General features: G+C 40.6%; 9 protein-coding genes, 2 long non-coding RNA genes and 3 pseudogenes across 11 annotated transcripts; 5 read left to right on the top strand and 9 right to left on the bottom strand.

Annotated features, from left to right (window-relative positions):
• Positions 1-16,661: 16,661 nt before the first annotated feature.
• Positions 16,662-18,264, bottom strand: LOC139353917 (glycerol-3-phosphate dehydrogenase [NAD(+)], cytoplasmic-like). The gene is made up of 4 exons (XM_070998128.1): positions 17,745-18,264; positions 17,334-17,522; positions 17,095-17,278; positions 16,662-17,029 (listed from the first exon to the last, which is right to left on the bottom strand). Exons 1-4 carry the CDS (start codon positions 17,940-17,942, stop codon positions 16,788-16,790), a joined length of 813 nt encoding a protein of 270 aa, XP_070854229.1. The 5' UTR covers positions 17,943-18,264; the 3' UTR covers positions 16,662-16,787.
• Positions 18,265-21,432: 3,168 nt separating this feature from the next.
• Positions 21,433-23,367, bottom strand: LOC139353893 (glycerol-3-phosphate dehydrogenase [NAD(+)], cytoplasmic-like; annotated as a pseudogene).
• A 3,188-nt stretch (positions 23,368-26,555) lies between these two features.
• On the bottom strand, positions 26,556-28,026 carry LOC139353951 (glycerol-3-phosphate dehydrogenase [NAD(+)], cytoplasmic-like). The gene is made up of 6 exons (XM_070998151.1): positions 27,990-28,026; positions 27,719-27,925; positions 27,303-27,491; positions 27,064-27,247; positions 26,845-26,998; positions 26,556-26,784 (listed from the first exon to the last, which is right to left on the bottom strand). The coding sequence occupies exons 1-6, from the start codon at positions 28,017-28,019 to the stop codon at positions 26,688-26,690; spliced, it is 861 nt and encodes a 286-aa protein (XP_070854252.1). The 5' UTR covers positions 28,020-28,026; the 3' UTR covers positions 26,556-26,687.
• A 6,417-nt stretch (positions 28,027-34,443) lies between these two features.
• Positions 34,444-36,663, top strand: LOC139353923 (uncharacterized). The gene has a single exon (XM_070998133.1). The coding sequence runs from the start codon at positions 34,444-34,446 to the stop codon at positions 36,661-36,663; it is 2,220 nt and encodes a 739-aa protein (XP_070854234.1).
• Positions 36,664-40,092: 3,429 nt separating this feature from the next.
• LOC139353922 (uncharacterized) lies at positions 40,093-44,972 on the top strand. Its single transcript, XM_070998132.1, has 2 exons — positions 40,093-42,475; positions 42,559-44,972. The coding sequence occupies exons 1-2, from the start codon at positions 40,093-40,095 to the stop codon at positions 44,970-44,972; spliced, it is 4,797 nt and encodes a 1,598-aa protein (XP_070854233.1).
• Positions 44,973-60,044: 15,072 nt separating this feature from the next.
• LOC139353895 (uncharacterized) lies at positions 60,045-60,617 on the top strand. The gene is made up of 3 exons (XR_011605001.1): positions 60,045-60,175; positions 60,242-60,402; positions 60,473-60,617. It is a non-coding gene; the product is annotated as an uncharacterized lncRNA (long non-coding RNA).
• Positions 60,618-68,959: 8,342 nt separating this feature from the next.
• Positions 68,960-71,898, bottom strand: LOC139353916 (RNA polymerase-associated protein CTR9 homolog). Its single transcript, XM_070998127.1, has 5 exons — positions 71,659-71,898; positions 70,486-71,585; positions 70,202-70,418; positions 69,632-70,089; positions 68,960-69,574 (listed from the first exon to the last, which is right to left on the bottom strand). The coding sequence occupies exons 2-5, from the start codon at positions 71,367-71,369 to the stop codon at positions 69,034-69,036; spliced, it is 2,100 nt and encodes a 699-aa protein (XP_070854228.1). The 5' UTR covers positions 71,370-71,585; positions 71,659-71,898; the 3' UTR covers positions 68,960-69,033.
• Positions 71,899-72,060: 162 nt separating this feature from the next.
• Positions 72,061-72,854, bottom strand: LOC139353921 (abnormal spindle-like microcephaly-associated protein homolog). The gene is made up of 3 exons (XM_070998131.1): positions 72,784-72,854; positions 72,656-72,724; positions 72,061-72,526 (listed from the first exon to the last, which is right to left on the bottom strand). Exons 1-3 carry the CDS (start codon positions 72,852-72,854, stop codon positions 72,061-72,063), a joined length of 606 nt encoding a protein of 201 aa, XP_070854232.1.
• A 1,769-nt stretch (positions 72,855-74,623) lies between these two features.
• On the bottom strand, positions 74,624-95,884 carry LOC139353903 (RNA polymerase-associated protein CTR9 homolog). The gene is made up of 6 exons (XM_070998118.1): positions 95,777-95,884; positions 95,475-95,725; positions 76,540-76,915; positions 76,313-76,473; positions 76,043-76,242; positions 74,624-75,991 (listed from the first exon to the last, which is right to left on the bottom strand). Exon 6 carries the CDS (start codon positions 75,145-75,147, stop codon positions 74,791-74,793), a length of 357 nt encoding a protein of 118 aa, XP_070854219.1. The 5' UTR covers positions 75,148-75,991; positions 76,043-76,242; positions 76,313-76,473; positions 76,540-76,915; positions 95,475-95,725; positions 95,777-95,884; the 3' UTR covers positions 74,624-74,790.
• Positions 95,885-96,475: 591 nt separating this feature from the next.
• On the top strand, positions 96,476-98,685 carry LOC139353902 (kinesin-like protein Klp10A). Its single transcript, XM_070998117.1, has one exon. It carries the CDS (start codon positions 96,651-96,653, stop codon positions 98,448-98,450), a length of 1,800 nt encoding a protein of 599 aa, XP_070854218.1. The 5' UTR covers positions 96,476-96,650; the 3' UTR covers positions 98,451-98,685.
• A 3,561-nt stretch (positions 98,686-102,246) lies between these two features.
• Positions 102,247-103,891, bottom strand: LOC139353920 (kinesin-like protein Klp59C; annotated as a pseudogene).
• A 1,504-nt stretch (positions 103,892-105,395) lies between these two features.
• LOC139353896 (uncharacterized) lies at positions 105,396-106,334 on the bottom strand. Its single transcript, XR_011605002.1, has 2 exons — positions 105,963-106,334; positions 105,396-105,909 (listed from the first exon to the last, which is right to left on the bottom strand). It is a non-coding gene; the product is annotated as an uncharacterized lncRNA (long non-coding RNA).
• A 574-nt stretch (positions 106,335-106,908) lies between these two features.
• On the bottom strand, positions 106,909-113,386 carry LOC108007400 (glycerol-3-phosphate dehydrogenase [NAD(+)], cytoplasmic-like; annotated as a pseudogene).
• Positions 113,387-113,987: 601 nt separating this feature from the next.
• LOC139353915 (kinesin-like protein Klp10A) lies at positions 113,988-116,188 on the top strand. The gene has a single exon (XM_070998126.1). The coding sequence runs from the start codon at positions 114,145-114,147 to the stop codon at positions 115,942-115,944; it is 1,800 nt and encodes a 599-aa protein (XP_070854227.1). The 5' UTR covers positions 113,988-114,144; the 3' UTR covers positions 115,945-116,188.
• Positions 116,189-121,949: the final 5,761 nt, after the last annotated feature.

Here is a 121,949-nt window from a genome sequence, read left to right as displayed (position 1 = left end):
CCTTTTCGGTGTCCTGGGTCAGTATCGCTCCGATGCCGTAGTCGCTGGCGTCTGTTTGCAGGATGAAAGTTCTACTGAAGTCCGGGCATGCCAGCACTGGATCTGCCACGAGTCTTGCCTTAACCTCCTCAAACGCCATCTGGTGCTCTGGTTTCCACTCCCACTTACTGCCTTTGCGCAGCAGGTCGTTCAGGGGTTTGACGATTCTGGAAAAATCGGGTACAAATCGGCGGTACCACGACGCTACTCCTAGGTATTGCCGGAGCTCTTTGGCAGACGATGGCGGTTCTAGTTCGGCGATGGCGGCTACTTTTTCTGGATCTGTTCCTATTACCTCGCTAGTCACTCGATGTCCCAGGTATAGCAGCTCCTTTTTGATAAATTGGCATTTTTGTGGATTCAGCCTCAGGTTTGCCTCCTTTAGACGCCGGAACACTTCCCTCAGGTTTCTTTTGTGTTCTTCCAGCGTGCGACCGATCACTATTATGTCATCCTGGTAAGCGAATGCGTGAGGTGACATCTCGGGGCCGATTACTTGGTCCAAGACTCGCTGAAACGTTGCCGACGCCGAGTGAAGTCCGAACGGCATTACCCTCCACTGAAACAGACCTTTGCCTGGTACCGTAAATGCTGTATATTGCCTGCTACTTTCTTCTAGTGGGATCTGCCAGTATCCATCCTTCAGGTCCAAACTGCTGATGTACCGCGCTTCTCTTAGTTGATCTAGGATGTAGTTTATGCGGGGCATTGGGTAGGCATCCTTCACTGACTTCGCGTTGATCTGCCTGAAGTCGACACACAGTCTCCACTTGCCTGTCTTCTTTTTCACCATCACGATGGGGGAGCTGTATGGGCTCTTTGAATGCTCTATGAACCCCATTTGGAGAAGCTCGTCCACCTTTGCGTTGATTTCCCCTTGAATTTTTGGGTTCTTTGGGTAGTATCTCTGCTTGATTGGCTTGTCGTCCTTCATTTTGATCTGGTGTTCTGCCATATTCGATGTTCCCGACATTGTGCTGAAGTCTGCCAGCTCTGTTTCAAGGAACGCTGTAGTATCGTCCAACTCGTTTACTTGTTGAACGACTGCTACTGATAGCTTCTCCTCGAGCCATCCATTGTGTCGGTTCCTGGCTGGTATTATTATTTCGTGTCCAGCACACCTTATCTCGGTTCCGACTTGTTTCAGGAAGTTCCATCCCAACACTAATGGATCCACTACCCCGGGTAAAATCAACAGGCTCATGGTCACTTGTTTGTTGCCGAATTTGACCTCCACCTCGAGCTGCGCATTAATTCCGCCGCACCTTCCATCTGCCAACCTAACTTGCCGTCTCGTCCTGGTAATCTTTCCTAGAGCAGCAATATTGTCCGCCAATTCTTCGCTAACGAAGCTTGCCGTTGCTCCGGTGTCGATTGTGGCTTTGTAGCTTTTCCCACCAATCATCACAGCTGCGGACAACTGCTGCTCCTCCTCGATTAGCTCGCCCGTTAGTTTGGAGAGGTGGCATTGTGCGATCCCCGCTCGCCTCTCTGCGGCTGAGATCGCTGGCCATTTCCCGATCGTTGGCAGCAATCGAAGCTCCTAACACCCACCTTGCCGCATATCCAGCAAAACAGCAGCCGCTGGTTACGACATCCTCTAGCCCAGTGTCCGTTCCCACCGCATTTCCGACAGGCCTCCTGCGGGTCTGTGATATGGGTGGCATCTTGTGGCCTCTGTGTGTTGCTTGGCGGCCTCCACAAGGTGTTGTTTGGCTGTCTCTGTTGCTGTGGGGGTGGTGCCCAATGGCCTCCGCGTGGTGCGTCTGTTGCCTGCTGTCGTCTGGCTTGGTGTGGTGGTGACCATTGGTCGTTTCCTCGTGTGTCCTGGTTATCTTCCTCCTCACATCTCCTGCATGTCACCTGTGTTGGTGACGCCGACTTTGTCTTTGAGAACTTGTTCTCCTGTGCGAAGACTTCCCGTTCCTTTTCAAGTTCTTCGTACTCATCGGCTAGGATCATTAGCGTGTCCAGGTCCGACACTTTGTATGCTCTTAAGAACATTCGTAGGCTTGGGGTGCAGTTCTCTTTAATGACCCTTAACGTCTCTTTCGTAGAATAGTTAAGTGGCCTCACCATCGTCTGCATGTCGATCATGTAGTCCTTGAACGACTCGCTGAAGCCTTGCTTCCTTTGCCGGACCTGGTCCGCCAGCCTGGTGAAGAAGTCTCTTGGCAGGAAATATGTGTGGAAGCTTTCAATGAATTCTGCCCATGTCCTCCATTGCTTATTGTTGGCGATGAACCATTTCAAGGCCCTTCCTTTTAGCAACTCCGGCATCGCTCGAGGGATCATATCAAGCTCCAAACTGTACGTGTTGGCGGACCATTCTACCTGCTCCAGGAACTCGAATGGTTTTTCCGCCCCGTCGAACCTGAACGACCATTCGCGGACCTGCTTAGCGACCTTTGCATAGTCCGACTGGCTTGGTCTCGGGATCAGCGCTGCTGCTTTCTTTTCTTGGCTTGACTCTCTCCTGTGGGCCTCTTTCTGTATGTTGTCAACGCTCAGGCTTGCCACCAGGTTGTCCCCTTCAGCGTTCGTTAACGTAATGCTTGGGCCGGCTCTGTCGTAGTGTGTTGCCTCTAGCTCGGCCCAGATGTCGACGAGTTGTGGATCATTCTCTGTTTCGGAGTAGTATTCCGATAGTGCCTTCCTCATGTCGTCTAGCCTGCCCTCCAGGGCGACATTGAGCCTCTGTGCGACATGGGCGAAGTCTTCCTTCTTGAGGCGGTAAATCCACTTCTTTCCCATTTTTACTGTGCTGTTCTCACTGTTGGGACAATCACGTTGGGCGCCAGATGTAACGAACTGATTTTGTATGTCTGCTCGCTACGAGATTCGTGCGGCTAGCTCAGAAGATTGTGTGTTCGTCCCACCAAATTTATATGACGTGACTGCCCGTAGATCAGTGAGAAAACAAAGTGTTCAAATGGTAACAGTGGGATTTATTCTCGTGGTATTGGTACAGCGGGTGTGTGGCTATGCTGGTTTCTGTATCTCCTTGTTCTGGTTCCGCCGGCTGCTGGTGCTCCTCCTTCTGGCTTCTCGACGCGTTGACTCGTCCTCCTCTGGATCCTGGGTCTCGGGACGCTCGTAGTGGCCGCCTCGGCTTGCTTGCCGACGCGTTGCCTCGCGGTCGCTTGTAGCGCCTTAGACCCGCAGAGAGTTCGGCCTTGTGGGCTTAGGGAAGCGTCACCGTTCTCAGACTAGGGTGAACAAGCCTTGCTCTCCAGGCTGACGCCTTTCGAGGCAATACCTGTCCCTTGCTCTGTCCCGGACGGTCCCGCTAGGTTCTTGCTCAGTTCGCGCTGACAGTCAAGGCTGCCGCCCGGAGGCTGTCTAGCGGTTCACTTCGCTTTACGCCTAGCGCAGACGAACGTTCCACCCGGCTTCACCCTAATGCGTGACGTCCGCGACGCTCCTGCGCTCCCCAATGAGCTCCGCGCGGCGATGGTAACGTGGCTGCCGGAAATGTCTGCTGGCGTTGCTATCGATGTCCTCTGCGCTGTTTTCTGACTAGTATCTCGTTGTTCTGGCGCTCGGGGAGCTGGGCGGTCGCTGCTCGGGAACTTCGCCGGTAATCGCAGGGCTCTCCAGGCTGACGCCTTTCGAAACCACAAATCGATCTACCGCTCGTCCGTCACGCCAGGTCCTGCTTGGTCGGGCAAGGTACGCTGGGTCGCAGACAACTTTCCTCCCCAAGCTGACGGCTCTTCGTCGTAGGACTCTTTTGCTTGTCTCTGACAGACCCGCCGGGCGACTCGCCAGGGTGTGGTCGTGACAAAGTTAGAAACAAACGCCTTGACTTAGCCGTGTGATGCCTTTCAGAACTCAGCCACCTGTGTCTCAATTCGGAGATTCCTGGTGTCCTAATCCCGAACGTCTCGACGTGGCGATCTTGCTCCTTCTATGCTTCCCACGGCGCTGCTTCCGACGACTCGCTTGGTTGTAGCTCCCTCGTAGATTACTTGCTTGACTGATTGCTCACTTGGTACTTTGACTGATCTTGAAGGCTTGACTCCTCTTGATCGACTGATCCAGCTGCCAGCGCTCTGCGGCCTTATATAGGGCCTCCAAGCACCGTTATTTCCCTTTTGCGCACGGCCCGCTGGATCTCTCCACTCTGGGTCCAAAGTTCGTGCCTCCTGGATGACCCACTTGTCCTTTATGTACCGCTTCCAATAGATGTTCCGCCCACTGCTGCCGTTCCGCTGATTCCCGTGCCGCTTGTGGCACGCCTGTGTGCCGCTCCACTGCCGAGATGTGGCACTTCCTCTCCCGGTCCAAAGTTCACGGGAGAGTCCAAAGTCCAGTGGAGTTCCGTTATCCCCTTCTGCATACGGCACTCTTGCTCTGCCCGCGAAGTCTCCATTCTCTCTCGATCTCCATCCTTGGTCTCCAATCTCTCTCGCTCTCCTTCATTGGTCTCCAAACTCTCTCGCTCTCCATCCTTGGTCTCCAATCTCTCTCGCTCTCCTTCATTGGTCTCCAAACTCTCTCGCTCTCCTTCGTTGGTCTCCAAACTCTCTTGATCTCCACCCTTGGCCTCCAAACTCTCTCGTTCTCCCCGCCGCGCCGTTACTACGCGAATTCGCCGCGTATCTGGTAAGCGGCCGGCTATCTGCTGCTGCTTCTATTTGTGGGGAGTTATTCAACTCCTCACAATACTACCCAAAGAACCCAAAAATTCAAGGGGAAATCAACGCAAAGGTGGACGAGCTTCTCCAAATGGGGTTCATAGAGCATTCAAAGAGCCCATACAGCTCCCCCATCGTGATGGTGAAAAAGAAGACAGGCAAGTGGAGACTGTGTGTCGACTTCAGGCAGATCAACGCGAAGTCAGTGAAGGATGCCTACCCAATGCCCCGCATAAACTACATCCTAGATCAACTAAGAGAAGCGCGGTACATCAGCAGTTTGGACCTGAAGGATGGATACTGGCAGATCCCACTGGAAGAAAGTAGCAGGCAATATACAGCATTTACGGTACCAGGCAAAGGTCTGTTTCAGTGGAGGGTAATACCGTTCGGACTTCACTCGGCGTCGGCAACGTTTCAGCGAGTCTTGGACCAAGTAATTGGCCCCGAGATGTCACCTCACGCATTCGCTTACCAGGATGACATAATAGTGATCGGTCGCACGCTGGAAGAACACAAAAGAAACCTGAGGGAAGTGTTCCGGCGTCTAAAGGAGGCAAACCTGAGGCTGAATCCACAAAAATGCCAATTTATCAAAAAGGAGCTGCTATACCTGGGACATCGAGTGACTAGCGAGGTAATAGGAACAGATCCAGAAAAAGTAGCCGCCATCGCCGAACTAGAACCGCCATCGTCTGCCAAAGAGCTCCGCCAGTACCTAGGAGTAGCGTCGTGGTACCGCCGATTTGTACCCGATTTTTCCAGAATCGTCAAACCCCTGAACGACCTGCTGCGCAAAGGCAGTAAGTGGGAGTGGAAACCAGAGCACCAGATGGCGTTTGAGGAGGTTAAGGCAAGACTCGTGGCAGATCCAGTGCTGGCATGCCCGGACTTCAGTAGAACTTTCATCCTGCAAACAGACGCCAGCGACTACGGCATCGGAGCGATACTGACCCAGGACACCGAAAAGGGCGAAAGAGTAATCTCCTACTCAAGCCGAACACTGAACGGCGCGGAAAAGAACTACTCGACAACGGAGAAGGAGTGCTTGGCGATCGTCTGGGCGATCCGGAAGCTCAGGCCATATCTGGAAGGTTACCACTTTAAGGTAGTAACCGACCACATGGCCCTGAAGTGGCTCAACAGCATCGAAAGCCCTTCAGGAAGGATCGCCAGATGGGCCCTGGAACTACAACAGTACGACTTTGAGATAGCGTACAGAAAGGGCCAGCTAAACGTGGTGGCCGACGCATTATCAAGACAACCACTACCAGAGACGCTACGTGGAGTAAAAGAGGCATCGGCAACAATAACCTCAGGAGAGTGCAGCTGGATCAAGGACATGGGCGAAAAGGTAAGGACCCAACCGCAGAAGTACCCGGACTATGTTATGGATGGTGAGACACTGTACAGAAACATACCTCACCGGGCAGGCAGTGAAGACGTCGCGTCATGGAAGATGTGCGTCCCGAAGTCGCTACGAGAAACAGTGTTGAGGGAAAACCATGACGCACCGTCCGCGGGACACGTAGGAAGCCGAAGGACAATTGCACGGTTGGCAGCCCGATACTACTGGCCAGGCATGCATAGAGACGCCCGAGCCCACGTACGAAAATGCGAGATTTGCATGCGGTTTAAGCCCAATCAGATGCAGGCGACTGGGAAGATGTTGACCCAAGTGCCGGAGGAACCATGGGCCACGGTATGTGCAGACTTCGTTGGACCCCTACCAAGATCTAAGCACGGGAACCAAATGCTGCTGGTCATGATAGACAGGTTTTCGAAATGGACGGAACTGGTGCCCCTACGCAGTGCGACAGCAGAGTCGCTCAAGAAGGCGTTTAGGGAGCGCATAATCGCAAGGTACGGGGTCCCGAAGGTGGTCATAACGGACAACGGAGTGCAGTTTACAAGCCGTATCTTCAAGAGTTTTCTGGCCGAGATGGGTATAAGACAACAGTTCACTGCACCATACACACCACAAGAAAATCCGACCGAACGAGCGAACAGAACGGTCAAGACCATGATTGCGCAGTTCGCAGGGCAGGACCAGAGAAACTGGGACGAGAAGTGGCCGGAGATTATGCTAGCAGTGAACACGAGCACATCGGAATCCACTGGCCATACACCGGCGTTTCTTACCCAGGGAAGGGAACCACGTCTACCCAGCAGCCTATATGATAAGGAAACCCTAGGCACTGGACGAGCTACGGAGACCCCTGAAGAAAATACCAACAAACTAAAAGAGGTATTCGAGATCGTGCGGCGAAATATGGAAAAGGCGTCCCAGGACCAAGCCAGACACTACAATCTGAGAAGGAGGCAATGGTCACCAGCGGTGTCCAAAGCGGCCGAAGGATTCGCTGCAAAACTGGCCCCGAGGTACGATGGCCCTTACCAGGTTGTAGATTTCGTCTCTCCAGTGATCTGCAAAATTCGCCACACCCAGTCGAAGAAAGAAAGGACAGTTCACGTTGGCGAGCTCAAGCAACAAGTAAACGAGCAGACAGCAGAAACATCAGATGTCTAACAACGGGTACGAGGCGGCAGGATTAGGCGTCAGGCCGAAGCGAGAGTCATCCATACGCCACACGGAAAGGACAATCAGGATAGAACAAGGACATGGATAAGGATCACACGTTGATCCAGACTGCGAGGCCACAGGATTAGGCGTCAGACCGAAGCGAGAGTCATCCACACGCCACGCAGAAAGGTCAACCATAAGGGTAGGGCACAAGGACGTGGATAGGGATGGATGGTGATCCCGACCGCAAGGCAACAGGATTCGGCGTCGGGCAGTTGCCAGAGTCATCCGCGATAACGCCAGGCGGAAGGGACACTTACAAAACGGCACAAGGATACGGGTAACATAGAAGAGAGTATGCGCGGAAGGAGACAAGCAACACAAGACGCGCAGTCCAGACATACACCGCAGCATCCGGAGATTCTATACGGAATGCGCCGGACGAGCTCGTCTAGTTGTTACCCGAGGAAAAGGGGAGGACGGTGCAGAATCAGATCTACACCGTAGCCAGCTGGTCACAAAAAAAAAAAAAAACAGAAACACGCACCACACCAACAGTTGACTAAAAACAAGAAAAGGAACGGGGCATGCATGGGCCGCACCAGCAACCTGAAATTTAAAGGGGGCTTAATGCAGGAAGCAGAAAAACATCATAAATACTTACCGGCTGTCCTGGTTGCGAAGCGAATGCGAAGTCCTCTCCGCAACCGCTCTCAAAAGCTGCCAATGTGGAGTCAGATGCTGCCAACAGAGGACGAGTGAAGGGCGAGAGAGGACGAAAGGATGAGATGAAAAGGAGTGAAGGAAATGCAAAAGAAACTTACCTATGAATTTCATAGTATGAAAGTTGCAAAATCACCACGAGCCAGGGAAGGGGGCGCCTCGATAGGCGATCGATTGGCACTGGACGATAGTGCGATCGATGGGCACACGACAATGGAAATATCGGCCAAGGTGGAAATATCGCAAACGAGCAGGTGGCAACGCCGCACCGTCGGTATCGATATGCGAATAAATATAGATCACGCACGAATGGTGTGACCAGGCGGAGGAAACATGGAAAGGAGTGAGACGCAGCAATGATCAGCGAGCTGGGGATCGATAGCCCAGGAGTATCGATGTCCCAGTGGGAACACAGGAAATATCGGCGCGGGAGATTTAAAGTTGCTACGAGGCGGATGACCCCCGCTGTAGAAACTCAAGGGAGTTAAGAGCGTCGAGGGAGCATCGAGGGAGCAACGAGGGAGCGCCGCGGGAATCACAAGGACTCAAAGGCTAGGATAAGCAAGGAAACGCCGGAGAGTAGGAACCAGTCTTAAATGTTTCCCGAAGTAAGGGGGGAATGTGAGGAGTTGAACAACTCCCCACAAATAGAACCAGCAGCAGATGGCCGGCCGCTTACCAGATACGCGGCGAACTCGCGTAGTAAGGGCGCGGCGGGGAGAACGAGAGAGTTTGGAGACCAAGGGTGGAGATCGAGAGAGTTTGGAGCCCAACGAAGGAGAGCGAGAGAGTTTGGAGACCAATGAAGGAGAGCGAGAGAGATTGGAGACCAAGGATGGAGAGCGAGAGAGTTTGGAGACCAATGAAGGAGAGCGAGAGAGATTGGAGACCAAGGATGGAGATCGAGAGAGAATGGAGACTTCGCGGGCAGAGCAAGAGTGCCGTATGCAGAAGGGGATAACGGAACTCCACTGGACTTTGGACTCTCCCGTGAACTTTGGACCGGGAGAGGAAGTGCCACATCTCGGCAGTGGAGCGGCACACAGGCGTGCCACAAGCGGCACGGGAATCAGCGGAACGGCAGCAGTGGGCGGAACATCTATTGGAAGCGGTACATAAAGGACAAGTGGGTCATCCAGGAGGCACGAACTTTGGACCCAGAGTGGAGAGATCCAGCGGGCCGTGCGCAAAAGGGAAATAACGGTGCTTGGAGGCCCTATATAAGGCCGCAGAGCGCTGGCAGCTGGATCAGTCGATCACGAGGAGTCAAACCTTCAAGATCAATTAAAGTACCAAATAAACAGTCAGTCAAGCAAATAATCTACGAGGGAGCTACAACCAAGCGAGTCGTCGGAAGCAGCGCCGTGGGAAGCATACAAGGAGCAAGATCGCCACGTCGAGACGTTCGGGATTAGGACATCAGGAACCTCCGAATTGAGACACAGGTGGCTGAGTTCTGAAAGGCATCACGCGGCTAAGTCAAGGCGTTTGTTTTCTAACTTTGTCACGACCACACCCTTGCGAGTCGCCCGGCGGGTCTGTCAGAGACAAGCAAAAGAGTCCTACGACGAAGAGCCGTCAGCTTGGGGAGGAAAGTTGTCTGCGACCCAGCGTACCTTGCCCGACCAAGCAGGACCTGGCGTGACGGACGAGCGGTAGATCGATTTGTGGTTTCGAAAGGCGTCAGCCTGGAGAGCCCTGCGATTACCGGCGAAGTTCCCGAGCAGCGACCGCCCAGCTCCCCGAGCGCCAGAACAACGAGATACTGGTCAGAAGACAGCGCAGAGGACATCGACAGCGACGCCAGCAGACATTTCCGGCAGCCACGTTACCATCGCCGCGCGGAGCTCATTGGGGAGCGCAGGAGCGTCGCGGACGTCACGCATTAGGGTGAAGCCGGGTGGAACGTTCGTCTGCGCTAGGCGTAAAGCGAAGTGAACCGCTAGACAGCCTCCGGGCGGCAGCCTTGACTGTCAGCGCGAACTGAGCAAGAACCTAGCGGGACCGTCCGGGACAGAGCAAGGGAGAGGTATTGCCTCGAAAGGCGTCAGCCTGGAGAGCAAGGCTTGTTCACCCTAGTCTGAGAAAGGTGACGCTTCCTTAAGCCCACAAGGCCGAACTCTCTGCGGGTCTAAGGCGCAACAAGCGACCCCGAGGCAACGCGTCGGCAAGCAAGCAGAGGCGGCCACTACGAGCGTCCCAAGGCCCAGGATCCAGAGGAGGACGAGTCAACGCGTCGAGGAGCCAGAAGGAGGAGCGCCAGCAGCCGGCGGAACCAGAGCCAAGAGATACCGAAGCCAGCCCAGCCACACACCCGCTGTACTAATACCACGAGAATAAATCCCACTGTTACCATTTGAACACTTTGTTTTCTCACTGATCTACGGGCAATCACGTCATATAAATTTGGTGGGACGAACGCACAATCTTCTGAGCTAGCCGCACGAATCTCGTAGCGAGCAGACATACAAAATCAGTTCGTTACAACATATTGTTACACACAGCGATGCATTAAAAAAACAGCCTATCACAGAGTGCAATCATACACAATAATTGTCATTCGGCATGGATTAAACGCTGTTTGCTAATGTAATCAAATTGGACAATTTCGACATTTGAACTAATCCGTTTACATAATCCGGATGCAATCATACCCCCGCCCGCTGATTACCGCCTTTGTTGCTTTGATTTAATTATGCTTGAAAAAATTCTCACGAAATCGCAAAGCCGAAAACTAAATGAATTGCATAAATCATTTATTAAAAGATTAAAAGGTTGCCAGGCGACGATAACATTTGCACGTGATAGTGGTAGAGTTGCAATTGTTTCTTGGGATGATTAGGGTTCCAGATTCTTTCAACATATAGACAAAGATTATCCGCTCCACCTTGTGTATTAGTTATTATCCATGTTTCTTGGTAGTAAGAAAATGAAGGTTAGTTCCTTTCCTTGGTTTCCAGTGAACTGATGTTTGCATGTAATGTTTGTGAAGACCCAAATGATTTCTTATGACTTCAGATGGTTTGAGATTATATTAAAATACAGATGGGGGTTCTTGACTCCCAGAAGTGGTAAAACATCTTGTTTGGGGGTCTTCGTCTTGGTGTTGAGGTGTACTGTGTATGCGTAGGAGGATCTACCTGACTTCTCAGGTCTTCAGATAGTATCACATTGTATTAAAGTAAAAATTTAAGCTTTCGGATCCCGGAATCTGAATCTTGAAATTGTCAAATTTAGGAACTTGTTTGCAATGAAAGTAAGGATCCCGACTGATTTCAATAGATAATTAGCGCATCACATAGTTCAACATTCTTTGATAATAGTTGGGCACCACTTTGGGCTTTTCAGGCTCCCCTAAATAGTCAGTAATCTTCTTTACCAATTTCCAGAATCCTGATGTCTCACGATGTGCGACGAATACAGCATTTTGGAAATAGATCGTCATAAACACAAGTGATAGCAGCGCCACAGTTAAGATCACGTAATTCCTGGCTGGTTTTCCTGAAAGTGGATCCATTGTATTGATGACATTTGGCATTTTGAAAATATATTTTTTTTCAGGAGAAATTTTTTAGATATATTTTAGATGTTTCTGCTATGAGATCTTTCGTTGACTGACTGACTACTGCCTTACAAAGTCCTGTTGACATATAGAGCTGTTTGACGTATAGTTCAGTGAACCCCTGATCTCGATGAGTCCTCCAGTGGTTGCTCCCATTTCCTCAATTCCGATTGGAAAGCACTTCAGCTGCAATACAATGCTAAAAAATAAAAGAAAAAGAACTACCGGACACCGAGAAACACACATAAATTTATAGTTGGGCCATGGAAAACAATGAGATGGAAAGCGGGGCGGCTTTCTTTTCCATTCATCCGGATCCGGATCCCCGACTGAAGTGATTTCCGTTGTTTTTCGATGTGCTGGGAACGTTGGTGTATTCAATGGAGTGCACTCTCTCCGCAAAGGAATACTTGAACTGCAGCAAGAAAAGACGCACAATACAAATGTGGAGGGGCTTTGTTTGAACACCGAGCTGAGCGTCCTGGCAAATACCATATATACACCCATATACTCGTGTATATCCCCAGACAAAGCCCCAACTCGTGTGCTCCATTTTGCCGGCTAAACGGTTAAAGAAAGAACGTAAATTTCTGGGTTGTTTGGTTGCAGTTGTTCTGGTTTTATTTAAATAATATTACACATTAAACGAAGACCCTCAAAGCTGGAACGTATGGAGCGGGTGAAAGCTGCAGGGAGATTAATTATTAGTACTAGATCAGCAAGGGGTTCCAGGAAGTTCCATCTTACATATCCTCGCGTGCCTTAATCAGAGTTTCCACCAGGCGGTGCAGGGGATAATCCCCAGTGCAGATCCTGTAAACACATGTGAAGAGAGGAAATCTGCGGGGAAATTAAGTTTATTATAGCCTTTGGTGGTGCTCATCTTTATATCACACTAACTTATCCTCCAAGCCCTTCTTTTTAAGCATATGGTGAACAATTTAGCGTCGCTTGTGAACGGTTGTGTTTACTCTTGTGCTCTGAATTTTTGTCTATTCTGTAATTTTTTTGCGAGTGTTTTGTGTTTGTTTATTAACAAAGCTTAGTCTAACCGCTGGGTTATTGTGTTTAGTTGTTTTTTACTAGATCTCCCAGTGATTATAGTTATTTTAACATTTATATTAGATTTGTTTAATCTCCTAGCTTTGTTAGTGTAATTCTTATACTCACTAAACTTGCTAAAACTCTTTGATTCTCACTCTCTCTCCCGCTCTATATTACAACTGTAACTTAAACTCTCTCTGAAGCTGCCAAATTTCTGGTAGACTTTTGGTGTGCTATTCTCTTGTCTCTCTCTCTCTCTCTCTCTCTTGCTTGCTTTACATTGTAACTGTTCCTGCGTAAAGTTGTCAGTGTCCCACAAGCAACGCTCAATCGATAGATTTTGTTCTCTCGTGCTCTCTTACACTTAAATTATTACGCGATCTCGCGCTCTTATTTTTTTTCGTGTTTTGTGCCTTTGTGGTTTTGGAATTTGATCCCAGTGCCAAATTTACTCGAGGTATTTTCATATATTATTTTATTTTATTTAACTTCCTTAAAATGGCTCTGGTCTGCTCTAAGAAAAATTGTAATCTTTCGTCTTCAACTAAAGACCCTTTTATTTTCTGCTGGCTCTGCGAGTCGATAATGCACGTTAAATGTGCAGGATTTACTGGTAGAGTCAAAGACTTCATTGATCAGAATTCTGGACTCATGTGGTCATGTGGATCATGCAAGGAAATGGTCGTTGAGATGAGCGGCTTTATGAAGCAGACTCGAGACAGCCTTTTGAATCTCTCTGGTGCTTTTAAACAGCTCAATGAGGGGTTCAATACCGTTTGTGCCCAATTTAATAATAAAAAATTACTAACTGAGTCGCCTAAACGTAAAAAAACCAGCTTAGCGGCAGTTAATACGGTCACGGTATCCACCCCAAATCCGAACTTGGTGGCTGCAGCAGTCTCTGTTGACACTGTGGTAAGTGAACCCACTGCGCCTATGGATACAGCTGTTTTAGGTGAAGTCACTGCTTCTCGAAGTCGGGCGGTAAAAAAACCTTCAGTGCCGGCTACGGTGCCGACCGTATCTATAGGTACAGAAGTTACCGTTTCTGGCTCTCAGCTTAGTGAGGTGCAATCTGCTGCTGGGGGACGTAAGAAATTATCAGTTGTTCCACAAAGAAAACAATTATTTGTTTCGAGGTTCACCCCAGATACCACATCTAAGGATGTTTTGGAATTTATTCGTGAAAAATTCCCATCCGAGAATATTTCAGTTGAGCAATTTAGATTTTCATATGCTCGTAGTATATCGTCGTTTAAAATATTTGCTCCGCCTGATGTGTTTAAGGTACTACTTTCTGAAAGCTTTTGGCTTAATGATGATTTAGTAATAAAAGAGTTTGTTCCCAATAAACCGAGAACAAATAACATACCCTCCACTGCGCCAAAAAACTAAAAAGTTTATTTTTGGCTTATCAAAATGTTAGGGGACTAAATATGAAGCTACCCAAGCTTTATGCTGACTCCTCTGCATTTACTGCTGATATTTTGGCTTTTACGGAAACTTGGCTGAAACCAGAGATATCTGACAATGAAGTTCTGTCAAACAATTTTAATGCCTATAGGACCGATCGCTCATCACGTAGGCGAGGCGGTGTGCTGATTGCCGTTAGCACTAGCGTAACATCCGAGAGAATTCACTCTGATACTCCTAATGAAATTGAATTTGTTAGTGTGAAAGTTTCCTTGCAATCATTCTCAATATTTGTTACATGTTCCTATATTCCACCTGGCTCTGATTTAATAATTTATGAGCACCACCTGTCTGCGATAAAATCTGTTCTATCCCTTCTTTCTAACAGTGACCTTTTGATTGTTTTGGGTGACTTTAATCTCCCTGATATTTCTTGGTCTCCTCCTACTGACTCACTAGTCGCTATACCTCTATCCGCCCATGATTTTGTAGATGGTCTTCTAGAATTATCGTTACAGCAAGTAAGCTTTATACGGAATTCATTAAATAGACAACTAGATCTTGTGTTTGTTTCAGACCCGTCTGAAGTCACGGTATCTAGAATTGTCGCTCTTGTTGTACCTGAAGACCGATATCATCCAACAATGGAATTGACAATCTGCCTCCCATGCGTTGATACCCTCTCTCCTTTAGTTTCTCAAACGAAAGTGAGATGTTTCCGAAAATGTAACTATAAAAAACTTAACGACATGATTTCTTAATATAATTGGACAGAATTGTACAATTGTATGGATATTGAAAGTGCCACTGAACACTTCTATATAGTGTTAAATACCTTTTTTAATGAATGCGTTCCTGATAGGTTTCCTTCAAAGACAAACAGGCCACCTTGGATTACTAATGCGCTTCAAAGACTTAAAAACCTTAAGACAAACGCTTATAAAAAGTATAAGAAATCGGGTAAGCCATCTGATTTTTCGAAATATGTGGTGGCTCGATCGCATTTTAATGTTCTCAATAGTCATTGCTATTCTATGTATTTAAGTAGATGTAAATTGGAATTTTCAAATGATCCGAAGCAGTTTTATAACTTTGTCAATGCCAAGCGTAAGTCGTCAGCATTGCCTTCATCGGTACGTTTTAACTCAATGGAGGCATCGACGGATTCTGAAATTGCTGATTTATTTGCCGAGTTTTTCCAAACTACTTATAGTTCGGCTGCTTGGTCAAATTCTAACTACCCTAATCCCTTAAATAAGGCAAATTGTATCTTTACCACTGAAATTACGGAAATTTCTCTCGTAAGAGACTTAGAAAAAACAACGCCAACTTATTCTCCCGGTCCTGATGGACTCCCCGGGTGTGTGCTTAAGTTTTGTGCGTCAACCATATGTAAACCGATTCTTAAACTTTTTAATCTGTCTATTTCATCGTCAGTTTTTCCTACTATCTGGAAGGACTCTTTTATCATTCCACTTCACAAAAAGGGTGCGAAGGCGGATGCCCAGAATTACAGAGGTATTTCTAAATTGTCGGCAATTCCTAAAGCATTTGAACGTATTATTACTTCTCATTTGCAACATTTATGTTCCTCGCTAATATCACCGTGTCAGCATGGTTTTGTTAAGCGAAGATCGACCACCACCAACCTTCTGGAATTGTCATCTATTGTAATAAATGGATTTAAGAATAAAATGCAGACTGACGTTATATACACTGATTTTAGTAAGGCCTTTGACTCTGTCAACCACTCTCTTCTCTTATTCAAATTAAATCAGCTTGGGTTTCCATGTAATCTATTAACTTGGATTTCAAGTTATTTGAATGGTAGAACTCAGAGGGTTATATTCAAGAACGCTGCCTCTAAACTGATCTATGTGACATCTGGAGTGCCTCAGGGTAGTCACTTGGGCCCTTTGCTGTTTACTTTGTTTATTAACGATCTTCCCTCTATCATAACACACTCTCGTGTACTAATGTATGCTGATGATGTTAAGCTTTGTTTATCACATAATGATATAGCATCGGGTTTCAACTTACAGTCAGATGTTGATTGTTTTCAGGGATGGTGTGAGTATAACCTTTTAAATTTGAACTGCCTTAAATGCAACGTTATGACTTTTCATAGGGGTACTCCTACTTTTGTTAGTTACTCTCTTCAAAATTCGCCACTCGACCGTATACATTCAGTTAATGACTTAGGCGTTCTTCTGGACCCAAAACTTAAATTTGACTGCCACATAATGTCCACTGTCCGCAAGGCCATGAGTGTTCTTGGGTTTATAAAGCGTTGGTCAAAAGAATTTGATGACCCTTATACAACCAAATTATTATATACCTCCCTTGTCCGTCCTATTATGGAATATTGTTCTTCGGTTTGGAGTCCACAATATCAAGTGCATATTGACCGTATTGAGTCGGTACAAAAAAAATTTCTTCTTTTTGCCCTTCGTAGTTTGAACTGGGATCAAAACATAAGGCTACCTTCCTATCAGAGTAGATTACTATTGCTTAATTTACCTACCCTTGCAAATCGTAGAACAATGCTTGGTACTATTTTTATGCAAAATCTTATAAGAGGTGATATTGATTCTGTAGAACTTGTAAACCGCCTAACTTTCAATGTTCCTGTTAGACTAACACGAAATTATTATCCCCTAAATTTGCCACGATGTACATCTAATTTTTGTCTGCACGAGCCCTTTCGCGTTCTATGTAATAATTATAACAACCTTTATCATTTAATTTGCACTTCAACTTCTATCCCGGTATTAAAAACTAATATTTTAACTCATTTGCTTCATTCTTAGATGCTTCTTCTATTTTCATTTGTGTCCCGTCTCTATTTGTTTTTTGTATCTTCCTCGCGAACTCGTATTTTTTGCCCAAATTGATAAAAGGGCCCCGCGCGTAACAAGCACGTGCTTGGTGTCGTTGGGCCACTTGTTTGTACTGCTCGTAGTGCATCAAGTTCAGCTGTCACTGGACCCAATGGTTCATGTCCTGGTATAAGGATGTGCTCCAGCTCACTGAGAGGTTTTCCTGTCTTTACAAAGGCCTCGGCCAACTTGCGCTTGCGATTAGCTATAAGACAAATATATTTATTAAAATATAAGTATTTATATTAATAGTTTATAGCAATTAGTTACCATAACAACTAGTGACCAAATCGGATATTCCACAGGACTCAAAAAAGGTTCCCATGCGGCAGCCTGGGTAAAAAACATCCACAAACTGAAGCATCTCCAAAAATCCCCTCCGAATGATTCCACCCTTTGTGTTTTCATTCAACTCCATGCCATCTGAACAACCAGCCGCAAAGGCTATTATGTTCTGAAAAAAGGAAGAGGGTATTGTTGAAATTATAATTATTAATGCAGAAACTCACTCTCAAAGTGGAACAGATCTCCACACAATCGGCATCCTCGGTAACCACCACACGGAAAGTGGGTGACTTAAATATGTCGTGCAGCACTCGATAATACTTCTGATCTCGACAGCCCACTGTGCCCTCGGCAAAGTGATCATGCGCCAGCTCGTAGGGCAAATTACAGCCCACCAGGACGGAACATGGAATCTATATAATTAATATGATAAAAGGAAAAAGATTAGAGGTCAACGTAAGAAAATATTGAAAGCTTTAAATAATGGCTCTTAAACTATCTAAAATAGCCAAAGGAAAACTGTATAAATATACAAAAAAGTCTTTAAAAATCCAAGTTAAAATATACAATTTATAGGAAAGCGCTATGATTGTTGAATGACTGAACATATTGTCAATCAATCATAATACACCCACAATATTTGGCGGCAGTTCAAAGTTCGGCATGTACTTGGCATTCATGTGGGTGGTGTTGATGATTTCGGTGAGCTTGCGACCGTCGACAATTTCCTCGTAGACGTACATGGGCACCTTTTCGTCAAGTGTCTGCGAATTCATCACATTCCGGCCCACATTCCTAGCATTCCAAGGGCAGCTCCTTGCCCCGCACAGCATGTCCTTCGGACCACTCCACCGTCACCCGATTACTGGCACCGCCCTCCAGTTTGATAATCCCCGCCAAGTGGACTCGGCCGTCCGAACGGCGGATAAACACCTGGTTGATCGACAGCTGATCCATGGTCAAAAACAAATCCGAGATCCCGCAACCCCTGTCTTCCGACGCTCACTTTCTTCCGATTTCTGCAACAAATTTATTTCTTATAACTGAAAATTTTCACCAAATACGCGTGCATAATATTTGGGCCGAATCCAGAGATTGCCGATTTTATGTTTTGTTTTAGCTGACAAAGTCTAAAAAACAAAAGTGACAAGCAAGTCAAGGTGTAGAAAAGAAATATGTTTTATTATTATAAACTAATAGTTTTCATTTTAAATTTGTTGAAATTAAAAGCCATATTTATGAATTTTTTATTAGGACTGGTCAAACTAAAAAGGAGGGTCTCAAAATAATACTTATTTGCAATTACGTATTGCTTATTTCCATACTGAAATTGTAAAAAGTTTTATTTGACTTTTAAAAATACAAATCTCAGTAGACTTTTCAAAATAGATCATTTTGCTAAAATACCTTTTTTATTCGGTCCTTGGTTAAGTTTCGTTTAAGAATGGTTTTTCCTTCATTATTAAATTAAAAAAGCAATATCTTACAGTTTCAGATACCTTATTTTGGGCTTTCCCGTACCATCCCAGTGATATCTGTTCTAGCGAGGATTGTTTTAGGTATTTGTTCAATTTGGGGGCAAACAAGAGGCAGCAAGAACAACCGAATCAACAAACAACACCATTCCGAGGGCCTCTCGTCAGTCGTCCTGTGTGTATGTCCTGTGCGTTTTCTGTTTGCCAAGTGGGTGGTCATGAAATGAAGCATTCTTTTGCCAGAGAGAGACGGCCATATGGGGGTAGAGAGAGATAGATAGAGAGGGAACAAGTTGCAGATACGTTTGCATAAGCCGAGACGTGTGTAACGTACCAAATTGTTATTTATTTTTTGAAGTGCCTGCGCCACTGCCTCTGTATAAAGGTGTATCTGTGGAATTTGTAGCTGAACATGGTATCTGTGTTCCTGCCGGCAAATGTATGGGTGTGGGGATGCACAGATACATTGCTTATAGATACGTGCAACTTGTTTTGGGTCTTCACTGGCGTCTTGTTTGCTGTTTGACGTCACATTTTGCCAAATTTACCGTGTAATTATCGTCAGAGGCGAAGGGAAGCATCGGAAAAACCAGGAAACGCAGCCCACCACCCACTGAAAAATGCCACAAGAAATGGGCAAATAAGTGGAGTTTTCCCGGTCCTGGTCCAACCCACCTGATATGCAAATTTCCATAGCTTTTTCTGTTTGCCCGGGACCCCAGGCATATATTTGTTTAACCGTAGTCAGAGCGAACCGGACAGTTTGATTTCGTTCCGGGGATTTCCATTTCATTTTTACCCACCTGGCCAACTATTTTGCACCTGCACGCGCCCAACACGTAAGCTGAATATTTGCTATAAGCTTGCCTAAACTGCACATCTGAAATGAACTAATAAACCAATTGAAATGGAAAACATTTGCCGTTTTACACACGCACAAAAAATTAATTCCAAATAAATTGAAATGCCTTTGGACTGAACGTGCATTAATTTTGCTGCTCTCCGAAAAATAATGTATGCATGAATGAAAATGATTTCATGGATATAATCTTTTGATATATTGCATTGTATCTTTTCCTAGTAATCTGTTTTCCTCGACCTGTTTCAATCATTTTTAAATTTATTAATAAATAATTTACATACATATTGTTACACACAGCGATGCATTAAAAAAACAGCATATCACAGAGTGCAATCATACACAATAATTGTCATTCGGCATGGATTAAACGCTGTTTGCTAATGTAATCAAATTGGACAATTTCGACATTTGAACTAATCAGTTTACATAATCCGGATGCAATCATACCCCCGCCCGCTGATTACCGCCTTTGTTGCTTTGATTTAATTATGCTTGAAAAAATTCACACGAAATCGCAAAGCCGAAAACTAAATGAATTGCATAAATCATTTATTAAATAACAATTTCAAAATTGACTTTTATGGGCGGTGAACAGATTAAAAGGATGCCAGGCGACGATAAGATTTGCACGTGATAGTGGTAGAGTTGCAATTGTTTCTTGGGATGATTAGGGTTCCAGATTCTTTCAACATATAGACGAAGTTTATCCGCTCCACCTTGTGTATTAGTTATTATCCATGTTTCTTGGTAGTAAGAAAATGAAGGTTAGTTCCTTTCCTTGGTCTCCAGTGAACTGATGTTTGCATGTAATGTTTGTGAAGACCCAAATGATTTCTTAGGACTTCAGATGGTTTGAGATTATATTAAAATACAGATGGGGGTTCTTGACTTCCAGAAGTGGTAAAACATCTTGTTTGGGTGTCTTCGTCTTGGTGTTGAGGTGTACTGTGTATCCGTAGGAGGATCTACCTGACTTCTCAGGTCTTCAGATAGTATCACATTGTATTAAAGTAAAAATTTAAGCTTTCGGATCCCGGAATCTGAATCTTGAAATTGTCAAATTTAGGAACTTGTTTGCAATGAAAGTAAGGATCCCGACTGATTTCAATAGATAATTAGCGCATCACGTAGTTCAACATTCTTTGATAATAGTTGGGCACCACTTTGGGCTTTTCAGGCTCCCCTAAATAGTCAGTAATCTTCTTTACCAATTTCCAGAATCCTGATGTCTCACGATGTGCGACGAATACAGCATTTTGGAAATAGATCGTCATAAACACAAGTGCTAGCAGCGCCACAGTTAAGATCACGTAATTCCTGGCTGGTTTTCCTGAAAGTGGATCCATTGTATTGATGACATTTGACATTTGGAAAATATATTTTTTTTTCAGGAGAAATTTTTTAGATATATTTTAGATGTTTCTGCTATGAGATCTTTCGTTGACTCACTGACTACTGCCTTACAAAGTCGTGTTGACATATAGAGCTGTTTGACGTATAGTTCAGTGAACCCCTGATCTCGATGAGTCCTCCAGTGGTTGCTCCCATTTCCTCAATTCCGATTGGAAAGCACTTCAGCTGCAATACAATGCTAAAAAATAAAAGAAAAAGAACTACCGGACACCGAGAAACACACATAAATTTATAGTTGGGCCATGGAAAACAATGAGATGGAAAGCGGGGCGGCTTTCTTTTCCATTCATCCGGATCCGGATCCCCGACTGAAGTGATTTCCGTTGTTTTTCGATGTGCTGGGAACGTTGGTGTATTCAATGGAGTGCACTCTCTCCGCAAAGGAATACTTGAACTGCAGCAAGAAAAGACGCACAATACAAATGTGGAGGGGCTTTGTTTGAACACCGAGCTGAGCGTCCTGGCAAATACCATATATACACCCATATACTCGTGTATATCCCCAGACAAAGCCCCAACTCGTGTGCTCCATTTTGTCGGCTAAACGGTTAAAGAAAGAACGCAAATTTCTGTGTTGTTTGGTTGCAGTTGTTCTGGTTTTATTTAAATAATATTACACATTAAACGAAGACCCTCAAAGCTGGAACGTATGGAGCGGGTGAAAGCTGCAGGGAGATTAATTATTAGTACTAGATCAGCAAGGGGTTCCAGGAAGTTCCTTAGTGCCTTAATCAGAGTTTCCACCAGGCGGTGCAGGGGATAATCCCCAGTGCAGATCCTGTAAACACATGTGAAGAGAGGAAATCTGCGGGGAAATCAAGTTTATTATAGCCTTTGGTGGTGCTCATCTTTATATCACACTAACTTATCCTCCAAGCCCTTCTTTTTAAGCATATGGTGAACAAGTTCAGCTGTCACTGGACCCAATGGTTCATGTCCTGGTATAAGGATGTGCTCCAGCTCACTGAGAGGTTTTCCTGTCTTTACAAAGGCCTCGGCCAACTTGCGGTTGCGATTAGCTATAAGACAAATATATTTATTAAAATATAAGTATTTATATTAATAGTTTATAGCAATTAGTTACCATAACAACTAGTGACCAAATCGGATATTCCACAGGACTCAAAAAAGGCAGCCTGGGTAAAAAACATCCACAAACTGAAGCATCTCCAAAAATCCCCTCCGAATGATTCCACCCTTTGTGTTTTCATTCAACTCCATGCCATCTGAACAGCCAGCCTCAAAGGCTATTATGTTCTGAAAAAAGAAAGAGGGTATTGTTGAAATTATAATTATTAATGCAGAAACTCACTCTCAAAGTGGAACAGATCTCCACACAATCGGCATCCTCGGTAACCACCACACGGAAAGTGGGTGACTTAAATATGTCGTGCAGCACTCGATAATACTTCTGATCTCGACAGCCCACTGTGCCCTCGGCAAAGTGATCATGCGCCAGCTCGTAGGGCAAATTACAGCCCACCAGGACGGAACATGGAATCTATATAATTAATATGATAAAAGGAAAAAGATTAGAGGTCAACGTAAGAAAATATTGAAAGCTTTAAATAATGGCTCTTTAACTATTTAAAATAGCCAAAGGAAAACTGTATAAATATACAAAAAAGTCTTTAAAAATCCAAGTTAAAATATACAATTTATAGGAAAGCGCTATGATTGTTGAATGACTATCTTGTTTTTAATTTTCAAAACTAAACCATACTCACCTTCAGCTGCCGCATTATGATCTGGGATATCAGGACGAATTGCCCATCATCGCCGCGCTCGAATCCTTTAACCAGGGAGACTGCGTGGGCAGTGGGCTTTACTTTCCCCAGCAGTGTTTTGCAGCAGCTACTGACGAAAATGGGCGGGATGGCAAATATTATAATAACCGCATCCCGGGCCGTGGCCACTATATCATCCACGGCCACCTTTGAATAAAAAAAGAAACATTAAGCTTGTCAACATATTGTCAATCAATCATAATACACCCACAATATTTGGCGGCAGTTCAAAGTTCGACATGTACTTGGCAATTATGTGCGTGGTGATGATTTCGGTGAGCTTGCGACCGTCGACAATTTCCTCGTAGACGTACATGGGCACCTTTTCGTCAAGTGTCTGCGAATTCATCACATTCCGGCCCACATTCCTAGCATTCCAAGGGCAGCTCCTTGCCCCGCACAGCATGTCCTTCGGACCACTCCACCGTCACCCGATTACTGGCACCGCCCTCCAGTTTGATAATCCCCGCCAAGTGGACTCGGCCGTCCGAACGGCGGATAAACACCTGGTTGATCGACAGCTGATCCATGGCCAAAAACAAATCCGAGATCCCGCAACCCCTGTCTTCCGACGCTCACTTTCTTCCGATTTCTGCAACAAATTTATTTCTTATAACTGAAAATTTTTACCAAATACGCGTGCATAATATTTGGGCCGAATCCAGAAATTGCCGATTTTATGTTTTGTTTTAGCTGACAAAGTCTAAAAAACAAAAGTGACAAGCAAGTCAAGGTGTAGAAAAGAAATATGTTTTATTATTATAAACTAATAGTTTTCATTTTAAATTTGTTGAAATTAAAAGCCATATTTTAAATTTTTTATTAGGACTGGTCAAACTATAAAGGAGGGTCTCAAAATAACACTTATTTGCAATTACGTATTGCTTATTTCCATACTGAAATTGTAAAAAGTTTTATTTGACTTTTAAAAATACAAATCTCAGTAGACTTTTCAAAATAGATCATTTTGCTAAAATACCTTTTTTATTCGGTCCTTGGTTAAGTTTCGTTTAAGAATGGTTTTTCCTTCATTATTAAATTAAAAAAGCAATATCTTACAGTTTCAGATACCTTATTTTGGGCTTTCCCGTACCATCCCAGTGATATCTGTTCTAGCGAGGATTGTTTTAGGTATTTGTTCAATTTGGGGGCAAACAAGAGGCAGCAAGAACAACCGAATCAACAAACAACACCATTCCGAGGGCCTCTCGTCAGTCGTCCTGTGTGTATGTCCTGTGTGTTTTCTGTTTGTCAAGTGGGTGGTCATGAAATGATTCTTTTGCCAGAGAGAGACGGCCATATGGGGGTAGAGAGAGATAGATAGAGAGGGAACAAGTTGCAGATACGTTTGCATAAGCCGAGACGTGTGTAACGTACCAAATTGTTATTTATTTTTTGAAGTGCCTGCGCCACTGCCTCTGTATAAAGGTGTATCTGTGGAATTTGTAGCTGAACATGGTATCTGTGTTCCTGCCGGCAAATGTATGGGTGTGGGGATGCACAGATACATTGCTTATAGATACGTGCAACTTGTTTTGGGTCTTCACTGGCGTCTTGTTTGCTGTTTGACGTCACATTTTGCCAAATTTACCGTGTAATTATCGTCAAAGGCGAAGGGAAGCATCGGAAAAACCAGGAAACGCAGCCCACCACCCACTGAAAAATGCCACAAGAAATGAGCAAATAAGTGGAGTTTTCCCGGTCCTGGTCCAACCCACCTGATATGCAAATTTCCATAGCTTTTTCTGTTTGCCCGGGACCCCAGGCATATATTTGTTTAACCACAGTCAGAGCGAACCGGACAGTTTGATTTCGTTCCGGGGATTTCCATTTCATTTTTACCCACCTGGCCAACTATTTTGCACCTGCACGCGCCCAACACGTAAGCTGAATAGTTGCTATATGCTTTCCTAAACTGCACATCTGAAATGAACTAATAAACCAATTGAAATGGAAAACATTTGCCCTGTTTTACACACGCACAAAAAATTAATTCCAAATAAATTGAAAAGCCATTGGACTGAACGTGCATTAATTTTGCTGCTCTCTGAAAAATAATGTATGCATGAATAATGAAGAAAATGATTTCATGGATATAATCTTTTGATATATTGCATTGTATCTTTTCCTAGTAATCTGTTTTCCTTGACCTGTTTCAATCATTTTTAAATTTATTAATAAATAATTTACATACATATTGTTACACACAGCGATGCATTAAAAAAACAGCCTATCACAGAGTGCAATCATACACAATAATTGTCATTCGGCATGGATTAAACGCTGTTTGCTAATGTAATCAAATTGGACAATTTCGACATTTGAACTAATCCGTTTACATAATCCGGATGCAATCATACCCCCGCCCGCTGATTACCGCCTTTGTTGCTTTGATTTAATTATGCTTGAAAAAATTCACACGAAATCGCAAAGCCGAAAACTAAATGAATTGCATAAATCATTTATTAAATAACAATTTCAAAATTGACTTTTATGGGCGGTGAACAGATTAAAAGGTTGCCAGGCGACGATAACATTTGCACGTGATAGTGGTAGAGTTGCAATTGTTTCTTGGGATGATTAGGGTTCCAGATTCTTTCAACATATAGACAAAGATTATCCGCTCCACCTTGTGTATTAGTTATTATCCATGTTTCTTGGTAGTAAGAAAATGAAGGTTAGTTCCGTTCCTTGGTTTCCAGTGAACTGATGTTTGCATGTAATGTTTGTGAAGACCCAAATGATTTCTTAGGACTTCAGATGGTTTGAGATTATATTAAAATACAGATGGGGGTTCTTGACTTCCAGAAGTGGTAAAACATCTTGTTTGGGTGTCGTCGTCTTGGTGTTGAGGTGTACTGTGTATCCATAGGAGGATCTATCTGACTTCTCAGGTCTTCAGATAGTATCACATTGTATTAAAGTAAAAATTTAAGCTTTTGGATCCCGGAATCTGAATCTTGAAATTGTCAAATTTAGGAACTTGTTTGCAATGAAAGTAAGGATCCCGACTGATTTCAATAGATAATTAGCGCATCACATAGTTCAACATTCTTTGATAATAGTTGGGCACCACTTTGGGCTTTTCAGGCTCCCCTAAATAGTCAGTAATCTTCTTTACCAATTTCCAGAATCCTGATGTCTCACGATGTTCGACGAATACAGCATTTTAGAAATAGATCGTCATAAACACAAGTGCTAGCAGCGCCACAGTTAAGATCACGTAATTCCTGGCTGGTTTTCCTGAAAGTGGATCCATTGTATTGATACCATTTGACATTTTGAAAATATATTTTTTTTTCAGGAGAAATTTTTTAGATATATTTTAGATGTTTCTGCTATGAGATCTTTCGTTGACTGACTGACTACTGCCTTACAAAGTCGTGTTGACATATAGAGCTGTTTGACGTATAGTTCAGTGAACCCCTGATCTCGATGAGTCCTCCAGTGGTTGCTCCCATTTCCTCAATTCCGATTGGAAAGCACTTCAGCTGCAATACAATGCTAAAAAATAAAAGAAAAACAACTACCGAGAAACACACATAAATTTATAGTTGGGCCATGGAAAACAATGAGATGGAAAGCGGGGCGGCTTTCTTTTCCATTCATCCGGATCCGGATCCCCGACTGAAGTGATTTTCGTTGTTTTTCGATGTGCTGGGAGCGTTGGTGCATTCAATGGAGTGCACTCTCTCCGCAAAGGAATACTTGAACTGCAGCAAGAAAAGACGCACAATACAAATTTGGAGGGGCTTTGTTTGAACACCGAGCTGAGCGTCCTGGCAAATACCATATATACACCCATATACTCGTGTATATCCCCAGACAAAGCCCCAACTCGTGTGCTCCATTTTGTCGGCTAAACGGTTAAAGAAAGAACGCAAATTTCTGTGTTGTTTGGTTGCAGTTGTTCTGGTTTTATTTAAATAATATTACACATTAAACGAAGACCCTCAAAGCTGGAACGTATGGAGCGGGTGAAAGCTGCAGGGAGATTAATTATTAGTACTAGATCAGCAAGGGGTTCCAGGAAGTTCCATCTTACATATCCTCGCGTGCCTTAATCAGAGTTTCCACCAGGCGGTGCAGGGGATAATCCCCAGTGCAGATCCTGTAAACACATGTGAAGAGAGGAAATCTGCGGGGAAATCAAGTTTATTATAGCCTTTGGTGGTGCTCATCTTTATATCACACTAACTTATCCTCCAAGCCCTTCTTTTTAAGCATATGGTGAACAAGTTCAGCTGTCACTGGACCCAATGGTTCATGTCCTGGTATAAGGATGTGCTCCAGCTCACTGAGAGGTTTTCCTGTCTTTACAAAGGCCTCGGCCAACTTGCGGTTGCGATTAGCTATAAGACAAATATATTTATTAAAATATAAGTATTTATATTAATAGTTTATAGCAATTAGTTACCATAACAACTAGTGACCAAATCGGATATTCCACAGGACTCAAAAAAGGTTCCCATGCGGCAGCCTGGGTAAAAAACATCCACAAACTGAAGCATCTCCAAAAATCCCGTCCGAATGATTCCACCCTTTGTGTTTTCATTCAACTCCATGCCATCTGAACAACCAGCCGCAAAGGCTATTATGTTCTGAAAAAAGGAAGAGGGTATTGTTGAAATTATAATTATTAATGCAGAAACTCACTCTCAAAGTGGAACAGATCTCCACACAATCGGCATCCTCGGTAACCACCACACGGAAAGTGGGTGACTTAAAGATGTCGTGCAGCACTCGATAATACTTCTGATCTCGACAGCCCACTGTGCCCTCGGCAAAGTGATCATGCGCCAGCTCGTAGGGCAAATTACAGCCCACCAGGACGGAACATGGAATCTATATAATTAACATGATAAAAGGAAAAAGATTGGAGGTCAACGTAAGAAAATATTGAAAGCTTTAAATAATGGCTCTTAAACTATCTAAAATAGCCAAAGGAAAACTGTATAAATATACAAAAAAGTCTTTAAAAATCCAAGTTAAAATATACAATTTATAGGAAAGCGCTATGATTGTTGAATGACTATCTTGTTTTTAATTTTCAAAACTAAACCATACTCAACCTTCACCTGCCGCATTATGATCTGGGATATCAGGACGAATTGCCCATCATCGCCGCGCTCGAATCCTTTAATCAGGGAGACTGCGTGGGCAGTGGGCTTTACTTTCCCCAGCAGTGTTTTGCAGCAGCTACTGACGAAAGTGGGCGGGATGGCAAATATTATAATATCCGCATCCCGGGCCGTGGCCACTATATCATCCACGGCCACCTTGGAATAAAAAAAGAAACATTAAGCATGTCAACATATTGTCAATCAATCATAATACACCCACAATATTTGGCGGCAGTTCAAAGTTCGGCATGTACTTGGCATTGGCGGCAGCAGTGGTTATTTAAATAAAATATCAAATTGCCGGCGTTGAAATGCAGAGGGCGAAAGCCAAAGTGAAAGTGCCATCGAAATCAATGTGCAAGAAAGTAAACACTTTGGAATTGTGCGACGCGCAGTTGGCCACCCCACGGCAACCCATCCCGACCAATCCGACCAGAATCCAACTGCAGCCCGGCCGCCCAGCGCCATCCACTCGACTATGAAATCAAAATGGATGATGGGCGAAATGAAAATGGAATTTTTAATGAGTTGCTGCCGAGGCAAAGGCCAAACGAGCTGCTGGCCGAACAATGGAGCGGAGACAAAACGATGGAAATGAGACGGTCCAGCAGGGTGGACTGTGGGGAGGGGGGTGGAGCGGACCAGGCCACTGCAGTCAAGTGGGGGGAGGGGGTGCGACCCACTCCAGGCCCACAAAATCGCTGGACAGCACTTTAAAGGCCACGGAAAACAAGGAAAAGGCTACCGAAATGACTAAAGTATCAGGTTCACATCTGCTGCCGGATGATTGCAAAAAGTTGGAAATGGATGTATTATATAGTATTTTAAATAATTTAAGCAATAATTGGATGTAAATTCGCATATTATAAATATAAAACCATATTCTAAGTTCTGCATAATTTAATAATTTTCATAAGATGTTAGTACACAAGTTTCAGTTATGACCAACTAAGTTATATCCTTTTAAATAAACTCCCTAACTTGATAAGTTTTCAAAAGCTTTATACAATTTATATTAATTACATTCTGTAAATAATTCAACAAATAAATTAAATATCAATATAAACATTTAAACCATTAAATAAGAGTTCTCAATTCTTCAAATTTGTTAAGTTGTCTAAAAGCCTTTTCAATAATCTAAACTAGTCAAAGATTTAGGTCCCAGGTTTAAGTTGTAAGCAATTAAATTGTTTCCGCTTAAATAAACACTTAATTCAAAACCTTTGCAATGATAATTCGTTCATTAAAGCTCTTACACTCGGTTTCCTTTAATTAAAGTTAGTAAATGCGCTTAAGACTCAAGTAAAAGCAAGCAAATTGTGAAATTAAATTGCAAAATGCAGACAAAACATTAAGTCTCAGTCCTATTTAAAACCTACAGGTAGCCTAATGAAACACTTTGAAAGTATCCTGAACATAATTCCTTTTTTATTCCGTCTCCGGACCGTATACATTATTCGCACACATGTCCTCTAGCCCCTCCGTTCTACATTAATTTCCGTTTTATTATTTTATTCTCTGCTTCTGTTCTTTTCTTTATGCCATAAAGTAAACTTAACTTGGGCGCTTGACTTAAATCATCTCAGGGATACGCACATAAAGTTTTACCCCGATTTTTTACGCTTTGCACCTCTCATATCTGCCCCGCCTTCCCCTCCTTTTTCTTTGAGGTAGTTGTTCATATGATTTTGTGACTACAAAGTTGAATCGTAAATAAAATTATTCCATGTTTTTGTTAGCTGCAACGTGATTTCGAGTGCCTGTTTGGGAGTTGGAGTGGGGATCCAAGGGGCGGGAATAGTAAGTAAACTTTCACTTTCTCTTAGCTCTAACTTTGAGCGAACTTTGCAATCTTGAGATAAACTAATTAGCCGAACATGTGCTTCAGTTTTGCGATGGTATATGTTGTATATCGATGTTTGTCTTAAAGGTAAACTGAATGGAACTAAAGATAAGCCTTGGTATGTTCTTAAAAAGTTTTACTAAAAATATAACTTTTTAGGAACAAATGAAAGCGGATATTACCTAATATTATGTATAATTAGGTTATTGGTTGTCCTAGCCTAATCTCCCAGTGAGTGAACTTAAAAAATGCTTTACGTTTCCCAAGAATATAAGGACTGCTTTTAAGGATTGGGACCAGAATCCAATATAATTTAAGTATCGTGGTATAGATATAGGAATTGTACTTATAAAATTTGTATCTATAAACTGAAAAAGGATATATGGTTCCCAAATATAAAAACTGTCAGCTGTGATTTAATTTTAGCCATTTAGGCTGCCATTAGATGGCACACTAAAAGATTTTTTTGGCCGCACTGCCCCCTTAAAAGGCATTAAATTACGCGCAAAGAAAAGTTTCTGGCCCCAAAGTTGAGCTGGATTCGAGTGTAAATTAGATACAGTCACACAGATACAGATACATATACAGATGCGGATACAAAGCGAAAGCTCTAGAGTGGAAATGACGAAGCCGCAGTCTTAGATTGCGTGCGAAATGCAAGCAAAGTTGGCTTGTTAATCGTGGGAAAGGGGAAACTCGGGGAAAGTCGGGCTAAATCTGCCAACTATGCAAATTGCCCGGCTGTGAATGAAATCGAGATAAACTACTCATATATTTACTTTTAATTGGAGAAGTTCAAAGAATAAACAAATATCAAGGGACCGAGGGATAGAACGATGCGGCATTAAAAGTTTTTTGTTCTCCGTCCTTTTGCCACCTTTCTCCCCACATTGAGGGGCGAAATGAAACACATTGCTATGTACACGATGAGAAATTGGATATAAGATTTATTGGAATTAATTTATGATATGGCTAAGAAATCTGATGGTACTATATTAGAATTGAAAGTATTGACACAATGAATGATATTTTAGAGATAATGTAAACACAGGAATATTTAAAAGCATTCTTAAAACGTATCCACTTACCTTTATCCTTTATATCCTTAAGATACAATATTTAGATTTTTACCTTTCTTGTTTGAAATAATATATAAATTTATTACTTTCTCTGTAGCTTTAGCTTAAATCCCGCGATTCAAGTTCATTAAGTTCTTTAATTGCGGCCCAAAAAGTCGAATTAATATTGCAAACAACATTTGCCGCATTCTGTTGCCATTCCGCTCGCTCCCATTTGACAGGCGGCCAGAAAGTTGAGCCAGAAGTTCAAAGTGGCAGTTGGGTCAGGGGTCAAAGGGGCGTGGCAGGGGAGTAGTAGGGAAAGACGGCTTCTGGGACAATTAGCATATTAATGGCCCCCGGCCCCCCCTCCCTCCTCATTAACGTATGCGGATTCTGGGACAATTAGCATAATCCAATAAATTAACTGATTTTAATGGGCTTTGAAGTCATAACAAGGAAGAACGCTATAGTCGAGTACCTCGACTATCAGATACCCGTTACTCAGCTATATGGAGATATGCAAGCAGCAAAGAGAGATTAAAATGCGCCACCTACCGGCAGTATACAGATTTAAGAGTTATGGGCGTTAGAGTGGGCGTGGCAAATTTTTCTTTGGATCAATCGATAGGTATCGACGAGACCATACATTTCAGTTAAAATTTTTTATCTAGCATGAAAATTGTGGGCGTCACAGGTTTTCGCGGTTTGTGGGCGTTAAAGTGGCCGTGGCAAACTTTTTTTTGGGTCAATCGATAGGTATTGACGAGAACAATACATTTCAGTTAAAATTTTTATTCTAGCATCAAAACTGTAGGAGCCACAGTTTTGGGCGGTTTGTGGGCGTTAGAGTGGGCGTGGCACTGTGCTGAAACAAACTTGCGCTGCGTAAGAAGCTCAGGAATCTGCACGCCAAATCTCAATAGCCTAGCTCCCATAGTTTCCGAGATCTCAGCGTTCATCCGGACAGACGGACAGACGGACAGACGGACATGGCTAGATCGACTCGGCTAGTGATCCTGGTCAAGAATATATATACTTTGTGGGGTCGGAAACGCTTCCTTCTGCCTGTTACATACTTTCCGACGAATCTAGTATACCCTTTTACTCTACGAGTAACGGGTATAAAAATGTCACGATCATGTCTATAAAGAGTATACTTAATTGCCCCCATCGCCCCCACATCCCCATGTGACAATATTGATCATGTATCCTTCCCCTCCTTATGTTCAATTAATAGTCAGGTGAAAAACGTGTACGTGAGAAAGGTCGCACAACCATAGTACCCAAAGGTTGTTATCTTAGAGGAACATATCCGATCATGTTGGGGAAAGGTGTGATCACGTACCCTTTTGCCTCATTATCACAGGTGTTGCTGTGCACGTGTGAAAGGTCGCACACCCAAAGTATTCAAAGATGGTTATCTTAGAGGAACATGTCCGATAATGTTGGGGAATAATGTTTCCTATGATTGTAAAACTAATTTAGAAATCAAAAGAACCCCAATAAAATAAATCTCACAAGTTAATGATTCTCAGATGTGGAATATTTTCAAATACACATTTTTGTTTCCGCCCCAGAACGTTTAACTGGTAAATTGTCTAAGATTCTCTCCTTTCCACAAATGGGTCATAAACATGTCATAAAAGGGATTCAACATGCGCACCTGTCAATTACCTGACCGCAATAAAAGGGACACATGCACAACCCAGAAGGCGCACGCTCATTGACAAGATCATGGGCCTCACGCCAACGACCTCATACGAGCTCATACGACGTACCCATAAAAGGGGTTGAAATCACGACCGCGCAACAACTCGCAAGTAGCCGACATATCTCAGTCAAGAAAATATTTTCCATTCTCCGTACCTGTAATTTTAACTCAAAATAAAAAGTCAGAAGTTTATTTTGGTACTGCGAACATGTTTTATTATGTTATTTAATCATTTTCATTCTTTTTTCTAGATTACAGTATTTATTCATAATGTTCAGTGCTTCTTTTTTGTAATCCGAAATTCGATGGCATACACAAGTATCAACTCCCTCAGTGGCTGCATCATTGCTCCACACGCAGGTGTCCATATGATTTCCATGATAAGATGTTTTTATTTTACCTCGTTCACATTCAAAGAGTTTTGATTGTATGAACTGGAGCCGTACATAGTCTGCATTGAACAGAATTCCGTCAAATACTTTCAAAAAGTTATTTATTTTAACTGAATGCATGTTTTCTATCTAAGTCAACAATCTCGTCTTACCCTTTTAAATATGCTTACACGATTTATAAGGAAATTTCTACAGGTTTTCATCTTCTTCTTTTACCCAAAAATATGCATTCTCGAAATTAAAGAAATGAAAAATCTTTGATTTTTCCTCTTCTTTTACCCAAAAATGTACATTCTCGAAATTCAACAAATGAAAATCTTTGTTTTTTCCCAAACTCGAAATGATTTTTTCCAAACTGTCCCCTAGTGGCTACCTGAGTATGATGGTGTGTCTAAAAAATGACCTTTCCTTTCCCACCTGCAGCAAAGTATGCGCGACCTCTTCTAACCAACACTCTCCTTTATTCTATGATTTTGTGTCTCCTTTATCGATTTGATGGTTACACTTGTATCAAATATTTTTCAAAATCAATACTTCTCATCTCTTCTAACCAATGAACAGTCGATGTAACCTATATTGTTTTCAAATTTAAAAAAATCTTAAGTATGCATCTTTCATCTTCAATATTATCGTTCACGCCCACTTCAAACACTATAAATGATCGAGGACAATAGTTAGTCTTCCAAAAATAGTCTTGAAGTGGGATACTCTGCTACGTCAAACACAACTTAAGTAAAAGTGAAAAAGTGATCGTGAAAAAAGAATTTTAACAAAACGAATAAAATAAAATGAATAACCAAAATCAGTTTTGCAAATCCTGCAAGTGTTTCTTGCTAAAGAATAAGTGGGCAAATCATGTCCGTTCGGAGTTGCATAAGCGAAATGCAACTCAACCCCTTGACGGAAGAGATAAAAAAATTTCTGAGGGATTCAAGGGAAGAATACTACATTACATGTATGTAAACGATGGATCGGACTTGATCTTACCTGAGAGTTTCTTGAGTGAAGCTGGATTGTCCCTGCTACCTCATCTCAGCATTCTGTTAGAAAGTTATACTTCAGCAAAAGTCAACTTTGAACTGTTTGCAGAGTATATACTTTTTAAAGATGAATCTGAAGAAATTGATATGAAAAGCTTTCAAAGTAAAATGACGATCATGAACAAAGATTCTGACTTAGAAAATATCTTCCATGAACATACCATGGAAATAATTTCAAAAACACAAGAATTTCAAGAGAGAGATAGTGGATGGTCTCTTATAAAATTGATTCGCTTGGAAATGAATGTGAATCATTATACACCGATGGCTGGTTCATCTTTCATACCACTACCTCGTTTCCTTTTAACGAAAAAAGCAATAGTTAACGTTTGTAACGAAAATGACCACTTGTTGATGAACGCATTGCAGCCGTTATTTAATTTTGAATCTTATTCTCTTTGGTATATGAAATACTAACTTTTGCCCTTTTAAGGTTTTTTTGTGCTGCGTCACACTTTAGAGATTTTTTAGGACTTAGTGTTAAGACTACAACGGAAAGCATCGGACACACAAGAAAATGTGACAATTTTAATCATTGAAATACAGTCCACTCAAATTGGGAAATAAAACGTTTTTATTCTACACAATATCTTTGGTCCTTCTAGCCAAATTTAGTTACTGATTAACATGGATCAGTTTAAACTTTTGAAGGCAGCTAGAAGTCGTGCCAAGGCAAGCATTACGCGTTTGCTAACGGCGTCTCAAGATCCACGTGCGGGATCAAAATGGGAGCTTGATGAAATACAAGTTTCATTGGAAAGGCTCAACATCGTCTGGAAAGAATTCGAGTCCATCAGCGACCAAATGGTCCTTTTTGACGAAGAGGAAGGGTACGTCGATCCAGCCATCGACAACGAAAGGTACGAGGACAAGTACTTACAAGCAAGCACATTATTTCGCAACCTCATACGCACCTGTGAAGAATCTCAAGAGAATGAAAGAGAAGGCAATAACTTCAGACAATCTGGCAACCCTGATGAGGCCGCATCAATGGCATCAGGAGTGGGAAACGAAAACCTAGTTCGTTTTTTGGAACAACAGCAGCAGCTCAACGAGCGTTTGGCTGAGCAACAAGCAACGCTTTTAAGGGCAAGCTCGGCAGCAAATGTAATGCATAATGAACTGCCAAAAATCCATATCAAGCTGTTCACTGGCGACTACAAGGAGTGGCCAGCCTTTAAAAACATCTTCGAGAGTACGATCCATAGCAAGCAGCATTTGACAGCAATACAAAAGTTGCACTACTTGAAAACGTACATCACTGGCGAAGCAGCTGACTTGATTCGACATATGCCAATAACGGATGCAGCTTACGAGGCTGCTTGGACTTGCCTAATTGATCGGTACAATAGACCACGCCACATTGTTAACACTCTGCTAGAGACATTTGTTAACTTACCTTCGACCGCCAGACCTGATGTAACGGTTCTGCGCAAGTTGACGGACGGAGCCACCGAAATTGCACGCGGGCTGGATGCAGCAGGGCAAACTAATAGGGAATGCTGGATTATACACTTCATTCTGGCCAAGATCGATGCTGAAACCCGTCGCAAACGGATCGAAGGAAGCCGGGAACTGGAATCTCCGTCTGTGGATGATCTACTCAAGTTTTTAGACCGACGTTGCGAGGAATTTGAGCTCAGCAAAAGTGAGTCAGACATAGACTCCAAGGTTGGCCCACAACATGGCAAGGCAAAGCGATCGTCACACGCCTTAGTATCGATGGAAGCAAACACTTGTGTGAAGTGTAACTCGAAGGAGCACAAGATCTACGCCTGCTCAAAGTTTGGTGAATTGTCAATCGAGCAGAGACGCACATTTGTTAAGGCAAAATCACTGTGCTTTAACTGCCTTAAGCCTGGGCATGTGTCGCGAAAGTGTGAATCAAAATTCACATGCAAGTTTTGCCACAATCGTCACCACTCTCTGCTACATGCAGATATTCTTGGTTCGCAAGTCGCTGTCGCTGCGACACACTCACGAGATGATGAAAGACACATCCCAAGCGCTCCTGAAGATGCTACCGTCACCATCAGCCATATCGCACAGGCACAAGTGGCTCATACAGCTGAATCCTTGTGCAACGGATCAACAACCGCAACACAGCCACAAGGGCTACGAAAAAGTGCATTGCCAACAGCTCTAGTGTTTGTAAGAAACGCAACAGGATCGCACACTACCTGTCGGGTGCTTTTGGACAGTGGCTCGGAACTGTCGTACATCTCCGAGCGGTGCGTACAGGCGCTCGGACTGGCACGCTCACCGTCACGAATCTTGGTGACCGGAATTTCGTCAATCAAGGCTGAGACAACTAGAGGCTGCAGCACACTGGACTTGCAGTCAAGGATCTCAGATCACACAATGAAGGTGCTTGCTCACGTACTCAGCAAGATTACCTCCACGTTGGCAAGACATGATATCGCCGCCTCAGCACTCAAGGCATTCGCTGGCTTTGAGCTTGCGGATTCTGACTATCAATCGTTGGCGCCAGTTGATATACTCCTGGGCAGCGACTACGTTTGGACCGTATTCACCGGTCAAAAGATGTTCGACAACCAGGGCGACATCATCGCCATTTCGACCATATTTGGATGGGTCATCACATCTATCGTTACTACCGGATGTTCATCTACAACAACAATGCACACGGCTATTGACATTGACGAATCACTACGGCGCTTTTGGGAGCTGGAAGATGTCAACCAGGAATTCCATGGGAAACCAGAGGACGATGAAGTTGAACAGCACTTTTTGAAGACTCACACTCGGGACTCTAAGGGGCGGTCCATCGTAGAACTTCCGTTCAAAAACTTTGGATCAATCGATAGGTATCGACGAGACCAATAAAAAATTTTTTTTTTTTTAATTTTTTATCTAGCATGAAAATTGTGGGCGTCACAGGTTTTCGCGGTTTGTGGGCGTTAAAGTTGGCGTGGCAAACTTTTTTTTGGGTCAATCGATAGATATTGATGAGAACAATACATTTCAGTTAAAATTTTTATTCTAGCATCAAAACTGTAGGAGCCACAGTTTTGGGCGGTGCTGAAACAAACTTGCGCTGCGTAAGAAGCTCAGGAATCTGCACGCCAAATCTCAATAGCCTAGCTCCCATAGTTTCCGAGATCTCAGCGTTCATCCGGACAGACGGACAGACGGACAGACGGACATGGCTAGATCGACTCGGCTAGTGATCCTGATCAAGAATATATATACTTTGTGGGGTCGGAAACGCTTCCTTCTGCCTGTTACATACTTTCCGACGAATCTAGTATACCCTTTTACTCTACGAGTAACGGGTATAAAAATGTCACGATCATGTCTATAAAGAGTATACTTAATTGCCCCCATCGCCCCCACATCCCCATGTGACAATATTGATCATGTATCCTTCCCCTCCTTATGTTCAATTAATAGTCAGGTGAAAAACGTGTACGTGAGAAAGGTCGCACAACCATAGTACCCAAAGGTTGTTATCTTAGAGGAACATATCCGATCATGTTGGGGAAAGGTGTGATCACGTACCCTTTTGCCTCATTATCACAGGTGTTGCTGTGCACGTGTGAAAGGTCGCACACCCAAAGTATTCAAAGATGGTTATCTTAGAGGAACATGTCCGATAATGTTGGGGAATAATGTATCCCATGATTGTAAAACTAATTTAGAAATCAAAAGAACCCCAATAAAATAAATCTTACAAGTTAATGATTCTCAGATGTGGAATATTTTCAAATACACATTTTTGTTTCCGCCCCAGAACGTTTAACTGGTAAATTGTCTAAGATTCTCTCCTTTCCACAAATGGGTCATAAACATGTCATAAAAGGGATTCAACATGCGCACCTGTCAATTACCTGACCGCAATAAAAGGGACACATGCACAACCCAGAAGGCGCACGCTCATTGACAAGATCTTGGGCCTCACGCCAACGACCTCATACGAGCTCATACGACGTTCCCATAATAGGGGTTGAAATCACGACCGCGCAACAACTCGCAAGTAGCCGACATATCTCAGTCAAGAAAATATTTTCCATTCTCCGTACCTGTAATTTTAACTCGAAATAAAAAGTCAGAAGTTTATTTTGGTACTGCGAACATGTTTTATTATGTTATTTAATCATTTTCATTCTTTTTTCTAGATTACAGTATTTATTCATAATGTTCAGTGCTTCTTTTTTGTAATCCGAAATTCGATGGCATACACAAGTATCAACTCCCTCAGTGGCTGCATCATTGCTCGACACGCAGGTGTCCATATGATTTCCATGATAAGATGTTTTTATATTACCTCGTTCACATTCAAAGAGTTTTGATTGTATGAACTGGAGCCGTACATAGTCTGCATTGAACAGAATTCCGTCAAATACTTTCAAAAAGTTATTTATTTTAACTGAATGCATGTTGTCTATCTAAGTCAACAATCTCGTCTTACCCTTTTAAATATGCTTACACGATTTATAAGGAAATTTCTACAGGTTTTCATCTTCTTCTTTTACCCAAAAATATGCATTCTCGAAATTAAAGAAATGAAAAATCTTTGATTTTTCCTCTTCTTTTACCCAAAAATGTACATTCTCGAAATTCAACAAATGAAAATCTTTGTTTTTTCCCAAACTCGAAATGATTTTTTCCAAACTGTCCCCTAGTGGCTACCTGAGTATGATGGTGTGTCTAAAAAATGACCTTTCCTTTCCCACCTGCAGCAAAGTATGCGCGACCTCTTCTAACCAACACTCTCCTTTATTCTATGATTTTGTGTCTCCTTTATCGATTTGATGGTTACACTTGTATCAAATATGTTTCAAAATCAATACTTCTCATCTCTTCTAACCAATGAACAGTCGATGTAACCTACTAGAATTGCCTATATTGTTTTCAAATTTAAAAAAATCTTAAGTATGCATCTCTCATCTTCAATATTATCGTTCACGCCCACTTCAAACACTATAAATGATCGAGGACAATAGTTAGTCTTCCAAAAATAGTCTTGAAGTGGGATACTCTGCTACGTCAAACACAACTTAAGTAAAAGTGAAAAAGTGATCGTGAAAAAAGAAAACGAATAAAATAAAATGAATAACCAAAATCAGTTTTGCCAATCCTGCAAACGATGGATCGGACTTGATCTTACCTGAGAGTTTCTTGAGTGAAGCTGGATTGTCCCTGCTACCTCATCTCAGCATTCTGTTAGAAAGTTATACTTCAGCAAAAGTCAACTTTGAACTGTTTGCAGAGTATATACTTTTTAAAGATGAATCTGAAGAAATTGATATGAAAAGCTTTCAAAGTAAAATGACGATCATGAACAAAGATTCTGACTTAGAAAATATCTTCCATGAACATACCATGGAAATAATTTCAAAAACACAAGAATTTCAAGAGAGAGATAGTGGATGGTCTCTTATAAAATTGATTCGCTTGGAAATGAATGTGAATCATTATACACCGATGGCTGGTTCATCTTTCATACCACTACCTCGTTTCCTTTTAACGAAAAAAGCAATAGTTAACGTTTGTAACGAAAATGACCACTTGTTGATGAACGCATTGCAGCCGTTATTTAATTTTGAATCTTATTCTCTTTGGTATATGAAATACTAACTTTTGCCCTTTTAAGGTTTTTTTGTGCTGCGTCACACTTTAGAGATTTTTTAGGACTTAGTGTTAAGACTACAACGGAAAGCATCGGACACACAAGAAAATGTGACAATTTTAATCATTGAAATACAGTCCACTCACTTTTATTCTACACCATATCTTTGGTCCTTCTAGCCAAATTTAGTTACTGATTAACATGGATCAGTTTAAACTTTTGAAGGCAGCTAGAAGTCGTGCCAAGGCAAGCATTACGCGTTTGCTAACGGCGTCTCAAGATCCACGTGCGGGATCAAAATGGGAGCTTGATGAAATACAAGTTTCATTGGAAAGGCTCAACATCGTCTGGAAAGAATTCGAGTCCATCAGCGACCAATTGGTCCTTTTTGACGAAGAGGAAGGGTACGTCGATCCAGCCATCGACAACGAAAGGTACGAGGACAAGTACTTACAAGCAAGCACATTATTTCGCAACCTCATACGCACCTGTGAAGAATCTCAAGAGAATGAAAGAGAAGGCAATAACTTCAGACAATCTGGCAACCCTGATGAGGCCGCATCAATGGCATCAGGAGTGGGAAACGAAAACCTAGTTCGTTTTTGGAACAACAGCAGCAGCTCAACGAGCGTTTGGCTGAGCAACAATCAACGCTTTTAAGGGCAAGCTCGGCAGCAAATGTAATGCATAATGAACTGCCAAAAATCCATATCAAGCTGTTCACTGGCGACTACAAGGAGTGGCCAGCCTTTAAAAACATCTTCGAGAGTACGATCCATAGCAAGCAGCATTTGACAGCAATACAAAAGTTGCACTACTTGAAAACGTACATCACTGGCGAAGCAGCTGACTTGATTCGACATATGCCAATAACGGATGCAGCTTACGAGGCTGCTTGGACTTGCCTAATTGATCGGTACAATAGACCACGCCACATTGTTAACACTCTGCTAGAGACATTTGTTAACTTACCTTCGACCGCCAGACCTGATGTAACGGTTCTGCGCAAGGTGACGGACGGAGCCACCGAAATTGTACGCGGGCTGGATGCAGCAGGGCAAACTAATAGGGACTGCTGGATTATACACTTCATTCTGGCCAAGATCGATGCTGAAACCCGTCGCAAACGGATCGAAGGAAGCCGGGAACTGGAATCTCCGTCTGTGGATGATCTACTCAAGTTTTTAGACCGACGTTGCGAGGAATTTGAGCTCAGCAAAAGTGAGTCAGACATAGACTCCAAGGTTGGCCCACAACATGGCAAGGCAAAGCGATCGTCACACGCCTTAGTATCGATGGAAGCAAACACTTGTGTGAAGTGTAACTCGAAGGAGCACAAGATCTACGCCTGCTCAAAGTTTGGTGAATTGTCAATCGAGCAGAGACGCACATTTATTAAGGCAAAATCACTGTGCTTTAACTGCCTTAAGCCTGGGCATGTGTCGCGAAAGTGTGAATCCAAATTCACATGCAAGTTTTGCCACAATCGTCACCACTCTCTGCTACATGCAGATATTCTTGGTTCGCAAGTCGCTGTCGCTGCGACACACTCACGAGATGATGAAAGACACATCCCAAGCGCTCCTGAAGATGCTACCGTCACCATCAGCCATATCGCACAGGCACAAGTGGCTCATACAGCTGAATCCTTGTGCAACGGATCAACAACCGCAACACAGCCACAAGGGCTACGAAAAAGTGCATTGCCAACAGCTCTAGTGTTTGTAAGAAACGCAACAGGATCGCACACTACCTGTCGGGTGCTTTTGGACAGTGGCTCGGAACTGTCGTACATCTCCGAGCGGTGCGTACAGGCGCTCGGACTGGCACGCTCACCGTCACGAATCTTGGTGACCGGAATTTCGTCAATCAAGGCTGAGACAACTAGAGGCTGCAGCACACTGGACTTGCAGTCAAGGATCTCAGATCACACAATGAAGGTGCGTGCTCACGTACTCAGCAAGATTACCTCCACGTTGGCAAGACATGATATCGCCGCCTCAGCACTCAAGGCATTCGCTGGCTTTGAGCTTGCGGATTCTGACTATCAATCGTTGGCGCCAGTTGATATACTCCTGGGCAGCGACTACGTTTGGACCGTATTCACCGGTCAAAAGATGTTCGACAACCAGGGCGACATCATCGCCATTTCGACCATATTTGGATGGGTCATCACATCTATCGTTACTACCGGATGTTCATCTAAAACAACAATGCACACGGCTATTGACATTGACGAATCACTACGGCGCTTTTGGGAGCTTGAAGATGTCAACCAGGAATTCCATGGGAAACCAGAGGACGATGAAGTTGAACAGCACTTTTTGAAGACTCACACTCGGGACTCTAAGGGGCGTTACATCGTAGAACTTCCGTTCAAAAACTCCATGGAACAGTTTTCGGATACTTTACAGGGAGCGCTAACAAGATTCAGGGGTGTAGAGCGCCGCCTAAAGAAAGACCCCAATCTGCATTCACAGTACGTACAATTTATGCGTGAGTATCTTGAGTTGGGCCACATGCGAGAACTATCGCCAGAAGACATTGACAAAAAGCCGAGCTTTTACTTGCCACATCATCCTGTAATTACCCAAAAATTACGCGTCGTATTTGACGGCTCATTCAAGGACACGAATGGACGGTCCTTAAACGAAGCTCTGCACATTGGACCCAGCATTCTACGAAACCTTTTCTCGATTTGTATGCGTTTCAGAATGTTCAAGTTCGTATTTTCAGCAGATATTGTCAAAATGTATCGACAAATCTGGGTGGCTGCCAACCATTGTGGCTATCAGCGAATTGTTTGGAGGGAAGATGAAACGACTCCTATTAAACACTATGAACTGTCCACGGTAACATACGGCACATCCTGCGCACCATTTTTAGCAGTGAGGGTCCTGGATCAGTTAGCTCACGACCATCAACACGACTTTCCTGCAGCTGCAAGGATCTTGAAGGAGCAGTTTTATGTGGACGACGTACTGACCGGAGCACATACCGAGGAGGAGCTCATTCGCAATCAAAATGAGTTGATCCAGTTGATGAAATGTGCAGGCATGGAACTTGGTAAATGGGTTTCCAATTCATCACTTGTCGCTGACAGATCTCTCGCTTCAACCGAAGTACAAGGCAAGGATCCATTTCTACAGCAAAGGTTCTTGGCATTCATTGGGATCCAGAAGAGGATATGTTATCCTACAAAGTTGGCCTCACAACAAATCCGCACAACACCAAACGCCAAGTGCTGTCAGATGTGGCACGCATTTTTGACCCGCTGGGTATTCTGTCGCCAGTGGTAGTGCAGTTTAAAATTCTGTTCCAAGAATTGTGGCTACTCGATCTCGGCTGGGACACGGAGCTTCCTCCGAAAATTGCGGACTGGTGGAATAAAAGCCGTAACGACCTACACATCCTTCGCGACCTACGCCTGCCACGGTTTGTCCAAAACAATGAAGATCACATAGAACTGCATGGATTTTCAGATGCATCCATCAAGGCATATTCTGCAGTCATCTATAGCAGAGTGGTGCGATCAGATGGCACCGTATCTGTTTCACTCATAGCTGGAAAAACCAGAGTTGCTCCGCTGAAGCAGCAGTCTCTACCGCGTCTTGAGCTGTGTGGCGCTTTGCTACTGAGTCGACTGTTCTTATCAGTCAAGGCTGCGCTACAACACAAGGACATTGAAGTGCATGCATGGTGCGACTCAACCATAGTCTTGGCCTGGCTTTCACATCCACCATCTAAGCTTAAAACATTTGTAGCCAACAGAACCTCAGAAATACTCGAAGCCTTACCGCGCAACGCATGGCATCATGTAAACACAAAGGAGAATCCGGCGGACTGCGCCACACGAGGAATGCTTGCTTCGGACCTGCTCCATTTCGACTTATGGTGGATGGGACCTTCATGGCTGCAAGATCCAGAAATGCTTGCGGTAAAGATGACCTCTAAAAAGTTCTGTTCTTCCCTTTTAGAAAACCATGGAAAAGAGGAAGTGAAGACCACCGCATTAACCGCACAGGAAACCTGCTCATTGTCTCCAATCGAAGCTTTGACTCAACGCGTCTCGTCCTGGACAAAGCTGGTACGCGTTGTAGCTTACGCCTTGCGCTTCATCCAAAGGACCAAGGCCATTAAATCTGCAACGCTGGCAAATGGAAGGATGCTCACCTTTGAGGAGATTCAGGCTGCTCGCATTCTTTACCTGCAAGAGGCTCAGAAATGTTTCATGGAAGACCGCAAACTACTGACGGAAAAGAAGCCACTTCACAGCCGCTCCCAGTTGGTGAAGCTCTCGCCGATTATCTGCAAGGATGGCCTTCTTCGAGTTGGTGGACGACTGGACAACTCACAATTACCAGCTGATGTAAAACACCCTATACTGCTTCCCAAGTCGAACCGCATCACAAGAATGATTTTGGAACACGAGCATACGACAAATCTTCATCCAGGAGTTTCTGCACTTTTTGTAATTGTTCGTCAAAAGTACTGGATCTTTGGTGCCCGCAACCTGATAAGAAATCTGGTTCACAACTGCATCAAATGCTTTCGCCAACGTAAACTCACGGAGCACCAATTCATGGCCGATCTACCAGGCATCCGTATAACAGAAGCTTTACCCTTCCAGCACTCAGGCTGTGATTACGCTGGACCATTTATACTTAAGGAAAGGAGAGGGCGCAATCCCCGAAAAACTAAGGGCTACATATGCCTCTTTGTTTGCCTGGTGACATCAGCCATACATTTGGAACTGGCCACCGATCTTAGTACAGACACATTCCTGGCATGTCTTTGGCGATTCATGTCCCTTCGAGGAAAATGCTCACAGATCTTCAGCGACAACGGGACGAATTTTGTTGGTGCCAAACGGGCATTAGATGAGATGCAGCAACTTCTATCTTCGCAGGAGCATCAACGCAATCTAACACAATCGCTGGCCAATGATGGAATCAAATGGAGTTTTATACCTCCCCATTCGCCACGTTGGGGAGGGAAGTGGGAGTCATCAGTACGTTCCGTCAAACTACATCTGCGTCGAGTTGTGGGAAAAACTGTTCTAACCTGTGAGCAAATGCAAACTCTTATTGTTCAGATCAGTGCAGTGGTGAACTCGCGACCGCTATGCTACACACCTGACACCGACCTCACCTACTTGTCTCCGGCCCACTTTTTAATTGGGCGCCCATTTACAACTGTTCCAGAGGGAGATCTGACTAATTTGCCGATCAATCGTCTGGACTATTGGCAGCACTTGCAATCGATGTTTCAAGGGTTTTGGAAACGCTGGCACCAAGAGTATCTAACATCCCTGCAGCAACGCCAAAAGTGGAACAACAAGGAACGCAACATCGCTGTAGACAATATAGTCCTCGTCAAGGACTCAAATCTCCCTCCAGCAGCTTGGATACTAGCCCGTGTAGTGGAAGCTCATCCTGGACCAGATGGACTTGTACGCGCTGTAAAACTTAAGACGTCTACTGGAGAGATGACCCGGCCCATCACCAAGTTAGCAGTACTGCCTAATTCTGAAACATTGTTTCAGGGCGGCCCGGGATGTTGATGAACGCATTGCAGCCGTTATTTAATTTTGAATCTTATTCTCTTTGGTATATGAAATACTAACTTTTGCCCTTTTAAGGTTTTTTTGTGCTGCGTCACACTTTAGAGATTTTTTAGGACTTAGTGTTAAGACTACAACGGAAAGCATCGGACACACAAGAAAATGTGACAATTTTAATCATTGAAATACAGTCCACTCAAATTGGGAAATAAAACGTTTTTATTCTACACCACCACTATTGTTTTAAATGGGCTTTGATTTCTGCCTTGAAAATTGTTAACAGGCCGCAAAGATGTTCGGCATATAATATTGATATATCGCTGGAGATAATTCGTATAAGTGATGAAATAATATTAGATTTCACAGGGTTGACTTTCCCCCTTGACATAAAATGTATAAAAAATTTTTTAAAGAAGAATACTCATATGAGTTTAAACGTATTCGGATATAATGAAGAGACGAGGGAAATAATTGGACCACTTTTTCAATCGGAAGTGGAAAAGCCTCTTCATATCAATATGATGTTTTTGGAAGAAGGTGGAAATGGACATTACATGTACATTAAAAATATTTCAAGGTAAATTCTTTTATTCATTTTTATCTCTTTTAACCAATTAAATAATTTGTATATATTTCTCATTCAAAGACTAATGACTGCTCAGAGAGGAAATCAGAAGAGGGCGCAATATTTCTGCAATGTGTGTTTAAATTTTTCCAAAACTGAGGAAGCTGCATTGAAACACAAAACGCTCTGCAGTAAAAAGGTCTCAAAGATGCCACACCCCCAGAATAATACATTGGAATTTACCCAGGTTCAACATCAGCTTCAAGTTCCATTCGTTGTCTACGCGGATTTTGAATGCATTCTGGAACCGAAAAATCTTGAAGTGAGCCCTAAATTATTTAATATTAATGAACATATTCCAATATCATATGCGTATTATATAAAGTGTGCTTTTGATTCTAGACTAGATAAATTTGTTTTAGAAACAGGAAAAAATTCGGGAGTAAGTTTTGTAGATTCATTGATAAAAAATTTAACTAAATTGAGTGATGACTACTTAAATAAAATAGTTCCTATGAGAATGACTTTGGATGACCAGAAAATATTTGATAATTCATTGAATTGTTCTATTTGTCAGAAAGATTTAGGGACTGATAGGGTTAGAGATCATTGTCATTTCACAGGTCGCTTTAGAGGTGCAGCCCACTCTAAGTGTAACTTGGATTATGAAGTTAACAAATTCATACCAGTATTTTTTCATAATTTTTCAAAATACGACTGTCATTTGTTTATTCAAGAGTTGGGAAAGATTCCCGGTGAAATTTTTGTAATACCAATAAATAAGGAAAACTATATTTCTGTCTCAAGGAAAATAAAAAGTTTAAGTGGAAATAGTTTTGAAATTCGTTTTCTCGATACATATAGATTTATGCCGTCAAGTTTAGATACCCTAGCTTCTAATTTACAATAGTTGACGATCAATTGAACACTGTAAAATCGTTTTTCAGTAATGATATAGAATTTCGACTAATGCGTAAGAAGGGTATATTTCCCTATGAATATTTAGACTCCGCTAGTAGACTCTTAAAGATTATTTAGAATAATATTTAAAAACTGATGTATTTCTTTTAACCGACATTTTTGAAAACTTCCGAAAAATTTGTATGCAAATTTATTCACTTGACCCAGCTCAGTATTTTACGACACCAGGTCTATCTTGGGAGGCAATGTTGAAATCTACAAATATTCAACTTGAATTGCTGATAGATATAGATATGTATAGATTTATTCAAAGTAGCATTCGAGGTGGTTTAGTTCAATGTTGTCATAGATATACAAAAGCAAATAACAAATATCTGTCAGATTATGATTCCTCGAAGGAGTCTTCATTTTTAATGTATGTAGATGCGAATAACTTGTATGGTTGGGCAATGTCACAACCTTTACCATATAAAGATTTTAAGTGGATGTCTACCACAGACATAGACAATTTTGATATTAATAATATTCCAATCGATAGCAAATACGGTTATTTTTTGGAAGTGGACTTAATATATCCATACCGTTTACATGATCTTCATAATGATCTTCCATTTTGTCCGTCAAATTGTCTGGCCTCAAAAGAGGATAAGGTAAAAAAATTAATTGCTGACCTGGGTAATAAGAAAAATGATGTAATACTTTATCGGAATTTGCAACAATGTATACAGAATGGGTTAGTATTGAAAAAGATCCATAGAGGTGTTCAGTTTTTACAAAAGCCTTGGTTAAAGAATTACATTGATCTAAACACTTTACATAGACAAAATGAAAAAAATAAATTTGAAAAAGATTTTTTTAAATTAATGAATAATTCTGTTTACGGAAAAACAATGGAAGATCCCGAGCGCAGGGTCGATATTAAGCTTATTAGTTCATGGGAAGCTCCGGATAACTCCAGGACTGGACGAAAAGCACATTGTGCCAAAACTTTAATTTCAAAATCCAATTTTCATAGTGCAACTAAAATTAATGATAATTTCTATGCAATTCAAATGAAAAGATTGTCCGTTCTATTTAATAAGCCAATGTATTTAGGATTTGCAGTATTAGACTTATCGAAATGGAAAATGTACGATTTTCACTATCAATATATGAAGCCAAAGTTTCAGGAAAAGTTACTCTTAAATTATATGGATACTGATTTATTTATCTATACAATAAAAACTGAAGATTTTTATAAAGATATTCGTAATGATCGGACTATTCAGATGAAAGAATTAATCTATATAACTTTAAAAGAGTTAACAAAAAAAGTTTAGGGTTTTTTAAAGATGAGCTTAACGGTAAACTCATGACAGAATTTGTAGGTCTGTGCTCAAAGGTTTATTGTTATAGAATAGATCAAGTTAAATCTTCACATAATAAAGCAAAGGGAGTGAGTTCACGAAATCTTACAATCGAAGACTATAAAAACGTTTTATTAACTGGGGCCTCACTATATGGTAATAGAACAATGTTTAGATCAAAAGCACATAAAATAATTACAGTTAAAGTAAATAAAAAAATTCTTTGTGGCAAAGATAACAAAAGAAAACGTAATGTTAATGAAACACAATTTTTAGAGTTAAGTAATGAAGACCATGGTACGACATCAATAAAACATCAGAGATTAATTGAAAAAGATATTTTAGAAAATGTTGAATGGCTAGAATCAAATTCATTTTGCTTGGGTGAGATGATACAAAATAATTATGTGAACGATGGAGAATCATTAGATAGCCTTAAATTTTATAATTTATTATAATTTTTTATAAATCAGTTGAATTGGAGATGTTTTATTATGATCGAGACTTTGGAAAATATAATAAAAATGATTTTGAGTTTGTAAAAAGTATTTTTATTACATTTAATTTTAATTTAAAACATTGTACAAAAATATTAATATTAAACTTAATATAAGATAAGATAATATGTAAATAAAAATTAATTAAATAAATCATTTATTATACTACAAAATGTCTTCCTTGTTTATCCAGCTAGTCTTTGAAAACCCAAGCCACTTAACCAAAACTTTATTTCCTTTTCGCCTTACAATTTTTTCAACTAGGTTTGTGTGGGGAAATCGTGTTTTTTTCAGTTCTTCTTTATAGAATCCGCCCTGAATCGGGCTACCATCTAAATCTTCAAGTAAGTATGTTTTAGGGTATGTATTATTCCATTTTCTAATTTTCAAGATTTCAGTTGTATAGTTCGGTGTATACCCTTTCTCAAAGACATGTTTGTATTTACTGATACGAACGTGGTCCCCCTTACGGAATTTACTTGCAACAAATATTTTCAGGTGATTATACGATGTTTGTAATATTTGTTTTTCATTGGAAGAATTGACTTTACTTGGACTCATTTTTATTGTTCTATGCTCTCTATTATTATATTTATTAATTAATTGTTTATACATATCTATCCACTTATATTTTCCATTGAAACTAAACTCACGCCACATTAACTCTTTAAGAGTTCTATTGAAACGTTCAACTATTGATGCTTTTAGAGTACTGAAGGTTGAATAATGATTTATCCTATAACTTTTCATTAACACCTTAAATTTGGAATTAAAGAATTCAGTGCCATCATGAGTTTGCAGGTTTCTTGGTGTTCCATGACCCGATTTAAATATTCTCTCCATGGCTTGGGAAACATCATTTGCATTTTTTGATTTTAATGCCTCACCCCAAGCATATTTCGAAAATGTGTCTATAACAGTCAACAAGTATCGGTACCCATCATTAGATTTTGAAAAGGCTCCCATTTCAACCAAATCTGCTTGCCACAGATCGTTTATACCCCTTGTAATCACTCGTCTTCGTTGAAAGTTTTTTCGAGATGGTCCGTGCAATTCATTTACGATTTCTCGCTTAATCATATTCTTCTAATAGGCTGAAAAGCGACACCTTCTAAATCAATTGTGTTTTTTTTCGGTTATGATATCGGTTTTGTTACATATTTAAATATATAGTCCTCAATGGTTTTAATCTTTTCCAGAATTTTGGCAAAAATTTGGTCAGTGCTGTCTGCCCTCTTACTATTCAATTCAATTTTATTTTCTAAGCTTGAAATTTTTGTGAGTCGACGATTAACTTTTTGAGTTATAATTTTTCTTAAGTCTTCTCCCAACTTTCCGAGGATCTCATCAGTATATTGTTTCGTTGCTAGATCATTGTTGTCTAAAGGCTTAGATCCGTTTTTGATACGTTTATTTTGAGCATCTAGATTACCGTCCTCATCGATGAATAATCCCTCAGTAGAATTAACACGTCTTTTCAAATGTTCTGATCGTTCCTTATCAACAGAAAAATGTCCAAACTTGTCGACAGACATGATGTTTATAAATGTAAAACATATTTGTCCTTCCTATTTATACTCATTAATATATAATCCTTTCTTCACGCAATTCCTCTAATATTGAAAAAATTTCGTTATTGTGGCTGGTGTTACCCGCTCCTTTTGATGCTACTAAAATTTCCAATCGTTCGACTAACTCATTTACATCATTCCAATATACATAGTTTGGATTTGATTTCTGAAGAGTCATGTAACCAAAGCCTGTTTTTGAGCGAAGTGGAGTAGACGTTGTAGGACTGAAATCTTTGTCTATCAACTTCTTAATAATATGGCTATATTTGTATGCTCGTGTACCCTTGATTCTGTTATTAGGTTTAAAGCCTACTCTATGTATATTCGTTTCTAAAATAATTTTTTTATACATTTTCAAGTCTTGATCATCATAGTTTTCAGGTTTACTAAGAAAAAATTAGAGAGTACAGACCAGGAGTCAGATCACAACTCATTCCACTAGAAAATGTTATTTTATTATTTTTAGTTTTTAATTCTTTATCTCCCAAAGTTAATGAATTGTTTGCGCTTTTCTTTAGGTCCATAAACCTTATCCAACACATTTCCTCTGGTCAAATTACTGATATTAAAATCATAATTATAACAAGTGTTATTATCTTCTAGCTCTGCATCCACACCCATATCGGCCTCTCCTGTATACATTGGTAAAGGTGTTGTCCCTTCTTCTTCACTTTTTTCCTTTTTCTCTTCTTCTATATCTTCCTCTATATTCGTTTGTGAAAAGAATTGATTATAGGAATCACTATCATCGAAAGACCTTGGTGGAGTTATGTTTCGATTAGACTGCGGATCTTTCTCATTAGTTGTAAAGTAGAAATCGTCAAGCTCTCTCTCATCATCATCGTATTTCTTAATTTGCTTCATTTCACGCTTTACTTTTATTCTATCTTTTACATTAGAAATCTTTTGTTTTTATTTTCCTTAACAAGTTCATGTAAGGGTTCAGTAATAGGTTTAAAAGTTTCCTCCAATTGTAAATTCGTATGATTTTTGACTTGTTTGAGATCATCGAATTTTCGCTTCAAAGCAAATCTAGCTTTGGTTAACTGTGACAAAATATTCATTGTAGTATATTGTTCAAACTTTATAGGTGAAAGATTTAAAATTTCCGAAATTCATGTAGTCACTCCTCAGTTACTAAACAAATACTGTTTAGGGAACGCCAAGATCTGTAATATTTATATACCATTTCCGAATAAAAAAAAAGATTCGATACATTTTCTTCATTATATTTTAAAAAGTGTATTTATTGTTATAATCTTAAAATCTCAATCTTTTTAATGATTACTGACTTATTTCTAAATACAAATTGTCATTACTTTTATAAATATTAAATTTTCCATCAACCATTTCATTGATGATATCATCTTGAAGAGAGGTGTACCTTTCCGGCATGTACAGAATGTGCTCCTCCAACTCGAGAGCAATAGATTCTCCAACCTTTGTTGTTTTGCGCTCCGCCTTGAGGATCGGAAATCTTACATTTTCAGGCATCCTTGTCTTCGATAGCAGTGTCTTTTTATTAAATTTATTGAACTCTTTAACTACAATGTTCATCTGGTTTTCCTGATTCATGATGGTTGTTTAGTTTTTTGGACTTGATACAGTTGTTCCACGTTGTTTTTAGCTGTATTTTGATGTTTACTACCTGTTTTGCAGTTGTTCAGTACTTGTTTCGTAGTTGCTTACTACTTGTTTTAGCTGGTTAATAGCTGTTATTAGATGGTTATTATCTGTTTAGTAGCTGTTAACTAGTTGTTTACTAGTTGTTATAAGCTGGTCACCAGCTGTTTTGAGCTGTTATGAGCAGTTATAGGCTTTTTTTCACCAGCTGTCACCAGCTGTTTTGAGCTGTTATGAGCAGTTATAGGCTTCTTTTGTTAAGAATGATCAAAAATTCTTGTCCTCTAGATGACGTTCGATGTGAAGTAGAAACTTAGACTGTGAATTTAAACGCGTGCAGGTCCACTTTTTATACCATACAGAGTTCACACATACACGTACCCTTACATTGATTTTCAACCCCCCAAATGTAAATTAACCATTTAAATATACCGGTTTTGACTCCACATTTTCTACGAAAGAAAGTAGAAAAGCGAGGCACAGGTGTCCACAGTTGTATGTATCAAAGTCTTGAACTCTATCGTAGTTGTATTGTATTCTATGTCCCAAGTATTTCACAACTTCTCTAAATGGCTGAAGATTTTCAAAACTGTCGAAATAATGTATATTATTTTTATTATACCCGTTACTCGTAGAGTAACCCCATAAAGTATATATATTCTTGATCAGGATCACTAGCCGAGTCGATCTAGCCATGTCCGTCTGTCCGTCTGTCCGTCTGACCGTCTGTCCGTCTGTCTGTCCGTCCGGATGAACGCTGAGATCTCGGAAACTATGAGAGCTAGGCTATTGAGATTTGGCGCTTCCTGATTCCTGAGCTTCTTACGCAGCGCAAGTTTGTTTCAGTAGACTGCCACGCCCACTCTAACGCCCACAAACCGCCCAAAACTGTAACTCCTACAGTTTTGATGCTAGATAGAACATTTTAACTGAAATGTATTGTTCTCATCAATACCTATCGATTGACCTAAAAAAAAGTTTGCCACGCCCACTTAAACGCCCACAAACCGCGAAAACCTGTGACGCCCACAATTTGCATGCTAGATAAAAAATTTTAACTGAAATGTATTGGTGTCGTCAATACCTATCGATTGATCCAAAAATAATTTTGCCACGCCCACTCTAACGCCCATAACGCTTAAATCTGTCTACCGCCGGTAGGTGGCGCATTTTAATTTCGCTTTGCTGCTTGCATATCTCCATTTCCCTTTGAGTAACGGGTATCTGATAGTCGAGGTACTCGACTATAGCGTTCTTCCTTGTTTTTATTATATGCAACCCAATGTGTACCACTTGATCGTGAATTATCTAAGTTTACTATACCACACTCCCTACTTTTTGGTGCTTCTGGGAGTAGATCTCTCACAAACACCCCTCTAAAATGTGGGATATATTTCCTAGCAAAATGTATAATGTCGATATTTGATAGTGGTCTATTGGGTAGCAGAGAAATTAGTTTTTTCGCTTCTTAATTCCTTTCCCCTTACTATAGGGCTTAAGAAAGAAACCATAACCCTTTCTATAGGGCTTGAGATATAATCCTTCTCCTACAGCAACACTTTCAATTTTCCTATTGTGACGTTTTTTCTCCTCCATATCTTCCTTAGCCATTCTCGCATTGTTAATTGTTTTTGCAATTGCTGCACTACCACTTGCTAAACTACCAAGAGCGCTGAGGGCTGTCAAGATCGGCACGATTGGTAGAAAACCTCCAATTTTGGGTACATTAATAGCACGAGGTACTTTAACATTTTTCTTAGAACCCATTGATTGATGAATTGATTTACGTGCAACTTTAATTGCACTCATAATGTTTAATGGTTTTTGTTTTTTTTAATGTCTTAGTAGCAGCATTAATTACAGTCGAAAGGTTTGTCTTCTTCATTATATTCTTCAATATCTTTTTCCTTCCTTTCTTTTCCGTTTTATTCAATCCCATACCAAATTTTTTCTTGGCTTTCATTATATTTGTACCAAAGTATGCTGCTGCTCTTTCACCAAGACTGCTATCTGCTGCCTTGACACGCGACCAGGCTTTGTCAATTAATATGGAGTCTGCCCTATGTCGTTCACTCAATGCCTTGTTTTGAGAATATGCGATATCGTGCTCTTTGCAAGCTTCATCCAATGGGTTTATTCCTTGATCACCACGTTCCAACCGTTTCTGTAACTTTGTACCCGGTCCACAAAAAATATATTTCGGAATATGGGCTTCAAACGGTAATGTATTAATTAGCTTATCGACAAGACCACCACCGTGTTTACAATTAAAAATACGACTGATGCGATTATAAAAACGTTTCCCCATTTTATTGATGTTTAATCATCAAAGATTTCTCATTGAATGAGGTACATTGGGTTAAAAGATGCGTTTAATAAGTCAGAAACAAAAAATTGTAGTTAGAAATATTAACGATGAAAACGAGAAAAATCTACCGCCACGACATAGTGCTCTCTTACCGAACACAATAAGGGCTCTAATTGTTGGGCCTTCGAATTGTGGTAAAACTAATATTATGTTAAGTCTAATAGAGAGTCCTAATGGATTAAAATTCGAAAATGTTTATATATTTTCAAAAAGTTTATATCAACCTAAATATGAGTACTTGGAGAAATTAATCAAACCGATTAAAGGAATGGGATATCATACATTCTCCCATAATGAGGGTGTACTAGACACAAGTGAAGCTAAAAACAATTCCATTATGATATTCGATGACGTAGCTTGTGAAAAACAAGATAACATAAGATCTTATTTTTGTATGGGTCGACATAAAAATATCGACTCTTTTTATTTATGTCAAACGTATAGTCATATACCTAAACATCTGATTCGTGACAATGCCAACTTTATTATAATGTTTAAGCAAGATGATTTAAATATGCGGCATATATATCGGGACCATATTAACACTGATATGAATTATGAAACATTTGTGAAAATTTGTCAAAAATGTTGGGAGGACAAGCACGGATTCCTATTAATTAGCAAGGATAACGAAATGGATAACGGAAGATACAGAAAAGGATTTGATCAATTTATTATGATTTAAGGAGTAATTTCAATATAAAGCTTGGTTAGATACCTACAATCCCACAGTTTATCAAGAGATTTCAATATGTCTAGATCACTTGCATTATCCTTGAATGGAAATAGTTCCATTATAAATACAAACTTTTTTCCACCTATCGAAGTGAATGGTCGATATGAGTGCGCTCCTATCGATTTTAATATGTATAATTCGATTCCAAATATTGATGAAAAAAATAACCTCTTCCACATCGGTGACAAGGTTATTACAATTCCAACTGGATCATATGAATTGAATGATATCACCGATTTCATTTACAATAAACTAAAAGACTATAACCTTGAAAATACATTTAAAATTCAAAGTAATAATAATACACTTCAAGTTGAAATAACTACCATGCGAGAGTCAGTTTACTTTAATAAGGAAAGATCGGTTGGACACCTGTTTGGTTTCCATCAAAAAGTACTAGAACCACATCCTACAAAAACCTATCGATCACATCAGACCATGAACATATTAAAATTTAATACAATTCGTTTGGAATGTAATATAATCAGCGGTTCATATGTAGATAATACACCGAATCATACATTACATGAGTTTGGCATTAATGTTCCGCCTGGGTATAAAATGACAGTGACACCACATAACCTAATTTATTTACCAATCAACTGTGACGAAATAAGCACACTATCTATACGCATAGTTGATCAAAACGGTGATTTGGTGAATTTACGTGGTGAAAACGTTTCGATTCGCATGCACATTCGGTTAATAGAATGATTATTTATAATAAAAGACTTAGCTTAAGTCCTCAGCCAAGCATTACTAATTGTAAAGCTATAGAAAGAGGATCAAAAGTAAAAAGAAGCTCACTTTCTTTGAAAAATAAACTATTTTTAAAGTCGTTAGGCTTGAAGCTTCGAGTATAATATAAAAGGTGGAAAGGAAAACAATGAACGAAATTTTAAATGTTCGAGAAAAGGTTCACTCAGATGAGAGTATTTCGAAGAAAGAGTTTCATACTTATTCATCGTATAATCAAACATTTAAGCCAAACGATGAAATTCGAATTACTATTCAAAATCAAGACTTGTACGTGCTTCCTCACGAAAGTTATTTTAATTTTCAAGGAATTATTAGAAAAGATTCACCGAATGGACCTACAACTGAAAATGTTACCACTTTTTTTAAAAATAATTGTATGGCTTACTTTTTGGATGAAATTAAGTACGAAATAAATGGATGTGAGATTGATAAAACACGATTTGTCGGTATGACTACAACCCTAAAAAATTATATATCTCTGGATAATCTTCAAAGTCAAAATCTATTAAATTCCGGATGGGGCAGTGGGGACGAAATATTTACGGGACCCCACTTTAACTTTTCTGTACCATTAAAAAATTTATTGGGATTTGCTGAGGATTATAAAAAAGTTTTGTTAAATTGTAAACACGAACTAGTGTTGATGCTAACTAAGAATCTTGGTGATGTGTTTGAACAAACCAGAAATGAACAAACTTTTAAGTTGGAAATGACGAATATAACCTGGAAAATTCCTTATGTAACTCCGAGCGATTTTGCAAAAATTAAGATGTACGATATTATTAAAAGTGGTGTAAACCTACCAATCGCATTCCGGAGTTGGGATTCATATGTTAACCCCAAATTGGGGTATGGAAGTCAACACAGCTGGAATGTGAAATTGTCGGCTAACCGCGATAAACCAAGATTTGCTATAATTGGATTTACACTAAATGGAGAACTTATCACAAATAACTTATCAAACTTGAAAGTTCACTTGAATTCAGAGTCATATCCATATGATAATCTGAATGTTGATTTTAGTAAGAATCAGTATGCTCACCTATATGAAATGTATACAAGATTTCAATCTAGTTACTATAATCGTGAATCACAACCATTTTTGACCCCAAATGAATTTAAATTGAAGGCCCCTATTATTGTGGTTGATCTTTCATATCAAAACGAATCAGTGAAAACTGGTCCTATTGATGTGAGAATTTCAATAGAACTGAAGACACCAAGTCATGAAAATACCCAAGCTTACTGTCTCCTCATACATGACCGTTTAGTTGAATATAACCCATTAAACGGACTAGTACAACGAGTTGTTTAACATTAGAAAAATGTTGAATGATACTGTTTCGATTGATGTTCAAAGTTTCTTTGATAATAATAATAATTTTATTTTAAAGGAAATTGGAATTGTATTCGAAAAAGATCCAAACTTGAATAATAGTATTTTAATAGAACCACCATATGATTTTACTTTGCTAAATACAAAATCTCGAAAGACTGCAATTTGGTTAACCAATACACATCACAAAATTTTTTGGAACGATGGAGAGAACAGTTTTCCACAAACTCGAAAGTATCTAAGGACAATTACTAGCGGAAAACAAATTATTTGTAAAGGTGTGGAAAAGAAACGATTTCTACAGAAGTTTTTTGGGAGTCGTCAGCTCATTAATATCGAGGAAATGGGCTGTCCGTCATTAAACAGGTTTAAAGGAAACCGGTTTCCCTATTGTGAAACACACCTTAAGGGCGGGGTTTGTGCTCTAAACAATGCATACATTATTTTGACATTTTTTAAAAGTAGCTCCAAAACAATAAAATAATTGTTATACATCATTTTAAAGTTGAGACTAGATGTGTAAAGACCTACAAGAAAATAGAATTAACAAAATGAAATTTCATGAGGAAATTGACCAATTTATTGAACAATTTAAAGGAGAGATAACTGGTCAGCATTTTCAATATCTTCTAAACACAAAATCTATGTTCATGAATCGAGGTGGACATGATCTCAAAACTACGAATTATGGTGAACACTTTACATTTTGTAATCCAGAAATGACGTCGGAAACGTGCGCCTGCTTCTTCTATGCAAATCGTCGGAATCAAAGCAGAAAATTAATTTCTATGTATAACAAAAATGTTCGCAATACCAAAATAAATGAATAAATGTATTATTATGCTACAAAATAAACTTCTGACTTTTTATTTCGAGTTAAAATTACAGGTACGGAGAATGGAAAATATTTCCTTGACTGAGATATGTCGGCTACTTGCGAGTTGTTGCGCGGTCGTGATTTCAACCCCTATTATGGGAACGTCGTATGAGCTCGTATGAGGTCGTTGGCGTGAGGCCAATGATCTTGTCAATGAGCGTGCGCCTTCTGGGTTGTGCATGTGTCCCTTTTATTGCGGTCAGGTAATTGACAGGTGCGCATGTTCGGGTAGCTCTTGCTTGAGGTCCATGATCTTGTCAATGAGCGTGCGCCTTCTGGGTTGTGCATGTGTCCCTTTTATTGCGGTCAGGTAATTGACAGGTGCGCATGTTCGGGTAGCTCTTGCTTGAATCCCTTTTATGACATGTTTATGACCCATTTTTGGAAAGGAGAGAATCTTAGACAATTTAGCAGTTAAACGTTCTGGGGCGGAAACAAATATGCTAATTGTCCCAGAACCCGTCTTTCCCTACTACTCAGGGGTTAAGGGGCGCGGCAGAGACGTCTGCAGTTGGCCTTTAATGTTCTCTTTTTTCTTTGGGTATTCCTTTTTACGTTTGCCTAAATGGTAATTAAAATATGCCCAGATGGTGTCTGGATGTCCGTCAGCGCGATGAGATAGGGGATAAGTGAGTCTCGAGGTCAATTGCAATCAGAGAGTTCTTTTACCATCACCTCTGTGCTCAGCAAACGCGGTCAAAGAGCGAAAAGGTCATCAGCAGATGGTACTTTTCAACTCTGCTTTGATTTTCGCTATTAGAAATTTTAATTGGATTCGGATTCATTCAGCCAGTGAAATTAAAACTTTAATGAACCCACTACAATTTTACACCCACTTAAAATATAATGCAACAACATTTGATATCCCCTGTGATGTACTAAATTATTTCACACTTGAATATAAGGAATTTATTAAAATTCCGCTGCATCACAAAATGTTTTACCGCAAAACTGGAATATTTAAACATTTTTTCTTGCGCACGATGCCTTAAAAATTGTTTTTTTTTACTATTAAAATATTACAAATTACAACTTACAGTTATTCCCAAACATTCTTTAAAAGCCTATAAAAAACAATTATTTCTTTGCAAGTAACTATCCGAAGAATGCAGCTACATCCTTTTCCCTTCCCATTGCAGCACCCCTGTATTTTACATTTTCCAGTAGCCATTTAGCGAACTTTACCGCCATCTTTCATTCATAATTTGCTAGTCCTTTTTTGCCGCAGATTTTCCCCACACACATACTCAAACAGAGGGGGCTGGAAAATGGCTGGGGGGGGGGGGGGGGGGGTGGAAAGCAACAGACGCAGCTGGGCGACAAGGGAAACTGTGTCAACGCAGCCATTTGGCAGCCGAAAACTCCGCGCTTGTCCTTGCCGTTTTCCCTGGGTCTCCATTTTTCCGCCACGCTGATGGCGACATAAATAGCACCGCTTAGATGATGGCTTATTCCCGCCTGCACCCCGGGAAACTCTCCGTTTCCCCGCCCGAATGCGGGCCGTATCCCCCAGGTAACTGGCAAACTGGCGAACAGGTAACGGGCGACAGCCGCCAGTCGCTCATAAATGTAAACTTTTTGGGCTAGTTACATGTAATTATGCCATTTACTGGAAGCGAAGATGAGAGGACTTTGCCGCACAGTCTGTGTGAAAATCATACTGCTGATGTCTTTTCACTTGATTGCCAATTTAATCGGCTAGCAATTTTCCGCCTTGCCTTGGCGCCATGATTAGTGGGCGTGGCCGAGACTAATTTGTGTATCAGTGCAAAAAAAGAAGTTGCCGATGAGCGATTTTCCCAGTGAAAAGGGGGGAAAATATTCAGAATGTCGGGCTTATATATTTATTTATATTTTTCCCCGTCTGACATTGGCGTGTGTATATTTTCCGGGCTCACTGGCACACATAATTCAAATACGTGCCGTGCATATGTGGGAAAATGGGGAAAATGGCATGCACACACTGACTGCAGTTAATCTTCGCTTAAGTCCTGTGTGCCTGTCAATATTTCCGTGTGACCAGGGATGAGCCTTTTTTGTCAGTGCATATCACTTTTTTCGAGCTCTTCTGAGAAAAACTCTTCTATAAGAACTCAATAATTGTGGGGTAAACAGCACTTATCCACTAACTTTTTATTGGCACTGTATTTATGCATTTACATTGAGATTTGTATGTTCATCAAATTCAATTTGCATTATGTAAATGCCAAAAAAATACCTACATGTTAAAATTTAAGTTAATTTTTAGCTTTATCAAAAAATTTTTTCATTTGTTTTTTGAACCCCTTTTCAAAGCAGGCTCTTGATTAAAAAGTTCATCGAAATTTGTGTATGGCGAACACTTTTAGGGATACACCATTTACAATTTATCGTAGTTAAATACACTTTACCACGTTGGTAAATATATTATTAATTCATTTGTAAATTTTTAATATGCAGTTATGAAGTCTGCTGGAAACCAAAATCTATTATTCAAAATAGATTAGCCGAGGGAAACAAAGGAAATATATCTAAATTTATCAAGAGGGAATGCTACAGTCGAATGCCTCGACTATCATGTACCCTCTACTCAGCTTACCAACTTGGAACGTTTTTGGCACACAGGTAAATATTGATAGACTAAAACAGAGCAAATGGCGGTATCTTAAAAAAAGTGATTTTAAACTGCAGCCCTGGCATTTACATTGAACACTGCTCAGTGAACAGGCTATTGATCAAATATTAAATGTTTATTAACCAAAGAAGCATTTCATACCTATTATTAAAGTTTGATGGTTTCTTAAGAAGAAAGCATTGGGTGGCTCTCGAGATATTAAGAAGAAAGAAGAAAGGTAAGGCAGTATAGCAGCTCTGTTGTTTTCATGTATTTTGGTATTTTAAATATAAAATTCAAAATTGCAGATGAACTAGTTCTCTAAACTTACAAGTTTTGGAAAATGCGATCTATCGATAGAACTGAACAGTGCTCAGCAACGCATCACTAAATGTCAACGTGCTTAGTGTCATTTAATATAATTTCCTTTTCATTTTTGGTGTCGACCGATTCAGTTCGCTTATCTCAGATTTCTTTTCGAAGAAAGAAGAAAGGTAAAGCTCGTGTTTAACTCTTTTTCATTTGCTAAAAGTGTTTTTCCACAGCTTCCTAACCATGTAGCCCAGGAACGCCAACGAACCCACCATTTTTTGTTTTATATGGGCCAATAAACGCCATGTCATCGTCTGTTTGATGATGTTTTTTAGTTTCGGGAGCGATGTCGATATGGGACTTGGACAAAGTGGTCGCGAATGAGGTAGTATTCTTGATACTGGGCATCACTGGGCAGGAAACATCTTATGGAGCCACTGGAGCACACTACTGATGATCTTGGCCGTCATCTGGAGCCATTCGATGTACTGAAACGGAGAAACAAGAAAGGTAGCAAACTTCGGTAAGCCGAAGTTTATACACCCTTGTACGATTTAGGGTTTGGCGATTTGGTGGAGTTTGATTAAACTTTTTGCGTGTTTCACTGCAGCAAACGAAAAATGTATATGTTCGTACCCAAAGGTACTCAACATGACCACACCCAACAAATCAAGCAGTAGCCAAGTTGGGAACAGTACCAGGCGCTCAGTAGCACCCACTGCATATGAGAATGGCTGATCAGCATATTATATGTCTCACTAACTCACCGTCTCACCGACTCAACGGCACACTGACCGGCCAATGCAGTCAGCACATTTTGCAGTGTCTGCCGAGCCAACTTCACAAACTGCTACCATAATCAAAACTCCCTGACCTACCTACCTACTTTAGAATATAGCGCACTTCACTAATCATTACACTAAACCTTCGTCTTCCAAGTAGTATATAAACATGTATCAAATGAAGAACAAATCAGTTATCAACACACCTCTGAACTCCGCGGTTCTACTTCCTACAACTGTTAATAGGGCTCGTAATAAACTATCTCAACTAGCAGCTAACCACGTTAGCTCACCCTCAGCGCAGGTCAGCATCGCCTGTGGTCCGGCATCGCAGTAACCATCGTTACCATTGCCGCGACGCGATCGTCCTGCCATCATAGCGTCCCCGTGCCAGCGACAAGTGCTCATTACCCCCTTGTCCCGCGGTGTGACCCGGAAGTGTCTACTTCGGTTAGGCATAAACATTGGTGACCCCGACGTGATCCTTTAACAACAAAGGATCACACTCAAGCAACCCCCTTCCCACTAAAGGACTCACAGCTTTATCCAGCTTCACAGGATCCGCTTCTTCTTCCAGCGTCACAGGAACTTCAGCTTAATCCAGCTTCACAGGATACGCTTCGTCTTCCAGCGTCACAGGAACTTCAGCTTAATCCAGCTTCACAGGATACGCTTCTTCTTCCAGCGTCACAGGAACTTCAGCTTCATCCAGCTTCACAGGATCCGCTTCTTCTTCCAGCGTCACAGGAACTTCAGCTTAATCCAGCTTCACAGGATACGCTTCGTCTTCCAGCGTCACAGGAACTTCAGCTTAATCCAGCTTCACAGGATACGCTTCGTCTTCCAGCGTCACAGGAACTTCAGCTTAATCCAGCTTCACAGGATACGCTTCTTCTTCCAGCGTCACAGGAACTTCAGCTTTATTCCAGCTTCACAGGATTCGCTTCTTCTTCCAGCGTCACAGGAACTTCAGCTTCATCCAGCTTCACAGGATTCGCTTCTTCTTCCAGCGTCACAGGAACTTCAGCTTTATTCCAGCTTCACAGGATTCGCTTCTTCTTCCAGCGTCACAGGAACTTCAGCTTAATCCAGCTTCACAGGATTCGCTTCTTCTTCCAGCGTCACAGGAACTTCAGCTTCATCCAGCTTCACAGGATAGGCTTCTTCTTCCAGCGTCACAGGAACTTCAGCTTCATCCAGCTTCACAGGAACTTCAGCTTCATCCAGCTTCACAGGATACTCAGCTTCATCCAGCTTCACAAGATTCTTTGTTTCCAAGACACACAGTATGTCTACTTTATTCATTGAGGAAACAAGTCACACAAGAATCGATTTACACAATCGATTACTAGACACCCAAAACGAGCTGCAAGGGAAAATCCAACAGCTCATTAAGAATTATTGCAAGGATTCTGCCGACCGACGCCACCGAGACGGCTATTATTCCGGTAAGCTAAATCAGTTAAACGATCTCTGGCAGCAGTTTTGCGACCTAGATGAAGAAGTCCAGCAAGCGGCATTACCCACTAGAAGTGAGTACTCATCACGATTAGTAGCACTTAAGAAGCTGGTCGAAAAATATCAGAATATCTTTCTGGACAACATGCCGACTGGAAGCGGGCTTCCGAAGGCCCCGAGACGAACGTGGCCAACTTCAAGATCACAACAAGAGATCAAGTCAAAGGAGATTCCGCAATTGACACGGTGATCCGACAGTTGCAGAGAAGATGCAACGAATTGGAGTCATCATTAACATTAGCCTCGAACGCCCCAACCCCAGCCCTACAAAGGCACCTGGATCTCCATTGGGCGTTGCTGCGGCAAGCCCACGACGAATTGGACAGCACACCTGGGGCCGCAGCCCTGGCAGAAGCAGAGCTAGCTCAGTTCCACACATTATACGAGGAATACGAAATGAACCTGCTTCGAGAAAACGACTCGCCAATGAGCCTAAACTTGGCACTTCCGCCAATTAGCATTCCGGAGTTCAACGGCGAGTATCTAGACTGGCCACGGTTCCATGATCTCTTTGTGGAATTGGTACATAATAAACCATATTCGGCCAGTCAAAAACTACATATTCTACAGAGTTCGCTTCGTGGTGAAGCGAGAAACGTCTTGACAGACACAGCCTTCTCACAGGGTGGCTATGACGACACCTGGTTGCGTTTAAGGGCCAGGTACCAGAACGGAAAAATAATAGTATTCGCCGCCATTGCAAAAATTATTGACCATTCGCCTATAGACGGTTCCTCGCGCCAACTAAGGGCCTTACATGACACTATAAAAAACTCAATGAGTACTCTTCAAAACCTCGATATCAGCACAAAATCCTGGGATCCAATCCTGTGTTTTCTTATCAGAAGAAAACTAGACCAGCAGTCTCTAGCTTCTCTAGAAAATTCAGCGGATGCACCAACGGGAATTCCAACGTTATGGAGTATACGGACGTTTATTGAGCGGCGCGCTTGCATGCTGGAGACGATAAGCGCTCAACCTACAGCAACACTCCGCCATCAGTCAGTTCACAACGAAAAGAGCTGTAAGATTTGTCACCTAGGACAACATAATTTTAGAGCATGTAGCCGTATCCAGCAAATGGACCCCAAAGCACGGCGTCAAGCCATTATTCAAGTAGGAGCATGCACAAATTGTTTGTCTACAGCTCATAAAATTGAAAACTGTGGATCACCGACCACTTGTCGAGTCTGCCAGCAACGGCATCATTCACTGTTACACCAAGGACCGACTAGCAATCCAGTGGTCGGCGCAGTAACCATTGCAGGCTACGACAACGTAGGAGGATATACTCTGCTCGCGACCGCCAAGGTCTCATTACAAGGGCCAAACGGTCAATTACAAACATGTCGCGCTATAATAGATGGTGGATTACAGGTGAATCTTATCTCAAGGAGAATGGCAAATCTGTTATCTCTTAAGGAAAGGTCACCGATTGAAATATCTGGAATCGGAGGAAAGATATCAACAGCAATTAGATCTACACTAAAGCTCTCATCATGTACATCAGGGTTTGAAAAACTATTAGAGGTATTTATTATGCCCACAGTCATTACAGACCAACCGTCAGTACAGATTACAACCGATCTTAATATTCCCGAGGGACTGCCATTAGCAGATCCTGACTTTCGGCAACCTGGACCCATTGACATAACCTTAGGGGCTGAGGTGTATTCTCGTGTAATAACCGGTGAACCTCTTGAACTAGGACCTAATAAACCTTTGGCACAAGGCACTAGGCTTGGTTATGTAATCACAGGTTATCTCAATAAAGAAACCTCATCTGATACGGAAATCAACCCTATTCTGGTAGAAGGCAGAGGTGATTTTGCAGGACCGAACGCTGCTTATGAGCCAACAAAAGATAAAAATCCGATAAATATAGAACCGACTTTTCATCCATTTAAAACCTACAAGAAGGCTGACTTTGGTTCAACATGTCCAAACCTAACCGAGAAATATCTTAGTTTTATTGCAGAATGTCCACATACCATAGACGTGCCAAATGATCAAGTTCTACGAGAGCACAATTTCAGTCCCCACGGTAATGTCAATTTTATCGCAATGGGGAGTGTTAAGCAGCATCAAGAAGATGTGAAGGACCTGAATCACAAACCGCAGTTGAAGGAAAGATCCACCTTGGTCAATAATTTGTTAGGTGCTTCCTATACAATTCGGTCAAGGGCTGACCGACATCACGACTTAATTGAGGGTACCCCTCAATGGGGGGGAGAATGTTCGTACCCAAAGGTACTCAACATGACCACACCCAACAAATCAAGCAGTAGCCAAGTTGGGAACAGTACCAGGCGCTCAGTAGCACCCACTGCATATGAGAATGGCTGATCAGCATATTATATGTCTCACTAACTCACCGTCTCACCGACTCAACGGCACACTGACCGGCCAATGCAGTCAGCACATTTTGCAGTGTCTGCCGAGCCAACTTCACAAACTGCTACCATAATCAAAACTCCCTGACCTACCTGCCTACTTTAGAATATAGCGCACTTCACTAATCATTACACTAAACCTTCGTCTTCCAAGTAGTATATAAACATGTACCAAACATGTACCTCTTAACTCCGCGGTTCTACTTCCTACAACTGGGAATAGGGCTCGTAATAAACTATCTCAACTAGCAGCTAACCACGTTAGCTCACCCTCAGCGCAGGTCAGCATCGCCTGTGGTCCGGCATCGCAGTAACCATCGTTACCATTGCCGCGACGCGATCGTCCTGCCATCATAGCGTCCCCGTGCCAGCGACAAGTGCTCATTACCCCCTTGTCCCGCGGTGTGACAGTATATAAAACTTAAGCAATTTTAACTTCTTTCGCGAATCGTTTGGCCTTCCTCTTCTCCTTGTTTTGTTAGTTATATATGACTATGAATTTATAACGAAAAGTTTTGCATTTTGCAAATCATTTTTAACACCTGCGGCAGGGTTAAAGTTCAGTCAGCGAGAACACTTTGCAAATTAGTAGTCCTGCGCTGTTTTCTTTTCCGTACCTGCTGTCCTAAGGCCTAAGATATCCTGGAAATTTGGTGCCTGAACATATAGTTCGGGGTCAGCGAGCCGATCGGCTGAACTGCTGACCATAAGCAAACACCAGAGATTTTTGGCTAACTAATCGACACTGGCCATCCCATAAATCTAGCCACGGTTCGAATGTCAAATGGCCAAAAGGCCAGCGAGAGGTAAGCTTCCCGGCCAACAAGCCAAATTAAAGTTCGGACCCAATAAATGTTAATCGTTTGCTCTTTGTCTTTTCTTGCCCCTGTTTTCCTCATCCTTTTTTAATTTCATGGACTTTTTTAGTTTGCTTTTTGACCATTTTGATATATTTTATGTAGTTTACCAAGTTCAGTCAGTGGGTAGAAGGTTAATGATGTATTTAACTCGGGAGCTATACAATTTGCAAATACATAAGCGAAATGGTTTTATAACTAGAAGTAAATGTGCTTTTATTTCAAACAATATTTTCACTACCAATTTTAAACTACTAGTTAATAGTTTTCAAACAAATTTGTTCGGCCTTCCTGACAAGTAAGTTATAATAAATGTTATTCAACTCAAACGTCGAACAAAAGAAGTATGTTTTACTTGCTGTTCGTGCATTTGTTCATTTGCCATGTTTACTAACTGTTTCGGGCAGGTGCCAATGATGGCCGAAAGTTGTTGAATTTATGATCAATAAATTAAAAAACTTTTGCAAGACCAGACAAAGCGCGGTACCTGGAAAGACATTTGGCAAACATTAATTGAAAAACCCCGACTCCTGGGCGTGTGGCTGAGCATATCAAAGGTAATTACGGATGCCGTTAACAGCAGCCAAATGGCTAAGATACAAACACAGCCCCATTCCATTCGCCCCACTCATCTCATTATTTAGTTAATTATATGTTTGTGCGCCGGCAATTAGAACTCAGATTTCATTGTTGGCCAAAACCCATTTTGTGGCCTACTCGGTTGCCTTCAATGAGGCCGATGATGATGATGATGTCCATGAATGACTGCCAACGCCGAAAGGGCCAGCAGGCAACTGGCTCCGCTTTGCTTTGCTCACCGCAAACTTCTAATTAATTTGAAAGGAAACATTCGAAACGCCTTGTGTTGCGGTTTCAGCAGACCCACCTCCCCATGAAAAGGGTCACAGACACATGCGAGTGCGGGGTAATTTCCCCGGAAAGCTCATCAGAAACCAGGCCATTAAATGTTTCAATTTTAGCAATTGCTATTATGATCAAATTTCTATAAATTGGCCAACAGATTCGTCACGACTACTAAACATAAATTGCTTATAAATTAGGCAAGGCCGAACAAACTGTCCAAACTATTTATCTTGGCCAGCTGATAGTTGGACAACTCTTGGCTCTTAACACATTTAATCAACAGGCGGAAGAACCCGAAATATTTGCAGCCCACGGACCACACACAATGCATTAAAACTGAACTGAAAGTGAAATGTTTGGCAATGCAACTTTTATTTTTAGGAACCCATTTTGGTGTGGTTACATCATTTCGAAGGTTTAGCCCAACCCCCTCGCTCGCCTGCTTTCCTAATGTTTGGAAAAGCGGCTTGAGATTTTCCCCGAAAAGCCTGGAAACCGAGAGAGGAAAAACAACAGCAAGCGAAAAAGTTTGGTTAGCTGTGCCAAATGTTTTTATAAATTAGTTGGAAAGTTTTAATAAGCTTAAAATAGTCTAATTTTTTGCAGCCCCTTTTTCAGCTGTATTTGCTTTTAGCATTGATGTGGGTATTATAAGTTTGATATCTGCATGAAATTTAAGGCTTAATTTTTAAATTAATTCATTAAATTATTAGTTACATTAAGTATCATATTAACATTAACCAATTTTAAAAATGACAGGTTATAAGTTTAATTCAGGAGTAACAAAGTTATTAAACTAATACATTTTTACATTTCTCAATATCAATTTAACATTATTTATTGCTAGCAATGATACCTAAAAATGTATTTAGTTTTAACATTTTAATAAGATACATTTAGTAATATGCTAACAAATTATTAAGATACCATAATTTGAATTTTTAGATATTCTTCTAAAATACATTTGAATTCAAGACCAAAGCGAAACTGACTCATACCTGTTGGTTAGAATGAGGTTCATTATAATAATGCCAGTGGAACATGTCAAGAGACCTGACATGTCAACCGCAAGATAAACGAAATTCGTTGCCAGAGGAGAACGGCTTCCAAGGACGTCCAGGGCCCAGTGGAAAGTGACCACAAAAGGTCTGGGGAAAGGCATCTCCATAAGTAATTAACCGAGTGATAAAGAACCTGGCCCCGGGGCAATACAAGTTGTCATTCAAGTCGGCGACAACGGCTCGTCATAAGCGGCCGAAAATGTTGCATTTAGTTGTGGGCTTGATGAATATGGTTAATTTCATTGTACATATAATATATATACTTCTGAGTCTGGGAAATATGTATTTGTTTCAGGGCAGCGATGACAGCGTCTGACCAAGACACATCTTTCGTTTGTCCTCTAATTGCATATCTGAGGATGGTGATTATTATGGAGATGGCGATGGCGATGACGATGGCGATGGTACAATTACCAAGGCCTCCTGCTGAGCCGAGCTCGGTTTTGATGTCCTGGCCAGAAGGAGAAGCCCTGACCATTGACCATTGGACATTGGCCTTTGGACGGGCGAGGCCGGGTTTTAGTGTCTAATTAAAAGCAACAGCAACTGGCCTCTTAATTTATGCTCGTTCAGGGACAGGTTCCGAGAAAATCCCTCCTCACATCCGGCATTTCCATTCGGTATTTGCATGTTTACTCTCCGGATGCCTAATGTTTTTCGCCTTGAAAAGTTTACGGCATAAATCGTGCACTTGGTTCGTAATTCGCAGCTGTGTCAGAAGGTAAAAGTTTCGAGGAGTAAACTGCATGTTTCGTGTCTCTAAGCGCGCACACTTGATATTACCTTTGTTTTTCAAAATTTTTATGTGATGCAACTGAATTTATTGTGTGGTTTAATGACTTTTTACAGGATTTTGTTTTGTAAATGGACCTTTTCATTTAAGACCACTTTTTAATGTAGCAGTAACTCGCAGAGTAAAAGGGTATATTGTATTCGTCGGAAAGTATGAAACAGGTAGGAGAATAATGTATATATATAAACAATATTGTAAAGATAAAGAAATTATAGTTCAGTTAAAAAATGGTTGAAGTTTATTGGAAAAATTTAAACCTTTTTTATTGAATCTGTTGGCTCAATTGGCTTTATGATTTATTTTTGCCTTCTTCCGAATCACTGTCATCATCAGTACTTAGAAATTCTTTTGACTTTGGTTTCTTGGTCACACCTTTGTCCAATTCTGCATTTGCAGCCCTTCTGATAGATTTTTTGGCTCTTGACTTTTGTTGACTCTTCTCCTGATCTCCGTCTTTCCCTGCATCCCGCGGATTTTTCCTGCCGCTTCCCTTGCCCTCGCTGGAATCCTTTTTAGGGACTTCAGGCTGCAGAGGGGCATTCACAAATTTCCTGGTGCGTTCCAAGACCTGCCTCCGCCTTGCCATCTGGTTCTCCCGGAGGACTCGATCATCCTCCAGCCACTTCAGACGCTGCTTCTCCAGGTTCCGCTGGTGCTCGTGGATCCGTTGCTCCCGCAAGCGGATGCGCTGCTCATCCAATAGCTTCATATTACGCACGTGTTCGAGATGGTCTTTTAATTTCCCCATCAAGACCTGGCAATCGTCGGATGCTTTGGCAGAAGAACGTGCCGGGACGCTAGGTTGTTTTTGATGAATGTAGGAAAAATATCTGGAAGTACATATTATTGATCAGCTATAACGATGGTAAGTCTTTCTTTAGACTCACTTAGAGGCCACTTTCAGCTCCAGTTCAGATCTGTTGAGATCATCACACTCCGGTTTTGGCAGGGCTACGAGATCTCTGGTTTCCTTCTTAATGGTCAGACCCAGATTGAACATCAAAAGCGGATCCTGAGGGGCCAAGTGGCGGGCCCTGAGCAGCCACATCTTGGCTTCGCCGGTGTTTCCCTCCCCATACAGAGATCTGGCTAGGTAGTGCATGACCTCCACACAGTTCTCCGATAGATGGTCCTTCAGGCACAGCTTGTAGGTCTGGCTGGCCAGCTTGAATTGGCCAAGTTCCAGGGCTTCGTGAGCCGAATGAAGGAGGGCAGCGGGGCACTCGTGCCCAGCCTCGAGAATCTGCTTAAAGACGGCCTCACCCTCGGAGAGGTGGTTTAAGGTACTTAAGGCAGCTCCTATTCCATTGGCTGCCCAAACGTTTCTGGGACAGCGTTGGAGAATCTAAAAATGCATAATTAAATATTAAACGGGCCATGCTTTGGGTTCTTTTGTTCATTATGTACACATTGTTTTTAATGTTTATGGGGCACAGAATGTGATATGCTGATCTTACCCTCGTGTAGAAGTTTAAGGCAATTTTCTGATTTCTTTGGGCTGACGATAAGTCTCCCTTCGTCACGCTGTTCTGACATTTTTTCAGGTAGAAGTTTCCCAGGGCCATCAAGCCGTAGCTGTCTTGGGTGTTTCCAGGGCTACGCAGGATCACACTGTAGTTGTATATGGACTGTTTGCTAAGACTCAGCATCATATAGCAGTCTCCCAGGTAGGTCCTACAGAATGCATTACAAACATATATTATTTAAGATCTAATTTAACTTAAACTGGCTTGGGACTCACCTGGCCCCAATATTGTCGTGTTCTATTGCCAGGACTTCCTTGAAGTGCTCCAAGGCTTTGTTCAGCTTACCCAACTGCATCGCCATCAGGCCCAGTCTCAAGTGACAGTCGTGGTAGTTTGGATAGCTGTCGATAATATTCCCATAATGCGTCTGAGCCATGTCGTACATTCTAAGAGCCTCCAGAACCCTAGCGTAGTTGTACCTCATTGTGAGGTAGCTAGTACTATTGTGAGGGTTATCCCCTTGACTTTCCATTTTGGTAAACGCCTCGTTAAGGGTCGGGAGGGCCTTTTTTGGCTCTTTGGCCGACATCTGGCTGACCGCCTGGTTGTTTAGCCACACGACAGGGATCTGGAGTCCCTGATCCAGGTATATTGTAATTGCCTTTTCATATGCATTGGTGGCAAAGCTCCAGAGCCCATTCTGCTGATAGGCCAGGGCCAGACTTAGCCAGCTATCCCAATCCTGGCGACCCGATGGCTTCTCCACCACTTTAATCAACATTTCAATAGCTTTTTCTGTTTGTCCTGGGGACCTTTCATCTATATAAATTCTGGCCAATAGCCGCATTGCAGTCGATTCGTTTGGCAGAGACTTGAGGAATGTTTCCAGGCAGATCTTGGCCTTGTCGGATTCACCTTCCCTCAGGTACATTTGAGCGAGTCCCAATTGGGGCAGCACATAGAGTTCCGGTGCGGAATCCACGGCATTCTGGTAGTACATCCTGGCATACTCGTATTCCCCAATGGCATGTTGACTCCTGGCCACCTGGTAGAAACTGTGAGATTTAAGGTGCGGGATGTCGGTGAATCCAATGGCATTTCCAGCCAATCTCAGCGCCATTTCATGATCGCCGATGGAATAGTAATAGGTAGCCAACATACTTAGAGCTACTGGGTGTCGCTTGTTAATGTCGAAGGCCACGCTGAGGAGATTTATACCCTCCTTATAAAGTTGTGGGTCGCGCTAGTAATCTGTGCTTCACCTTTCGTATTTTCATCATCCAGTATTCCAAAATCAAAATCGCAAAACCGCAAAAGTCGCGTTTATTTCTCTCAGCCGACTTCTTTATGTTAATCATTAGCTTTTTCTGCTTTTCTGTAAAATAAATTATAAAAAAATAGTTTAAAAAAAAACTGAAATTTTGAATAAATTTTCTGAATATAGTTACTGTATGCCAAATTCTTTTGGGCCAACACCGCTTGCGCATCCCTCTGCGAAGCATCGTACATTTCAATGATCCTTAAAAAATATCCTTGGACAATTTCAGGGCTGCCTCGCACTTTGGCTTGCATTGGCTCCAATACCGCGCTCCTCTGAACGGAACATCACTGAGCCTTTCAATTTTCCTATATGTTTGTTGATCCTTCTTTCTATCGGCCTGATTTTTTGCAATTTGCAACTTTTCCTAGCCATTGTGAAACCGAAAATGCAGGCTTGCCAGCAGTTTCTCTACTCGCGACAAGCAGCTGTTACGGAATTTATATAACATTTAGTAAGAAATATAAAATTTTTTGAGTACATATTAAGGGTATATAAAGGTGTATACTATATAGAAACAAAAATAGCAATCTTACTTGGAGTTCTTCAGCGAGTAGACCCCGGGAATGGCGTAGGTGCGAAGCAGGTGGTGCAACTTGAAGGCTACGCAATTCAAGAGATCCTCGGCGGTGCAGACCTGCAACCTGAGCAACTTGCTGTTGTCGTGGATCGTGTGGCGACTACACCAACCGCGGAACAGAGCCTGGATCTTGGTGGCCGATCTGTGGTAGTGGTCCACCAGGCGCTTCTGCAGCATGTTCTCCACAAAGCTGTAGTGATTGTTTCTGACCGAGAACCCACGCCACCACCGCTGGATTGTAATGGCCGCCTTTCTTCTGTCCTCGAACATCTTCCGGTAGAAGTATCCTCGCCAGATTGATTGGATGGTTCGAGCTGCCTTATACTGCTTGTAGTCCAGCAGGAGCATCCAGGTGCCAAAATGATATAAATAGGCATGGATAAAATAAGGAAACCATTGCTTCGGATAAGTAGGAGATCTTGAAATGTTTAAAAATGTTCAACAAAGATGACTAAACATAGACAGATTCAGTATATGTAAATTTTAAGTTAGACTTAAAGATTGAATCTTTTATAATATACCATTAGGGGTTTGAATACTTTCTCACCGGGAAATCAATCGCATCCTGCACTCAGACGACTTGATTGAGTCGTTTTGGGACTCGGACTTCATACTGCTGCAATTGGAGAATCGTGATTTTAGATATATCCTTATGTTCCAACGGAACCACCATACCGCTGCTCCTCAGTCATGGGCACTGTGCCCCTGCGAGTGTGCTGCATCATGGGGACTCGTCCTGAGAACATCCTGCTAAATTTACCGCGCTATTTCCTGATTTATTAAAGTGTGTGTGGGGTGACTTGTGTGTGCTTTATAACATGTTTCAGTAGAACACAGTGTTGTTTGTGACTGACAGCTCGATGGAAAATCGATGAATCGGAGATTTTTGTCTAGCTGCTGGCTATAATTTATGGCCACCAGCGATTATTTAGGCATAAATCTTTGGGCTTTGCATCCTGGTCTCCATTCAGGCGACATATTTTATTTCGCCTCTGTATCAACATGTTTTGCCGCTTATCGCGTCGGGCGAAAACAAATTTATGTGTCTTTTCCTCCACCTCGAGTTGCCATAAATATTCGCCGGGACCGGTTGGAATTTCCCGAGGCTAAGGCTGTATTTAATTGAATTGTGGGCTTAGGCTTACTTGCTTCTGGCCAAAGCAGCCATACGTCTATTGGCAGCCACCCATTTATGATGCCCTTGACTGCAGCGGCCATGTTATCCAATTGTGTTTTAATGCTGACAAATGGCCGAGGTCAAGTTGCCATAAATTCGGGACGGCAAATGCCATTAGGTGGTCCACTGGCAGGCACTTTAAGTGAAAATCGATACAGAGCCACGGCGCTTTCCCAGCTTTCCCTGCTCATTATGGGCCACAAATGAACCGCACAGCCAAACACAAACAAACGGACGGAAATGAAACGGAAATTCTCATTTATGGCGCCCTTGACGCCATTTCCAGTTTGGTCGCTATCTATTCGGCCCTGACAAGTTGGCACTGCTCGCTGATTTCAGATGCAGATTGCGATTGCAGGCCCTGATTGCAACAGCCATGAGATTTATGGTCCACATACCCAGTGCTGACCCAGTAACTGATAGGAAAACTGGACCAGCCAGCATGATAGTCACACACTCTGGGTGCAGTGTACCCTGAACTTTTCACCTTGAGGTTTCGTTTGCGGTTCTCGGAATTGGAACTATGCTGCGAACACTGCCGCAAATTAGTTTTTACACCTGACTGACTGCGAACAGCATGTCGTTTGATCCCTCGAAGGGTCTCCGAGGTGTATTTTAATTGTCCTCCAATCACAAGTCTAGACTACAAAACGAGAGAGCTGCCTCAGCTATTTATTTGTGGAATGCGCACGCTTGTGTAAATACAGAAAGGTCCTTCGTTTCGCTTTATGACATTCCCACACAAAGGACGCGAGGGGATGGGTGCCAAATCTAATTTGAAAAGTACTAACCCGTAACGGAGCAAGGGCCATATATCAAAAGAAGCTGCTAACCCAAAACCCGGCAAGCCAGGAATTTACGAGCGGACACCCCAAACATGTTAACCATAAAATTGTTCGTAGACCCACCTAAACCAACTTTAAGGAAGCCCTTTAAGTTTGAGTAGCCCGAACCAAGTAAGTAGTTCCCTGAAAGAAGAAAGTCCAGTGGCCTACCAAAAACCTTCAATGGTAATTCAAATCTTTTGGTTAGCTTACTTATTCTGTGCATTAACCGAAAAAACATTGTTTTTTATGAAAACGAGTTTTAAGGTTTACACAGTTTTGGGAATCATGACTTATAATACTCTGGTTATACTTAAACAAGATACAAAATCGAATAAAGTATATTAAGGAAAATGCGTTTTATAAACAGAGAATAAGAAGGACCCCTTAAAGACCTAGACTAAAGTATGTTTAGATGGAAAGTTGTGACCCAGTTAAAAAAAGTGTCTAAATATTTATAGTGTGACAAGAAAGGAATTTGTTTAATTTGTATATTTTAAATTATTTAGTGATTTTTTGCTTTTTTTTAGAGTAACAGTCTCAGTGATCGCCAATGGAATAGGTAGCAAGAATACTTAGAACTGCCGGATGCCGTTCATCAATTTGAAAGGACGCGTTGGGGAGACTTATACCCTCCCTATAACGATGTGGGTGGCGTTGACTTAGCTTCAGAATGGCCTTTTAAGGAAAGACATTCCGACTCCGTCTGTTGTGCTCCAGAGCCATCTCAAAGAAGCGACGGGCATTGTCCAGATCACCCATCCTCCAAAAACAGTGGGCTATCCCAACGCGAACATCCTCGGGTCCTCGAGGATCTGCCATTTGGACTCTTTTGAAGAAGCCCAAGGATCCTGGCGATCCACGTCCGATCAGGGCCAGAATATGGTTCGACTTCTGTCTGAGGATATCGACAACCAGGGCAACTTCCTCTGGGACTGCTGGGTGGTAGCAACAGGGCGAATCCCTTGACTCCCCATGCCGCACAGGATCGTCAACGAACCGACCATAATTCGTTTCATATGGACAAACAATCGCCATATCTGCGTATGTTTGATGATGTTCCTAGTTTCGATAGCGATGCCGATATGGGATGTAGACAACGTGGTCGCAGAGATAGTAAACTTGCTAGCGTTTCAGTGGGCAGGAAACATCTCGTGGAGCCACTGGAGCACCCTACTGACACTCGGAATCTTACTAGCTAATGGAGAAAGGATGTTAGTTTATTTTGCTGTAAAGGATTATCCGGCCGATTTTAAATGGGGTAATGTGTGGAAGACCCAACAAAAGAGGCTCCTCTGCCTTTGCACAAAAACCAGACTTCTTGGAAGAAGGATAGCATTGTACTTATGAACACTAGGATTAGAGAACCTCATTTGATCATATTATCTTAATTTAATAAAAATCGGACTACAATATCATACAGCTGCTACAGGAAAGTTCGGAAAATAATTGTCAAAATAATACCCATGCGCTGGTAAATTGAAATGTAACATTTTCTTAATATTTCTGTAATTATTTTTTAGTTTTCTAAAAATCTTAAAACTCTTTGATTCCATAGGGATAACCTGCAAGGGTGTATAAACTTCGGCTTGCCGAAGTCAGCTACCTTTCTTGTATCTCCAATTTAGTACATCGAATGGCTCCAGATGACGGCCAAGATTGTCAGTAGTGTGTTCCAGGGGTTCCACAAGATGTTTCCTGCCCAGTGAAGCCCAGTATCAAGTGTACTAACTCCTCCGCGACCACTCTGTCTAGATCCCATATCGACATCGCTCCCGAAACTACGAACATCATCAAACAGACGATGACATGGCGTTTATTTGCCTATATAAAACGAAAAATGGTGGGTTCGTTTGCGTTCCTGGGCTACATGGCTAAGAAGCTGTGGAAAAACACCTTTAGCAAATGAAAAAGAGTTAAACAAGTGCTTTACCTTTCTTCTTTCTTCGAAAAGAAATCTGAGAAAATGTCTTTCAGAAAAGCGAACTGAATCGGTCGACACCGAAAATGAAAAGGAAATTTGATTAAATGACACTAAGCACGTTGACATTTAGTGATGCGTTGCTGAGCACTGTTCAGTTCTATCGATAGATCGCATTTTCCAAAACTTGTAAGTTTAGAGAACTAGTTCATCTGCAATTTTGAATTTTATATTTAAAATACCAAAATACATGAAAACAACAGAGCTGCTATACTGCCTTACCTTTCTTCTTTCTTCTTAATATCTCGAGAGCCACCCAATGCTTTCTTCTTAAGAAACCATCAAACTTTAATAATAGGTATGAAATGCTTCTTTGGTTAATAAACATTTAATATTTGATCAATAGCCTGTTCACTGAGCAGTGTTCAATGTAAATGCCAGGGCTGCAGTTTAAAATCACTTTTTTTAAGATACCGCCATTTGCTCTGTTTTAGTCTATCAATATTTACCTGTGTGCCAAAAACGTTCCAAGTTGGTAAGCTGAGTAGAGGGTACATGATAGTCGAGGCATTCGACTGTAGCATTCCCTCTTGATAAATTTAGATATATTTCCTTTGTTTCCCTCGGCTAATTCCACTTATTTCCCCGAAAAGTATGCCACAGAAAGTGACCAAGGAAAATTGCAGGACTGAGCAAACGCTTTTCCTTTTGTTCTAGGACTGCTCATGCTATTTTCCCTTTTGTCCTTTTGTGTTTTTCTTTATTTTCGGAGTGGTTCAATAAAAATTCGAGCTTTTTCAATTAAAAGTAATATTTTTTCGTCTTTGAAGCGTTGTTTTCATTTTATTTTGAATAATAGATTTTGGTTTCCAGCAGACTTCATAACTGCATATTAAAAATTTACAAATGAATTAATAATATATTTACCAACGTGGTAAAGTGTATTTAACTACGATAAATTGCAAATGGTGTATCCCTAAAAGTGTTCGCCATACACAAATTTCGATGAACTTTTTAATCAAGAGCCTGCTTTGAAAAGGGGTTCAAAAAACAAATGAAAAAAATTTTTGATAAAGCTAAAAATTAACTTAAATTTTAACATGTAGGTATTTTTTTGGCATTTACATAATGCAAATTGAATTTGATGAACATACAAATCTCAATGTAAATGCATAAATACAGTGCCAATAAAAAGTTAGTGGATAAGTGCTGTTTACCCCACAATTATTGAGTTCTTATAGAAGAGTTTTTCTCAGAAGAGCTCGAAAAAAGTGATATGCACTGACAAAAAAGGCTCATCCCTGGTCACACGGAAATATTGACAGGCACACAGGACTTAAGCGAAGATTAACTGCAGTCAGTGTGTGCATGCCATTTTCCCCATTTTCCCACATATGCACGGCACGTATTTGAATTATGTGTGCCAGTGAGCACGGAAAATATACACACGCCAATGTCAGACGGGGAAAAATATAAATAAATATATAAGCCCGACATTCTGAATATTTTCCCCCCTTTTCACTGGGAAAATCGCTCATCGGCAACTTCTTTTTTTGCACTGATACACAAATTAGTCTCGGCCACGCCCACTAATCATGGCGCCAAGGCAAGGCGGAAAATTGCTAGCCGATTAAATTGGCAATCAAGTGAAAAGACATCAGCAGTATGATTTTCACACAGACTGTGCGGCAAAGTCCTCTCATCTTCGCTCCAGTAAATGGCATAATTACATGTAACTAGCCCAAAAAGTTTACATTTATGAGCGACTGGCGGCTGTCGCCCGTTACCTGTTCGCTGCGTCTGTTGCTTTAATAATAATAATAATTGTTTTTTATAGGCTTTTAAAGAATGTTTGGGAATAACTGTAAGTTGTAATTTGTAATATTTTAATAGTAAAAAAAAAACAATTTTTAAGGCATCGTGCGCAAGAAAAAATGTTTAAATATTCCAGTTTTGCGGTAAAACATTTTGTGATGCAGCGGAATTTTAATAAATTCCTTATATTCAAGTGTGAAATAATTTAGTACATCACAGGGGATATCAAATGTTGTTGCATTATATTTTAAGTGGGTTCATTAAAGTTTTAATTTCACTGGCTGAATGAATCCGAATGACCTTTTCGCTCTTTGACCGCGTTTGCTGAGCACAGAGGTGATGGTAAAAGAACTCTCTGATTGCAATTGACCTCGAGACTCACTTATCCCCTATCTCATCGCGCTGACGGACATCCAGACACCATCTGGGCATATTTTAATTACCATTTAGGCAAACGTAAAAAGGAATACCCAAAGAAAAAAGAGAACATTAAAGGCCAACTGCAGACGCCTCTGCCGCGCCACTTAACCCCTGAGTAGTAGGGAAAGACGGGTTCTGGGACAATTAGCATATTTGTTTCCGCCCCAGAACGTTTAACTGGTAAATTGTCTAAGATTCTCTCCTTTCCACAAATGGGTCATAAACATGTCATAAAAGGGATTCAAGCAAGAGCTACCCGAACATGCGCACCTGTCAATTACCTGACCGCAATAAAAGGGACACATGCACAACCCAGAAGGCGCACGCTCATTGACAAGATCATGGACCTCAAGCAAGAGCTACCCGAACATGCGCACCTGTCAATTACCTGACCGCAATAAAAGGGACACATGCACAACCCAGAAGGCGCACGCTCATTGACAAGATCATTGGCCTCACGCCAACGACCTCATACGAGCTCATACGACGTTCCCATAATAGGGGTTGAAATCACGACCGCGCAACAACTCGCAAGTAGCCGACATATCTCAGTCAAGGAAATATTTTCCATTCTCCGTACCTGTAATTTTAACTCGAAATAAAAAGTCAGAAGTTTATTTTGTAGCATAATAATACATTTATTCATTTATTTTGGTATTGCGAACATTTTTGTTATACATAGAAATTAATTTTCTGCTTTGATTCCGACGATTTGCATAGAAGAAGCAGGCGCACGTTTCCGACGTCATTTATGGATTACAAAATGTAAAGTATTCACCATAATTCGTAGTTTTGAGATCATGTCCACCTCGATTCATGAACATAGATTTTGTGTTTAGAAGATATTGAAAATGCTGACCAGTTATCTCTCCTTTAAATTGTTCAATAAATTGGTAAATTTCCTCATGAAATTTCATTTTGTTAATTCTATTTTCTTGTAGGTCTTTACACATCTAGTCTCAACTTTAAAATGATGTATAACAATTATTTTATTGTTTTGGAGCTACTTTTAAAAAATGTCAAAATAATGTATGCATTGTTTAGAGCACAACCCCGCCCTTAAGGTGTGTTTCACAATAGGGAAACCGGTTTCCTTTAAACCTGTTTAATGACGGACAGCCCATTTCCTCGATATTAATGAGCTGACGACTCCCAAAAAACTTCTGTAGAAATCGTTTCTTTTCCACACCTTTACAAATAATTTGTTTTCCGCTAGTAATTGTCCTTAGATACTTTCGAGTTTGTGGAAAACTGTTCTCTCCATCGTTCCAAAAAATGTTGTGATGTGTATTGGTTAACCAAATTGCAGTCTTTCGAGATTTTGTATTTAGCAAAGTAAAATCATATGGTGGTTCTATTAAAATACTATTATTCAAGTTTGGATCTTTTTCGAATACAATTCCAATTTCCTTTAAAATAAAATTATTATTATTATCAAAGAAACTTTGAACATCAATCGAAACAGTATCATTCAACATTTTTCTAATGTTAAACAATTCGTTGTACTAGTCCGTTTAATGGGTTATATTCAACTAAACGGTCATGTATGAGGAGACAGTAAGCTTGGGTATTTTCATGACTTGGTGTCTTCAGTTCTATTGAAATTCTCACATCAATAGGACCAGTTTTCACTGATTCGTTTTGATATGAAAGATCAACCACAATAATAGGGGCCTTCAATTTAAATTCATTGTGATTCACGATTATAGTAACTAGATTGAAATCTTGTATACATTTCATATAGGTGAGCGAGCATACTGATTCTTACTAAAATCAACATTCAGATTATCATATGGATATGACTCTGAATTCAAGTGAACTTTCAAGTTTGATAAGTTATTTGTGATAAGTTCTCCATTTAGTGTAAATCCAATTATAGCAAATCTTGGTTTATCGCGGTTAGCCGACAATTTCACATTCCAGCTGTGTTGACTTCCATACCCCAATTTGGGGTTAACATATGAATCCCAACTCCGGAATGCGATTGGTAGGTTTACACCACTTTTAATAATATCGTACATCTTAATTTTTGCAAAATCGCTCGGAGTTACATAAGGAATTTTCCAGGTTATATTCGTCATTTTCAACTTAAAAGTTTGTTCATTTCTGGTTTGTTCAAACACATCACCAAGATTCTTAGTTAGCATCAACACTAGTTCGTGTTTACAATTTAACAAAACTTTTTTATAATCCTCAGCAAATCCCAATAAATTTTTTAATGGTACAGAAAAGTTAAAGTGGGGTCCCGTAAATATTTCGTCCCCACTGCCCCATCCGGAATTTAATAGATTTTGACTTTGAAGATTATCCAGAGATATATAATTTTTTAGGGTTGTAGTCATACCGACAAATCGTGTTTTATCAATCTCACATCCATTTATTTCGTATTTAATTTCATCCAAAAAGTAAGCCATACAATTATTTTTAAAAAAAGTGGTAACATTTTCAGTTGTAGGTCCATTCGGTGAATCTTTTCTAATAATTCCTTGAAAATTAAAATAACTTTCGTGAGGAAGCACGTACAAGTCTTGATTTTGAATAGTAATTCGAATTTCATCGTTTGGCTTAAATGTTTGATTATACGATGAATAAGTATGAAACTCTTTCTTCGAAATACTCTCATCTGAGTAAACCTTTTCTCGAACATTTAAAATTTCGTTCATTGTTTTCCTTTCCACCTTTTATATTATACTCGAAGCTTCAAGCCTAACGACTTTAAAAATAGTTTATTTTTCAAAGAAAGTGAGCTTCTTTTTACTTTTGATCCTCTTTCTATAGCTTTACAATTAGTAATGCTTGGCTGAGGACTTAAGCTAAGTCTTTTATTATAAATAATCATTCTATTAACCGAATGTGCATGCGAATCGAAACGTTTTCACCACGTAAATTCACCAAATCACCGTTTTGATCAACTATGCGTATAGATAGTGTGCTTATTTCGTCACAGTTGATTGGTGAATAAATTAGGTTATGTGGTGTCACTGTCATTTTATACCCAGGCGGAACATTAATGCCAAACTCATGTAATGTATGATTCGGTGTATTATCTACATATGAACCGCTGATTATATTACATTCCAAACGAATTGTATTAATTTTTAATATGTTCACGGTCTGATCTGATCGATAGGTTTTTGTAGGATGTGGTTCTAGTACTTTTTGATGGAAACCAAACAGGTGTCCAACCGATCTTTCCTTATTAAAGTAAACTGACTCTCGCATGGTAGTTATTTCAACTTGAAGTGTATTATTATTACTTTGAATTTTAAATGTATTTTCAAGGTTATAGTCTTTTAGTTTATTGTAAATGAAATCGGTGATATCATTCAATTCATATGATCCAGTTGGAATTGTAATAACCTTGTCACCGATGTGGAAGAGGTTATTTTTTTCATCAATATTTGGAATCGAATTATACATATTAAAATCGATAGGAGCGCACTCATTTCGACCATTCACTTCGATAGGTGGAAAAAAGTTTGTATTTATAATGGAACTATTTCCATTCAAGGATAATGCAAGTGATCTAGACATATTGAAATCTCTTGATAAACTGTGGGATTGTAGGTATCTAACCAAGCTTTATATTGAAATTACTACTTAAATCATAATAAATTGATCAAATCCTTTTCTGTATCTTCCGTTATCCATTTCGTTATCCTTGCTAATTAATAGGAATCCGTGCTTGTCCTCCCAACATTTTTGACAAATTTTCACAAATGTTTCATAATTCATATCAGTGTTAATATGGTCCCGATATATATGCCGCATATTTAAATCATCTTGCTTAAACATTATAATAAAGTTGGCATTGTCACGAATCAGATGTTTAGGTATATGACTATACGTTTTAGCTTCACTGGTGTCTAGTACACCCTCATTATGGGAGAATGTATGATATCCCATTCCTTTAATCGGTTTGATTAATTTCTCCAAGTACTCATATTTAGGTTGATATAAACTTTTTGAAAATATATAAACATTTTCGAATTTTAATCCATTAGGACTCTCTATTAGACTTAACATAATATTAGTTTTACCACAATTCGAAGGCCCAACAATTAGAGCCCTTATTGTGTTCGGTAAGAGAGCACTATGTCGTGGCGGTAGATTTTTCTCGTTTTCATCGTTAATATTTCTAACTACAATTTTTTGCTTCTGACTTATTAAACGCATCTTTTAACCTAATGTACCTCATTCAATGAGAAATCTTTGATGATTAAACATCAATAAAATGGGGAAACGTTTTTATAATCGCATCAGTCGTATTTTTAATTGTAAACACGGTGGTGGTCTTGTCGATAAGCTAATTAATACATTACCGTTTGAAGCCCATATTCCGAAATATATTTTTTGTGGACCGGGTACAAAGTTACAGAAACGGTTGGAACGTGGTGATCAAGGAATAAACCCATTGGATGAAGCTTGCAAAGAGCACGATATCGCATATTCTCAAAACAAGGCATTGAGTGAACGACATAGGGCAGACTCCATATTAATTGACAAAGCCTGGTCGCGTGTCAAGGCACCAGATAGCAGTCTTGGTGAAAGAGCAGCAGCATACTTTGGTACAAATATAATGAAAGCCAAGAAAAAATTTGGTATGGGATTGAATAAAACGGAAAAGAAAGGAAGGAAAAAGATATTGAAGAATAAAATGAAGAAGACAAACCCTTCGACTGTAATTAATGCTGCTACTAAGACATTAAAAAAAACAAAAACCATTAAACATTATGAGTGCAATTAAAGTTGCACGTAAATCAATTCATCAATCAATGGGTTCTAAGAAAAATGTTAAAGTACCTCGTGCTATTAATGTACCCAAAATTGGAGGTTTTCTACCAATCGTGCCGATCTTGACAGCCCTCAGCGCTCTTGGTAGTTTAGCAAGTGGTAGTGCAGCAATTGCAAAAACAATTAACAATGCGAGAATGGCTAAGGAAGATATGGAGGAGAAAAAACGTCACAATAGGAAAATTGAAAGTGTTGCTATAGGAGAAGGATTATATCTCCAGCCCTATAGAAAGGGTTATGGTTTCTTTCTTAAGCCCTATAGTAAGGGGAAAGGAATTAAAAAGCGAAAAAACTAATTTCTCTGCTACCCAATAGACCACTATCAAATATCGACATTATACATTTTGCTAGGAAATATATCCCACATTTTAGAGGGGTGTTTATGAGAGATCTACTCCCAGAAGCACCAAAAAGTAGGGAGTGTGGTATAGTAAACTTAGATAATTCACGATCAAGTGGTACACATTGGGTTGCATATAATAAAAACAAGGAAGAACGCTATAGTCGAGTACCTCGACTATCAGATACCCGTTACTCAAAGGGAAATGGAGATATGCAAGCAGCAAAGCGAAATTAAAATGCGCCACCTACCGGCGGTAGACAGATTTAAGCGTTATGGGCGTTAGAGTGGGCGTGGCAAAATTATTTTTGGATCAATCGATAGGTATTGACGACACCAATACATTTCAGTTAAAATTTTTTATCTAGCATGCAAATTGTGGGCGTCACAGGTTTTCGCGGTTTGTGGGCGTTTAAGTGGGCGTGGCAAACTTTTTTTTAGGTCAATCGATAGGTATTGATGAGAACAATACATTTCAGTTAAAATGTTCTATCTAGCATCAAAACTGTAGGAGTTACAGTTTTGGGCGGTTTGTGGGCGTTAGAGTGGGCGTGGCAGTCTACTGAAACAAACTTGCGCTGCGTAAGAAGCTCAGGAATCAGGAAGCGCCAAATCTCAATAGCCTAGCTCTCATAGTTTCCGAGATCTCAGCGTTCATCCGGACGGACAGACAGACGGACAGACGGACAGACGGTCAGACGGACAGACGGACATGGCTAGATCGACTCGGCTAGGGATCCTGATCAAGAATATATATACTTTATGGGGTCGGAAACGCTTCCTTCTGCCTGTTACATACTTTCCGACGAATCTAGTATACCCTTTTACTCTACGAGTAACGGGTATAATAAAAATAATATACATTATTTCGACAGTTTTGAAAATCTTCAGCCATTTAGAGAAGTTGTGAAATACTTGGGACATAGAATACAATACAACTACGATAGAGTTCAAGACTTTGATACATACAACTGTGGACACCTGTGCCTCGCTTTTCTACTTTCTTTCGTAGAAAATGTGGAGTCAAAACCGGTATATTTAAATGGTTAATTTACATTTGGGGGGTTGAAAATCAATGTAAGGGTACGTGTATGTGTGAACTCTGTATGGTATAAAAAGTGGACCTGCACGCGTTTAAATTCACAGTCTAAGTTTCTACTTCACATCGAACGTCATCTAGAGGACAAGAATTTTTGATCATTCTTAACAAAAGAAGCCTATAACTGCTCATAACAGCTCAAAACAGCTGGTGACAGCTGGTGAAAAAAAGCCTATAACTGCTCATAACAGCTCAAAACAGCTGGTGACCAGCTTATAACAACTAGTAAACAACTAGTTAACAGCTACTAAACAGATAATAACCATCTAATAACAGCTATTAACCAGCTAAAACAAGTAGTAAGCAACTACGAAACAAGTACTGAACAACTGCAAAACAGGTAGTAAACATCAAAATACAGCTAAAAACAAGGAAGAACGCTATAGTCGAGTACCTCGACTATCAGATACCCGTTACTCAAAGGGAAATGGAGATATGCAAGCAGCAAAGCGAAATTAAAATGCGCCACCTACCGGCGGTAGACAGATTTAAGCGTTATGGGCGTTAGAGTGGGCGTGGCAGAATTATTTTTGGATCAATCGATAGGTATTGACGACACCAATACATTTCAGTTAAAATTTTTTATCTAGCATGCAAATTGTGGGCGTCACAGGTTTTCGCGGTTTGTGGGCGTTTAAGTGGGCGTGGCTAACTTTTTTTTAGGTCAATCGATAGGTTTTGATGAGAACAATACATTTCAGTTAAAATTTTCTATCTAGCATCAAAACTGTAGGAGTTACAGTTTTGGCGGTTTGTGGGCGTTAGAGTGGGCGTGGCAGTCTACTGAAACAAACTTGCGCTGCGTAAGAAGCTCAGGAATCTGTACGCCAAATCTCAATAGCCTAGCTCTCATAGTTTCCGAGATCTCAGCGTTCATCCGGACGGACAGACAGACGGACAGACGGACAGACGGACAGACGGACAGACGGACAGACGGTCAGACGGACAGACGGACAGACGGACAGACGGACAGACGGACAGACGGACAGACGGACAGACGGACAGACGGACAGACGGACAGACGGACATGGCTAGATCGACTCGGCTAGTGATCCTGATCAAGAATATATATACTTTATGGGGTCGGAAACGCTTCCTTCTGCCTGTTACATACTTTCCGACGAATCTAGTATACCCTTTTACTCTACGAGTAACGGGTATAACAACGTGGAACAACTGTATCAAGTCCAAAAAACTAAACAACCATCATGAATCAGGAAAACCAGATGAACATTGTAGTTAAAGAGTTCAATAAATTTAATAAAAAGACACTGCTATCGAAGACAAGGATGCCTGAAAATGTAAGATTTCCGATCCTCAAGGCGGAGCGCAAAACAACAAAGGTTGGAGAATCTATTGCTCTCGAGTTGGAGGAGCACATTCTGTACATGCCGGAAAGGTACACCTCTCTTCAAGATGATATCATCAATGAAATGGTTGATGGAAAATTTAATATTTATAAAAGTAATGACAATTTGTATTTAGAAATAAGTCAGTAATCATTTAAAAGATTGAGATTTTAAGATTATAACAATAAATACACTTTTTAAAATATAATGAAGAAAATGTATCGAATCTTTTTTTTTATTCGGAAATGGTATATAAATATTACAGATCTTGGCGTTCCCTAAACAGTATTTGTTTAGTAACTGAGGAGTGACTACATGAATTTCGGAAATTTTAAATTTTTCACCTATAAAGTTTGAACAATATACTACAATGAATATTTTGTCACAGTTAACCAAAGCTAGATTTGCTTTGAAGCGAAAATTCGATGATCTCAAACAAGTCAAAAATCACACGAATTTACAATTGGAGGAAACTTTTAAACCTATTACTGAACCCTTACATGAACTTGTTAAGGAAAATAAAAACAAAAGATTTCTAATGTAAAAGATAGAATAAAAGTAAAGCGTGAAATGAAGCAAATTAAGAAATACGATGATGATGAGAGAGAGCTTGACGATTTCTACTTTACAACTAATGAGAAAGATCCGCAGTCTAATCGAAACATAACTCCACCAAGGTCTTTCGATGATAGTGATTCCTATAATCAATTCTTTTCACAAACGAATATAGAGGAAGATATAGAAGAAGAGAAAAAGGAAAAAAGTGAAGAAGAAGGGACAGCACCTTTACCAATGTATACAGGAGAGGCCGATATGGGTGTGGATGCAGAGCTAGAAGATAATAACACTTGTTATAATTATGATTTTAATATCAGTAATTTGACCAGAGGAAATGTGTTGGATAAGGTTTATGGACCTAAAAAAAAGCGCAAACAATTCATTAACTTTGGGAGATAAAGAATTAAAAACTAAAAATAATAAAATAACATTTTCTAGTGGAATGAGTTGTGATCTGACTCCTGGTCTGTACTCTCTAATTTTTCTTAGTAAACCTGAAAACTATGATGATCAAGACTTGAAAATGTATAAAAAAATTATTTTAGAAACGAATATACATAGAGTAGGCTTTAAACCTAATAACAGAATCAAGGGTACACGAGCATACAAATATAGCCATATTATTAAGAAGTTGATAGACAAAGATTTCAGTCCTACAACGTCTACTCCACTTCGCTCAAAAACAGGCTTTGGTTACATGACTCTTCAGAAATCAAATCCAAACTATGTATATTGGAATGATGTAAATGAGTTAGTCGAACGATTGGAAATTTTAGTAGCATTAAAAGGAGCGGGTAACACCAGCCACAATAACGAAATTTTTTCAATATTAGAGGAATTGCGTGAAGAAAGGATTATATATTAATGAGTATAAATAGGAAGGACAAATATGTTTTACATTTATAAACATCATGTCTGTCGACAAGTTTGGACATTTTTCTGTTGATAAGGAACGATCAGAACATTTGAAAAGACGTGTTAATTCTACTGAGGGATTATTCATCGATGAGGACGGTAATCTAGATGCTCAAAATAAACGTATCAAAAACGGATCTAAGCCTTTAGACAACAATGATCTAGCAACGAAACAATATACTGATGAGATCCTCGGAAAGTTGGGAGAAGACTTAAGAAAAATTATAACTCAAAATGTTAATCGTCGACTCACAAAAATTTCAAGCTTAGAAAATAAAATTGAATTGAATAGTAAGAGGGCAGACAGCACTGACCAAATTTTTGCCAAAATTCTGGAAAAGATTAAAACCATATCATTACCGAAAAAAAACACAATTGAGTTAGAAGGTGTCGCTTTTCAGCCTATTAGAAGAATATGATTAAGCGAGAAATCGTAAATGAGTTGCACGGACCATCTCGAAAAAACTTTCAACGAAGACGAGTGATTACAAGGGGTATAAACGATCTGTGGCAAGCAGATTTGGTTGAAATGGGAGCCTTTTCAAAATCTAATGATGGGTACCGATACTTGTTGACTGTTATAGACACATTTTCGAAATATGCTTGGGGTGAGGCATTAAAATCAAAAAATGCAAATGATGTTTCCCAAGCCATGGAGAGAATATTTAAATCGGGTCATGGAACACCAAGAAACCTGCAAACTCATGATGGCACTGAATTCTTTAATTCCAAATTTAAGGTGTTAATGAAAAGTTATAGGATAAATCATTATTCAACCTTCAGTACTCTAAAAACATCAATAGTTGAACGTTTCAATAGAACTCTTAAAGAGTTAATGTGGCGTGAGTTTAGTTTCAATGGAAAATATAAGTGGATAGATATGTATAAACAATTAATTAATAAATATAATAATAGAGAGCATAGAACAATAAAAATGAGTCAAAGTAAAGTCAATTCTTCCAATGAAAAACAAATATTACAAACATCGTATAATCACCTGAAAATATTTGTTGCAAGTAAATTCCGTAAGGGGGACCACGTTCGTATCAGTAAATACAAACATGTCTTTGAGAAAGGGTATACACCGAACTATACAACTGAAATCTTGAAAATTAGAAAGGTGAATAATACATACCCTAAAACATACATACTTGAAGATTTAGATGGTAGCCCGATTCAGGGCGGATTCTATAAAGAAGAACTGAAAAAAACACGATTTCCCCACACAAACCTAGTTGAAAAAATTGTAAGGCGAAAAGGAAATAAAGTTTTGGTTAAGTGGCTTGGGTTTTCAAAGACTAGCTGGATAAACAAGGAAGACATTTTGTAGTATAATAAATGATTTATTTAATTAATTTTTATTTACATATTATCTTATCTTATATTAAGTTTAATATTAATATTTTTGTACAATGTTTTAAATTAAAATTAAATATAATAAAAATACTTTTTACAAACTCAAAATCATTTTTATTATATTTTCCAAAGTCTCGATCATAATAAAACATCTCCAATTCAACTGATTTATAAAATAGTTATTTTTCAATATGTTCCTTTTGAAATTTAAGGCTATCTAATGATTCTCCATCGTTCACATAATTATTTTGTATCATCTCACCCAAGCAAAATGAATTTGATTCTAGCCGTTCAACATTTTCTAAAATATCTTTTTCAATTAATCTCTGATGTTTTATTGATGTCGTACCATGGTCTTCATTACTTAACTCTAAAAATTGTGTTTCATTAACATTACGTTTTCTTTTGTTATCTTTGCCACAAAGAATTTTTTTATTTACTTTAACTGTAGTTATTTTATGTGCTTTTGATCTAAACATTGTTCTATTACCATATAGTGAGGCCCCAGTTAATAAAACGTTTTTATAGTCTTCGATTGTAAGATTTCGTGAACTCACTCCCTTTGCTTTATTATGTGAAGATTTAACTTGATCTATTCTATAACAATAAACCTTTGAGCACAGACCTACAAATTCTGTCATGAGTTTACCGTTAAGCTCATCTTTAAAAAACCCTAAACTTTTTTGTTAACTCTTTTAAAGTTATATAGATTAATTCTTTCATCTGAATAGTCCGATCATTACGAATATCTTTATAAAAATCTTCAGTTTTTATTGTATAGATAAATAAATCAGTATCCATATAATTTAAGAGTAACTTTTCCTGAAACTTTGGCTTCATATATTGATAGTGAAAATCGTACATTTTCCATTTCGATAAGTCTAATACTGCAAATCCTAAATACATTGGCTTATTAAATAGAACGGACAATCTTTTCATTTGAATTGCATAGAAATTATCATTAATTTTAGTTGCACTATGAAAATTGGATTTTGAAATTAAAGTTTTGGCACAATGTGCTTTTCGTCCAGTCCTGGAGTTATCCGGAGCTTCCCATGAACTAATAAGCTTAATATCGACCCTGCGCTCGGGATCTTCCATTGTTTTTCCGTAAACAGAATTATTCATTAATTTAAAAAAATCTTTTTCAAATTTATTTTTTGCATTTTGTCTATGTAAAGTGTTTAGATCAATGTAATTCTTTAACCAAGGCTTTTTAAAAACTGAACACCTCTATGGATCTTTTTCAATACTAACCCATTCTGTATACATTGTTGCAAATTCCGATAATGTATTACATAATTTTTCTTATTTCCCAGGTCAGCAATTAATTTTTTTACCTTATCCTCTTTTCAGGCCAGACAATTTGACGGACAAAATGGAAGATCATTATGAAGATCATGTAAACGGTATGGATATATTAAGTCCACTTCCAAAAAATAACCGTATTTGCTATCGATTGGAATATTATTAATATCAAAATTGTCTATGTCTGTGGTAGATCCACTTAAAATCTTTATATGGTAAAGGTTGTGACATTGCCCAACCATACAAGTTATTCGCATCTACATACATTAAAAATGAAGACTCCTTCGAGGAATCATAATCTGACAGATATTTGTTATTTGCTTTTGTATATCTATGACAACATTGAACTAAACCACCTCGAATGCTACTTTGAATAAATCTATACATATCTATATCTATCAGCAATTCAAGTTGAATATTTGTAGATTTCAACATTGCCTCCCAAGATAGACCTGGTGTCGTAAAATACTGAGCTGGGTCAAGTGAATAAATTTGCATACAAATTTTTCGGAAGTTTTCAAAAATGTCGGTTAAAAGAAATACATCAGTTTTTAAATATTATTCTAAATAATCTTTAAGAGTCTACTAGCGGAGTCTAAATATTCATAGGGAAATATACCCTTCTTACGCATTAGTCGAAATTCTATATCATTACTGAAAAACGATTTTACAGTGTTCAATTGATCGTCAACTATTGTAAATTAGAAGCTAGGGTATCTAAACTTGACGGCATAAATCTATATGTATCGAGAAAACGAATTTCAAAACTATTTCCACTTAAACTTTTTATTTTCCTTGAGACAGAAAAATAGTTTTCCTTATTTATTGGTATTACGGAAATTTCACCGGGAATCTTTCCCAACTCTTGAATAAACAAATGACAGTCGTATTTTGAAAAATTATGAAAAAATACTGGTATGAATTTGTTAACTTTATAATCCAAGTTACACTTAGAGTGGGCTGCACCTCTAAAGCGACCTGTGAAATGACAATGATCTCTAACCCTATCAGTCCCTAAATCTTTCTGACAAATAGAACAATTCAATGAATTATCAAATATTTTCTGGTCATCCAAAGTCATTCTCATAGGAACTATTTTATTTAAGTAGTCATCACTCAATTTAGTTAAATTTTTTATCAATGAATCTACAAAACTTACTCCCGAATTTTTTCCTGTTTCTAAAACAAATTTATCTAGTCTAGAATCAAAAGCACACTTTATATAATACGCATATGATATTGGAATATGTTCATTAATATTAAATAGTTTAGGGCTCACTTCAAGATTTTTCGGTTCCAGAATGCATTCAAAATCCGCGTAGACAACGAATGGAACTTGAAGCTGATGTTGAACCTGGGTAAATTCCAATGTATTATTCTGGGGGTGTGGCATCTTTGAGACCTTTTTACTGCAGAGCGTTTTGTGTTTCAATGCAGCTTCCTCAGTTTTGGAAAAATTTAAACACACATTGCAGAAATATTGCGCCCTCTTCTGATTTCCTCTCTGAGCAGTCATTAGTCTTTGAATGAGAAATATATACAAATTATTTAATTGGTTAAAAGAGATAAAAATGAATAAAAGAATTTACCTTGAAATATTTTTAATGTACATGTAATGTCCATTTCCACCTTCTTCCAAAAACATCATATTGATATGAAGAGGCTTTTCCACTTCCGATTGAAAAAGTGGTCCAATTATTTCCCTCGTCTCTTCATTATATCCGAATACGTTTAAACTCATATGAGTATTCTTCTTTAAAAAATTTTTTATACATTTTATTTCAAGGGGGAAAGTCAACCCTGTGAAATCTAATATTATTTCATCACTTATACGAATTATCTCCAGCGATATATCAATATTATATGCCGAACATCTTTGCGGCCTGTTAACAATTTTCAAGGCAGAAATCAAAGCCCATTTAAAACAATAGTGGTCATTTTCGTTACAAACGTATGTTCATGGAAGATATTTTCTAAGTCAGAATCTTTGTTCATGATCGTCATTTTACTTTGAAAGCTTTTCATATCAATTTCTTCAGATTCATCTTTAAAAAGTATATACTCTGCAAATAGTTCAAAGTTGACTTTTGCTGAAGTATAACTTTCTAACAGAATGCTGAGATGAGGTAGCAGGGACAATCCAGCTTCACTCAAGAAACTCTCAGGTAAGATCAAGTCCGATCCATCGTTTACATACATGTAATGTAGTATTCTTCCCTTGAATCCCTCAGAAATTTTTTTATCTCTTCCGTCAAGGGGTTGAGTTGCATTTCGCTTATGCAACTCCGAACGGACATGATTTGCCCACTTATTCTTTAGCAAGAAACACTTGCAGGATTGGCAAAACTGATTTTGGTTATTCATTTTATTTTATTCGTTTTGTTAAAATTCTTTTTTCACGATCACTTTTTCACTTTTACTTAAGTTGTGTTTGACGTAGCAGAGTATCCCACTTCAAGACTATTTTTGGAAGACTAACTGTTGTCCTCGATCATTTATAGTGTTTGAAGTGGGTGTGAACGATAATATTGAAGATGAGAGATGCATACTTAAGATTTTTTTAAATTTGAAAACAATATAGGCAATTCTAGTAGGTTACATCGACTGTTCATTGGTTAGAAGAGATGAGAAGTATTGATTTTGAAAAATATTTGATACAAGTGTAACCATCAAATCGATAAAGGAGACACAAAATCATAGAATAAAGGAGAGTGTTGGTTAGAAGAGGTCGCGCATACTTTGCTGCAGGTGGGAAAGGAAAGGTCATTTTTTAGACACACCATCATACTCAGGTAGCCACTAGGGGACAGTTTGGAAAAAATCATTTCGAGTTTGGGAAAAAACAAAGATTTTCATTTGTTGAATTTCGAGAATGTACATTTTTGGGTAAAAGAAGAGGAAAAATCAAAGATTTTTCATTTCTTGAATTTCGAGAATGCATATTTTTGGGTAAAAGAAGAAGATGAAAACCTGTAGAAATTTCCTTATAAATCGTGTAAGCATATTTAAAAGGGTAAGACGAGATTGTTGACTTAGATAGACAACATGCATTCAGTTAAAATAAATAACTTTTTGAAAGTATTTGACGGAATTCTGTTCAATGCAGACTATGTACGGCTCCAGTTCATACAATCAAAACTCTTTGAATGTGAACGAGGTAATATAAAAACATCTTATCATGGAAATCATATGGACACCTGCGTGTGGAGCAATGATGCAGCCACTGAGGGAGTTGATACTTGTGTATGCCATCGAATTTCGGATTACAAACAAGGAAGAACGCTATAGTCGAGTACCTCGACTATCAGATACCCGTTACTCAAAGGGAAATGGAGATATGCAAGCAGCAAAGCGAGATTAAAATGCGCCATCTACCGGCGGTAGACAGATTTAAGCGTTATGGGCGTTAGAGTGGACGTGGCAAATTTATTTTTGGATCAATCGATAGGTATTGACGACACCAATACATTTCAGTTAAAATTTTTTATCTAGCATGCAAATTGTGGGCGTCACAGGTTTTCGCGGTTTGTGGGCGTTTAAGTGGGCGTGGCAGTCTACTGAAACAAACTTGCGCTGCGTAAGAAGCTCAGGAATCTGTACGCCAAATCTCAATAGCCTAGCTCTCATAGTTTCCGAGATCTCAGCGTTCATCCGGACAGACAGACGGACAGACGGACAGACGGACAGACAGACTGACGGACATGGCTAGATCGACTCGGCTAGTGATCCTGATCAAGAATATATATACTTTATGGGGTCGGAAACGCTTCCTTCTGCCTGTTACATACTTTCCGACGAATCTAGTATACCCTTTTACTCTACGAGTAACGGGTATAAAAAGAAGCACTGAACATTATGAATAAATACTGTAATCTAGAAAAAAGAATGAAAATGATTAAATAACATAATAAAACATGTTCGCAGTACCAAAATAAACTTCTGACTTTTTATTTTGAGTTAAAATTACAGGTACGGAGAATGGAAAATATTTTCTTGACTGAGATATGTCGGCTACTTGCGAGTTGTTGCGCGGTCGTGATTTCAACCCCTATTATGGGAACGTCGTATGAGCTCGTATGAGGTCGTTGGCGTGAGGCCCATGATCTTGTCAATGAGCGTGCGCCTTCTGGGTTGTGCATGTGCCCCTTTTATTGCGGTCAGGTAATTGACAGGTGCGCATGTTGAATCCCTTTTATGACCCATTTGTGGAAAGGAGAGAATCTTAGACAATTTACCAGTTAAACGTTCTGGGGCGGAAACAAAAATGTGTATTTGAAAATATTCCACATCTGAGAATCATTAACTTGTGAGATTTATTTTATTGGGGTTCTTTTGATTTCTAAATTAGTTTTACAATCATAGGAAACATTATTCCCCAACATTATCGGACATGTTCCTCTAAGATAACCATCTTTGAATACTTTGGGTGTGCGACCTTTCACACGTGCACAGCAACACCTGTGATAATGAGGCAAAAGGGTACGTGATTACACCTTTCCCCAACATGATCGGATATGTTCCTCTAAGATAACAACCTTTGGGTACTATGGTTGTGCGACCTTTCTCACGTACACGTTTTTCACCTGACTATTAATTGAACATAAGGAGGGGAAGGATACATGATCAATATTGTCACATGGGGATGTGGGGGCGATGGGGGCAATTAAGTATACTCTTTATAGACATGATCGTGACATTTTTATACCCGTTACTCGTAGAGTAAAAGGGTATACTAGATTCGTCGGAAAGTATGTAACAGGCAGAAGGAAGCGTTTCCGACCCCACAAAGTATATATATTCTTGATCAGGATCACTAGCCGAGTCGATCTAGCCATGTCCGTCTGTCCGGATGAACGCTGAGATCTCGGAAACTATGGGAGCTAGGCTATTGAGATTTGGCGTGCAGATTCCTGAGCTTCTTACGCAGCGCAAGTTTGTTTCAGCACAGTGCCACGCCCACTCTAACGCCCACAAACCGCCCAAAACTGTGGCTCCTACAGTTTTGATGCTAGAATAAAAATTGTAACTGAAATGGATTGTTCTCATCAATACCTATCGATTGACCCAAAAAAAAATTTGCCCATAATGCTTAGATCTGTCTACCGCCGGTAGGTGGCGCATTTTTTTTTTGGCTTTGCGTAGTTGGCTGACACTGCAAAATGTGCTGACTGCATTGGCCGGTCAGTGTGCCGTTGAGTCGGTGAGACGGTGAGTTAGTGAGACATATAATATGCTGATCAGCAATTCTCATATGCAGTGGGTGCTACTGAGCGCCTGGTACTGTTCCCAACTTGGCTACTGCTTGATTTGTTGGGTGTGGTCATGTTGAGTACCTTTGGGTACGAACATATACATTTTTCGTTTGCTGCAGTGAAACACGCAAAAAGTTTAATCAAACTCCACCAACTCGCCAAACCCTAAATCGTACAAGGGTGTATAAACTTCGGCTTGCCGAAGTCTGCTACCTTTCTTGTTTCTCCGTTTCAGTACATCGAATGGCTCCAGATGACGGCCAAGATCATCAGTAGTGTGCTCCAGTGGCTCCATAAGATGTTTCCTGCCCAGTGATGCCCAGTAGCAAGAATACTACCTCATTCGCGACCACTTTGTCCAAGTCCCATATCGACATCGCTCCCGAAACTACAAACATCATCAAACAGACGATGACATGGCGTTTATTGGCCCATATAAAACGAAAAATGGTGGGTTCGTTGGCGTTCCTGGGCTACATGGTTAAGAAGCTGTGGAAAAACACTTTTAGCAAATGAAAAAGAGTTAAGCAAGAGCTTTACCTTTCTTCTTTCTTCGAAAAGAAATCTGAGATAAGCGAACTGAATCGGTCGACACCAAAAATGAAAAGGAAATTATATTAAATGACACTAAGCACGTTGACATTTAGTGATGCGTTGCTGAGCACTGTTCAGTTCTATCGATAGATCGCATTTACCAAAACTTTCGAGTCCACAGAACTAGTTCATCTACAATTTGAAATTGTATTTGTAAAATACCAAAAGACATGAACAAAATTAAACAGTTTTACTATGAATTGAATCGTGATGTTGCTTTTAATTTGGTCAATGCATGAAGCAACATTTTATATGGATATTTCGTAATTGGTCCGGCTCTTATAAAATTTAGTTCGTTATTCTGAAATATTTAAAAAATACAATACACTGAAGTAGAAGAGGATATGGTCAAAAATAACGAAACTATAATTATTTCAATTCAAATTATGTTTATATTAATTATTTGTTTCATGACATTTATATGATAAAGCCGTCCGATTTATTTAAAATGTAATACGAGTAGAAGTTAATATGTGTGGGGTCGGAAACGTTATATAGTTATAGTTTTATTTCTGTAACCTTTACAATGTCAGGCTTACATGTGTTTTTTTTTCAACCTCATGTGTCTCATAATGTTGGAACAAACAAAAATGTTAAAGTAGGCGTTGATTTTAAGGTTAGTTATATGAATACAACCTTTTTATTAGCTTATCAAACCTCACACTCGCAAGTAAATTACAGACGCAACATATCTGGTCGAAGAAATATTGTTGACTTGTGGACCGGAAAATTAGAAAAATATATATGCTAACAAAAAAAAATCGGGAAATAGTACATCTTTTGTAAACTGTTGGCTTGAGCCGTGGCCACCACCAAAAATATGGATCGCATTCAGATTGACGAGCAGTTGTTTTTCCAGCGGAGTGACGGACGTGTCCATCCGGGCTCCAATAACAACAATCAGAGATGTTCAAGTGTCGTTGTGAAGGTGAGTCGCATGAAGGACGAGCGGGAGAAGCGCAGGGCTCGCCATGTGGAGCAGCTGCAGGAGAAGGATGCACTGCGTCGCAAGTACCCGGGGAACCCCAACTGGGAGGTGGCCCTAATGCTGCGTCAGTACCGTGGAACCCTGAACTTCACCCCACTCCGCAGTCTGAATCCCCGTGGAGCTGCGGCCCAGCAAATCACAGTTTGTGTGCGCAAGAGACCCATGAGTCGCAAGGAGGTGAACTCAAAGAACATCGATATCATCACAATTCCCACTTCCGATTCCCTGATTGTCCACGAACTGCGCCTCAAGGTGGACCTGACTAAGTTCCTGGAGCACCACAAGTTCCGTTTCGATTTCACCTTCGATGAGGAGTGCTCCAATGCGCTGGTCTACAATCACACAGCTCGACCTCTGATCAGAACCATGTTCGAAGGTGGCAATGCCACCTGCTTTGCCTATGGACAGACTGGCAGTGGCAGGACCCACACCATGGGCGGCGAATTCTTCGGAAAGATTCAGGATTGCGGAACTGGCATCTACGCCATGGCAGCACGCGATGTCTTCGAGGAGATTTCCCGACCTGAGTACCGGGAAATTGGAGCCAAGATCACTTGCAGCTTCTTTGAGATCTATGGCAGCAAGGTTTTCGATCTTTTACTGCCAAATAAGCCCATGCTACGGGTTTTGGAGGATGGCAGACAGCAGGTGGTGGTGGTGGGTCTTACAGAGATCACAGTGACCAAGGTGGAGGATGTCCTCCGTCTGATTGAACATGGTAGCAAGGAGCGCACTTCGGGACAGACTTCAGCGAATGCCAAGTCTTCGCGTTCACATGCCGTCTTCCAGATTGCCCTACACATGCCCAATTCCTGGGGTCCTTATGGCAAATGCTCCTTTGTGGACCTGGCTGGCAATGAACGCGGGGCGGATACGCAATCAGCGGACCGCCAAACCCGCATCGAGGGAGCTGAGATCAACAAATCCCTGTTGGCCCTCAAGGAGTGCATTCGGGCCTTGAGTCGCCAGTCCAGTCACCTTCCTTTCCGTGGATCCAAGCTAACCCAAGTTTTCCGCGACTCTTTTGTGGGAGGAAAGAAGAACAAGACCTGTATGATTGCCATGATATCACCATCCATGAGTTGTGTGGAGCATACCCTGAGTACCCTGCGTTATGCGGATAGGGTCAAGGAGCTAATAGCCAAGGAAGACGATGCCTTACAGAATCCAGGTGGGACTGAAGAGAAATCCCCCGATCTCAACGACGAATCCGAGCCAGAAATGTTTGCCGAAGAGGAGGAGGAGCAGTACGACTACGAAGAAAATCAGCATATCACCATATCTTCCGAGGAAAGTTCATATATTCAGCACAATACCAGTTCCGATACAAACTTTAACCACACCATTAATATGCCACAGCAGCCCTTGGAACTCAGAGAGGTGGCCGAACAACACGTAGTTTTGATGGATTACATGGCGAAACTAGTGCGCGATTTCCTTGATCTTCGAACGGAAGAAGAATTCGGCAGTTATCTGGCCAACTCAGATAAGGCTTTTGAAGATCTGCTCACAATGGGGAACCAAACCCGAGATCGAGTGATACAGTTCAATACCCAACAGTTAATCAAGGATATGATACAGAAGAACGGGCAGCTGGAAGGGAGTAAGGAGGAAAATAAGGAGGAGGACTAGGTGTATTCCCAGCCAGCCCCCTTCTATATGAATTTATTTTGTATCACTCTCTCTATCTTTTCATTTGAGTTTTGGGCGACCCTCGAACGGCTCAAATTTCATTTCGATAAACAAGCAGTTAATGAAAATTCAAGCACGAATCTAGTTTCTCTCTTTATTTTTTTCACAGCTACAGCTCCACACTGCACTCGAGTTTCACTCGAACTCGCCGAGGTAAAATAAAAACTTTTCCACCCTCCAGCGGAGTTTTCCTTTTTATACAGCTTCCCAACTTGCTGCATGAGTTTCCCCGCTCGCTGATACAAATTTATGACCGTCCGAAGTGTAATCAACAACATGAGGTAAGCGAGTCGGCGGCGAACAAAAGAAACCGAACCTTTGGGGTGGATTTGTTAACTTGGTTAACTGGCAATCTTCCCGGCATCATGTGTAACAGGTCCAGGGGAAGCCACGTAAGTTGCCACAAGAAGTGCAAAAAGAACGCTGAACTTTTGACTGCAATAAAGCAAAGGTATAGGTTACAAGTGGGTTGAGTGGGTATCGGGTTTATAGAATGCAAGAAGTTGGATTGCTCTTTTATAATTTCTCGAAAGGGTTATATGGTTTGTAGTTACATTGTTTTCGATATTATATGACATCATATTTAGGTTGCCATGACTTTTTAAAATAAATCTTGTCAGTTAGTTAAAATTATGCAAATGTCAAAAAGGCCTAAAATTACTTTTCTTTCTTTTCTTTAACCTTTTCTTGTTTATGAATGTTGAACACCTCCACGTCGCCATGAATAAAACAACTTGAACTGTAAACAATTTTTAAATATCAATTACTTGAAATTTAATTTCGAATGGCTTGCAAATTGTTTACCCAGTCGTGAACTCGCTCCGGTAAATTCTTGCAAAACTTTAAAGTGTCAACGCTGATGACGACGAACAGGATGATGACTGCGATGGCGAATGGGATGATGGAGCCCAACAACAAGCAGCTGTAGACAATTTCCAGTCCCCCGTAATACTCACCGATTTCCCTGCCCAAGTAAATGTAAAATCCTCCCCAGATGCTGAAAATTGCAACTAATTCCACGAGCTGGGGAAACTTTTGCAGAACTTGCCGCACACACAGAGATCTCTCATTTGGAAAACTTTAAAATTAGTTAAGTTCGAGCTGAGATATCCAATAAGGCAGCCCCAAAATGTAAACAAACAAATTCATCTGCGACTCGAGTCTCTCACTTTTCCACTTTGCTTAAATTTGAATGGATTGGTCGGGCTGCGAGTTTGGCTCGGTCTGGGTTTCTGGTCTCACTTCGGGGCATATATTTGCATCAACTTTTCCTTTGATGTGGCCTCAAATTTGCGGCATATGTAAGACTACCCACACAAACTTGATTCGAAAACTTTCAATCAAATTAGCCCAATGCAACGCACTCTGGAGTTCGATAGAGCAATTTAAACTCTGGGAATTTTATTTTTCTATATTGAAAATGCATTTTGGTTATAATTAAAAATGTTGTGCCTAAGAAATTAAAAAATAGTATTTGTATTGGGACCCTTTTAAAAAAAATATATGTAGTATCCAGATTCGCAACCCCCACTGCATCTCTCACAGTTTTCATTTGGGTAATGACTGTTAGTTATTCGCAGTTGGTCTAATGAGGAAGCCTCTTCAGGAGCTCCCCGAGATACTTTCTGCTCATTGTCTGCTTAAGCGGTTTTTGGGGGAAAAGCGAAAGTGCAGTGCTGAATTTTAACGAAATTTATATGGAACAGCAGCAGCTGCGAAAGAAGTTAAAAGGACAACTTACCTCCTTGGCTTGGAATGCATGAAAGGGAAAAGCGGAGGAGCACAAAAACATTTTCACGTTTTCCCCCAACTTTGTTGGTTTTTCCTAGTTGCCCTTCTTGTTCGCCTTTTCTTGTGGGTTTCGTTTTAAGCCGGGCCAAAAGCACTGCAATGCCAAAGAATTTAAGGGGCTGTGGCAACGAGGCGTGAAGAGGTGGCTCGGTTTCAACTCGAAGCAAAACACTTAAGTTTTAACCCAAATTGTTGCCAACAAAGCGGTTTGTCTAACATTCTTTTTGAGAAAATTCTGTGAAAAAGTGTTTTCCAACGAGATCGAAACGCACACACCCGAATGTGTGTGTGTTCACGTACGTCTCCGCATATAAAGCCGTGAACATCCGACTAGTAAACAAGGCATCCGAAGAGCTAAGGACCAGCCTTGGATATACCCCAAAGCTAAGTAACAATAAACGATGGGCTGAAAGGGGTAAAAGGGGAGGTTTTCTTAGGGTTTCTCTGGGCGAGAGTCGCCCAAGAGCCGAAAGAGTGGGTGGACTTTGGGGATATCAATGAAGAAAACAGTTCTTAGGTGGGATTTCGACTGTCTTTCGTTTGACCAAGCAGCCAAAATTGTTAGTGCTCTATTTCCTTCCTTGAAAGGAGGGACACAGCTTTGGAGAGGTACTTGGGAATTATTTCAAGAATTTATAAGAACAGATAGTTTGATTGAAACTGGTTACAAATCAATTTACTAACGTTTTTAATATTTTAAAGTCCAAGGGTCAGATTAAGTGACTTTTTATTTATTGTTCCTATTGTCTATTGTACAAAACATATCTAATATTAAAGTTCTTTAAAAATAATGGTAATATTGTTCAGAATAAAGAATGTCATACACCGTTGAGCTTGTAGTTCTATTTCCAATCCTTTTCCACTTAAATCTAAAAATGTTTAAAAGGCCATTTTTCTCAAAAAATTTTAATTTTAATAAGTTTTCTAAAAAATTATGGGTATAGTTAGTCTAGGTTGTTAGCTGCACAAAGCAGTTGGTCTTTCAGCTGTGCGCCTCGTTTTGACCAAGTTACGATTGAAAAGTCGCCAAAAAATGGGGTTATTATACCCGTTACTCGTAGAGTAAAAGGGTATACTAGATTCGTCGGAAAGTATGTAACAGGCAGAAGGAAGCGTTTCCGACCCCACAAAGTATATATATTCTTGATCAGGATCACTAGCCGAGTCGATCTAGCCATGTCCGTCTGTCCGTCTGTCCGTCTGTCTGTCCGTCCGGATGAACGCTGAGATCTCGGAAACTATGGGAGCTAGGCTATTGAGATTTGGCGTGCAGATTCCTGAGCTTCTTACGCAGCGCAAGTTTGTTTCAGCACAGTGCCACGCCCACTCTAACGCCCACAAACCGCCCAAAACGGTGGCTCCTACAGTTTTGATGCTAGAATAAAAATTTTAACTGAAATTTATTGTTCTCATCAATACCTATCGATTGACCCAAAAAAAAGTATGCCACGCCCACTTTAACGCCCACAAACCGCGAAAACCTGTGACGCCCACAATTTTCATGCTAGATAAAAAATTTTAACTGAAATGTATTGGTCTCGTCGATACCTATCGATTGATCCAAAAAAAAATTTGCCACGCCCACTCTAACGCCCATAACGCTTAAATCTGTATACCGCCGGTAGGTGGCGCATTTTAATCTCGCTTTGCTGCTTGCATATCTCCATATAGCTGAGTAACGGGTATCTGATAGTCGAGGTACTCGACTATAGCGTTCTTCCTTGTTTTTAATTTTTATTTTCTGCGTTTTCCTTGTATATTATAGTTTTTTAAGTCAGAGCTGAACTGAGGGTAGGGGACCAAATCGAATTCCATGGATTACTCGGGAATCCGAGTGGAAATTTATGCAAACTATGCGGTAATTTGTCCGACAGCAACGGATAAAAAGCTAAAGGCCAGAAGTCTCAACTTATTTTAGTTTTATTATGTACACGTATTTTTGACAACCAATTTTATTTAAAGAAAAAATTGTTATAGAAATCGATGGCACAAGATCTAGGGAAAGTTTTGGCCCCTAAATTGGCCCAGGGATTTGGCCAGCATTATAGAAGCTTCCTGGGCGCGTCGTGATTTCCCTTGGATCAACTGTCGTCCGGAAGTGGGATAGGCGGATTCAGATCCCTGCTCGGGGACCCTGTTTAAATCGTTGGTGGTGTCAGTAACTGCTTTTGCTGGATTCAAATGAATTTCCTCTCCTTCGAGCGATTTGGACGAGGGAGATGGGTAGATAATTTCGATCTGCGATTGATGTATTATATCTGGCAGGGAACTGCTTTCGAAGTTGGAAGCTGTCCTTATTAGTCGTTTCGGGGATACAGAGTCCACGGTTAATTCCTTCACCCGATCTGCATAGCGTAGGGTATTCAGAGTGTGCTCCACCGAGTGCAAGCCGGGTGAAATCATGGCTCTCATACAGGTCTTGACCTTCTTGCCCCCAATAAAGAAGTCCCGCTTGACCTGGGTGAGCTTGGAGCCCCTAAAGGGCAGATGACCCGACTGGCGACCCAGAGCCCGAATGCATTCCTTCAGGACCAGCAGCGACTTGTTGATCTCCGATCCTTCCAGGCGGGTCACCCTGTCCGCCGAGCTATTATCCGCACCCCTTTTATTTCCGGCCAAATCTATTAGCGAGAATTTTCCATGCAAACGACTATTGGCAGAGGATCTCAAAGAGATTTGAAAGACTGCATGGGACCGAGAGGACTTGGCATTGGCCGAGGTTTGACCCGAGGTTCGTACACTATTTCCCAGTTCCAACAAAGCCAAAACTTCGCCAGTGCTATTCACAGGATTCTCTGTTAGACCCACCACTTGCACCTGCTGATTACCATCTTCCAGTACTCTTAATTGCGGCTTCCCCGGCATAAGGAGATCATACACCCGAGAGCCATATATCTCGGATAAACTGCAGGAGACTTTCAACTTGAGCTTATCATAAGGAGGTGACTTAAGAGTGGTAAAGACATCCCCGGCGGCCATGGCATAGATGCCATCCATGGAGCTCTGCTGTCTTCCGATGAACTGACCACCCATCGTGTGGGTCTTACCACTTCCGGTCTGTCCGTAGGCGAAACAGGTGGCCATTCCGCCCTCGAAGATGTGCCTTATCAGGGGACGGGCTGTATATTCGTATACCGTTCCATTAGAGCAATCCTCATTGAAGACGTAATCGAAGCGGAAACTGTAGTTTTCCAGGAACTTGGAAAGGTTCACATGCTTTCGTGGCTCGTGGACCACTAGCACGTCTTTTGAAGGTATACTAACCACATCCAATTCCCCGCCAGCTCCTTGCGTCTCAGTGGTCTCTTCCTGACACAGACCACAATTTGGTGTTCCTTGGGGGGATTATCGGTGGTTCCACTCTTGACTGGATGGCCAAAAACAAATCCGAGATCCCGCAACCCCTGTCTTCCGACGCTCACTTTCTTCCGATTTCTGCATCAAATTTATTTCTTATAACTGAAAATTTTCACCAAATACGCGTGCATAATATTTGGGCCGAATCCAGAGATTGCCGATTTTATGTTTTGTTTTAGCTGACAAAGTCTAAAAATAACACTTATTTGCAATTACGTATTGCTTATTTCCATACTGAAATTGTAAAAAGTTTTATTTGACTTTTAAAAATACAAATCTCAGTAGACTTTTCAAAATAGATCATTTTGCTAAAATACCTTTTTTATTCGGTCCTTGGTTAAGTTTCGTTTAAGAATGGTTTTTCCTTCATTATTAAATTAAAAAAGCAATATCTTACACTTTCAGATCCCTTATTTTGAGCTTTCCCGTACCATCCCAGTGATATCTATTCTAGCGAGGATTGTTTTAGGTATTTGTTCAATTTGGGGGCAAACAAGAGGCAGCAAGAACAACCGAATCAACAAACAACACCATTCCGAGGGCCTCTTGTCAGTCGTCCTGTGTGTATGTCCTGTGTGTTTTCTGTTTGCCAAGTGGGTGGTCATGAAATGAAGCATTCTTTTGCCAGAGAGAGACGGCCATATGGGGGTAGAGAGAGATAGATAGAGAGGGAACAAGTTGCAGATACGTTTGCATAAGCCGAGACGTGTGTAACGTACCAAATTGTTATTTATTTTTTGAAGTGCCTGCGCCACTGCCTCTGTATAAAGGTGTATCTGTGGAATTTGTAGCTGAACATGGTATCTGTGTTCCTGCCGGCAAATGTATGGGTGTGGGGATGCACAGATACATTGCTTATAGATACGTGCAACTTGTTTTGGGTCTTCACTGGCGTCTTGTTTGCTATTTGACGTCACATTTTGCCAAAAAACCAGGAAACGCAGCCCACCACCCACTGAAAAATGCCACAAGAAATGGGCAAATAAGTGGAGTTTTCCCGGTCCTGGTCCAACCCACCTGATATGCAAATTTCCATAGCTTTTTCTGTTTGCCCGGGACCCCAGGCATATATTTGTTTAACCGTAGTCAGAGCGAACCGGACAGTTTGATTTCGTTCCGGGGATTTCCATTTCATTTTTACCCACCTGGCCAACTATTTTGCACCTGCACGCGCCCAACACGTAAGCTGAATATTTGCTATATGCTTGCCTAAACTGCACATCTGAAATAAACTAATAAACCAATTGAAATGGAAAACATTTGCCCTGTTTTACACACGCACAAAAAATTAATTCCAAATAAATTGAAATGCCATTGGACTGAACGTGCATTAATTTTGCTGCTCTCCGAAAAATAATGTATGCATGAATGAAAATGATTTCATGGATATAATCTTTTGATATATTGCATTGTATCTTTTCCTAGTAATCTGTTTTCCTCGACCTGTTTTAATCATTTTTAAATTTATTAATAAATAATTTACATACATATTGTTACACACAGCGATGCATTAAAAAAACAGCCTATCACAGAGTGCAATCAAACCAATAATTGTCATTCGGCATGGATTAAACGCTGTTTGCTAATGTAATCAAATTGGACAATTTCGACATTTGAACTAATCCGTTTACATAATCCGGATGCAATCATACCCCCGCCCGCGGATTACCGCCTTTGTTGCTTTGATTTAATTATGCTTGAAAAAATTCACACGAAATCGCAAAGCCGAAAACTAAATGAATTGCATAAATCATTTATTAAATAACAATTTCAAAATTGACTTTTATGGGCGGTGAACAGATTAAAAGGATGGCAGGCGACGATAACATTTGCACGTGATAGTGGTAGAGTTGCAATTGTTTCTTGGGATGATTAGGGTTCCAGATTCTTTCAACATATAGACGAAGTTTATCCGCTCCACCTTGTGTATTAGTTATTATCCATGTTTCTTGGTAGTAAGAAAATGAAGGTTAGTTCCTTTCCTTGGTTTCCAGTGAACTGATGTTTGCATGTAATGTTTGTGAAGACCCAAATGATTTCTTAGGACTTCAGATGGTTTGAGATTATATTAAAATACAGATGGGTGTTCTTGACTTCCAGAAGTGGTAAAACATCTTGTTTGGGTGTCTTCGTCTTGATGTTGAGGTGTACTGTGTATCCATAGGAGGATCTATCTGACTTCTCAGGTCTTCAGATAGTATCACATTGTATTAAAGTAAAAATTTAAGCTTTCGGATCCCGGAATCTGAATCTTGAAATTGTCAAATTTAGGAACTTGTTTGCAATGAAAGTAAGGATACCTACTGATTTCAATATATAATTAGCGCATCACATAGTTCAACATTCTTTGATAATAGTTGGGCACCACTTTGGGCTTTTCAGGCTCCCCTAAATAGTCAGTAATCTTCTTTACCAATTTCCAGAATCCTGATGTCTCACGATGTGCGATGAATACAGCATTTTGGAAACAGATCGTCATAAACACAAGTGATAGCAGCGCCACAGTTAAGATCACGTAATTCCTGGCTGGTTTTCCTGAAAGTGGATCCATTGTATTGATGACATTTGGCATTTTGAAAATATATTTTTTTCAGGAGAAATTTTTTAGATATATTTTAGATGTTTCTGCTATGAGATCTTTCGTTGACTGACTGACTACTGCCTTACAAAGTCGTGTTGACATATAGAGCTGTTTGACGTATAGTTCGGTGAACCCCTGATCTCGATGAGTCCTCCAGTGGTTGCTCCCATTTCCTCAATTCCGATTGGAAAGCACTTCAGCCGCAAAACAATGCTAAAAAATAAAAGAAAAACAACTACCGGACACCGAGAAACACACATAAATTTATAGTTGGGACATGGAAAACAATGAGATGGAAAGCGGGGCGGCTTTCTTTTCCATTCATCCGGATCCGGATCCCCGACTGAAGTGATTGTCGTTGTTTTTCGATGTGCTGGGAGCGTTGGTGCATTCAATGGAGTGCACTCTCTCCGCAAAGGAATACTTGAACTGCAGCAAGAAAAGACCCACAATACAAATGTGGAGGGGCTTTGTTTGAACATCGAGCTGAGCGTCCTGACAAATACCATATATACACCCATATACTCGTGTATATCCCCAGACAAAGCCCCAACTCGTGTGCTCCATTTTGTCGGCTAAACGGTTAAAGAAAGAACGCAAATTTCTGTGTTGTTTGGTTGCAGTTGTTCTGGTTTTATTTAAATAATATTACACATTAAACGAAGACCCTCAAAGCTGGAACGTATGGAGCGGGTGAAAGCTGCAGGGAGATTAATTATTAGTACTAGATCAGCAAGGGGTTCCAGGAAGTTCCATCTTACATATCCTCGCGTGCCTTAATCAGAGTTTTCACCAGGCGGTGCAGGGGATAATCCCCAGTGCAGATCCTGTAAACACATGTGAAGAGAGGAAATCTGCGGGGAAATCAAGTTTATTATAGCCTTTGGTGGTGCTCATCTTTATATCACACTAACTTATCCTCCAAGCCCTTCTTTTTAAGCATATGGTGAACAAGTTCAGCTGTCACTGGACCCAATGGTTCATGTCCTGGTATAAGGATGTGCTCCAGCTCACTAAGAGGTTTTCCTGTCTTTACAAAGGCCTCGGCCAACTTGCGGTTGCGATTAGCTATAAGACAAATATGTTTATTAAAATATAAGTATTTATATTAATAGTTTATAGCAATTAGTTACCATAACAACTAGTGACCAAATCGGATATTCCACAGGACTCAAAAACAGTTCCCATGCGGCAGCCTGGGTAAAAAACATCCACAAACTGAAGCATCTCCAAAAATCCCCTCCGAATGATTCCACCCTCTCAAAGTGGAACAGATCTCCACACAATCGGCATCCTCGGTAACCACCACACGGAAAGTGGGTGACTTAAAGATGTCGTGCAGCACTCGATAATACTTCTGATCTCGACAGCCCACTGTGCCCTCGGCAAAGTGATCATGCGCCAGCTCGTAGGGCAAATTACAGCCCACCAGGACGGAACATGGAATCTATATAATTAATATGATAAAAGGAAAAAGATTAGAGGTCAACGTAAGAAAATATTGAAAGCTTTAAATAATGGCTCTTAAACTATCTAAAATAGCCAAAGGAAAACTGTATAAATATACAAAAAAGTCTTTAAAAATCCAAGTTAAAATATACAATTTATAGGAAAGCGCTATGATTGTTGAATGACTATCTTGTTTTTAATTTTCAAAACTAAACCATACTCAACCTTCAGCTACCGCATTATGATCTGGGATATCAGGACGAATTGCCCATCATCGCCGCGCTCGAATCCTTTAGTCAGGGAGACTGCGTGGGCAGTGGGCTTTACTTTCCCCAGCAGTGTTTTGCAGCAGCTACTGACGAAAGTGGGCGGGATGGCAAATATTATAATATCCGCATCCCGCATTATATTCCATTTCAGTCTGTTTTTGTGATTGTCGAAAAGATTTACAGTAAGTCAAAGTTGATTGGTAGAAATGCGTTCTTATAATATAATCAATTTATCAACAAAACTTATATTTTTCGACTTTCAAATGTAACGAAACATCACAAAAGTTCTTGAAATAGATCCAGAAAACTCACTAATGTAAATAATTGCCATTTGCATTATGCAGACCCCAAAATTCGGGTGACAGCTTTTTAGAAACATTTTCCCGATTTCAATTAGTGTCAAATGCGCAGGAATAACAAAATTTGCTGCTTCATCCATATTCATTCAGCCCAAGGCATTTATGTGCGGATTTGCGCGAAAAAATGCCAAAAAGTTAGACGACTGGGCGGAGGGGCCAGATGGGGAGTTGGGGAGTTAGGGAAAAGCCGATCTAATCCATAATTTAATATATTGACACAAAGCTTTGTCGTAAGACGTGTCTTGGCACCATCATAATCCCCAATATTGTATGTTGACAGCTGTCAAAGGAGCCACTTCCCCACTTGCGTCCTTCCAAACGAAAAAACCACAGAAAAACTGCGAGGAAAAGTAAGTTTTTGGCTTAATGCGCAACTATGCGGAAAATATTTGCGCTTAGTTTGAGTTCGGCAAGGAAAATGTAGTCACACACATAAACCCCGGCTACGTGTGTTGGTCGCAGGACATGGAAGTGGATGTGGATGGGGGCAGGTCCTTAAGACGCCGGCATTAAAGTCCCGAGCCGTTTTCAATCGGCGGAGATTACTCCAAAATTCAAATGTCCTCGTTGCAGGTTTCCATTGTCCATATATTGAGCGGTTGGAATAAGCAAACAAATACTTCATTTTCATAATATTAAGATACCTCGTGGTCACAAAAAAACAACTCATTTTTAAAAATCGTTTTTTAATTATCCATTTAATTGGGTTATTTGGCCTTCTTTCGAAACGTCGTCATCATCAGAACTTATAAATTCTTTTGACTTTGGTTTCCTGAATTATTATAATTATATTATAGTATATCACAATTATAATAATTATTAATTCTTTGGACGCAGCTCTATTCAGTTTCAGAATGACCATACCAAGTAGGTACGTTCGCGGGTAATCCAGGAGCTGTCATCAGGACACTCTTGAAGTATCCCAGGGATCCTATGTAGTCCTGGCGACTGAAGCACCCATGTCCAATCAGAGGCAGAATATGGTTCGACTTCTGTCAGAAAATGTCGATTAAGAGAGCATCTTCCTCTGGAGCTGTGATGGGTGCTAGCATCATACCTTTACTACCCATGCCGCCCAGGATCGTCAACGAACCATAGACCGTCTTTCGTTATTTATGGGCAAACAAACGGCATATTTTCGTATGTTTGATGATGTTCCTTGTTTGGATAGGGATGTCGATATGAAACTTAGACAGTGTGATAGCGGAGGCCATAGTCCACTTGCTACCGTTTAAGTGGGCAGGAAACACCTCGTGGAATCACTGGAGCACCCTACTGGCATTCGGAAGCTTACTAGCTTGGATGATCTTGGTCCTTAATGATACTCCTTCACCAGCTCCGAGGTCCGTTTCTTCTTGCCCGTCATCTGCAGCCATTCGATGTACTGAAATGGAGAAGTAATGTTTATTTATTTTGCTGCAGTTATGCTTTTAATGGGTTAATGTAGAGGAGACCCATCGAAAGATGCTATTCTGCCCATGCAAAAAACCAGACTCCCTGGAAGAAGGATTGATGATTAGAGAACTTCATTTGATCATATTCTCTTTTACTCCGGTCTATACAAATTAAATTTCATAAAAATCGGACAACAATATCATACAGCTGCCTTCTACGGCAAATAAATGTCAAAAAGAACACATATGCGCTGGTAAATTGAAATGTAACATTTTCTTCATATTTCTGTAAATATTTTTTAGTTTTCTAAAATCGGAAAACTCTATGGTCCCATTGAAACAACCTGCAAGGGTGTATAAACTTCGGCTTGCCGAAGTTTGCTACCTTTCTTGTTTCTCCGTTTCAGTACATCGAATGGCTCCAGGTGACGGCCAAGATCATCAGTAGTGTGCTCCAGGGATTCCAGAAGATATTTCCGGTCCAACTAAACCCAGTATCAAGTATACTATCGCGTCCGCCACCACTCTGCCCAAGTCCCATATCAACATCGCCATCGAAACTAGGAGCTTCAACAAACAAATGAAAATATGGCGTTTATTTGCCCATATGAAACGAATTGTGGTCGTTTTGTTTTCGTTTCTGGGTTATGGTTAAAAAGCTGTGGGAAAACGCCATTAGCAAAAGGAAAAGAGTTAAACAACTGCTTTACCTTTCTTCATACGATCTCCAGGTCGGTTGCCTAGGAAATATTTACTTGGCCTGGCCTGTATGGCCCTGCGTAGTTTACCCTGCTCTTTGAAATCCATGTTGGTGAAACAGACCGTCAGCAGGGTATTAGCCCTGATCTTTGTAAAAGCCTTTTTAATGCACTTTTTAATGCCTGCCTCCAGGAGCCTCGAAAAGGTCCCCCATTGACAATTTGAGTAGCACGTCAGCTGAGAAATATATCCTTATTCTCTTTCAATATGAGTGGGTGTAACTTAAGAACTCACCGCTTTTTGTATGCAAGTGTGCAGTGGCTTTTCCTCCAAATTGGGTAAATGCCCATTGGCAAAAATCACAATTTTTTTCGTCAGCACCTGAACACTGTCACTTTCGACGGAACATTGTATTTTCTTTGACAGGTAGGGTTGGGTACTTTTTAAGAGGGCTGCTAAGACTTAAAAATATCGTGACTTGGCTATCGGTTATATAGTTCTTGATATGGTGTACAATTTAGATGTATTATAATCTTTATTTGTTGCGACATGTTTTTAGTTTCGGAATACCAAATAATTTTTTAAATAGTCCTAGATAAGTCAATAAACTTAAATTGCGTATTTTATTAATTAACCTGTTAATTTAACAGGCTTTCGGTCGATTTGCATTTAACACTGAATTGAAAGAACCGATTTAGTCGGAAATTGCTTTTATTTACATACGAGTAATGAAGTTGAACAAAAACCTTAATAATTATCAGTAAGTACTACTTAATTATAATGGTTATATAAAAAGTAGATATTGTATAAACGAATATCTTTACTGTACCATTTGTACTAGAGGTGCAGAAAACATCGCTTTTCCGATGTTTTAAGAGGCAACCATCGATGAAACATCGAAAAACATCGATGTTTTTCCACTTCTAATTTGTACCCGAGCAAATATTTAATTTCAAATCTTTAATTTACGCTTCTTAGTTTTCATTCAGCTATTCCCTTTACTTGGTTTTCTTAATGGATTTTTAATTTTTATTTTCTGCGTTTTCCTTGTATGTTATAGTTTTTTAAGTCAGAGCTGAACTGAGGGTAGGGGACCAAATCGAATGAGCTCGTATGAGGTCGTTGGCGTGAGGCCCATGATCTTGTCAATGAGCGTGCGCCTTCTGGGTTGTGCATGTGTCCCTTTTATTGCGGTCAGGTAATTGACAGGTGCGCATGTTGAATCCCTTTTATGACATGTTTATGACCCATTTGTGGAAAGGAGAGAATCTTAGACAATTTACCAGTTAAACGTTCTGGGGCGGAAACAAAAATGTGTATTTGAAAATATTCCACATCTGAGAATCATTAACTTGTGAGATTTATTTTATTGGGGTTCTTTTGATTTCTAAATTAGTTTTACAATCATAGGAAACATTATTCCCCAACATTATCGGACATGTTCCTCTAAGATAACCATCTTTGAATACTTTGGGTGTGCGACCTTTCACACGTGCACAGCAACACCTGTGATAATGAGGCAAAAGGGTACGTGATCACACCTTTCCCCAACATGATCGGATATGTTCCTCTAAGATAACAACCTTTGGGTACTATGGTTGTGCGACCTTTCTCACGTACACGTTTTTCACCTGACTATTAATTGAACATAAGGAGGGGAAGGATACATGATCAATATTGTCACTTGGGGATGTGGGGGCGATGGGGGCAATTAAGTATACTCTTTATAGACATGATCGTGACATTTTTATACCCGTTACTCGTAGAGTAAAAGGGTATACTAGATTCGTCGGAAAGTATGTAACAGGCAGAAGGAAGCGTTTCCGACCCCACAAAGTATATATATTCTTGATCAGGATCACTAGCCGAGTCGATCTAGCCATGTCCGTCTGTCCGTCTGTCCGTCTGTCCGGATGAACGCTGAGATCTCGGAAACTATGGGAGCTAGGCTATTGAGATTTGGCGTGCAGATTCCTGAGCTTCTTACGCAGCGCAAGTTTGTTTCAGCACAGTGCCACGCCCACTCTAACGCCCACAAACCGCCCAAAACTGTGGCTCCTACAGTTTTGATGCTAGAATAAAAATTGTAACTGAAATGTATTGTTCTCATCAATACCTATCGATTGACCCAAAAAAAAGTTTGCCCATAATGCTTAGATCTGTCTACCGCCGGTAGGTGGCGCATTTTTTTTTTGGCTTTGCGTAGTTGGCTGACACTGCAAAATGTGCTGACTGCATTGGCCGGTCAGTGTGCCGTTGAGTCGGTGAGACGGTGAGTTAGTGAGACATATAATATGCTGATCAGCAATTCTCATATGCAGTGGGTGCTACTGAGCGCCTGGTACTGTTCCCAACTTGGCTACTGCTTGATTTGTTGGGTGTGGTCATGTTGAGTACCTTTGGGTACGAACATATACATTTTTCGTTTGCTGCAGTGAAACACGCAAAAAGTTTAATCAAACTCCACCAACTCGCCAAACCCTAAATCGTACAAGGGTGTATAAGCTTCGGCTTGCCGAAGTCTGCTACCTTTCTTGTTTCTCCGTTTCAGTACATCGAATGGCTCCAGATGACGGCCAAGATCATCAGTAGTGTGCTCCAGTGGCTCCATAAGATGTTTCCTGCCCAGTGATGCCCAGTAGCAAGAATACTACCTCATTCGCGACCACTTTGTCCAAGTCCCATATCGACATCGCTCCCGAAACTACAAACATCATCAAACAGACGATGACATGGCGTTTATTGGCCCATATAAAACGAAAAATGGTGGGTTCGTTGGCGTTCCTGGGCTACATGGTTAAGAAGCTGTGGAAAAACACTTTTAGCAAATGAAAAAGAGTTAAGCAAGAGCTTTACCTTTCTTCTTTCTTCGAAAAGAAATCTGAGATAAGCGAACTGAATCGGTCGACACCAAAAATGAAAAGGAAATTATATTAAATGACACTAAGCACGTTGACATTTAGTGATGCGTTGCTGAGCACTGTTCAGTTCTATCGATAGATCGCATTTACCAAAACTTTCGAGTCCACAGAACTAGTTCATCTACAATTTGAAATTTTATTTGTAAAATACCAAAAGACATGAACAAAATTAAACAGTTTTACTATGAATTGAATCGTGATGTTGCTTTTAATTTGGTCAATGCATGAAGCAACATTTTATATGGATATTTCGTAATTGGTCCGGCTCTTATAAAATTTAGTTCGTTATTCTGAAATATTTAAAAAATACAATACACTGAAGTAGAAGAGGATATGGTCAAAAATAACGAAACTATAATTATTTCAATTCAAATTATGTTTATATTAATTATTTGTTTCATGACATTTATATGATAAAGCCGTCCGATTTATTGTATTTAAAATGTAATACGAGTAGAAGTTAATATGTGTGGGGTCGGAAACGTTATATAGTTATAGTTTTATTTCTGTAACCTTTACAATGTCAGGCTTACATGTGTTTTTTTTTCAACCTCATGTGTCTCATAATGTTGGAACAAACAAAAATGTTAAAGTAGGCGTAGATTTTAAGGTTAGTTCTATGAATACAACCTTTTTATTAGCTTATCAAACCTCACACTCGCAAGTAAATTACAGAGGCAACATATCTGGTCGAAGAAATATTGTTGACTTGTGGACCGGAAAATTAGAATAATATATATGCTAACAAAAAAAAATCGGGAAATAGTACATCTTTTGTAAACTGTTGGCTTGAGCCGTGGCCACCACCAAAAATATGGATCGCATTCAGATTGACGAGCAGTTGTTTTTCCAGCGGAGTGACGGACGTGTCCATCCGGGCTCCAATAACAACAATCAGAGATGTTCAAGTGTCGTTGTGAAGGTGAGTCGCATGAAGGACGAGCGGGAGAAGCGCAGGGCTCGCCAGGTGGAGCAGCTGCAGGAGAAGGATGCACTGCGTCGCAAGTACCCGGGGAACCCCAACTGGGAGGTGGCCCTTATGCTGCGTCAGTACCGTGGAACCCTGAACTTCACCCCACTCCGCAGTCTGAATCCCCGTGGAGCTGCGGCCCAGCAAATCACAGTTTGTGTGCGCAAGAGACCCATGAGTCGCAAGGAGGTGAACTCAAAGAACATCGATATCATCACAATTCCCACTTCCGATTCCCTGATTGTCCACGAACTGCGCCTCAAGGTGGACCTGACTAAGTTCCTGGAGCACCACAAGTTCCGTTTCGATTTCACCTTCGATGAGGAGTGCTCCAATGCGCTGGTCTACAATCACACAGCTCGACCTCTGATCAGAACCATGTTCGAAGGTGGCAATGCCACCTGCTTTGCCTATGGACAGACTGGCAGTGGCAGGAACCACACCATGGGCGGCGAATTCTTCGGAAAGATTCAGGATTGCGGAACTGGCATCTACGCCATGGCAGCACGCGATGTCTTCGAGGAGATTTCCCGACCTGAGTACCGGGAAATTGGAGCCAAGATCACTTGCAGCTTCTTTGAGATCTATGGCAGCAAGGTTTTCGATCTTTTACTGCCAAATAAGCCCATGCTACGGGTTTTGGAGGATGGCAGACAGCAGGTGGTGGTGGTGGGTCTTACAGAGATCACAGTGACCAAGGTGGAGGATGTCCTCCGTCTGATTGAACATGGTAGCAAGGAGCGCACTTCGGGACAGACTTCAGCGAATGCCAAGTCTTCGCGTTCACATGCCGTCTTCCAGATTGCCCTTCACATGCCCAATTCCTGGGGTCCTTATGGCAAATGCTCCTTTGTGGACCTGGCTGGCAATGAACGCGGGGCGGATACGCAATCAGCGGACCGCCAAACCCGCATCGAGGGAGCTGAGATCAACAAATCCCTGTTGGCCCTCAAGGAGTGCATTCGGGCCTTGAGTCGCCAGTCCAGTCACCTTCCTTTCCGTGGATCCAAGCTAACCCAAGTTTTCCGCGACTCTTTTGTGGGAGGAAAGAAGAACAAGACCTGTATGATTGCCATGATATCACCATCCATGAGTTGTGTGGAGCATACCCTGAGTACCCTGCGTTATGCGGATAGGGTCAAGGAGCTAATAGCCAAGGAAGACGATGCCTTACAGAATCCAGGTGGGACTGAAGAGAAATCCCCCGATCTCAACGACGAATCCGAGCCAGAAATGTTTGCCGAAGAGGAGGAGGAGCAGTACGACTACGAAGAAAATCAGCATATCACCATATCTTCCGAGGAAAGTTCATATATTCAGCACAATACCAGTTCCGATACAAACTTTAACCACACCATTAATATGCCACAGCAGCCCTTGGAACTCAGAGAGGTGGCCGAACAACACGTAGTTTTGATGGATTACATGGCGAAACTAGTGCGCGATTTCCTTGATCTTCGAACGGAAGAAGAATTCGGCAGTTATCTGGCCAACTCAGATAAGGCTTTTGAAGATCTGCTCACAATGGTGAACCAAACCCGAGATCAAGTGTTACAGTTCAATACCCAACAGTTAATCAAGGATATGATACAGAAGAACGGGCAGCTGGAAGGGAGTAAGGAGGAAAATAAGGAGGAGGACTAGGTGTATTCCCAGCCAGCCCCCTTCTATATGAATTTATTTTGTATCACTCTCTCTATCTTTTCATTTGAGTTTTGGGCGACCCTCGAACGGCTCAAATTTCATTTCGATAAACAAGCAGTTAATGAAAATTCAAGCACGAATCTAGTTTCTCTCTTTATTTTTTTCACAGCTACAGCTCCACACTGCACTCGAGTTTCACTCGAACTCGCCGAGGTAAAATAAAAACTTTTCCACCCTCCAGCGGAGTTTTCCTTTTTATACAGCTTCCCAACTTGCTGCATGAGTTTCCCCGCTCGCTGATACAAATTTATGACCGTCCGAAGTGTAATCAACAACATGAGGTAAGCGAGTCGGCGGCGAACAAAAGAAACCGAACCTTTGGGGTGGATTTGTTAACTTGGTTAACTGGCAATCTTCCCGGCATCATGTGTAACAGGTCCAGGGGAAGCCACGTAAGTTGCCACAAGAAGTGCAAAAAGAACGCTGAACTTTTGACTGCAATAAAGCAAAGGTATAGGTTACAAGTGGGTTGAGTGGGTATCGGGTTTATAGAATGCAAGAAGTTGGATTGCTCTTTTATAATTTCTCGAAAGGGTTATATGGTTTGTAGTTACATTGTTTTCGATATTATAAGTATATATGACATCATATTTAGGTTGCCATGACTTTTTAAAATAAATCTTGTCAGTTAGTTAAAATTATGCAAATGTCAAAAAGGCCTAAAATTACTTTTCTTTCTTTTCTTTAACCTTTTCTTGTTTATGAATGTTGAACACCTCCACGTCGCCATGAATAAAACAACTTGAACTGTAAACAATTTTTAAATATCAATTACTTGAAATTTAATTTCGAATGGCTTGCAAATTGTTTACCCAGTCGTGAACTCGCTCCGGTAAATTCTTGCAAAACTTTAAAGTGTCAACGCTGATGACGACGAACAGGATGATGACTGCGATGGCGAATGGGATGATGGAGCCCAACAACAAGCAGCTGTAGACAATTTCCAGTCCCCCGTAATACTCACCGATTTCCCTGCCCAAGTAAATGTAAAATCCTCCCCAGATGCTGAAAATTGCAACTAATTCCACGAGCTGGGGAAACTTTTGCAGAACTTGCCGCACACACAGAGATCTCTCATTTGGAAAACTTTAAAATTAGTTAAGTTCGAGCTGAGATATCCAATAAGGCAGCCCCAAAATGTAAACAAACAAATTCATCTGCGACTCGAGTCTCTCACTTTTCCACTTTGCTTACATTTGAATGGATTGGTCGGGCTGCGAGTTTGGCTCGGTCTGGGTTTCTGGTCTCACTTCGGGGCATATATTTGCATCAACTTTTCCTTTGATGTGGCCTCAAATTTGCGGCATATGTAAGACTACCCACACAAACTTGATTCGAAAACTTTCAATCAAATTAGCCCAATGCAACGCACTCTGGAGTTCGATAGAGCAATTTAAACTCTGGGAATTTTATTTTTCTATATTGAAAATGCATTTTGGTTATAATTAAAAATGTTGTGCCTAAGAAATTAAAAAATAGTATTTTTATTGGGACCCTTTTAAAAAAAATATATGTAGTATCCAGATTCGCAACCCCCACTGCATCTCTCACAGTTTTCATTTGGGTAATGACTGTTAATTATTCGCAGTTGGTCTAATGAGGAAGCCTCTTCAGGAGCTCCCCGAGATACTTTCTGCTCATTGTCTGCTTAAGCGGTTTTTGGGGGAAAAGCGAAAGTGCAGTGCTGAATTTTAACGAAATTTATATGGAACAGCAGCAGCTGCGAAAGAAGTTAAAAGGACAACTTACCTCCTTGGCTTGGAATGCATGAAAGGGAAAAGCGGAGGAGCACAAAAACATTTTCACGTTTTCCCCCAACTTTGTTGGTTTTTCCTAGTTGCCCTTCTTGTTCGCCTTTTCTTGTGGGTTTCGTTTTAAGCCGGGCCAAAAGCACTGCAATGCCAAAGAATTTAAGGGGCTGTGGCAACGAGGCGTGAAGAGGTGGCTCGGTTTCAACTCGAAGCAAAACACTTAAGTTTTAACCCAAATTGTTGCCAACAAAGCGGTTTGTCTAACATTCTTTTTGAGAAAATTCTGTGAAAAAGTGTTTTCCAACGAGATCGAAACGCACACACCCGAATGTGTGTGTGTTCACGTACGTCTCCGCATATAAAGCCGTGAACATCCGACTAGTAAACAAGGCATCCGAAGAGCTAAGGACCAGCCTTGGATATACCCCAAAGCTAAGTAACAATAAACGATGGGCTGAAAGGGGTAAAAGGGGAGGTTTTCTTAGGGTTTCTCTGGGCGAGAGTCGCCCAAGAGCCGAAAGAGTGGGTGGACTTTGGGGATATCAATGAAGAAAACAGTTCTTAGGTGGGATTTCGACTGTCTTTCGTTTGACCAAGCAGCCAAAATTGTTAGTGCTCTATTTCCTTCCTTGAAAGGAGGGACACAGCTTTGGAGAGGTACTTGGGAATTAGGAGCACTTTTTCAGTTCTGTTCACTGTTTGGTGTTCACTGTTCGGTTTTCCCTTTCATGCATCGCCCTCCCTCTCGCTCGCACAGGCACAGGCCGTCTCTTTCCCGCATTTTGTTTGACGCACATGAAGTGCCGCACTTGAAATATGATTTTTTGCCTCTGGCCAAAGGGAAAAGCGGGTGGGAGGTGTGGAAAATGTGTTTTGACAAGTGTCATTTATGCGTAGCTACTATGAAATATGCAAGCCCCCCTTTCCACCCACCTTCACCCCTTTCCCCACCCCCTTTTAGCCACGCTCTGTAATTGCAATCGAGCCGAATGCAAAAGGGGCGGGCTTACGGGGCGGATGAGCTATATAGGTGGCTGTGTGATCAATGCCTTTATCGAGTGCCGACACACACACACAAACAGACGGGGAAGGGGACGGAAGGACCTGGAAAAAGGATGTAATTAATTTGCACCGAAGGACTTTGGCAATGGCAATTCGAACCAAGTATAAAATAAACACAGAAATGTAATAGTTGGCTGTTTGATGCGATATTTTCAAGGGTTTTACGTAATCGAAAGAAATGTTTTGCTTGCCTTTCACTACATAACACATTAGTGAGCACCGAAAGCTGTAGAGGTTTTAGGTCGGATTAAAAGGGTTCTATTCTAATCTGCAAAAATATTTAAATGGAGTTTAAGATTCAAAATACATCTACATTTGATAGGTGTCTAAAAGTATGCAACACATTATCTATATAATCTAAAGTAGCCATATATTTCTTATTTTTTTAACGCTTAAGAAGAATTCCAAAGAGGTTTTAAGCTTTTAAATAATAATATATAAAAAGTTTATATTACCAATCTGCGACTATATTTATCAAATAAACGATCAACCGCGTACTAGATAAGCTCAAAGTATTTAAGCCATATCCAATGAAGCTCGCTGTATAACTGTATAAGCACAGTGGTAACTTTATAAGTAACTTCATCGAGGCGGAGGTTGAGCACCTCATCTGCCCCCGCAACCTTTTATTAAATCCATCCGCAGCCAATTGAAATCGCTCCCCAGTTCGGTTCGGTTCGCCTTGGTTCCTGCCACGCAGCACGGCACTCCACAAATTACCAAACAAAACCGAATCCCCCAGCGGAACCAACAAGTTTAGAGCCATATAGCCGGGGCCCCAAAGGCAGACGGACAAATGATAACTCGCTGCTCAGACCGTGGCTTTTAATATGCGAACCTTTTTCGTGCTTAAATTTCACAAACAGAGGGGCAGAGAGGACTCACAAAAGCCATTTCGTCCTCCAGGGACTTTGCTATAAATATTAAAGCAAAGCAGCGCCGAATCCTGTGCAAGGGAATATTTAATACATATATTTTGATATGAATTTAAGACCCACAACTCCCTGGGCAGGTCAGCAGGGATCGCGGCCATCACGGCGTATACGTAACGCGGCCATTAATATTTGGGCCACGTTAAAGAGTCTGCTGAAAACTTTAAAGAAACGCCGGCTTAGCCCCCATCTTAACCCCTTAACTCCGCACCGCAGCCCAGACGGGTAGTCATTTGTCAGCGGGTTAAAGTTTTCTACCAAACTGGAGCATTGCTCCGTTAATTAGCATTTTACCGCAATCAAACGGGGTGCTCCTCCCCGTTTTGGCCAACCCCACTGGCAAATGGCAATTGGAATGTAAACTGCGATAAATGCTAGGGGTTTGCCATTCTGTATCTTGGCCATCTCCGAGGATTTAACCCGACTATGCAAATGTGTAATTCAATTGCCCGTAATCATGAAATATTCCCGGCTTCCCAAATGATTGCGCTTATTATTTCTGTTTTTCAATGGGGAGAAATTAAGTGGAAATAAATGGGGAGGCCTAGGGAAAATGTAGAAAAGGGGATTGCCATTTCTTGTTTTAAAATCGTAAGACCTTACTTCTCAATCTAGCATTACAAAAAGATATACTTAAAGGACTTAAGCAGAATATTGTATACATCAATTGTTCCCATTTACGTCATTCCTACATAACCAATTATGGCAAAAATATATAAATAGGGTATATGAAACGAAATATAAATGAATATAAGATAAAGCGGTTTTTAAAAATAGTGGTCTTAAGATTATACAACTTTAGTTCTTAATCAAGTAGTATAAAAATAAATGTTTAAAGGCCTTAAAAAAAGTTATGTTTCTAATTTGCCATTTGCAACTTTGCCTTAACCCCCCAGTGCCCCCTGGGCGACCGCAGGAACAACAACTGTGACACGCCATTACATACATTTGCGACAAGACAACTCGGGTGGGATTGGGTTTTCTGGCTTTGACTGTACGTGTGGCTACGGGTTTTGTCCTCATTATCGAGTTAATTATGTGTATGTGACCGTCTTTATCCGTGTTCCAGGGCTCCGCTGTTGTTGTGTGTTTGTGTGTGTGAGCAGGTAATTACAGCCGGGCTCCATTGTTGGCCAAAATCGCTCACTTTCCACCTTTCACTTCGATTGTAATTAATTTGCAAGGCGACGGCCCTAATGATGTGGTTCCTGGTCTATTTAAAGTGATGAATGTCTCCGAGCAGCGAGTAAATCTTTCCCATCTGCCTCCACTTTTTCGGGAATATATCGCAAATATGTTAACCCATCATTTACACCAAATAATCTGGCTTTTCGCATCTGCTGGCCTTTTTCTCTCACTTTTTAGTGGACAGACCCAACTCAATGGTCGCGATCCCGAAGGTTAATTACATTTATCCAAAAAGCAACTGACCCCGCAGGACATTGACTTAATTTCCCCGGCGTTTATTTTTTCCCCTCGTTTTCGCTGTATTTTCCATTTTTTTGCCTGGCTGTTTAATTTTTGTTAAACGCTTGCAGGAAAAGAGGAAAAATGGTGAAAAAGTCGAAACCAGAGAGCTGCCAGCAATTTCCTCTATCTATCTTTATTTTTTCGCCTTTCTGTAAAGCTCGTTGAAGCGCCTAAATGGTAATTAAAATTGTTGCATTGCCGCTCGAATGCGTTCGCTATTTATGTAGTTCGGGGAATTATGTAATTTCTCTCGGACTTTTAAGGTTCAGTGGATTAGCATATTACGGCTTTGTTTTCTGGTATTTATTTCTTGGCGCAATTCTTTCCGAGAATTTTGTGAGCCTGCAGAGAAATATTCGGACTTAAAGTTTGTTTTGGATCATTGCTATAAAGTTATCTCGGTCCACATAAGTATGGGAATTTAAGTCAATACTTAAATCATTACATAATATAATTTCCTTAAAGCCTGCCATTGGTCTGACATTGGCTTTAAAGTTTATCACTCATATGTAGTGTTGCCTTTAATCAAAAGTTTATTTTAACCAAGGTGCCGTAGATTTTAAGCAAGAATTGGATATATTTTCTGCATTATTAAAGGCAATATTTTATCGAATTGAATAAGATGACAAGGAATATGATGTTATTGGTTATACTCTAACTGGCATACGAGTCGTATGATTTATTTTAAAGTAAGCTTTAAGACCATTTAGACGTTGATTTGTGACATTCC

Source organism: Drosophila suzukii (assembly GCF_043229965.1).
Source record: "Drosophila suzukii chromosome Y unlocalized genomic scaffold, CBGP_Dsuzu_IsoJpt1.0 scf_Y1, whole genome shotgun sequence".
Classification (NCBI taxonomy): Eukaryota; Metazoa; Arthropoda; class Insecta; order Diptera; family Drosophilidae; genus Drosophila; species Drosophila suzukii.
Note: the sequence above shows the minus strand (reverse complement) of the source record. Positions and strands in the feature narration are given on the sequence as shown.

Coding starts and splice junctions, on each gene's coding strand:
- LOC139353951 (XM_070998151.1), bottom strand. CDS start 28,019: ATGCCGAACTTTGAACTGCCGCCAAATATT. Junction 27,492..27,718: donor TCATAATGCGGCAGGTGAAG/GTTGAGTATGGT, acceptor TTAATTATATAG/ATTCCATGTTCCGTCCTGGT. Junction 27,248..27,302: donor AGATCTGTTCCACTTTGAGA/GTGAGTTTCTGC, acceptor TCCTTTTTTCAG/AACATAATAGCCTTTGCGGC.
- LOC139353923 (XM_070998133.1), top strand. CDS start 34,444: ATGGATCAGTTTAAACTTTTGAAGGCAGCTAGAAGTCGTGCCAAGGCA.
- LOC139353916 (XM_070998127.1), bottom strand. CDS start 71,369: ATGTTGGCTACCTATTACTATTCCATCGGCGATCATGAAATGGCGCTG. Junction 70,419..70,485: donor CACGACAATATTGGGGCCAG/GTGAGTCCCAAG, acceptor TGCATTCTGTAG/GACCTACCTGGGAGACTGCT. Junction 69,575..69,631: donor GAGCTGAAAGTGGCCTCTAA/GTGAGTCTAAAG, acceptor ATGTACTTCCAG/ATATTTTTCCTACATTCATC.
- LOC139353902 (XM_070998117.1), top strand. CDS start 96,651: ATGGATCGCATTCAGATTGACGAGCAGTTGTTTTTCCAGCGGAGTGAC.
- LOC139353921 (XM_070998131.1), bottom strand. CDS start 72,854: ATGTTCTCAGGACGAGTCCCCATGATGCAGCACACTCGCAGGGGCACA. Junction 72,725..72,783: donor CCCATGACTGAGGAGCAGCG/GTATGGTGGTTC, acceptor CTCCAATTGCAG/CAGTATGAAGTCCGAGTCCC. Junction 72,527..72,655: donor AGGATGCGATTGATTTCCCG/GTGAGAAAGTAT, acceptor AAACATTTCAAG/ATCTCCTACTTATCCGAAGC.
- LOC139353915 (XM_070998126.1), top strand. CDS start 114,145: ATGGATCGCATTCAGATTGACGAGCAGTTGTTTTTCCAGCGGAGTGAC.
- LOC139353903 (XM_070998118.1), bottom strand. CDS start 75,147: ATGGCGATTGTTTGTCCATATGAAACGAATTATGGTCGGTTCGTTGAC.
- LOC139353917 (XM_070998128.1), bottom strand. CDS start 17,942: ATGCTGTGCGGGGCAAGGAGCTGCCCTTGGAATGCTAGGAATGTGGGC. Junction 17,523..17,744: donor TTGAACTGCCGCCAAATATT/GTGGGTGTATTA, acceptor TTAATTATATAG/ATTCCATGTTCCGTCCTGGT. Junction 17,279..17,333: donor AGATCTGTTCCACTTTGAGA/GTGAGTTTCTGC, acceptor TCCTTTTTTCAG/AACATAATAGCCTTTGCGGC.
- LOC139353922 (XM_070998132.1), top strand. CDS start 40,093: ATGCATAATGAACTGCCAAAAATCCATATCAAGCTGTTCACTGGCGAC. Junction 42,476..42,558: donor ATGTGCAGGCATGGAACTTG/GTAAATGGGTTT, acceptor CCATTTCTACAG/CAAAGGTTCTTGGCATTCAT.